This window comes from Hibiscus syriacus, unplaced genomic scaffold (genome assembly GCF_006381635.1).
Source record: "Hibiscus syriacus cultivar Baekdansim isolate YM2019G1 unplaced genomic scaffold, ASM638163v2 tig00000329_pilon, whole genome shotgun sequence".
NCBI classification, from domain to species: Eukaryota; Viridiplantae; Streptophyta; class Magnoliopsida; order Malvales; family Malvaceae; genus Hibiscus; species Hibiscus syriacus.
In genome coordinates this window covers 2,095,424-2,228,098 of record NW_024061782.1, presented here as the reverse complement: position 1 = coordinate 2,228,098, position 132,675 = coordinate 2,095,424, and the positions used below count along the sequence as shown (strand labels likewise).

Genomic DNA, 132,675 nt, shown 5'->3' with positions numbered 1-132,675 from the left:
AGATGGCCAAATATATACTTTTGTATATATATATCTTACACATCGAGGACTCAGGTGGATGAAGGGGTTAGTTATGTGTTATGAGTTTACCCCCATTTTAGAAAGTTCCAGACTAGTTTCACTTATCTAAGATAAGAATTGCTCATCATCACTATGTACTAGTTCCAGATACGTTCACTAGTGCTTAAGCAACTAATCTCACTATTGCTCTTCTGGAAAAGTTGTTTTCGAGTTTCAGAAGAATTCTTTCGCATTAGTGGGGGAATGTTGGTAATGCTCAATCCCACATAGTATTGGAAACACTATTGGGAATGGGTATTTATAGTATGAAATTCTCACTTCCTTGTTGAGTGAAAGAGAACAAGGGGGACTCTCGCGCACCGCCGCCGCCGCCGTCCGTCTCGGCTCAGCACGACACGGCTCGGCTCGTGGTCGTGGTCGTGGTAATACGTGTCTTCGACACGTCCGCACGGATACTATATTTTTAGAGAAAATTCTTGAGGAATTTCTCTTTGAAAGAAACAAATGGAAAAATGTGAAAGATTTCAACTGATATTTATAGGTTGCTGAGGACTGTTTAATTTCAAATGATAACAGCTGGTTTATGAGAGTTATCAGAAATTAAACAGCTTTTCCTAAATTAAATCAAAAACGTTAAGATATATCTGGATTGATTTCAAGCTTTGTACAGAGGAGACAAGCTGTTAATATCAGGAGTTATTTGATTTAATTCCATGGGTTACATGATATAATTTCGGGAGTTATAACAGCTGAACAATGATGCAATGAACATGGACTATTTTTGAGTCAGGTTCATCTAGACGTTTCAGTTGTTACAAAAGAAGAGATTTAATCCTGAAATTTTATGGACGATTTTAACCCTATTTCTAGCCTATAAATAGAGGGCTATATTCAGCTTATCAACACACTCTCAACATTCACAATTCACTCTCAAAGTGTTTTCTGCAATTATTCTTTCTGTGCTTTCCGATAAGAAGAGCATTACCACCGGTAGTCCACTCCAATTTCGGGTGTACAGAATTCGGAGCGACTGTGTTAACCTCGGGGGACGGTCCACCTACTGCAGTGATTACACACATCGGGGCGAATTCGTTTCTAAGGCAGTGGTTATACCACGACACGGTTTATGAATATGTTCCTTTTAATTACTGTTTATATTTCCAGTCAGTGCTAACGGTGTAGTTTTGCAGTTCATATATCCAACAATGTACATGCACTTGTTAAGTAGTTATAGTTTCTATTATTTATACCCATACATAATTGAACTTATATTATGTACATATATTTTAACCTAAGCATAATTAACATATATATCTATAATGATTAACTTGCCCAAACGTACGTCTAATATAAAACAAAATGTATATTATTAATACTTAATACTAGTCATTATCTATATATACAACTATTTAATTACTATATACATAATGAACTAAGAATATGAAATTTAAAATGAAAACACTAATTAATATAAATAACTAGAACAAATTGATAATTGAGACTCAGGCAAAATATAGTGTCTGCGCCATGTTTTTTTTTATTTCCATTCTAGTCCATTACAATTTATATATGCATATATTTGTATAATACGAATATTACGTACTTTGTATATTATTTATGTATTAAATTCTTATTGGTATTATGAAATATAAATATAGGTTAATATTATATTAGCCCGTAGATTTATATGTTATAATTTCAAAAAGACCACTAAAGTTTGTGAATTATGGGTTCGTCATCATCAAATAAGTAAATGTCTGTTGGTATACATACATACATACATACATACAAACACACACACACACACACACACACACACACACACAATGTAAAATATTTTTAGTTTTCAAAGATTAGAACCGTTTGATGAGTGAAAATATATGACTGAGATTATAAATAGGAAATGTGAAGATTATCACTTGGGAAAAAAAGGAAGAAGTTAATCTCAACCTTTGATTTCTCACGTAGGATTTGAGAAGTTCCGAAGATGAGATAGCGTAACTTCTGCAAAGATCAGATCAGAAGAATTAACAATAGGTTTCTTTGTTGTATTATAGTGTTGGCATGTATTTCAAGAATTAAATAGTAAAAACTCTGAACTGTTTTGTAAACTTTTTGAATAATATATGTAAATTATTTTGTATGTTTAAATTATATATGAATTTTCCTCTATTTTTTATATATGAAATGGTTTGAAAGGTTGATGTGACATCTCAGACTCGTATTCGGGTCGGATACGGGTTAGGGGTGTTACAGACACTCAAGAAGTGGGCTAGTCGAGAGTGTTGTGTCCGATGCAGAGATTCCGGGGGCCACATTCTCAGTAGGGTGTGTGAGCTTTGAGATGTACAACCCTCAATCACACCATGATGTCTACCATAGATTAGAGAGTGAGTATATGAGTATCCTCACTAAAGCAAAACAGAACAGACCAGTAGACCAAATAACAGTAGACTTGATAGCTTGAGCATTTCAATGATAAACTTTTAGTATGTTTTAGCTGTTAGTGTGGCGCTGAGCTAGTTAGGTTAGTCTTCAGATATTTCCGTGGGCAGGTTAGTAGATCCAGTAGTTGAGAAGCTTTAGAGAGACCGAGGTCCAGATACAATGCAGAGCAGAGTATGTCACAAATTTCTTAAATGGCATGTATATTCATGAATTCAGTTGTAAAGTCAATTAAGAGTCAATATGTAGTTATCTATATATTTCAAGGGCTCTCAGATGTAAAGAGTCATTTTAAAGTACAAGAAAGTAAGAATAAGTTGTTTAGCCACTTTGGTTGTTTCGTGTAACACCTTAAATCGGTCAACTGTGTGTCGTAATGGTCTAGGGTGTTACATTATAATTCACTGCTATCATACTCCTCACTGGCTAACTATACTCAATCGAGTTAACAAACTGCACCATCTTATAAATCTATTGACCTACTAACTTGAGTAACTCGATAACTACTCATTGAGATTTTACGAACACTTTTCAAACATGGTCTTGATGTCAACTACTAAATATATAACAATAATTCTCGACTTCTTAATATGGATCACTACACTTCTGTTGCATAACTCTAATTCAATACTCATCCGTGCTACCTGACTGTGTTCTTATTCACCTTGAGGTTAATATATGCTTTACTCATCGGATCGTGCATCTAAGGTAATCACAACTAGAAATCAGATACTTGTCAAGTGAAAATAACAACATTTGGCTTTCCTAGAGAGCACACCTCACAAAGAAGAGATCTCACACAACCTTATTCCTACTTAAATATTTTTGAAACTCTTCATCTTGTACTCATTATCCCTTATCATCATTGAGCTATTTGATGACAACTAACGCTAGTCAAACGGTATTTAGTATACTTGATCTCCTTTAGCCTAAGGTACTAAAATTCATAGTACTATGCGATGCTATATACTACTATGTATTTTTTTATAACTTGTGCTAAAATACCAACATGAAGACATGACTGATAAGGCTTGAATCACTTAGCTGATTCACTTACTGTTCAAGCAAGAAGGCATCATGGTGACGTCGGAGGGTTCATTGCACCTTGAGACTCACAACTCACTATCATACTTATAGTACCTTTAGTACCTAAGGTGAAATTTCAGAACTACTACATCGGAATATACACCTGGCTAAAATACTCCTGTGAGTACTTTGGGCATCTACGCCTAGTTAGCAATTGAATTGCCTTGGCACTAGCTGAGATATATCCTGAATAGTTTGACAACTAAGGTGATTGACACACTAGCTATGAAGACTTGGGTATTCTTAACACTCTCATGGATATGTTATCTCTAAGGCTGAACTTGGGATTACTAAAACTCTATGGAATTGGCCACATTGACCTTAAACAGACGATGCATAAATGTCCTTATCGTATCGCATCTAACTTGACAACCCATCAAGATGCTCCCCTAGGGAACACACAAGAGTGGAAGATTTTGTGGCTCAACATTTTCTTACAGTTCACCTTCGACTCAACAAAGAAAAACCACCTATTCTTCTATCTCTAAACATAAAATCTTCAGGTCAAAGCAATATTTGTGCTAACAACTTCCTTTATGTCGGCTACTGAGTCTGATCTAAGCCCTCAACGAATATCTAAGGTAACTTTGTCTATTCCATTAAGATCCACCTTCTAGCCACCTGTATTCCTTACCATCGAGTTCTCTACACGAATACACTTCCTCCATAGTTCATTTGACATCATAAAAGAATACACACACTTACACCTACTGAAGCAACATGAAAAAATAAGGTAGCTGAAAACATATATGACATTTCATATGCGACATCGACGTCATGTCATGGCCTCTCTAGGTTTTGAAAAACTGGATCGCACCTAGTCAAATATGAAATAGGCCTATCCACTCATTTACTTTCATACCCTTGCATAAAACTAACACTTCTCTATGTAGACTCTCTACCATGATGAACCACTGGGATTGCTACCCTAGGTCGAGCTAAGGCATCACTATTTGAACTTGGGCAATCTCTCACCACATGCTTTAAAGATATGCATCTATAGAAACTCCTAGGGAGTCTAAAAAACCTTCCTCGATGCTACTTGCCATAATGCTCACACTATAAATAATCCAAAACTCTATTGGAGCTTATGACACTCGACATGAACTACGAAGTTGATGGTATCCTATGAGACCCTGTGTCTGAGCCCTGACTCAACAGAAGTGACAAAACTGACGTCACTCTCATCTTTTCACCTGAATCTCTGGCCCTCTTGGCTACTAATTAATGCAGATCTACTGATACACAAGTTCTCATACTTGGGATGCCTAACTCACCCAAAAAACTCTTCTTTATACTCTGTACCTTTTCCACAACCTTAGCCTACCGTGTCAACTCTGAAAATACCCTAGGTAGGTTTGCCACCAACTATTTATAAATATCAATATGTAGCCCATCGAGGAACCTATTGCACCTTAAGGACTTGGTTGTAACCAACTTTGAAGTATAACAATGCAACAGACTGAGGTAGATCTATTTATGAACATCATACTTGGGATGCCTAACTTACCCAACAAACTCTTCATCATACTCGACTCCCTTTCCAAAATCTTAGTCTACTGTGTCAACTCTAAAAATACCTTAGGTAGGTTTACCACCAAATACGTATGGATATCAATATGTAGCTCATCGAGGAACCTCTTACACCTCAAGGACTTAGTCGCAACTAACTCTGGAGCACAACGACTCAATCGAAGAAAATCTCTCTCGTACTTGTAGATCGAGCGATCTCCCTAAACTAACTGAGAGAATTGCATCCTCAACCCATTTATATGTACTTCACCGATATAATTGACTATAAACTCTCTTAGAAACTGATCCTACGTAGGTACCTCTGGTTGTAGAGGCATCTCTACAATCTTCCACAAATCGATAACATCACCCTTGAACAAAGAGATGATGTATTCTAACTTACCGTCTAGGGTAAGGTAAAGCTGTCTTAAAGTCCTCATGGTCTTCCTCAACCATTGATCGGCCAAAATCGAATCATCATTTCTTGAACCAAAGAAATCAACTATCTTGTACCTCCTCAATATCTCTATTATAGACTCTAACAGTACTAGTGCGCTCTTGGCGGCTCGTTGAATAGTCTGTACCCTAAAAATGACATCCACATTCTCTTTGAGAGTGAAGGTCAAACCTTTAAAGAAGATCACATCTATAAATCTTGCACCTAATAGGATCCCATGATCCTCTGCCCTAGACAGAAACTCCTCATTAACGCTGTCAAGATGAGAGGCTCGACTTTCCATCATATCCTCGAGACCATAATCGAAACTATCGACCATTGTAAAACTCTACAACACATATTGAGAAATGTACATTTTCATGATTCCAGACTTTTACAAGTATTCTAACTAACTAGGGTATGTATTCGCTGACACCTTACTAAAACTAACAACTAGGTCCTAGGAACAACTCAACCTGATGCTCTAATACCATTAAATATAACACCCTAAACCCATTTAGGACTAAAGTGCCAAATTGCGCTGTCGTGACAACTCCTGATTTTCAAAACCTATTTATTTTCTTTCCGAAACATAAAATATGGTATCAAATTATAAATAATTAATAGTTATAAAAACATTTTACAAATTGGAGCTTCGTAACACATAATTTAAAACCAAAATAATAAAAGTTTGAGTTATAAATCTGAATACAATAATAAGGGTCTTATGACTACATATTCTCCCTAAAGCTACAATACAATACTCTGAAGGAGATGTTAGAAGTCTTGATTCAACAGTGCTCAACGATTAGCTCTGGCTATTGACATGCAAACGAAAAACATCCAAGTGCGGAGCTTACAAAGCTCATTAGTATAATCTCTAATCTTGAAAAACATTATGAGTTCCATAAACAAGACATGCTAAAGATATGGTTCTAAACAATAGGTACATATATGATCTTAATCAAATATTACATACTTAAGGTTTAACTGTTCTATCACTGAAAAGGGAGTCTCATACTTCCCTTAATCCTTTACTAAGGGCCTCTCCATGATAACGTCTTTAAAGGGTCTCTAACCCTAATCAATATAACTGCTACGTTTTATCTAAATGCAATCTTGACACTGTTGTGCTAGTATATAGTCTCACATAGCATCAAATACTAGCCTACTAAGAGAGGGGAAGTCTGGTATCATATAGCATCAGAAATTCCCGCTCAATTAAAATGTGTGCTTTGTATCACATAGCATTAAACCAAACTTTACTGATAAATGTTGTACTGGACTGATGCAACAATTCATACATATCTAAGGCCCCAAAGGCCACACAACATTGACATCACTAACACATTCCTCATAAGTGTTCCTGTTTCGCGCCTTAGCTAGCTTCTGAAGGGTCATACGCATTGAAAATACCCCACTAAGGCAACTAAGGTAACCTAACTATACACTAGTGTAGCTCGACACACTAAAGTGAGGTCAACCCCTCACCAGTTGTGTTGAAAACATTTTGATATTTCGATATAACAAATTAAGTTAAATGAATTTTAAGATTTTACAAATGATTTTCTAAGGTATATTCGAAATAATTAATCGGATATCAAATTATTACTCTAAGTCTTTCAAGATCAATTTTAATCCTTACTAAATGTGTAAAATTGTGATTTGTACTTCAACTATTTTTGAAACAATTTTCACAAAGTATTTTGAACCAAAATCAAGCCTTAAATCAATTTTTTAAAGGCATGCACCGATGCATCAATCCATGTATCGATGCACCATTGAATAAATTGAACATCAAATGCATTTCATGCATTGATGCACTTGGGCTTTATTAAAACATCGAATGTATTTCATGCATCGATGCACAAGCAATGCATCGATGCAATCAGGCTATTTTCAAACATCGAATGCATTTATGCATCGATGCACACTTGGTGCACCGATGAACTAAGTGTTCCAACGGTCAAAATATTTGAATTTTACACTAATGCACCGATGCACTATGGTTATGCATCGATGCACCGACGCTCCCAACCAGTTTTATTAATTATTTTCACACAATAACGGCTCTATTGACTCCACTAATCATCCCCAACATTCAGAAGTGATTCAAGGTGTATTTAAACAAGCTTAGAAGCCATTGATCAAAACAAGAAACATAAAGCAACTAGAATCAAGAGAGAATCAAAGAGAAAGCATCAAACCTCAAGTTTGAGCATTTCAAGCCTATTTTTCATTCAATATTCATTTTTATTCAAGAACACTTATTGTGCTCAATTGTATTTATTCTTGAGTGTTCTTTCTTTGTTTTAGAATTGTGCAAACATATTTGCTTTGTGAGGTTTTTCTTGTAAGTTTGCAAATTTGTAATATTCTCTTTGAGAAAAGACTGTTCTCAAGAATTGGAGTATATTCTTGAGGGAGTTGTAAGGTTATATCTCTTTGGCCTCAAAAGAAAGAACAAATTAGTGAATTTGTTGGAAAATCCTTAGTGTGGATAGCTAAGGTAGTGGACGTAGACTTTGGTTGATAAAGTCGAACCACTGTAAATCGCTGTGCAATTACTTTCAATTTTCTGTAAAAGTTTCCACCAAAATTTTTATTGCCAATTCACCCCCTCTTGGCTGATTCCATCGATTGATTAACTCAACAATTAATATCAGAGCCTCACTCATTTGAAGGTTTAATCACCTCTTGAGTTGATTGAGGAAGAGTTACATCGATTATCAAGTCATCAATGGCCTCCGCTTCAAATTACGACTCCGATCTCGATTAGATGCCCGTCAACAAGACTTCTTTCTTCAATGGAGCTAACTATGCCTATTGGAAAAATAGGATGATATACTTCATTCAAGAAACTGACATGGGAGCATGGAATGCCGTAGAAGAATGATACATCAAGCCTCTCACTCATCCAAGGTTGTGGAGTGAATGAGAGACAAGAATATTCCAGCTCAACTCCAAAGTCATCCATATCATATTTTATGCTCTTGGACCAGATGAATACGAAAGAGTTTCATCTTGTACAACCGCCAAAGAAATATGGGACAAGCTTCAAGTCACTCATGAAGGTACCGATGAGGTAAAGAAATCTAAAATTAGCATTATAACGCATAGCTATGAAAATTTCAGGATGAAATCAAATGAAGATATCAAAGCTATGACGGATAGATTTTCAACGATTGTCAATGGTCTCAAATCATATAGAGAGATCATTTCAAATGAAAAGCTTGTGAGGAAGTTAGTCTACTCTCTTTAAAATCGTGGCAATCAAAGAAGACGACAATCATCGAGTCTAAGGACCTAACGTCCTTAACTCTTGAAGAGCTAATCAGTTCCCTTCTCACTCATGAAATGATGCTTGAAGATGAAGTGGACCTCGATAAGATTGATGAGATACCAAAGGAGAAGGAGAAGAAGAAAAACATTGGAGTTGCTCTCAAATCCACAAAAGATGAGAATGATTCGAATGATGATGATAATGACGAGGAAATGGCATTATTTGCCAAACGATTCAGAAAATTGATGATGCCCAATCGAGGAAGAAAATTCAAACGCAATGAAGGCTTCAAAACTGAATCGAAAGAGAAAGACCCGATCATTTGCTATGAATGCAAAAAGCTAGGGCATGTCAAATATGATTGCCCACAATTGAAGAAAAAGGGCCAATCCAAAAAAAAGCACAAGGCTTATGTAGCTACATGGAGCGATGAAGAAGGTTCCGATGAAGAGGAAAAAGAAGTTGCAAACTTGTGCTTGATGGTTATCGGGGAAGATTCTAAGGTAACCTCTAACTCATTCGATTCAGATTAATTATCTTATGATGAGTTATTAGAGGATTATAATGATTTGGCTTTGGATTATAAGACTCTATTTTCAAAATACAAAAATGATATTTCAAAATTGAAAAACGAAAATAGTCTTTTATCCAAGACCAACAATGAGCTTGAAAGTAAGATCAAAGAATTGCAAATCAAAATTAATAATTTTAAAAAGAAAAATACTGATTTGCATAACTTACTTACAAAAGTTCATGATGATCATCAAAAGAAGATTGATGATCTTAAAACTTCTTTTAATAAGGTTGGTACAATTTTTTTTGAAAAAGGTGAGAATTCAAAATCCAACTTTGTTAAGAAAAGTTTTAGAAACTACAATCATAGAAGTCCTCAAAGAACTTCAAATGGTAAAATCATTAGAAGTATATGGGTTCCTAAAGAACTCATTACTACTAAAGATAAAAATGTCCTTAATAAATGGATACTTAAGGGGACAAGGATTTTAGAAACTAATGAATATGGACTGAAAATAATTTGGGTACCAAAAATTAGAAATTAATCTATGTTTGTAGGAAAATGAGCATTGCTACAAGGCACGGGAAACAAATCCAAATTCATGGTACCTTGATAGTGGATGCTCGAGACATATGACCAGAGACAAAAGCCGGTTCATAGAGCTTAACGTCAAAAATGGAGGAGAAGTGACTTTTGGTGATAATTCAAAAGGTCACATTGAAGGTATTGGTACTATAGGTAATATCTCTTCCATACAAATTAAAAATGTGTTATATGTGAATGGATTAAAGCATAATTTATTGAGTATTAGTCAATTATGCGATAAGGGATTCAATGTCATGTTTGAAATTAATGGTTGTAAAGTCATTGACATTGCATCTAATCAGATTATACTTGTTGGTCATAGAATAGGAAACATATACATGGTGCATTTAGACTCTATTGATATGACTAATTTGTGCCTAGTTGCTAAGGATGAACACGATAGTTGGTTATGGCATAGGAGACTAGGACATGGGAGTATGAGTGTTTTGCAACGACTAATTCAAGAAGACTTAGTGAGAGGGTTGCCTAAGCTTAAATTTGATAATGATAAAATCTGTGATGCTTGTGCTAAAGGAAAACAAAAGCGAATTTCTTTTAAATCCATTAATGATGTATCAACTAGTAGAGTATTACAATTGATCCATATAGATCTTTTTGGGCCAACTAGGACTATTAGCTTGGGTGGAAAACAATATGCATTTGTCTTGGTAGATAACTATTCTAGATATACTTGGGTTTTATTCTTAAGTACTAAAGATGAAGTATTAGAAAATTTCATCACATTTTCAAAAGTAATCCAAAACAAAAAAGGTTATTCTATCACTAGTGTTAGAAGTGATCATGGCATTGAATTTGAAAATCTTGGATTTAATGAGTTTTGTAATTCTAATGGTATTAGCCATAATTTTTCAGCACCTAGAACCCCTCAACAAAATGGAGTTGTTGAGAGGAAAAATTGAACTTTAGAAGAAATGGTTAGAACCATGCTTTGTGAAAATAATTTGCCAAAATATTTTTGGGCGAAAGCCACAAATACCACTTGTTATATTATTAATCGAGTAATGATTAGGTCATTTTTAAAGAAAACTCCATATGAAATTTTCAAAAATAAAAGCCTAACATTAGTTATTTTTCATCCTTTTGGATGTAAATGTTTTGTTTTAAACAACGGTAAAGAAAATCTTGGCAAATTTGATGCTAAACGTGATGAAGGAATTTTTCTGGGTTATTCCTTAAATTCTAAAGTGTATTTAATAAAAGAACTTTAGTTGTATAAGAGTCTATACATGTTGTTTTCGATGATAATCCCCTTCTGAGGAAGGATTATTGTGTTAATGATGATGTAGGTATTGTACAAGCAAATGACGTTAGACATGACGTTGGAGAATCATCATCATCAAAGGAGGAAACGAAAGATAAGGAAACTCATGATCCTTTAGAGAATCCAACCATGGAAGAAAGGGAAGTTTCTTATCCAAGAGAGTACAACTATGTCAAGGATGGTGAAATTATAGGTGATCCATCCAAAGGGGTAACTACTCGATCTTCTCTTAGAAATATTTGTAATTATGTTTCATTTATTTCATTCATAGAGCCTAAGAACATCAAAGAAGCATTAAAATATGAACATTGGATTATGGCTATGCAAGAAGAGTTAAATCAATTTGAGAGAAGTAAAGTATGGACATTAGTTGAAAGGCCTAGTAATAAATCTATTGTAGGTACTAGATGGGTATTTAAGAATAAGCTTGATGAGAGTGGTAATATAGTGAGAAACAAGGCTAGACTTGTTACTCAAGGGTATACTCAAGAAGAGGGCATAGACTATGATGAAACATACGCTCCCGTAGCTAGGATGGAAGCAATTAGAATGTTATTAGCATTTGCATATTTTCATGAATTTAAATTATATCAAATGGATGTTAAAAGTGCATTTTTAAATGGTTTTATAAAAGAAGAAGTGTATGTGGAACAACCTCCAGGTTTTGAAGATTCAAAATTTTCGGATCATGTTCTTAAATTGACAAAAGAACTTTATGGTTTAAAACAAGCTCCTAGAGCTTGGTATGAAAGATTGTCAAACTTTTTAATTTAAAAAGGTTTTTCAAAAGGGAAGGTTGACACTACATTGTTTTTAAAGCATAAAGGTAAAGATTTATTAGTAGTTCAAATTTATGTTGATTATATAATATTTGGTTCTACTAATGATGTTCTTTGCCAAGAATTTTCTAAGCTAATGCAAATCAAATTCGAAATGAGCATGATGGGGGAGCTCTCATTTTTCTTGGGACTCCAAATCAAGCAAAGAAAAGATGGCATCTTCATCATTCAAGCAAATTACGTCAAAGATATGCTTAAGAAATTTGGACTGGAAAATGGCAAGCCTCATGACACTCCAATGAGCTCTTCAACAAATCTTGACTTAGATGAAGGAGGTAAATGTGTAGATGTTAAATTATATAGGTCAATGATTGGATCTTTACTGTATCTAACTGCAAATAGACCGGACATTATGTTTAGTATTTGTTTATGTGCTAGATTTCAATCATGCCCTAAGGAATCACATTTACTAGCTGTTAAGAGAATCTTTAGATACCTTAAGGACACTCATAGTTTAGGACTTTGGTATCCTAGAGACTCTAACTTTAGCTTGCATGCCTTTTCTGATGCGGATTATGGAGGATGCAAATTAGATAGGAAAATGACCTCCAGTACTTTCCAATTCCTTGGAAATATGTTGATTTCTTGGTTTACAAAGAAACAAAATTATGTTACATTATCTACCACTGAAGCGGAATACATTTTAGCCGGTAGTTGTTGTGCACAAGTTTTATAGATGAAACAACAACTTTTTGAATCAAGTGTGACAATACTAGTGCTATTTGTCTCACTAAAAATCCCATCCAACACTCTAGAACTAAGCACATTGAAATAAGACATCACTTCATTAGAGACCATGTCACTAAGGAAGATGTAGTTCTAGAATTTGTTGATACTTTGCATCAATTAGCGGATACCTTTACAAAGCCTTTAGACAATGAAAGATTTTGGACACTTAGGAGAGAATTAGGTTTGACCAACCTATCTTCACTTAGTGTTTAAAATAATTTTAGCACTTTTAAGAATAAATGAAAAATGCTTATAATAATAATTTTTGATTGCATTCTTTGCTATTAGTTAGGGGGAGTTTATATTGCTTGATGAAAATTAATTTTATGCTCAAATGAAATTTAAAGGATTAATTTGATTGATTGAACATGATTAATCTTCAATATATGAATTGCCAATACCACTAAATCTAATTAATTTAGCATTTTAAGTGTTTAAAACAGATTTTTGACATTTTTGTGCTTCATGCATCGATACACTTAACAGTGCATTAATGCATCCCTTTGAATGTGCATCGATTCATCATGTTGATGCACCAATGCACGCCTTGAATGTGCATCGATGCACAGGGTCATGCATCCGTCGGGTTTTGGGTTAAAATGCCTCATTTTCTTTATTTTCTCAAACCCTAAAACTAAAAACTCTCCCGCCGTTCGTCCCTCTCTCACTCTAAATCCTCCTCTTGCTCAAAATCATCGGAAAATCATCGGTTTCTTCGTGCTTTTCATCTTCAAAACCTGCTTATATCATTAAATCGTGCAAAACAACTCCGCATCTCTCTCAATCCAAATTTTCAAGGTAATATTTCAAAAACCTCTATTTTATTGATTTTTGATTTTAGAACTAGTTTTGATTAGTTCTAGGATGAACATTATATCGGGCATTGATTGTTTGTTGGTTTTAAACTAAATTTTACTACCAATTTAGTCAAAAACAAACAATTTTTCAAGATTTTTTCTTTGAATTTCAAATTTTTTTAAAAAAAATAATGATTTCGAAAATTAGTAATATTGTTGATTTAATTGTTTTGTTTTCATGAAAACTATATTATGATTATCAAATATTATTTTTAAATAGTTTTCAAAACATGCCCATTAGGATATGGTTTAGAGAACCTTGAATTATTGAGGACTTATTTGAGTTTTGGGATTGATTGTGCATACATGTGTTTCAAATTGTAGGTGATATTCCTTGTTCTGATTTCTTTTAATCATGTCAAACCCTAAATACCCTAGAACTTCATCAAGTCATTCTCGTTCAAACCAACCTTCTAATCCCGTTCCTCAATCTCCTAATAGCCTATTAGGATCTTGCTTTAATATGCCTGAACGTTGGAGAGAAGAATTGTACCATAGGTACATGGATTCTTTCCAATCTTATAGAATTAGGGAAGAACGTATTCCATCTCTACAAGCCATGATAGACTTTAAATTTGAATACCTCCCAATTCTTAGAACATGGAAGTTTGATAAACTATTCTCTCTTAGACCTGTTGTCTTTCATCAATTAGTCTGCATTTTCTATTCTAATGCGGTCTATATTCAAAAAGAAACTCAATGTGAAACTATAGGAATTAGATCCTACCTTTTAGGACAATATATTCTTATTGATTCCGCAACTATAGCTTCAAAATTTGGGTTAGATGACGATGGTGTCTATGACGAAAAAGAAACTGTGGATTATCCATATCTCCCAAACGCTAGTGTTAGTACCTTTGATCTCATCACGATCGTTTTCTTCATTTAATGATCTCATAGTGGTTTCGACCATCAGCGGGTAGGTACTCCACTCTTCGTGCTAGGGATTTATGGTGGATGTATTGTATTAAGAATAAGATCAAAATAAATCTTCCATAGATTATCTTTAGTGTTCTAGTCGATACCGTAAACATTATCCCATCCAAACATGTTGAAACATTAGTTTATGGTTGTCTTCTTAGCAATCTCTTTATCAAACTCGATTTGGATGTCTCTCTTGACAATCCTATTCCTCTCCAAAACCCAATCAATCTCACATCCTTGAAGAAAGCGAATTGGAAACAAGACGAGGTAACCGATCAATGGGTTTTTAGACCCGGAAAGCAAACTCCGGGAGCTAGTTCCTTACGAGCTGCTCCTAGCTCCTCTCGTGCTCCTCCTCCTCCTCCTCCAGCTCCGGCTTCTGACGATGATCCTGAATTTCAACAGCTTATGCAAGACATCGATGATCACGTACCCAATGACGAGCCTGTATCGGAACCAGCTCCACAAGAAGATCAAATGCCTCTATATTTTCGTTCGTTTTTGGAGACATTTGATTTACGGTATGCTTCCATCGAATCCCACTTGACTGCTACTCACGAAGCAATAAATCAACACTTAGACACTTTGGAAGCTCGTCAGATGGAGTTTCAAATGGAGATGCTTGCACGTATGAATACTCTCTCTTTTGAGATGCAAGTCCGATTTCCTCCTCCGCCTCCTGATCATTCTATGGATGATTAGACTTATTTTAGTTTGATTGTATTTGGGATTAAACTTAAAACTTTGATTGATTAAACATTTTGCTATTTTTGGAGTTGAATGATTGGTTGTTTGAACTTATTATAAATATTTGGTTTGGTTTAATTCTTGCATCATTTATATATTAGTTGCATTATGACCAATTATGCCATTTCACATTTTATTATGAATATTGATTATGTAACTAATGGCTAATATCTCTTTTGATCTTTGATCTTAGCAGCTTAATCTTTAAGTTTCTAAATATAAATTGGCTAAGTTTTTCAAAACCTTGTGTAAAGTTATTTTAGAGTCTTTTTGATTTAACAAAAAAGGGGGGAGAAGTGTAAAATGTTTTAAAGGGGGAGAAATGTTATAGTAAGGGGGAGTAATTTCAAACTTGATTTTCAAAATAGTTTTTCAAAGAAAATCTTAAAATTACTCAAGTGTTTTGTTATACCAAAAAGGGGAGATTGTTGAAAACATTTTGATATTTTGATATAACAAATTAAGTTAAATGAATTTTAAGATTTTACAAATGATTTTCTAAGGTATATTCGAATTAATTAATCGGATATCAAATTATTACTCCAAGTCTTTCAAGATCAATTTTAATCCTTACTAAATGTGTAAAATTGTGATTTGTACTTAAACTCTTTTTGAAACAATTTTCACAAAGTATTTTGAACCAAAATCAAGCCTTAAATCAATTTTTCAAAGGCATGCACCGATGCATCGATGCACCATTGAATAAATTGAACATCGAATGCATTTCATGCATCGATGCACTTGGGTTTTATTAAAACATCGAATGCATTTCATGCATCGATGCACAAGCAATGCACCGATGCACTCAGGCTATTTTCAAACATCGAATGCATTTTATGCATCGATGCACACTTGGTGCACCGATGCACTAAGTGTTCCAATGGTCAAAATATTTGAATTTTACACTAATGCACCGATGCACTATGGTCATGCATCGATGCCCCGACACTCCCAACCAGTTTTATTAATTGTTTTTACACAATAACGGCTCTATTGACTCCACTAATCATCCCCAACGTTCAAAAGTGATTCAAGGTGTATTTAAACAAGCTTAGAAGCCATTGATCAAAACAAGAAACATCAAGCAACTAGAATCAAGAGAGAATCAAAGAGAAAACATCAAACCTCAAGTTTGAGCATTTCAAGCCTATTTTTCATTCAATATTTATTTTGCTTTCAAGAACACTTATTGTGCTTAATTGTATTTATTCTTGAGTGTTCTTTCTTTGTTCTAGAATTGTGCAAACATATTTGCCTTGTGAGGTTTTTCTTATAAGTTTACAAATTTGTAATAATCTCTTTGAGAAAAGAGTGCTCTCAAGAATTGGAGTATATTCTTGAGGGAGTTGTAAGGTTATCTCTTTGGCCTAAAAAAGAACAAATTAGTGAATTTGTTGGAAAATCCTTAGTGTGGATAACTAAGGTAGTGGACGTAGACTTTGGTTGATAAAGTCGAACCACTGTAAATCGTTGTACAATTACTTTCAATTTTCTGCAAAAGTTTCCACCAATTTTTTTTTTGCTAATTCACCCCCCTCTTGGACGATTCCATCGATCGATTAACTCAACAAGTTGCTATCTTGCTCGTTCTCTCGTCTAGAATATTATGCGAATGTTTATTAGTTTGTTACTTCTGTTATTTTATTAAGCATCTCTACTCTAGTCGTTCATTACTTAAAGGCATTTTAGTTGTTCTCTGTTTCTAGAAAAGTCTCTATGCGTTTCTTGATTTTATGACGATTATTGTGTTTGTTGTTCGTTGTCTGTAACACTAGCTAGCCTGATATCTGACTCAGGTTCATTACTAAATAGTGATCTTTAATCATTCTATCTACACTTTCTTTCAATTCAACCTCAAATTGGAGGGAAAACTGTATGTTCACCATTCATTGACATTCTTGTAGTACGCAACTCCGCTATTTTGTAATATGATTATTATGCCATACTGCTTGCTGGTACATCGTTTATAACTGTCTTTCATTCTTAGGCATTCACTATATGATCAACTAATGATTCTTAGATGCATTACGCCTACTATGGATGCTCTGGTTGTAACCCACTCCTACGAGTGTCTTAGGGCTCATTTGGTCATTTATGTCCCCTACGTGCTAAGTTCTACTATATGGACCATCCTTAGCTCTTATAGGCCTTCAATAGGTCAAATCTAACCATCCAATGTGAGTAGTATCAATACTCTACTTGCGTTATCGATACACTAGGGTTAAGTATTGATAACCTGTTAGTATTAGTACCGAAAATGGCTTTTGTTGTAGAAAATAGGGTTTAGTATCGATATTGTATATCATGAGTATTAATACTATAGGGATAGTATCGATACTCTCCCAGCAGTATCGATACCCCCTGCCTGAAATCCCTAGATTTTGCCTCAAATCATCTAATATCGATACTCGAACCTATAAATGTCTTATTTAAGCTTTCCAACACCCAAAAATCATTTGAAATGTCTTAGTTGGTTCTTAATCAGTTGCTAAAGTTTTAAGAAGTTACTTAGGGTATTAAAGTGTCATAAAAACACATTGTTTACTTCTAAAATGTTATTTGGTCATAAAATCAATTATAAACACTAAAATGTTCAAATACACAAATCTTAGTAATTTCTTTATATTTATAAAAGCCTTAAATGTAACATCCTCAATACCGGGTTAATGACCAAATTGTAAAATTTCAGAATTTGATGATAAAAGTATAATAGTTGAATTGTTCAATGATTTAAGTGAAAACATTTCCTGAAAGTTATTAGTAATTATCAAAGGAATTAAAGGGAAAAATGATCATCTGACTTGGAAATGATATGATAATGATGTATATATGGGGATAAGGTTAAGAGATTTCTCCAAAGATCTCTTCATTCTTCTTCTTCATACGTGAGAGAGAGCCAAACAAAGGTAAGTTTTCTAATTTGTTGATTAATTGTTGATTTAAAGTTTGGGTTTTGATCATTAGATGATAATTAAGCTTAAGAAAAGCTTAAGTTATCTTAAAATCAAAAGATAAAGGAGTTATGAAAGATTAAAGAGAATGGGTTTTTAAGTGAATTTCTGGAAAAGAGTTGATAAGTTGGTTTTGAAACTAAATTTGACTTGTCATAGGTGTGAATAAGAAGTTATAAGTGTTAAATCAAAGTTTGGATTACATGGAAAATTTAGTAAGATTCTTGGTTTTAAGAATCATGATGGGATATGTAAGATAAAGATGGTTTATATGGATATAAGTTGGTTTATGTAATGGTAATTTGTTTAATGACAAGATAGGGGCTTAAAATAGAAGAATTGAGTGAAGAGTTGATGATTTTCAGGATTAAAAATGTGATTTCTGGGCAAAGAGTTTTGGTACTCATTCAATAGGTACCGATACACTCTTAAACGAAAAATTACATAATGTAATAAGGGTATCGATACCTTAGGGAGGGTATCGATACCCCCTAAAGGAAAAATGGAATTTTGGTTCATTAAACTAGCTTAAGTTATTAACATCAAGTTATAAGGTTTAGGCTTCTGATAATCATCTCGGAAATTATGTTTATGTAGATATTGAGCCTAAACAAGTTCTGGAACAATCAAAGAATTAGGATCGAATCAAAGCAAGGCTAAGTTGAGTGCAATTTAATTTGTGCTTATGTTATAGAACTAACATTGGCTTGCGATGAGCCAGTGACGGAGTTACTATGGTAAGAAGTAACTCTTAAAAATGTTATGGTATGTGACATGATTTACATGATTACATGTATATGTGATATGTTTGACATGTTGTTCTATGTGTGTGATATATATATATATATATATATGAATATAAGTAAACAAGACATGACATATGTGCTTACATAAGAACATGAGAAATAAAATAAGCTATGTGATAAGGATATAGAGAATGAAATGAATGACATGAAATGTATGTATGTTTGATTATATGAGTGGGTATGTTCTTGTAAATGCTATGTGGTGTATGTAAATAAATGGAAAGGTGAGATAAAATAAGTAGTATTTACTGATAAGGAAAAATGAGATTATATGAACAGATGCTATTGATAGGGCACATAAGACTATATGTCTATCTTTTAATGTAATAAAGTGAAATAAGTCAAATGATATTGATATATGTGAAGCATATGAGAACAAGATATGACAATGATTTACATGTCATATGAACACAAGAGAAGTGTTATAAGCTAAGTGACATATGATTATGAAATCATATGAAAAGTGAAATGTGCATGTGAATATGTGAAATGATATAAATGATCATGCCCATGTTATGTGATATGAGAGCTAGTGATATAGTTGGCATGCCAAGAGTCGAGGGTTTACCTATGTTCTATGGAACATATGGACAGAATTACCTATGTCTTTCGGGACATATGGACAGTATACCTATGTTCTAAGGAACATATGGACAATTTACCTAGGTTCTTTATGACCTATGGATAGGTCCTTCGGGACAATTATACGAGCTGTGATGACAACATAATAGTGCACAACCTCAATGTACTCACATACCTTAAGTTCTCAAAAGTATACATGGGATTTTAAGAGAGTAAATAAATCAATTGATGTGATTCTATGTGTGCTCTGTTGTGAAATGATGTATGTGCTTCATGGTATGTATAGAAATGTTCAGTATATGCTTATATGATAAAAAGAAATTAGTGATAGTAATATAAGTACCGATAAGCATGTTATTGATATATGTATATGTGTGAATTGATTATATGAAAGGATACATGATATACAGAAATGATAAGTACAAGATCATATGATAAATGGGTTAATGATTATGATAGAGATTAAGAGAATGATGGTATATGTGCATGTATACATTTTGTTACATTAAATGCTTTATGATTTCCATTATATGTTTATATGCCTCACTAAGTCGTAGACTTAGCGTGTGATTGTTTCACACGTAGGTTTCGAGAAGAATAAAGAGCAATATGGAGCAAGACAGGTCGGTTTCTTCTTACCGAAGATCATATCAGAAAATAATTTTGTATCATATGTATTTTGGATAGTGAAAGTAGTTGGCATGTAATTAATATTTTAAATGGTATATGCTCTGACAAGTTTTGTAATGTTTTAAATGTATATATGTAAACGGTAACTTATAGTATTGAAAGTTTAAGTATTTTAAATTTTATATGTTTTGTTGAAAGTTACTGTAGCAAGGGTATCGGTACATTGTAGCAGGATATCGGTACCATTGTTCAATTCTAGAAAATTTTAACATTCGGTACTGTTCATAGTACTGTTCATGGTATTGTTTATTATTGTTTACGATATTGTTCATACAGTATAATACTATTCATACAGTATAGTACTATTCATACCGTATAGTATTATTCATCGAAAACATATTTTTTCAATTTGTTATAACGAACATAATTCAACAATATATTATCGTATTTTCTTAATATAAGTCCAAATGTTCGGTTATTTTGTAAGGAAATTGTTTTGAAGAGTCAATGTGACATCTCGGACTCGTTTTCGGGTCGGGTACGGGTTGGGTGTTACATTAACACTCCAAAGGATTAGAAATACACTAACTTGATGTTTGAATCTCGAAATGAAACTCCTTTAGCTAGCAATCACTCTCCACCAAGACTCGGATGATAAAACCCCCACTTTTCTTGTAAACAAAGAACCCAAAGCTTTGAATCATAAAAATGATGTTGTTGGAGAAATTTAAGATGAAAATGAAACTTGAAAGTAGTAGGAAATGGCTCAAAGTACTTCCTTTTATTTATGGAGCTTGGAGAGAAATGAGAGGGAAAAAAGAAAATGATGAGAATGAGGAGATGAAGAATATGAAAATACTTCATATTTTTTAAAAAAAAATGGGTACTTTGTATTGATAAGGATACAAGGTACACCACCCCATGGACCTCATTAAAAAACCTCCCTAAACCTATTTGGAGGAAAAAGAGCAAACCATGAGGTGGAAAGAGCATACAGGAGACTACAAAGACACAACTAGCCTGCTGATGTTATTACAACACATAACCTCCTACAAAGAGGCACCAAAGCACAATTCAACAATAACAACTAAATAATAGAATGACATCTAAAACTCACCCAAAAATGTGGAAATCAAGGGAGCTACACAGGCCACGAGAAGATCGATCAAAACTCCAATATGCAAATCCAATAGCTCCAAAATGAACAACAATCGATCCAGACCCCCTTATCCAATTGAACAAAAAATAAGTTGTTCTCAAAAACCGAAAGCATTCACCTAAAAACCCCAACAATACTCTAAAAAACGTCTACGCATTACTAACAACAATAACTTCTAAAGAGCCACCATTTCGGAACTAACAACCATAAGTCCAAGTTTTCTGTCTACAAATACTTCATCTTTTTAAAATGGGGTAATCATACTCTAGGTTCTTCCTCATCTTTTTGCAATTCAAAAATCTGCTTTTGATGGCTAATTGGGCTCAATTCCAACCCAATTAAGCCCAATGACTTAAATTATGAAATTCAAGGGGTTCAAATGCCTCTCAGTTTACCGAACTTCTAGCCTAAAATTTAGGGTGTTATAAATTCTATTTTTGTGATTATTGATAAATTCATCAAATATGGACACTTTATTCGGCTATATCATCCCTATACAACAGTTGAGGTGGTAAGGTTTTATCTTAATCAGATCTACAAGTTACATGGGCAGTCACATATAATAATTTCGGACAGAGATAAGATGTTTACTAGTGTGTTTTGGAGGGGGTTACTGAAGCAATTGTGTACCACTACCTTATTTAGTACCTCCTATCATCAAGAAATAGATTATCAGACGGAGCGTTTGAACTAATGCCTGGAACAATACCCATGAAGTTTCTATTTTCAAAAACCTACAAGTTGGGCTCAATAATTGTCCAGGAAGAATGGTGGTATAACACCAATTACTATACTGCCTTGGGCACTACACCTTTTGAATCCCTCAATGGGTATAAGCCCCCTATGATGGAGCGGACGTGAAATTCATAAGTCTATATTTTTTAAGACTTGTTACAAACAAGAGAATAGATTAATTAGGCATTAACACAGGATGAAACAATATGCTAATAAAAAATACACAGAGCGAATTTCAAATTAGAGATGAAGTATACATTAAATTGCAACCTTACAAGTAGTGAACTGTGGCTCTGAGAAAACAATTTGAAGGTTCGATATGTTTTTATGGACCTTACAAGGTAATGGAGAAGTGGGTTTAATAGCCTATAAATTGGATCTTCCCCAAAATTCTAGGGTTTATCCCGTGTTTCATGTCAATCTTCTAAAGAAACGAGTGGGTTTTGAAGTCCCAATTCCTCGATTTTGAGCCTTGCCCTTGGGGACAAAGCTCGAGTGCAGCCGGGGTATTGTCATGACCATGAAGGGAGAGGAAGATGAGCTAGGGTTTACTTCAAAAAGAATTGGGGATTTGGAATTCAGTAGGTAAGTCCAATAGTATGTAAACGGTTGACTTGTTTTTAGTTGTAGTTGACCCTACAAAGTCATATAAGGGATTTAGTTGTATATAAGAAATCAGAATGTACAAAAATCATTATCTGAAGAATTTTAATTGCAATAAACATCTGAAATCTTACCTTTCTTTCTCTTTTGTAATCCCTTCTTCCTCGAACCACAACACGAGTGTTGTAAAAAATGGTTCCATCAATCTTCTTAAATACTTAAATCCTAAATATTCAAAACTCTCTCTACACTGATTTTTCTTGAAAATTAAAGAAAAAAGAGTTTTGTAAAGAATCACCTAGGAAAAATAAATTCATTATTAAAGCGAGGAATACGAGAAAATAAATAAATCCCTTCTCAAGCAGCCATTAAAACGATTAGAGAAAGAAATGAAAAAGGTCAAAAAAAAAATTCTTCTATTCTTGTATTTTGACATCAAATTTAAGCCCGATTCTCTTACACAATCATTTTTGGACAAATTATGTTACAAGGACTCTAACTTCTGTACAATTACACTTTCACCCATAATTTTTTCATACTTACACCCCAAATGATTTTACAAACTTTATGAATTAAATCATTGTTGGAAAGTTTAGGGAGTTAGAACCGCATCTTTCAGTGATTGGTGTTCGTTTGGTAGTGTGATTGATTTCATTGTGACCACTACGACAAAGATCTGGTGATACTACGATGCATATGGCACTAAGAGTCCAACCATAGTCTGTGATGGTAAATTATTATTTAACATGTGTCCATCTTTAGTGTTTCAATAAGAAATTACACAAATGTGATCTTTGAAGCAGTATGAATTACATAGTGAAGTGAACTCCGACATGATATGTTCAATTATGAGAAAGTGTATGTGTGTTCTTTTTAATACAAATCTTTAAATAATTCAAAAATAATTTTATGTTTTTTAATATCATTGTCTTAAAAAATCTAGTATTTGTTAAAAAAAATTAAGTGTAGCTTTAGATATTATGGTGTACGATCAATGAGTGATCAACCTCGAACAACGATCAATCAATCATCATTAATAAATGATCGGTCAATATTTTTAATTACTACCAAATCAACTATTAATATCACAATATTTTACTTTTACTAGAATATTTTATCAATTAAAGTTTTTAATAATATATCAATAATCCGAAAATCATATTCTTAAAAGTAATAATCTTTCCTCCAAACAAACGACACCAAAGAAAAAAAAAACACTTAACGTTACTTTACACACACAGTGGGACTCGAACCCACAATTAGGCCATAGGTTAAAAATACACAAACAATCATTGAACTATATCAAAATTATCTTTTTGGTTATTAAAGTTTTAAAACTTATTACATGGTCATTAACTTATCAAAACTATTACAAAATTTTCATTACACATTATAAAAATAGTGATAAATTTTTATAAGTTTAAGGATAATTATTTAATCGACTAATAAGTTTAATGACTATTTTTCATAGTTCAATAAAGTTTAGTGATCATTTTGTAAATGTTTTGTGAAATTTAATACTTGATTAGAACTCTGACAAAGTGCACTGTAAGAACGTATTGGTAAAATTGACAGTTGCAAATCGAAATGTTAGTATTGACTGGAAACTGTTAAATAAAATAACCAAACAGAACGATAATCGTGTCGTGGTAATTCACTGCTTTAGAAGTGAATTTATCCCGATGTGGGTAAACGTCACAATGGAAGAATAGCCCCCTAAGGATATAACGATCTCTCTAAATTTTGTACAGCTAAAAAATAGAATGATCTCTCTAAATTAATTTTTTTTAGAAAGTTTAAGGACTTAATTATTTTTTAAAAAAGAAATTATTTAAATTTAAAATATAAAATGTAAACAATAGTAATATATTTATTGCATTAGATATAAAAATACTAAAAATTAAATTATTAAAAAAGTTTAGTTCAAAGATTACATTGAGTGTAAAAAAAATCATTAACACAATGATTTTCTTTTTTGAAAAAGTTTGAGGGTTTCAAACACCATTAAATAAAAAATTGTTGTTAAAAGATTTAAACACGGGTAAGTTAAATTAAAAAAAAAATTATTTGTTTTCTTATTTTTTTAAATTTTCAAAATAATTTCAATGAAAATACTTAAAATATTTTTTTAATTTTCATATTTTCGCTTATTTTTATTTTTCAGAAATTATTTTATGATTTTACAACCGAACATGTTTTCTTAATAATTTTCTATATTTTTAAGAAAATAAAATGAAAAAATATACATTTTCTTAAACCAAACAAACTCTTAGTTTTCTTGTTCTATTTTCTTAAATTAAAACACGAGTAAAATACTTATTCTCATTAATTGTCACCACCATTGTGTAGCTTTACCCAACACTCCTATTTGGGTGGGGTAAAATAATATTTTTTTTGAATAGTTTAAGATGATTACAATTAATATTTTTCTTAACCATTTGACAATACACACCATGCGTACACAATTACTCAAATTTATGACCTTTAGGGAGAATTATACTCCCTCTAACTATTAAGATCACTTGATAGATTCTAGAAAAAAAATGTTTAGAATGCATAGTAAAATAATTTTATGGTAAATAATGGTACTAGTGATTTAAGAGCTATTAATAAAATGAATTATATATAATATGTATTGAGTTCATTGAGTGATTTCAATGATAAAAAATATTATTTTTAAAACATTTAAATTTAAATAATTGAGTATGGAGAGTGTATATGTAATATACATAGTTAATTTTTTTAAAGCATATATTATCTTATAATTATATCAAATAAATTGTTATTATTATTTGTACTTTTACTGGGGTTGATTCAGTGGTTTTGGGTTTGGTTAAGGGGATAGCTCGGTCAAATGGAGCACAAATATGGATTTGGTTACAGCCTTATAGCTGTCCTTCTCCGATGCTTAAGATTGAATTTAGCCGTTGGGTTTTTTATGAGAAAGGAAAAAAGTTAAAATATACACACCCAGTGGGATTCGAACCCACAATCGCTTGATTAGAAGTCAAGCGCCTTATCCATTAGGCCATAGGTGCTACTGTATTCTATTTTAAGGTAAAATTATATCATAATTTTATTCTTTGTTAAAATACACAAATAATCTCTAAAATATGTTGAAATGATTTTTCAGTTATTAAAGTTTTTAAAATTATAAAATAATCATTAAATTTATTAAATTATTATAAAATTCTCATTATATGTTATAAAATAGTGATAACTTTTGATAAGTTTAAACGTTATTTTTAGTGATCATTTTGTAATGTTTGAGAAGTTAATGATATTTTGTTACTTTTGAAATTTTATGAAAAATTATTCTAACACAATTTAATGATCTATTTATGTACTTTAACCTTAATTTATTAATTAGGTAACTTTAATTCATTTATGATATTTAAAAATTATTTCAAAATTTTATTATAAATCTGACTAATGCTACTATTTTTTTCTTTTTATGTATCATTTTATTTATACATAATAATATTGCTATTTTTTTATTATTAGATTAAAGGAAAAAAACTATCATTTTAATCCAACTTTTCATTGTAAAATAATTATGTGTAAATTTGCGACTATACTTTTACGTGACTAAAGTTTATAATTAAAATTTTATTTTAATTAAACTTTTATCTTTATATTTTTATTTTGGAAGATTTCAAGATTAAACTTAATAAAAAAACTTTCTAATTTTTATTTAAAAATTAATGATAAACGATCTATAAAAATATTAAAACTTAAAACTAATAAATATTTTTCGCTAAAAATAATTCATTTTGGCATTTACAAGAGACAAAATAATCTTTCAAGATTATACTTTTATTTACAAGCCAAAGAAAATAGCAAAATTACACCACAAATCCTTAATTTCCTTAAGCTTCATAGATTGAACTCCAAAGTTCACCTAATATACAGTTTAGTCCCTACCTTCATAATATTTAAATGTAAAAAAAAGGAAAAAAAAAACAAGTAAACAAACTCATAACCAAGTCAATAGAAAAATTTATAAACAAACTTAGAAATGAATCGATAAACTAACTTGTTCACAAACATAAACGAATCTAACATACCTCTATTCGTGTTCATTTACTAAATAAACACACAATTTATTTATACTCATTTATTTACTTTGATAAACAAACATAAATTAATGCTACACAAACAGTTCACAAACTAGTCACGCTATAAGAAGCTCTATTATAAACTGGACTTACCTTTTAATATATATATATATATATATTGTTATTCAATGCAATGAAAAGTACCAATAAAATTATAGCTTTTACATTCAATATAATACAATTTTAATCATTTAATTTTAATCCAACCATACATGTACAAAATGAGAAAAATATACATTTTATTTTAGTTTTTATAATTTAACCGAACAGTTTAATCACCGTCTGTTGTGTGAGCTTTTTATTAGTATTTTTATGTAATTTTAGACAACATTCCAAGTAAAGAGTTCTAAGTAGCGAGAAAAGTTATCGTAAAAACGTTGTTAGCAATTTGAATGAACTATAGTAATAAATTTGAAGTGTAAAAGTAGTTTTAATAAGTGGAGCCAAAACCAAAACTGATCCTGTAATACTTTGATACCATAAATAACAAGTTTTTAGGATATGAAGGGCTGGCTTGCCAGGAAGTTCTTCCATTGTCACTGCTGCAAACCCGACTCTGCTCGATGCTGTTTACCTTCGTTTCCTTCGCATTCCCATCCTCGATTTTGCATATCTGGATTGCTCATTAAGCTAAACCTAAAAACTCAGAAGGAATGAAATGCAATGCAATGAAAAGTACACATAGCTTATAGTCGAAGGATACTCCAAACGCATGCCGTCCCCAGCTGGCGATGAGTATAGAATCATCCCTTGCAAAGAGTTGATTGCCCCAGTTGAACAAGCAGTATCCTGTATACAGCATTTCATATTATGACTGTAAGCTCGTTTGTTTATATTTGAAAAGAATAAAGGACAAAAAGAAAAGGTTGTAAAGTTCATGGCTTCTACTTGCAATGCTAAGAGAAGTGGAGATCATTTGTACATGCAAATTACAGAAATCCACAAATTATTAAAGAAACAAAGATATAGTAGAATATATAACAAAGTATGTCAAAAACTGGGACCAGGAGGAAACAAAATGGAAAACAGCGTAGAACAAGAGAGAAATCACGTACCTGGAAATCAACAAATGCAACTGGAGCTCCATATGTACCCTGCATTTTCAGCTTCAGAAACCCAGGGCATCTGACAGAAGCAATAAAGAGTGACGCATAATGAACACATTATGCATGGCAAAACAATCTCCTTTTACCTTGAAAATACTTGAATTAGTTCTTCCTCTGTACAACTTGCCCCAAGATTAGCCACAAAAAGTGTTGGACATGGGTCTGCAGTCTGCATTTACGAGAGGAGAGAATTATACTAATGTAGATGAAAAAGTCATTTTAATAAGGCTATCAAGTCATTATTTCAAATTAAATAAAGTTTATCACTAAAACAATAATACTTTGCTGAACAAGTTATGTTCCATTGATGAGATTCACTACATGGTTGAAAAATGTTATCTTTTACTCCACAGTTTCTTTTCTTTGTTCCTAGGTTTATTACAAATAGACTCAATTATTATTTCAATTGCAAGCATGATATGCTAGTCTGGGTTTATCCTTTTTCAATAGGAATTCTTTCATGAGCCATATGGGCTGGCAAGATGAAGAGAATGGGGGTGATAATAAATTATTCAAGAGGTTCTATGAATGTGTCGGCTAAATTTGCGTCTAGATAAAAGATCTTATATTATTTCCTCGGTACAATGAATTAGTGATAAAAGACACATGACAATATTGTAAGCAGGAATGATGTAGACGAGTTTCCTATAACCTCCAAAACAAAAGGGAAAAGAGAAACTATGTGATGTATCTTCATACACATATTTAAGCAAAAAGCTGGATCATTTGTACCATTTTCATAGCTGCTGACTCAGCATTAGCATCAACATTTCCAGAACTGAACAATTGTGAAACGAAGTATTAGAGAAGCAGAAATCTCAAAAGAAAATCATTTACTTCAACATTGGGTAACAAGGCGTGAGCCCTAGACGACCTTTCATTTAAAGTAAACATGCTAATTCATTTAGAAGCAATCACTTCCATGTAATAAAAATGTGCTCAAGTAGTGCAGATGACCTTTGTGCAGTTGGATAACCAATCATGCTGTAAGCAGAATTACCCACTCCAGACACGTGAATGCTTCGACAACCTGCTAGTGTCCAAACGTGTAAAACATGTGCAATGTGAGCATTAGGCGAATGTGTCCTCCATGTGAGTAACTAATTTGTACTCCAAGTGCAACATTATGTGAGCAGTAGACAACAAAGATCGAGTAATTTAACCATACAAAAAGGCAATGAACATGAAGCTTAAAAGAACATGGGCACACAAAAAAGTCCAATTAGAATTCTAGGTTATTATCTTACTCGGATCAATGGTAGGCCTCGGAAATGATCCCCTCGATTTCTTATTGGAGCTGGTCCATTCCTCGTCTATTTGTCATAACCAAACCAAGTATATACTATTCAGGTTCAGATAATTTCAAACATGCAAATGACCATATTGCTGACTAAATTAAAAATAAGAAATAGAGCACTCGTCTACCTGTTCTTGGGTGCTTTGATCGAGAATTAGATTTTGCGAAATCAATGAACAAAGTTGATCCTTTCTCCAGATCAAACACCATTCCCTGTAAAACAATTTCCAATGCCAATTTCGTACTCATTCACAAGTTCAATTGCTCTAATTAAAAAGTTACAAGTTGGAATACAATTCCAAATACGATAATAGCATGAAAATCTTACATTAAGCGCCTGCATCGCGGCAAGTGCAGACTGTTGGTCCAAGAAAACAGCGAAAGCGAACGGCTGAAACAACCCGAACCAGAGGATGTCAAATATTAAGAAAAAGAAAGAACAATATTATAGAATTTACGCAACAAGAGAGGACCTGAGAATTTTGGCAGGTGTTAGGGCTCCGAAGATGAGAAGATTCATAACCAGGAAATTCGCGGAAAAGATTGTAAATCTCGCGGGGCTTGATGTCTTCGGGAAGGCCGGCGATGAAGAGAGTCCGAACGGAGTCATGGGAAGAATATGCAGCGACGTGAGGAAGGGAATAAGAGGGGAAAGGGGGAGGTGGGGGTAACGGCGGTTGCTGTTGAGGGTGAAGGAGGTAGGAGTGGAAATGGAGCGATGGCGCCGCGGCACCAGGTGGAGGTGGAAGGGGCGGCGTAACTGCAGGAGGAGGGGTTTGGTAATAAGGGTAGTTCGGAGGGAGATGACCTGAGGGTGGAGGGTAGTAGGCAGCCATGTCGTCCATAGCCTGATTTTTTTTTTTTTTTTCCTTTTTAGAGGGTCAAATGGCAGATAGAAAGATGGAGCCTGCGAAAAAAAAAGAAAATCTACCTAATTTAGTTCTCAAATTTTAAAATTATATCTATTTAAATAGAAGAGTTTATTTAACCTTTTAATAAAAACATGAAAATATTGAAAATTACTTATAACAATTTAAAATTTAAAAAAATTAGAAATCTACTATTAAAATTTATTAAAAATGAAAATAAGTTTGTAAGAAAAAAATTAAAATATACTAAAAATTATAAAAACTATAATAATCACAAATATTTAAAAAAATTATAAAAACATATTCAATGCGATTATCATAAAAGTTTTTAATTGTCTCTCATCAGTTCAAGTATCTTATCGTTCTTTGAATATATTTCCAATAGAATCAACCTTACATTTGATGTAACAATAATTTTTGAAATTCACTCCAACAATTTAGAAATTATGTAACTTATAAAATTATTTTAATGGCAAAAGAAATATTATTCTTTCTAAAGATTTTGGATTCAAACGATGATATTTACACGGCGTATATTATCGATAGATTAAAAAGTTATGAATAGATATTATATTATAATCATCGATATTATTAAAAGATAACAATAATATGACAAAATTACTCTTAATAATACTTCACAATTTAACTTTTTAGACACAATTTCTTCATAATTTAAATTAGAAAGGAAAATATAGAATAGACTAATTAACCGGGAAATATCGTATTGTTATCTCTTCTGTAATTACAAAATTTAAGGTGTAAATTAAGATTCATAAATACCAATCTCATGTAGACTACATCACATGATTTTTAAATCGTAACAAAGTGAAAAACACTAGATTATAATATATGGTTGTTAAACTTCGAATCCTCCTAATAACTCTCATGCCTAACAAATTAATAAGACGATACTTATGAAACTTGGGATTTCTCTGTCAAAATTCCAAAGCTTCGTCAACTTCATTATGTTACCCTAATAATGATCCTTAATGATCGATTTATTATAAATTGATAATTAATGTTAATAATTAAATTGTTAATTTTTTAATACGAGTAAAGAAAGTGGACACTTACTCAAACTTCATGAACATTTGTATAATTTATCCAATTTTTATCTTGGTTCCAACTTTAAACATGCTCGATTAGATACAATATAAAATTAATAGGCTAAATTAGACTTAAAAATATATTGGTTAAACTTTAAACATGCTCGATTCGATACAATATAAAATTAATAGGCTAAATTAGACTTAAAAATATATAAAATCCATATTATTAATGTTAAAAGTGCAATACAACACGATAAATTATAATAATTTGTATGAAATTATTAATACAAAATACAGTACAACACCATCACAATAAATACAAACACTAGCTACGGCTAATTTGTAAATATCACACACCAAAGGCTTTGCTAAGGTCTTCACCCTTTTTTATCTCGACTTTCTTTCCTTGCTACTCATTCATTAATAAAACTAAAGCCAACACAAAACATATATATAAGCATAATAAACCGCCTAATGAAAAATTCTAGATCTATCATTCTACCGCCTTAAATTCCTTGATCATTAAGCATTAATTAAACTGCTTCCATGTTGCTGCCAAGTATTGCTGCCACCTTTGACTTTGTTGTAACTTGATTATTTTGCTTGTTTCCATGTTTAATTTCCATGTGTGTTTTGCTGCCATGTTTTTAATCCTTGCTGCGACTTATTGTTTAGTGTGCTGCCACCTAATTTGTCACATGTTGGATAACTCTCTTAATCCTTAGCTGCTGCCTTGAATATCTTTACCATACCATGTAATTTCCACATGCTATCAACCCATCATTTGTAAGTTAAGCTGCTGCCACTTGTTGCTACAAGCTGTTTATAAGCTTGCTGCCGACTTGTTGTCAACCTAAAAGAATCAAGTTTGATTCCAACAATTAAAGGATGATGAAGAAGAAGATATTGTTCTCTAAATTTAGCGTTACCATGATTAATGTTGGAATGATCATTGGTGTAGCTTGTTTCATACAATTGTTTTGTTGTATTTAATTTTTTTTGGTCGAAATAAAAAAATCAATTGCAATGACAAATAAGGTAATGCTTTTTTTTTTTTAATCTCAAAGAGTAAAGATCCCAAGTATAAGGATTAGGCTCACAAGGAAATGGACTAATGCAGTCTATATCAAGCAGCCGCTGAATCGCTTTGGGAGGTACGTGGAAGATCGTCATATAGTGTGATGGCGAGATTGAAAGCTTTGCAATGGCATCGACAATATGATTCTCAACACGTGATATCTAATATCTATCATCCATCCTTTTGATCGAATTCTGATAATTGCACGAATTAGAGATGAGGAAGAGGAAGCGGCATTTCTGTCATTGATCATACAAACGGATTGCTTCGAATCTGATTGGACCTTGATTATCTCGAACCCTATTACCTAGCAAACTGTAATCCAAAAAAAATAATCCATAATTCAGCATGTATGGCGTCAAGAATTCTAACGGTTTTATGAAAACCAACTATCCAACAACAAGGTTCAAATGCGGTAATGGTCTTTGATATTTGGTCTAGCTTGTTTGGTATGAAGGTGAGAATTGTTCTAGATTTCAAGGGATCACATATGCTTTACAGTATAACAATCCGAGATAAAAATAAAAAAAAGAATTTTATTAATAAAAGAGAAGATACAATTCAGAGTAAAGAATTCGAATAACAAATTGGAAACTAGTTATGTAATTGTACAATTTCCTTAAGATAGATTTTTGGTCATTCTTTGAATACAATAACGACATGATCAGAGATCATGAATTATTTGATCTTGACAATCTCTTTTATATATATATACACCAAAATGGGTTTTTAACGGTATTTTTAGCAGCGTTTTCTGAATAATCGCCAGTAAAAACTCGTACTTAGTGGCGTTTTTATATAAACGCCGCTAAATACTATACTTTAGTGGCATTTTTGTACAAACGCCCTAAATACTCGTACTTTAGTGGCATTTTAAGCATAAGCGCCACTAAATACTATACTTTAGTGGCGTTTGTACAAAAACATCGCCAATAACTCATATTTTAGTGGCGCTTTTATATAAATGCCTCTAAATACTAGTACTTTAGTGGCATTTTATACAAACACCGCTAAAGACTCGTACTTCAGTGGCGTTTTAAGCATAAATGTTGCTAAATACTCGTACTTTAGTGGCATTTTAAGCACAAACGTCGCTAAATACTCGTACTTTAGTGGCGTTTTAAGCACACAACTAAATACTCGTACTTTAGAAGCGTTTTAAGAACAAACGCCGCTAATTACTCGTATTTTAGTGTCGTTTTTATATAAACGCCGCTAAATACTATACTTTAGTGGTGTTTTTATACAAACACCGTGAAATACTCGTACTGGCCTTTATATATATATACACCACATTTAACCAAATTTAGCAAACCCTAGCCCTAAACTCCACTCTCAGCGGCCTCATGCTTTTGAGAAATTTCTCAAATCTCACCTCCCTTCTCTCTCGGCCGACTCTACAATGGTCCAAGGATTTCACTCTAACGTCACTGGCCACTCATCGACCACCACTTATCGGTGGCCATGCTCCGATCTCGATTGCTAAACAAACCAACACTGACCCCAAATCGTGCTTATAACATTTTGGTTCCAATGGTGCTTATACTCCGATCTCAAATTTGGATCTTGTTCCAATTGGTTCTGATTTAGTGCTTTTTGAGCAGGTAATTTCTTTTTCCCTACCTAGTAAATTTTGTACACGCAACTACTCCGTCCTATAATTTTTTTAAGAAGAATAATATTATTTTTTTATCAATAAAATTACTTAATGGTCCCATGCATACACCTTATTTAAGGAGAAGTATAAATATAGATATATCAGCAGAGACGTTGATCCACTTGAACTTGCCTGAGAGTCCCTCGAAAAAAATTCATTATCGAAACGCACAGTTTTTTTCTCGATTATAACAAAAATAGGAAAATAGTGTATTAGAAAACTAGGGTTTTTTTGGAGCAAAACATAGCAAAAGAAGAACCCTTTACTGTTCTTCACTCTGTTTTCACCAATGAAGTTCCTCTTTCGATCCAGTTCCGGTAAAAGTTTCAAAACTTTACAGATACCCAATACTCCCATTTGGGAGGTTGATCGAACCGATTGCTTATCTCGTTTCGTTTCATGTATTTGTTGTTGTTGTTGAAAACAGGACACTGCTTCGAGCACTGGGTCGACGCCAGTTTTCAGATTTAACTGTAGAAAAAGCCAAACGGAACTACGCTGACAATGTCTCCGAGTACAACACTGTCCTCACTTCTCTAAATACTGGACGAAGGTCCCGTCTTTTAACTTATTGCTTCGTCTTGATCTTATTTGATGTCTTTGTTCATAAATGGCGTAGTTTATGCTTTATACTTTTTGTTTTTAATTGCAGAAGCATAATATTTTAGGAGAAAATAGAATTTGAAGAGTTTTACTTAGCATTTAGATAACACAAGTCAATCATTTTACTTTTATAGTACACGTTGTTTAGTTATTTATTCATAATCGATCAATTAGTTGGTTGTAGACATCAAATTTTGTCCGGGTTAAGTTATTTGATTGCTATTCGTTGATTAAGCTTTGTTCAAAATCAGGCCCTGATTAAGCTTTCTTTTAGATGAATTTTCACGGAAGCAAATGATTGGAAAAACATACCATACCCTTATTTGTTATGATAAATTGTTATGATAAGGGTTCAAATGGTATATGCCATCTCTAAGAATGCCGCTTCAAGGTCTCCAAGTTTACCAGCTGGCCAGGACAGTTATGTAAATGAAATGTATCTGAAGGGATCAAAGTAGCACCTTTATGTTCACAGGTGCCCTTATTTTGACAAATTAGGATTCTATTATTTAGTGGTCAATTTTATTATTCGTGTCTCCATTCAGTCATATAATTATGTAGTCTCATGAGCCATGAGAACATATTTATATTGAGATTTCTAATTATATGTTTTACTTGTATACTTCTGGCTTTTTCGTGAGCAACTATTTGCACTATGGCTTATTGGCAGCTCGAGCAGAAATTTTGAAGGTATCTGAAGAGTCTGGGAACCCTTGTATGTTGGAGGGTTTTGATGGTATATTTGAATTTGTTTGGTCACAACTATAACTCTACAAAGAGCATTTTTTTAATTATTTGGGCTACATATGGCGAACCTGATATACGGATTCAATGAACTCTACAAAGTTTAGTGCTTTGATCAGTGAAAATGTAATCTTTGGCAATTAACCAGACAATGAACTCTACTCAAAATTGTAGTCCATCTCTCTATTCCAAAACACTTTGAATGCTCTGAATAATGGAATAGTTCAAGGATATTTGCCATTTCAGTACTTAACATATTGGGCATTTCATCTTTCTAAGGTACTTATCAATATGGAAGAGAAGAATATAAAACATCCGCACTGTCATCTGGTTCAAGTATGGAAGAATGCAGGAGGGTGACTCTCAAGGCCCTTAAAGTAAATGATCCGTGCGCGCATATTAAGTGCACATTTGGTGGCATATGGAATGGCGGAGGTGGAGATGGACAGAAGAATCTGCTTATTGCTTCATTTTTCTTCGATAGAGCTGTTGAGGTATTTGCATGGATCTGGTGTACAAGTACATATAAAGATTTGGGCGAGAATAACCTGCCATATATATGCATGGATCTGGTGTACGAGTACACCCTACTTGTTTATGGATTTGGTAAGCCTATAATCTTGGAATCGAATTCATGTATGAACTTTGTACTTCATAAGTATCTTAGGATTCTCATTAACCCATCCTATCATTTTTTCTTGGAAAGGACTTGATCCCTACCAATGTATTACATTGGTGAAGAAAGTGAAATACCGGAATTCCTTCGTTGAATCTGCTTGGCCCCTAGGTAGTGCCATTGAAGATGTATCATCATGAAGTAAAAATTCCTAGTCAGCATCATAAGCTTTTAAATTACTCGCTAGAAATTTCCTTGACTTTGGCTTCTTAAGCATCGGCATTTCCTAATTGAATACACTGTCGATAGATATGTAGAACGAAGAACCATTTCACGTTCATATTGTAGATCAAATTTTTTAGGTGGAGAATAATCGGAAGAGAAAAATTTCATTTAATCTTTTTCATTGGTAATATACAGTATTATTAATTTTCCAAATTTTTATAATTTTTGTGAGATTTAATTGAATTAGTTCATTTAGCTTGTAACATATACCAACTGTTTCTAATATTGTTGTTAGTTAAAAAGTTGTTAAAACACACATTTTCCTCATGTATTACATAAACTTTTCCTTTTAAGTTATTTTTTAGAAAGTAAACAATTTTTTTGAAAGGTTGTAAATAATTTAATTAGATATTTAAATTTGTATTTTGTAAATTAAATTATTTAGAAGCTAATTTCTTACAACGTGACGTATCGTGAGTATTTAACCTACAACTATATCTACAATTAAGCGTTCAATAAGCAAATAAGAGGTTAATAAGGATTTTTACGATATTATCATTTAAATAAATTATACTAATAAAAAATATTTAGCAGCGTTTATACAGAAAGCACCACTATATACGTAATCAATAGCGGCGTTTTACATTCACAAACGCCACTATATGACATAACATTTAGCGGCATTTTTAGGAACAAACGCCACTATATGTCAGAACATTTAGCGGCACTTTTAGGAACAAACGCCACTAAATATCATAATCTTTAATGGCATTTGTAAAAAGAACTCCGCTACCTTTTGTGGCGTTTGTTTCAGAGTTGCTTTTAGCGGCGTTTGTTTTTGTGCCACAAAGGTTTTTAGCGGCGTTACGCCACTAAAAACCTGTTTTGATGTAGTTTTATATATATATATGATAAAGTGACTTATGAATGGTTGATTGGTGCAAGCAATCAATTTATAATTGGAGGAGGCGTCATTTAAAGACAAAACAACTCATATGTTTTATAAATAATAAAATAATTATATTTGTATGCTTTGTTGTTTCAATATAATCCTGTCTTCATTAAAAACCATCTTGGTTGCTATCAAACCTTAATTGACGAAAAAAGAATACAAAATAAAGAAAAAAGGAAAATATTTTTTCCCGAAATGCCATATCCAAACTCTTGATATATAAAAAAAGACAAAACCTACATGGACCGACAAATTAGCGTACATGCGACACATTTCAATTGGTATTGTTTTTATAGGTATAGTTACGTCGGCACACACGTAAGACAATCTTTAATCATGTAAAAGATGACATTATTGATTAATTATCATTGCTATTAGAATTGAGAACTTTTTTAAATTAATTTAATAAAAGGAGGTATGACAATTTTTTCCAATCTAGAACTTGCTCTTTCTTCACTTGCTTTTTATTTGAAAGATTTAAATTCAATTTTTTTACTGATAAATCAAACACTTGTTGACATGTTTATAATTCTGGCTTCGACCAATGTTAAGAAGATATATTAAAATTTCTGAATTAATGCATACTTGCTAGCTGCTGCTAGTACTTTTTTTTTAAGAGAAATTGATCATCATTCATGTAATGAAACTGTCAACACCAATCACGATAGCGTGCCTATAACGAATACATGCATGTTTTACTTGCAGAGTTGTAAGAACCCATCCCATGAAACTATCCCACTTCACTACAACGGCATCTTCATAAATATTTTTTTGAGGGTCAACACATTATAATAATAATATAAAATTTTCATATATGATAAGCGCAAATAAAATTTTAGAGTGAACACAATTAAAAAAATAAAGAATTATCTAAAGAAAATTCAAATTTTAGAATAAATAAGTGTCATCCTTAAATATATATATATAAATCTATCATTGCGTCACCACTTTTACATGATTAGATTATGAATTTATTTCATTGTGCATTCAATTTTCTTAAGAAGATTAATCTCGATTTTTTATTATTTTATATTTTAAATTATAATTTTCATAGAAAATATGGAAAATATTATTAATAGCGGAATATCTAGCTTTTTATATGAGATTTTGGACTTTAAATCGAAAAGAAAAATTATTTTTAAAATAAAAATAATAATTGTTGAAATTTATAATCTTTAAAAAGATAATATTATGTTATTATCGATAATGAGTTTTCAAGAAGGGAATTTGAAAATTTAAAAGTAGGGGAACTTTAGGGAGGAGAGGCTGACCTAATAGAATTATAGGAGGGGAGACCTCCATTGAAAATTCTTTCATTCTTCAAAAAACTGAGCCATTGGGACATCACGTGGGATATGACCTACCAGTCCCTTGAAGAAATGGCATCTCACGAGCACATCCAATTTGTTCTTCTTCTTTTCCCCCTTTGTGGATTTTCAAGTGAATCATCCACTCCTCTTTGTCAACACGACTCTTACCACTCATTTCTCCCTTTAACTCCTTCTCACTTTTATCTTATAAATATAAATAAAAACTAATCAGAAAATTTTATTTTTCCAATAAAAATACAATGTCAATTTAAAAAAAAAAAAAGATCAAAACTTTTATTCATTTCAAATGATCAAATCAAATGATGGAAACAAGAAATGTGCCATAGAGATGGAACTAAGGAACAAGTAATAAAGAGTTAAAGACAGATACTAGTATATATATCTTAATTTTTAATGATTATTATTTACAAACATGTGTTTAAAAGAAGATAGTTGTAGAGATTGATTAGCATCTCAGTGGAAAAGAAATTGTTGTTTTTCTCCAGTTGAAATCCACTCATTTACGAGAGTCTATTGTTTTCCTCTCTTTGTCCACTAATTTAAATTAACATGCTGCAGAAGGATTGGTGAAGGGAGCACAGAAATGAGGGTTTGAGGCCAATACTGAAAATGGGTTATTGGAACTTCCATCGCCAATTCTTTCACAAGATGGACACAGGGTGAGAGTAGCCGCCGGCATGTGCATGTAAAAGGGCTGAGCCAGTTTCAGTTCTTGTAGCTCTTTTTGCAGTCTCTTGTTTTCATCTGTCAGTGTCTCATAACACTTCTTCAACAACTCACAATCCACCTCAGTTTGCTTGAGCTTTGTCCTGGCCATGGCAGAAACCAGAATTCTTCACCATTTCTTACATAATTGAACCAAAAAGAATGATGGAATCTACCTGGCTCTTCTGTTCTGGAACCATACTTCAACTTGCCTAGGCCTCAGGTTTAATTGCTTTGCCAAAGCTAGCTTTTGCTTCTGTTGGCATAAATATTTGAAAAATAATATGACTAATACATATAATCAAGCTGATATTGATGATTAATATCGGAGCTTACAGGATTGAGGGTGCTGTGCTGTTTGAAGCTTTCTTCCAGCAGAGCTGATTGTTGTTTGGTGAGCCTGAGTTTCTTTCTTGCATTAACACCATCTTCATCTTCTTCGCTGACTCTAGAGGAATTCTTCTCTACATCCACTTCTTCACTGCCAACGTCTCTTTCCCTCTTCACCCTACCACTACTACTAGAAAATGAAGAAACAGCACTGTGAGGAGAAGCCTGTCGATACAAACCGCCACCGACGGCGGCGACGGCAGAAACCTCCTGCTGATGAAGATAACCATAAGCACCACCTCTGTTCACATCATCAATCTCTTTGCTATTGTTATTAACATGGTATCTCTCACCAGAAAGCCCCAACGTTAACGATGGTAATTCAAAACATGATGATTTCTTGGGAGTTTGATCGTTGGCCTTGGATGGAGTTCCAAGGGACGATAAAAGGCCTAACCGAAGAACAAGGCCTGTATTACACACATCATCAATACCCATCAAACTGGAAATTTGTAGGGTTCTTATTTCCTTTTAGAAGGAGACGAAGGAAAAGAAAGAGAGAGTGGGGGTAGTTGAAGGGAAGGGGAGTAGTTTGAAAGATATAAAAGGGTGCAAAAGGGTCTTAAGAAGGAAAGAGTAAAGACTTTTTGAGAGAGAAGGTTTGGACTGTGGGTGGCTACTATGATTATTAATTTAAAAGGATTGAATTGACTATTTTTTTGGGGGTAAAATTATAAAATATTGTGGGCAAAAAATAAAGAATGTGAAAATTATTTAAAAATTTATAAAATTTAATATAAAATATATTTTTATTAAATTTATTATGTGAATATGATAAATTTTGTTAGTTTTTTTTATAAATATATTTTTATTATAACTCGTCATGTGAACATTACAAATTTTAACAAAAAAAACTATATTTTATAAAAAATTCGTCATGAAAACTCCCTAATTTATTTTAGCAAATGTCATATATTTTTAAATAATTTATCACCAACTCTATATCCCAAATATTTTTAGCACAAGGATATTATTCTACCAATTTCTCTTTAAGATATGAAATGAAATCTCCATAATTGCAAAATAAATTTATTTTGAATTCAAGGATAAGTTATTTATTTAGTCACTCAATTATTGTTGTTGTTTTTGTTTTAGTCATTTAACTTTTTTTTTTCCAAAAGTATCATTAAATTTATATTTTTGTTCTATTTTGATCTCTATCATTATAAAAATAAAAATAATTATTAACATGGCATTTTTTTAAAATAATGACATGATATTACCTTATGATGACATGTCAGCATCACCATTAATTTTTTAACAATGAGTGACTAAAATAGAATAAAAATATAAGTTAGTGATGCTTTTGAAAAAAATAGTTTGGTGGCTAAAATAAAACTGTAAGAATAGTTGAATGACTAAATAAGTAGTTTATCATAATCATAGAGGACATTTTTACAATTTTCCCTTTGCAAGTTGAGAAGAAATTGTGTAAATGACGTTATAGGTCCTTGAACCCTTCTCTATTTTTGAAATGGCTATAAAATTCTCCAACGGTTTCAATTAGGTCCTAAAATTCACTGAAAATTTCAATTTAGCCTCTAAATTTAATTTTTCTTTTGATCCAGTCCCCAAATTAAAAGGCAAAAACTATTAATCCTAATTTTAGGTTGTGACATGCCAACTAGTCTTCCTCCTCGTGACTGACTTCATTATAAGAAATGTGTGTGTCTTTCGACGAGACACCATTTTTCATGTCAATATGCATTGTTCTACTTACAAACAGTTCCTTCCCCCTTGCATTAGTGCTCTGAGGCAATTAGCTTTGACCATCATAATTGGGGTGACGATAAATATGATGATCACGGATTCGATAAGTGTGGTAGTGGAAGCAATGATAGTTAGGTGGTGTTTGTTTTTGCAGAGGTAAAAGGTCTGCAGTCTGCGGATCACATCTGCAGACATCTGCAGCAGAAGAGGTGGACCAAAAGTCTACAGTCTGCAAGAAGAAGACTGTTTGTTTTTTAACGTCTGCAGACTGCTAAAATGAACTGAAATATAAATAAACTGATTTTTTAAACTTAAAAGAGTTTTGCAATACTGAGATTTAAATAATTTTAGTTTTACAATACTGAAATTTAAATAATCCATACAACTACAATAATAAATTATTTAAAATAAATCAATCCATATTTTAAAATAAATCAATCCATACTAATAAATTATTTAAAATAAATCAATCCATATTTTAAAATAAATCAATCCATACTAATAAATTATTTAAAATAAATCAATCCGTATTTTAAAATAAATCAATCCATACTAATAAATTATTTAAAATAAATCAATCTATACAACTACAATAATAAATCAATCCATATTTTAAAATAAATCAATCCATACTAATAAATTATTTAAAATAAATCAATCTATATTTTAAAATAAATCAATCCATACTAATAAATTATTTAAAATAAATCAATCCATATTTTAATCAATCCATACTAATAAATTATTTAAAATAAATCAATCCATACAACTACAATATTAAATCAATCCATATTTTAAAATATATCAATCCATACTAATAAATTATTTAAAATAAATCAATCCATATTTTAAAATAAATCAATTCATACTAATAAATTATTTAAAATAAATCAATCCATATTTTAAAATAAATCAATCCATACTAATAAATTATTTAAAATAAATTATTTTAAAATAAATCAATCCATATTTTATAATAAATTATTTTAAAATAAATTATTTTATAATAAATTATTTTAAAATAAATAACCTTATTAAATTATTTTAATAAATAACCATATTTTATAATTGTTCTTGAAGATGTTTGAAGACCTTTGAAGACATAAAACAATGGCTGTACCAAGAAGAGCTCACACAGACGTTAGAAGAACTTCTGTCTTCTAAAAAACAAACGGTCTGCGAAGCCTAATGTATGCGCGGTGCAGACATAAGAAGTTTGAAGATGTTGTACAGTGAAAACAAACTAAGCCTTACTCAATAATAAGCTTTGATAGTGGAGGAGTTTCGCGTGATCATGCGAGTAATTTCGTTATCGGATCAGCGGCTTTACTAAAGCAATTGGTCGATGTTCGGTTCTCGACGCAGAACTTTGGAAAAAAATTTAGGGCTTTTTTTGACATGGAGTTTGGGTTTGAGTCAAGTTGTTGTGAAAACAAATAGTAAAGACGCATTGGCTGCTATTGGTTATGGCAATGAATCGATTGGTGGATGGTGCCACACATTTTGCATCTATTTGCCCAGAACTCACAAACACCTTATAGTGGCAGTAGGCAACTGCTCGTATCTGAACCCTCTAAAAGAACAATACGCTTTTTTTTTTCACTTTATCCACTCAATACCAAGGGAACAGAATTATGGTTTTAATGAACTCCCACAATTTACATGGTAATTGGAATCACATCAGGAGAATGATTCGTCAGCACTTCGACACCCTTTGTTAGATGAAACAAATAGCTATTAGATTGTTAAGAATTTGTTAGCTGGGTAGTTAGAGGCTATACAAGCCTTACACTTGTAAAGGGCCAAGATACCTTTGATTCATTTTTTATTAGTAAAAATCAGTTTATATCCTCTTCATCTTCTAGCAATTCTAATCCAAAATTTATTAATTCTAGTTGCTTCTCGTCATCTTCATCACACGTCGGCCACTAGACGTTCATCTTTCGGCACCATGCCACCCTTTTCACACCCTTTTAACGTACACATTTTAACTATTCCTACTAACTACACTATCACTTGTTCTCCCCCCCAATGGCTACTTTCATGAAGAGTAGAAGTTTTGCACATATATCATGACCTATACTGTAGCAGCCATTCAAAGCTTAATTACAATTCTTTTCACATAAAAAAAGTTAGATGCTCATGTATAATTCTAAATTAATCAATTTTGATTGCAGATACAACTGTTTGAATTCATGTCTACTAAGAATAATATTTTCTTATCATTGAGTTCATTCACCTGTCCCTCAATATCTGATTTTAATGGATAAAATCAGATGTGTATCACGTCACCTAGCTAACCTAATATTGCACTTGATCCTTTCTTTTTTCATAAATTCAAAGATGCTGGTGGACAGTTTTTCCCTTGCTTATTTATGAATATGGAGATTAGAAAAGGATGTTCACTATCTCCTATAGTTTCAACGATCATCATGGGTACTAGTTTCTTTGTTTTCATGTTTGTTTAACTGGAAAAGTAGAATAAGAAAAAAACTGGAGAAAAGAAGAGTAGGTACAAAAAACACTGGAGAAGAGTTTCAAAGAGTTATAATTGTGGCAGGATATGATTCATCAGTAAGAATCCAGATTACTGCATAACTATAAAGTTTATGTTGACAGCTCGGGGCCTATAATGATTTGTCGGTTACTTGCATTGATTAGAATTTAGTTAGGACATCCATACAACATGACATAATTGAATCACCTTCTAAAATGATATTTTTAAAAATCAATGCAGATAACATTAGGATCAAGGGGTAGAATTATTATTTATAAAAAAAAATGAGGATTTATTGAGTATTAAGTTTAAAATTTGATTGGGCCAAAGATTTTATATAATTAACATTTAAACTAAACAGGGCCTAAAATACCATTATACAAAAAAAAAATTAGGGGCAATAGCTTTTCTTAACTGTGTAGTAGCTTCATCCCCGGATAACATGAGAGAGATCGAGTTCTTTTGTTTATTGTTATTATTGGCTAAATCCCATATAATATATTCTTCTTGTTCCATTAAATTTGTCCTTTTTATATTTTAAAATTATCTCATTTAAAATATCCTATTAAAAAATAGGACAATCAATATCTTAAAGATTAAAAAAAAATAACGAGATGCTTGCAAGTTCATTGAGTCGAGTAAGACCTTGTTTGATTTGATTTGTTAAAATTTCAAGTCGAACTCCAATTCAAATGAACTCAACTTGAATTTAAGATTAATCGAGTCGAATTTGAACTACTCACGAGCTGCTCAACTCAACTGACATCCAAAAATTTAAATAGCACCCGTTATATAGCGTTAGCGGTGGCAATAGCGATATCTGCAATCACAGTAAATATAACACAATAAAAAACAGTAAATATAACACAATTTAAATCCTACTTATTGCCCCTAGTTCTGATAGTTGTACTTGGGACTATGTGACTTCATATCATGCTTGACAAGACAAGGTGAAATTTATAAAAGGAACAAACTCAATATTTTATGTTTGAGGCGAACTTATAAAATTTTAAGAATAAAAAATAATTTTTTTATCTAAAACATATTAAAATTTCAAATTTTTAGGGGTCCACCTGCCCACCTAGATCTATCTTCGCTTATAAAACACAAAAAGTGGTGCATAAGAATGGACCGATGGAGACGGGTGGAGCCAATCATCTCTTGAAAATTTAAAATTATAATATATTTTAAATTTTTTTATGCATTTTATAATTTCAAATTCGTCTTCCTAAAACTTCACAAATTCAAAATTTTCCTCTAACTATAAATTATGCGTACGTCCATGTATTGCATATACTACATATGTCCCGTATGTAAACAGCCTTGTATCATTGAGGCATCCCTTGATTAGGGAGAAACAAGGGCTTAATTGTCTAGACAGACTCTCTCAGGCTGCCTTATGGAACCGACCGTCATTCAGCTTTGTTGATGTCATAGGTTGTCACTTGACTCTTTAGACTCAAACCAGATGTTTGGTTTTAGGATAATTTTCGGAGGGCAAAACTTTCGAGATAATGTTCTGGAAGAAATTAATTCACGAGCTAATGCACTCCCAAGATTAATTGCTCAAATAGGGTGAAATCCACAGTGTTGGCCGTAGGTCGCCATGCACTCCGGGCGACCTACCATTGCTCAAACAGAGAGAATGAACGTGTTGCATGGCACATGCACATCCCAACACATAGGTCGCCATGCCCTCAGGGCAACCTTGTAGGTCGCCATGCACTCCGGGTGACCTTGTAGGTCGCCATGCACTCCGGGCGACCTTGTAGGTCGCCATGCACTCCGGGCGACCTACCCTTGCTCGGTTGCCCTCGGATTCCCTTGCATAGCTCGCTCGGTTACCCTCGGATGCCCTTGCATAGCTCGTTCGGATGGCCTCGAATGCTCTCGGATGGCCTCGGTCGGATGGCCTCGGATACCCAGCGTGTTGGGACGTGCATGGCACATGCAATCTCTTGTAGCTCGTCGGTAAGACATGGCGACCTAGTAGGTCGCCCGGAAGGCATGGCGACCTACGGCCAACACTGTGGATTTCACCTTATTTGAGCAATTAATCTTGTGAGTGCTTTATCTCGTGAATTGATTTTTTCCAGAACATTATCTCGAAAGTTTTGCCATTTTCGGAGTTTGGTCTTGAAACTGAAACTTGTTATGTTTTAGCTCTTATTACAGTAAAAACTTGACTTTCTGAATCTATACTGATATGGATTGAATATATGGCATATTTTTCCATGTAAAATTCCCCTTTTATGACGCAGAAATAGGCAATAAATTGTGGAAATGGTAGACAACAAGAGGTAGAGAGAGACAACGAAAAATATGTACAAACTAAAAAAGAAGTAACCAAAGAAAATGAATCAAGGGTATCAATTAGGCCTGTAAATGAACTGAACGTTCAACGAACCGTACGGCGGGAAGTTCGTTTATGTGCGTTTATTTATTAAATGAACGAACATGAACAAGATTTTGTGTTCGTTTAATTAAATGAACGAACATGAATATAGGCCTCGTTCGTTCATTTACGTTCGTGAACGTTCGGTTATGTTCGTTTATATGCGTTTAGTTATGTTCGTTTATGTGCGTTCATTTATGTTTAACCTAATATTCTTAAATCAATTTTGGTGACCAATTTGTATGTATCTTAAAAATATTAATTAATATGATATTTTGATGACCAACTTCATAATTAACCCAATTTTACAGCCTGATTAAGCGGTAATACAAAAAACCCTAAATCTAAAAACAATATTTTCTCAACTCTTCTCCAACCCGTCATTCAGCTGTTCTTGATTCTCAACTCTCCCCACCCTCCACAATTTTCATTTCTGCAACGATTCGACGGAGCTTCAAGTCTTCAACTGCAATGATTCGACAAAGCTTCATCTCTTTCCCTTCTTGAACGTGATTTCATAAGGTAAATAATTTGAATTTTTTTTGGTCTGTTAATTTTGGGGTGTGAATTTAGGGATTTTTTTGTGGCATCTTGAACGATGTGGAACCCCTTGTACGCCGCTATGAACGGTGCATTCGACCAGTCGGTCTTCTCCAGCCCACCCCTCGTTGCCCAATCATCCGCGTTAGAGTTGCCCTTAGGGAGTCCCAGTCAGATTTGCGCTTATATCCTCTAGTGGGGGAAGAAAGTGGCGTGGTCAGTGGAGCGCTGCTGGATATGGCTGCAATGTTGCGGAGGAATGGAAGGAGGTGAGTCGAGGTATTTGAATTGAAACGAGTCAGACTCGGGCATAAGGAAGATGAGGGACTCGCATGGTAGGAAGGTTCGGGGCTTGGGAAAGATGAAGACTGGGATGGTGGAAGGAGAACAATATTAAATTTAACATTTTGTCAAAAATGGCTGCTGACATATTGGCAATTCCGGTCACTACTGTTGCTTCTGAATCTGCTTTCAGTGCTGGTGGGAGGGTTATTGATCCGCATCGATCCTCTTTAGGAACTAAGATGGTAGATATGCTTGTTTGTGGAGCTGATTGGTATCGTCAATACTATGGGTTGGAGAAAAATAAAAACAAGGTATTTTTTATGTTTTAAGTTTTATTGAATTTGGTTTACAATGATTAATATATTTTTGGTTTTTTGATTTGTTGTAGCAAAACGAAGATATCATACATGTTGAGATTCCTTGAAAATGAGGATGAATGAATTGGTATAACCTCGCTAATTTAGTATATTTTTCATCTTTTGTTATAACTCCTTTAATTTAATATAATTTTATTTGTTTGATTTTGATCAGGATGGATGATGAATTAACGACTGATTATGAATGCAAGTTGAATATGTTACAAATATTATTGAAGTTGTTTGGATTTCAAGAAGATTATTTTGTTGAACAAATTAACTTTAAGACTTTATTATATTCATATAGCTTACTTATGATTTATGTATGTTTTTGTCGTGTTCGAACAAATTAACTCTAAAGTTGTGTGAATCATTTAATATCTTTAAAAGATTGATCGAAATATCTGATATCTTCAAACATTTCATCACTGCTAATCAGCTCTTACGCTATTATCACTGTAGATTTGGTTGATTTGCATTGTCGACTATTTTTCATGAAAGAACAATGGAAGGTAGGGTCTCCAACGTTTATGTTCGTGTTCATTTATGTTCGTGTTCGTTTATGTTTGTGTTCGTTTATTTATTAAATGAACGAACATGAACAAGCTATATTCCTTAATGAACGAACATGAACAAAAAAATTTTTGTTCGTTTATGTTCGTGTTCGTTTATGTTCGCTTATTTATTAAATGAACGAACATGAACATACATCCGTTCGTGTGCGTTCGGTTCGTTTACAGGCCTAGTATCAATGAGACAACAAAAGGAAAAGATAGAATAAATAAATAAGAAGGAAAAAACAAAAAACAAAGGGCCAAAATTCCTGCTTTGTAGGAAGGCACTGAGGGGAGGCAACGACAGGGTCCCCTTTGTAGAGTTATGGCAAATTTACCCAAATATTCTCGCTCCGTCCTTTGAACCCTAGTTTCTTCTTCATTCAGGTACCTCTTTTCTCTTCTCTCTTTCATATTTTTTCAATTTTTGTTCTATTTCTGCAGAGACATTCATAAAGTAACGTTAAGATCAAATTATTGAGTTTCATCATAAAATATCAGTACTTTAACATGTACATTGTGTATGCGATCAAGTTTGTGTTACAAATTGGATAAAGCTTTAACATGTAGTTTGTGTTGATCAACATTTTCCTGGAATTTTTTGTCAGGGTTCTTCAGTTGTTGGAGGCAGGGAAATAAGGGAGTGGGTGGAGTTTCTTGGCTGGTAAGCTAACGCAAAAATGGCACCATCACCTGAGAAATCTCCTTCTGAAGAATCCCCACCTGCTCCATCAGGATCAAATTCGTCACAAGATACCTCTTATTCTCCATCAAAAAACTCACCACCGCCTTCACAATCATCGCCACCTCCTCCCAAAAAGTCATCTCAAAACAAAAAAGATAATAATCATTCCTCTCCTCCTCCTCCAAAGCATAAAAGTAGCAACAAACATTCCCCTCCCCGATCTTCTAATTCCCACAAAACTAATGGTAACAATCAAATTGGTTCTTCCGGAAAAACACCATATTCTGACTCATCTGGCAACGACATAGATACAATAATTTTTATAGGAGCAGGTTTGGCAGTAGGATTGGTGCTCCTTTTTATCATCTGTTGTATAGTATGTTGCTGTCGGAAGAGAAAGAGGAAATCCCCTCAAGTGATGAACTATGATGAGCATAAAGGTACTTCCTGACATTCATGAAGCTATGGAAATGAAAGCTACTTCCCATGAAGTAGAAACTCAACAAATATATATTAGTTTATTTATTTTCTGTTCAATTTTGTATGAATCTAGTTTTGATATAAAATTTATGATTTGAGAACTGATAATAAGTCTTTTGTATTCAATGTTCAACGCATAGCTGGTGGTAAAGAGTATTATAACAGCTATCAGACTTCGCCTTGGGTTACTAATGGGAAAGTACCGGGTCATGGTGTGCCTGTACCACCACCATCAGGAGGTGGTAGCGGCGGTGTCATCAGCGGCTCGGGTTCACAAGTACCGCTGCGAACACCGATTTATAGCGGTGAAGCGAGCTCGCAGTTCTCAGGCCCACACCATCCTCCTCCTTTTCCACCCCCATCACCAAATATCACACTTGGACTCAATAAGAGCACTTTCACTTATGAGGAGCTGATTGCTGCTACAAATGGGTTTTCTCAGGCCAATCTGATTGGTCAGGGTGGGTTCGGATATGTGTACAAGGGCGTCTTACCTAATGGAAAGGAGGTTGCAATTAAGAGTTTAAAAACAGGTAGTGGACAAGGAGAGAGAGAATTCCAAGCTGAAGTTGAAATAATTAGCCGTGTTCACCATCGCCATCTTGTGTCATTAGTTGGATATTGCATTGCCGGCGGGCAGCGGATGTTGGTGTATGAATTTGTTCCCAATAAAACCTTGGAATATCATCTCCATGGTAAACTATTCTTCATCCTTTTGTTGGTATTTGCATATGGAAGCATTATCAAATTTCTCAATGCAGGAAAGGATCGTCTTGTCTTGGATTTTCCCACTAGACTTCGGATTGCGTTAGGCTCAGCTATAGGGCTTGCTTATCTGCATGAAGATTGTAAGTAGTTCCTTGTCTCCTTTTCTTATCTCTCTGGCATGCACTCCATTATCCCACAAGCTTTTCATTTCTTTATTGGATTATAAATGCAGGCAATCCACGCATTATTCATCGTGATATCAAAGCGGCTAATATTCTGCTTGATAACAACTTTGAGGCCATGGTATCTTCTCTTACAGTTAAATCAGTGTTGCTTTAGGCCATTGAACTCCTTTTTATCTAAGCTTGTGCCTGTTTTATAGGTTGCTGATTTTGGATTGGCTAAGTTGTCATCTGATAACTACACTCATGTCTCGACACGGGTTATGGGAACATTTGGGTAAGGACTGAATCCATAAGCAGAAATTAATAGCTAGTGTGTTTGAGGAGGAGAAAGATTGATTCATGCATCGTGTCATAACTGGAAATTGGAATCCTCCAATGGGTTAGATTTCTTTTGATTGAATGTAGGTACATGGCTCCGGAGTATGCCTCAAGCGGCAAGTTAACAGATAGATCCGATGTTTTCTCATTTGGCGTCATGCTTTTAGAACTCATAACTGGAAAGCAACCAATTGACGTTACAATGGACGACAGCTTAGTAGATTGGGTCCGTACCTGTTTCCACTCTATATCTATTATTGCATTTACATTTATTGTTATACCTCTATTATGCGTCCGGAGATATTTCTCCACCAGAAACCGCAAGTAACAATTCCTCGTCTTGTTGAAGTCTCTCGGGAAATTCTCAAGAAGGGTGAAGTCCCCATCCATCAATTAACCTTTAACAAAAGATGGTTGGCAAGCTTGAAAGATCTATCACTTCCGAACCACTGTCAGACGGTCGCATTCATGTATCTTGTCAACACGATAACCCTACGTCTAACACTCCATATTAATTGATTGATGTACTTTATGAACAGGCTCGACCACTTTTGTCTCGCGCACTGGAAGATGGCAACTTTAATGAGCTGGTTGATCCGCGCCTGGAGATGAAATACAGCCATAACGAAATGCAACGCATGATAGCCTGCGCTGCTGCAAGCATCCGACATTCCGCAAGAAAGCGCCCCAAAATGAGCCAGGTCTGCTATGATCTCCAAACTTTGATGACTTGCTTTGTTTTTATATTTAATACAAATTACTCAAATGATCACTTAACTATGAGATTGATGTCGATATAACTATCATATTTTTAATTTTGGCAACATAACCATATAAATATTTAAGTGATTTCAATATAGTTACTTGTTACAAAATAAACGGAATAATTGATGTGGACTTCTGGCTAGATATTAATCAATAATAACCACATCAGCTACACAATATGTTTTATAACAATATATAATTACATTGAAACCATTTAAATAATATGTTTATATTGTTAAAATTAAAAGTATGGTAGTCATATCGACATCAAAGTGGTCATTTGATTAATTATCCCTTATACATAGGGACGAAACTAGGATTTCAACTTGAGAGGAGTAAACTATAACTTTTCTAAAATTTTGGGGGTAATTTCATAATTATCCCATAAATATTTAAATTATATATATAAATTAAAGGTTAAAAAAACAAACTTTTGACTGGGTGGGGTCACAGCCCCTCCGTACCTGTACCTGCTTATATATATATATATATATATATATATATATATATATATATATATATATATATATATTATGCTAAAAAGATTATGAAAAGCAGATAGTGCGTATCCTGGAAGGAGATTCTTCCCTGGATGACCTGAACGATGGAACAAAGCCAGGCCAAAGCACAATTTTCGGAGCCAGTGGAGAGTACAGCAGCAGTGCATACAATGCTGACATGCAGAGGTTCAGACAATTGGCCCTTGGGAGCCAAGAATTCTCGAGCAGCGAATACGGAACTTCTAGTGGCGAGAACTCGAGAGAGGTGAGACCTGGAGACAAGCGAACGTGACCAGTCCGATCCAAACCAAAAGATTTAATTTTGAATACCAAAAAGAAAGCAAAACACTGATTTGTCTGCAGATTAATGTTGAACAGATCAAACACTATATCCATTCCAGGTCATTTTACACTGTGAAATCGGTTTCTTTTGTAATTCAAGTGTTTTGTCTACAATTCTCAGAATCTATATATCTTTTAAGTAGAAGATCTTTTGTTATTTGTGTGTTCATTGTATTCTACATGAGAAGAAGAATAAAAATGATAATATATATGCTCTATAATCAATATCAAGCTTTTTCAAAAATTAATTACAATAGCTCTCTCTCTTTGAAATGGGAGACTACAAAGTCAAAACCACGCCACCAGTCAGGCCTGCCTTAAACCCTTCAGAGTTCATAGCTGTGCCAACAGGACAGGGATGCAGCAAGTTGAACTAATCGTACCCTAAAAACTTAAAATCATATTTCTTATTAAAAAAACTATTTCTGTCTATTAAAATTTTATAAAATTTTTATTTCTTAAAATTTTAAAAATTCGTCCAAGAGTGACTTAATATAAAATCCTCAACATTCAACGGTTCAAAGCAGGTCTGTAATCTTATTGTTTTGGATATTTCTATGCAAACATCAATGGTTTTTCGCGGAATGAAAGCCTTCGTTAGAAGGGAAGTTTGAAATCTTTTTCTATTCAATGGCTTTCCACCTTTGGTAAATATTTGATTTATTGTCGAAATGATTTTAGTATCCAGTTGAGACGTTTCTTATTGTTTGTTTAGTTTACTCTTATTTTAAATATTTTAAATAAATTGATTTTATTAAATATATTTAAAATATACTTGATCAAAGGTTTTATATATTTTTTAAAATAATAACTTATTTTGAAAAATTTTAAAAATATTTACTATGTGATGCTTAATTGTACAAAAAAATTTGGATTTTTTTTAAATTAAAAGTTAAAATTTTAAATATATTATTGTCCAGTTAAATTATAGTTTTAAAAAAAGAAAAAACCCTAAGAAAATTCTCTTTAGTGCCGCTTGTATTGTTTATTTCTTTTATATTTTTTCCCACTGAAAAGAGAGAAATACAGCTGGGGACGCTAAAGGAACAGTCTCTTTGTATTCTTTGATTTGCAGACGATAGTACAAATTTTGCGCTCTAGCAGTGAGTCGCATGCATTTTTTTTCCCTTCTTATATCGTATGTCTATTTTTTTATTTTTTTTTACGACAGTTTTATATTTATGAAACGATTTTTTTTGTTTTTATAGCGAATTTTTCTTTATCTTTTAGCATGATTTTAATTTTTTTAACGGTCGTTTGGCCTCTTGTTGTTTAATTTCAAGATTGGATTTAGTAATATCTCGACTGATCAATATGACACTTATTTGTTATCATGTTGATCTTCTCTATTTTAGGCTCTCAGGTTGGATTTGAATACATAATTTACGTTCGGAGATAATTTTCTCACTATGTTGACTTTGATTTATAATTATCGGTTGTCATTCAATATATTTAATCCTATATTGTGGTATGTTTGATGATGCAATTAGATAAGTTTATATGTATCTTTTATTTGAATTTGTTGAATGAATTTTTTAACTTTTTTCATATATAATCTTTTGTTTGATCTTGAATAACTAATTTTTTATGCCCAGTTACAGTAAGAAAATGACTTAATTTTTATTATAATTTAAGATATTTCATATTTTCTAATAAACTAACCATTTCTATTTTCATAAAAAATTATAGTTTAAATTTCCAGACAAAAACTATTATACTTTTGATTGCTTATTATTGTTCAGTTAAGGCTGCAATTAAGCTTGAAAAAGTTTGAAGATCCTGCAATTGAGCCTGAACATTTGACCAAGCTTTTACGGTTATAATAAATTAATCAATTCGAATTGTTTTTTTTTTTTAAAATGTAAGTGAGCTAATCTAGCAAACTACCAAAGATAGAAGCAAAGGATCTAGTCATCCAATCATGCCAGTTTGGTCAGTATTCGTATATTATGAATTTGAATAAACAACCATATCTTAATTAATATTGCATATTTATGGGCAGGTGTGAATAAAATACGATCAGAAATATTTATGGTAAAGGGTTCGAATCCTAGTGTTTACGAATGGAATAAATTGGGTTGAGAGTCTCTGCAGTACCCGATCTGGATTAATCGGTCAATAGATCGGATACCAATGATTAATTTTAAAAAAGATAATTATTTTTTATTTCATTTTACTTTTTAAAAAAGATGGATTTGATTTAATTCGAGTAAAAAATTTCACATGAAATTTGAGTTATAAGATAAGACTCGGATGATTTAAATTTTTTAGTAATTAGTGGAATATTGGTTTTCAAATTCAAGTTGAAACTCTCAACTATGCATGATATATGTATATCACATATAAAAAATATGAAGAAATATATGAGTACGTATATCATATATGATTATAAAAAGTTGTTTGATTAGAATCATTAGTACATAATATTATAAATATTTACAATTAAATTTAAACAAAATTCGAATAACTCGACTCGAATTTTATAAAATCAACTCAAAAAAGTTTCAAATAAAATTTAAGTTATGAAATAAGACTCGTCAACTTGAATTTTTTACTCAACTCGATACGATTGAAAACTAACATCAATTTATGGGATTGGAAACATGCGCTATTATACGTCTTAGGATCAAGAATTTAAATAGCAGCCCACTATTAGAATAGTGGTCGTTATTAATATAAGATAATGTATCATCTGAAATTGTTATTGCATAACTGTGATATTTGAAATTACCGTAATAGCTTCCGTTATATTTGTAATCCCATTAAATATAACCGAGAGTGCAATTGCAATTGCAATTTAAATCCTTGTTTAGGAGTTCCCACGCTTAATAAAAATCAATGGATCAATCTTCAAACTTTTAACGATAAGGATTAGTGCTTTTGGCTGACATTGCAAAAATAATGCAGGCAATAATATTCCCAATGATATATTATAGAAAAATAATGCAGGCGTGCCATGGTTGAGATTCCTTCAAACTGGTATCATTGTATAAAGTTGAGGGAAATTAATTCTGTATGGATTCCGCAAAGAATATGCTTTTGTGCATGCCATATCTATTATTTCTCAATGATGTTAACCAAATATAAAATTTTAAATCCTTGACTGTTTTGTGAAACTTAAGAAATATTTAAATAAAGAGTAGGAATCATAACTTAATTTGTTTAATTTCAAAACTGATAGACCTAAATGTAGTTAAACCAGGAAGTTTGGGGACGCGAGGCTTAATTTCAAACCTGAAAAGTTGAGGATTAAGACTTAATTTCAAAAGTTTCAAAATTAATAGGGACTTATAAATAATTAAACTAAAAAAAGTTGGAGTCAGCTCTGCCAACGATAAGGTGGTTTCGTCGCTGCTTGGGTCCATTGTCGTGACCGTCCCTTTTATGGGGCCACAACCGGGTAGGTACGCCAAGGCCAACCATGTATAGGGCCTAGTGGCAGGGTAGAATAAGCTTGTCCTCTTTTCAAGCATTTTAATGTTTTAGGTAGGGAGTGGGGGTATGACTTACTGTCCCCTGTTCGAGCATTTCAACGTCTATAGGTAGCATTTCTGTTATTTTGTTTTTGCATATATGTAGGGGGTGGACAGCCGGCAGAGTTTGGGCTGATCCACAGGTAAAGGTACGTGTCTTGTGAACACCATCGAGGGCCGCCCCTACGGCCTAATCGGTGGTGTGGGTGAGTCTTCTGTAACCCGATGTTTCTTTTATTAATAAAACATTTTTCTCTCGGAGAAGTCCGGGGGTTGAAGTGTGCATCCGCTATGCCCCACGGGCTCGGATTATTGGTGGAAGGACCATGTGGCTATAAAGATCTAACGCGATGTTTGTTTATGCTTGACCAGATCTACGAGATTAAGGCTGACTTGGTTGGGAAGCGTCCTTTTCGAGTGCCACACGGATTAGCAACCGAACCAACTAGGCTAAGTCCGTGACACTTGGTATCAGAGCACAGAGGTGCGTGTTCATTTACTAAAAGCACGGAGGTGCTCATTTTGTTGAGTAAAGCATGATAGTGCTTGTTACCTGCTTGTGGCACAGCTGTGCACAAGTGCTAACCCTAGCACAGAGGTGCTTCGCCTCAGGCCGCAGCACGAAGGTGCTCGGTCATTTGTAAAAGCACTGAGGTGCTTGATTTTAGATTGTAGCACAGAGGTTCTCAATCATTCCAATGCACAGAGGTGCTAGAATTTAGATTGAAGCACAGAGGTGCTCAGTCATAGTTGGCTGCACAGAGGTGTAAGTCCTCGATTGAAGCACAGAGGTGCTCAATCATCTTAGCTACACAGAGGTGTCAGCTCCCGGCTGAAGCACAGAGGTGCTCAGTCACTTTTTTTTAACTGCACAGAGGTGTCAGTTCTCGATTGAAGCACAGAGGTGCTCAATCACTTTTGGCTACACAGAGGTGTCAGCTCTCGATTGAAGCACAGAGGTGCTCAATCGTTAATTCTAGCACAGAGGTGCTATGGATTCAGCACATCGGTGCTCTTTTCCTTTCTAATTTAGGCACGATTGTGCTTATTTGTGTTGCAGGCATAGAGGTGCCAGCGAGTTACAAAGAATGGTTCGTACACGAAATGGCGGAGCAACAAGCTCTCACAGAGGTGTAGAGCAGGAAGTTATTGAGCCGGTTGCACCGAGAATGGTTCGCACACGAAATGGCAGATCGACAAGCTCTCACAGAGGTGTATAGCATGAAGCTACCGAGCCAGTTGTGCAAGAGACTGGTTCGGTTGATCGACGGAAGCTAGAAGAGATCGAAGCCGCACTAGCTGCCCTTAGAGCTCATATGATATCTGGTGATCGTATGAGGAGAGTAGAGGAGACCCAAGAAGATTTGCTCGAGACAGTGACTGATTTGGGCAATGAGGCAAGAGATGCCATAGGCGTGATACAACTTGGGTATGATGAGCTGAAGGCTCAAGTCAGTGTGCTTCAGGCAGCGGTAGCTAGTTTGACCGCAAACCCTATTTAAAGAGTGGGCGTACGAGCCAAGATCCCTGATCCTCAACGCTTTGATGGAGCGAGGGATGCTAAAGAGCTTGAGAATTTCTTATTTGACATAGAGCAGTATTTTCGAGCTATGCGCACGGAGTCTGAGGAAGATAAGGTGGCAATGGCTTCGATGTATCTAGGTGGTGACGCCAAGTTATAGTGGCGGTCCAAGTTCAAAGATGGAGTGTGCTCCATTACGACTTGGGATGCGTTGAAGAAGGAGTTGAAGACCTCCTTCCTCCCCGAGAATGTTGATTACAACGCTCGTAAGAAGCTAAGGGAATTATCCCACACTGGGACTATACGGGAGTATGTGAGAGAGTTCTCAACCTTAATGTTGGATATAAAGGATATGTCAGAAAGAGATAAGTTGTTTCATTTTCTTGAAGGGCTCAAGCCATGGGCTAGACTCGAGTTGCAGAGACAGAAGGTTCAAGATTTGACAGTAGCGATAGCTGCTGCCGAGTGCCTTAATGATTATAACGATCATCCTGGAAAGCGCAAGACACCTTCTGTGAGTGGAGCTAACACCCAACAGGTTAGTGGGAACAAGTTGGCTCGAGAGGAGAAGACATCGAGTTGGGGAGCAAATAGAAGAGTCCCTGGAAGGGACCCAGCTCAAAATAAAGTCCCTACTGGTCCTGGATCGAGCAATGGAGGAAATAGACCCTCGTTAAGGTGTTTTCTTTGCAATGGACCTCATCGGGTTGCAGAGTGTCCACAACGAAGTGCTTTTAATGCCATGGTTGCAACAACAAAGGACAGAGAAAGAGTGAACGCTCCGATGGGAGATAATGAGCCTGAGCCGGCTAGAATAGGCTCCATCCGATTCATAACTGCATTACAGTCTCAGTTGAGTAACTTGAGGAAAGAACCAGATAGGGGATTGATGTATGTGGACATCTCAGTAAATGGGAAAACCTCTAAAGCTCTAGTCGACACAGGGGCCACAGATACGTTTATCTCTCCTAAGGAAGCGGAGAGATGTAAGTTGATTGTCACCAAGGAGGTGGGACAAATGAAAGCAGTTAACTCTACCGCTTTAATGATATGTGGAGGTGTGAAGAGGGTCAGTATCAAGCTTGGGTCTTGGGAAGGAAGTGTAGATTTCACTGTTTCCCATATGGATGATTTTGACTTGGTATTAGGGCTCGATTTTATGATGGCATCAAAGGTGATTCCTGTTCCGGCATCAAGTTGTTTAATGTTCATGGGGGAGCAGCCATGTGTGGTACCAGCTACGATTCTCCCTCGTCCTGGGAAGAAGATATTGTCCGCTATCCAATTTAAGAGAGGGGTGAAAAAGGGGGAGCCCTCATTCTTAGTCTTTCCAATTTCCAAAGAGGATGACAATCTTGGCATGGTGCCCAGGAATGTTCAAGAAGTGCTGAGAGACTTTGAGGATGTAATTCCGGGTGAATTGCCGAAAGAGTTACCCCCTAGACGGTTGGTGGACCATGAGATTGAATTAATTCCGGGAGTAAAACCTCTTGCGAAATGCTCATATCGGATGAGTCCTCCAGAGTTGGCAGAGTTGAGGAAACAATTGGATGAGTTGCTCCAAGCAGAATTTATTCGACCCTCGAAGTCACCTTTCGGGGCACCTACGTTATTCCAGAGAAAACATGATGGGAGTTTGAGATTATGTGTTGATTATAGAGCATTAAACAAAGTGACTGTCAGGAATAAATATCCCATTCCGTTGATTGCCGATTTGTTCGACCAGTTGAGTAATGCTAAGTATTTCACGAAGTTGGATCTCAGATCGGGATACCATCAAGGGAGAGTGGCCGAAGGGGATGAGCCAAAGACGACATGTGTAACTCGATATGGAGCATTTGAATTTCTTGTTATGCCTTTTGGACTAACCAATGCTCCCGCTACTTTCTGCACTTTGATGAACCAGGTGTTCCATGACTATCTTGATAAATTCGTAGTCATCTACTTGGACGATATAATGATTTTTAGCAATTCTATAGAAGAGCACTTGGAGCATCTTCGGTTGGTGCTGACGAGATTACGGGAAAATCGGTTGTTTGTGAAGAAGGAGAAATGTGCTTTCGTCCAAACGCAAGTCCAATTTTTGGGCCACATCATTGAACGAGGGCGCATTCGTATGGATAAAGAGAAAGTGAAGGCTATCCAGGAGTGGCCGACCCCACAAAATGTTAGTGAGCTTAGATATTTCCTTGGTTTGGCCAATTATTATAGACGATTCGTAGAAGGTTATTCTCGTAGAGTAAAGTTACTCACCGATTTGCTAAAGAAAGGCTGCGAGTGGGTTTGGTCCAAGGACTGTCAAGAGGCCTTTGACGATTTAAAGAAGGTTGTAATCAGTGAACCAGTGCTTACCTTTCCAGACCTGGAAAAACCTCTAGAAGTAGAGACAGACGCATCCGACTATGCAATTGGAGGCGTACTCTTACAGGACAAACATCCCGTGGCGTTTGAGAGTAGGAAGCTAAATGAAACTGAAGCGAGATATACGGCTCCAGAGAAAGAACTTCTCGCAGTAATTCATTGCTTGAGAATTTGGAGGCATTATTTGTTGGGTTCCAAATTTGTGGTAAAGACTGATAATACATCAGTTAGCCACTTCCTTACACAACCGAAACTAACAGCAAAGCAAGCTAGATGGCAAGAGTTTCTGGCCGAGTTTGACTTCAACTTTGAGCATAAGGCGGGGAAAAAGAATCAGGTTGCTGACGCTTTGAGTCGCACGGCAGATTTGGCAGCACTCCGATGTGTGGCCCCTATATCCGCTAGTAGAGTGTCCAATGAAATTCGTCAGCTCCTTGTGAACTTTTCCAAGCAAGATTCGCAAGTGGAGGCCCTTATGGAGATGGTTAAAAAGGGTGTTTCGAAATGTTTTTGGATAGAAAATGGCTTATTGATGACAAAGGGGCCACGAATGTTTGTTCCTCGAGCTGGAAATCTACGACAGAAGTTGTTGAAGGAATGTCATGATACCCCATGGGCCGGGCATCCTGGTTGGAGGCGTACTGTTGCTTTGTTGGGACAAGGGTATTATTGGCCTCAAATGCGCCAAGATGTGATGGATTACACCAAGACATGTCTTATTTGTCAACAAGATAAGGTAGATCGATAGAGGACTGCTGGGTTGCTCGAGCCACTACCCGTACCTGCCCGACCTTGGGAGAGTATCTCCTTGGATTTTATATCACGCTTGCCTCGAGTAGGAGATCTTGGATCAATTTTGGTGGTAGTGGACAGGTTCTCGAAGTACGCCACTTTTATACCAGCATCAAAGTATTGTTCGGCGGAAGAGACTGCTAAGTTGGTGTTCAAACATGTGGTGAAATATTGGGGCATTCCTCAGAGCATAGTCAGTGACCGAGATGGAAGATTTATTGGGAAATTTTGGAAAGGATTGTTCCAGTTATTGGGGACACAACTCAACTTTTCGTCGAGTTACCACCCCCAAACAGATGGTCAGACTGAGCGATTTAATGGACTCTTGGAGGAGTACCCGAGGCACTTTATTCAGGCCAATCAGAAGAACTGGCCTCCATTATTGGATGTGGCGCAATTATGTTTTAATTCACAAAAGAGTTCGTCTACTAATAAAAGCCCTTTTGAACTGGTGACAGGTCATCAGCCAAGACTTCCTCACACTGTGGATGAGACCTCTCAAGGTAGATGCCCTCGTGCCTCAAATTTTGTGGGGGAGTGGAAGCAGAATATGGAGATTGCCAAGGCTTACTTAGAGAAAGCAACGAAGCGTATGAAGAAATGCGCAGATCGTAACAGGCGAGACCTACACTTTCAGGTTGGAGATTTGGTGCTAGTCAAGTTGATGCCAGGACAACTTAGATTTTTGCGCCAGAGGGATCGTCGCTTGGTGCGTAAGTACGAGGGTCCAGTCTCAATAGTAGCAAAGGTGGGGAATGCTTCGTACAAAGTTGACCCTCCTACTTGGATGAGAGTTCACCCTGTCTTCCATGTGAGCAATTTGAAGCCGTTTCACACCGATCCCAATATCAATAATCAGAGTATGTCTGCCAGGGAGTCAATCGACACACAACCACCCTCACAGCGTCATGTTGACGAGATTCTAGCAGGGAGAATTGTTAAGGTGGGTGGAAAGCGAAGACGGGAGTATCTAGTCAAGTGGGGAGGCTTTGATCAGGAAGAGAACACTTGGGAAAGAGAGTATGATCTCAGGGCATTCAAGCAAAAGATTGAAGAGTTTCAGGCCAAGCAGTCGACGAGGACGTCGACAAATTAGGTGGGGGAGATTGTCGTGACCGTCCCTTTTATGGGGCCACAACCGGGTAGGTACGCCAAGGCCAACCATGTATAGGGCCTAGTGGCAGGGTAGAATAAGCTTGTCCTCTTTTCAAGCATTTTAATGTTTTAGGTAGGGAGTGGGGGTATGACTTACTGTCCCCTGTTCGAGCATTTCAACGTCTATAGGTAGCATTTCTGTTATTTTGTTTTTGCATATATGTAGGGGGTGGACAGCCGGCAGAGTTTGGGCTGATCCACAGGTAAAGGTACGTGTCTTGTGAACACCATCGAGGGCCGCCCCTACGGCCTAATCGGTGGTGTGGGTGAGTCTTCTGTAACCTGATGTTTCTTTTATTAATAAAAGATTTTTCTCTCGGAGAAGTCCGGGGGTTGAAGTGTGCATCCGCTATGCCCTACGGGCTCGGATTATTGGTCGAAGGACCATGTGACTATAAAGATCTAACGCGATGTTTGTTTATGCTTGACCAGATCTACGAGATTAAGGCTGACTTGGTTGGGAAGCGTCCCTTTCGAGTGCCACACGGATTAGCAACCGAACCAACTAGGCTAAGTCCGTGACACTTTGGTCACAAAACATACGAAAGCCATAAACCTCACATCTCCCCAGTATATATGTATATCCCCTAGGTTCTTGCCTAAAAATGACCCCAATTTTTAGAGATTTAAATTTACATTCAATATGAAATTAATTACTTAATTAAAAACATGTTAAAAATTAATTAAATTTCAACAATAGGTTAAGTTCAATTAAATTTGTTTTTCTTAACACGTTGATTAATTAATAGTTAAATAACTGATAAAAACACATGGTAACAAATTAAAACTTCATATATAAAAAAACACTATTATTAATAAGCATGTCGATGGTAATATTTGAGTTGAGGTATATTAAAACCTCACATCAAGGTAGTTTTATCTTTCTTTCTTTATTCACTCTCAAGGTTGGGTTCTATCTTCTAACGAATAACTCCATGGAATATGTGTCGAATAATTTTTTTATTAATCTGGATAAGGGTAATGTGATATCTATTTAAATAAAACTCTCAACCATTTAACATTGAACGCTCACAGTTCTGTCATTCATGATGCTCGAACCTGGGACCTTAAGGAATAACAATAATTCTTTTACCACCCAAGTCGTTTGGTTCATGCATGTATTGAATATCTACGGATGGATTCGGGGGTCAATTGATCAGAGTTTCTTGGTGGATTCTTATTAGGTATTTTATTTTCTACCAGCGGAGGAAATGAGTGCCTTCAATTGTCGCATTACATAAACTTTTTACTCTAAACGGTGTGGCTAAGAAGGCTTTTTCGAGCCGTATAAGTTTTATGCGAAGGCGTGTAAAGGAGCTTAAGATTGACAAACTTCTTCTAGGTTGGAGAAGTAAGCATAAATTGGGTTTGGATTTCTCCAAATCCATTAAGGTGACCTTGAAATTACTCAAAGGCTTTGATTTTCCTTTTTAATGGAGTAATCCTACGATTAGACGAGAAGGAGGAGCAATTTACCTTGTTCAAGAAGGGTGTCTGGATGGTCGAGAAAATTTTCATTTAAAATGACTTTACGTTTTTTCCTTGGGGAGAATATCCCGAAAACGAGTTCAAGATCGGAGATCTCGTGGTTGGGAACGAGTATCCTCCGAGTGTTAAAGATTGCATTAATATGTGGTTATATGAGACACAGATGATATGGTGAAGGTATCGCTAAAGAAAAATGGCGGTGAAGAAAGACACGTTGCTCACATTCTGCAACTACCCTAGGAGACAATGGTCAGATTGGCGATTGCTGAAGGGTTTTGGGCCTACAGACGATGACATTTCGAAGCCGTTGTTCATTTTAACATGGTTCTATAGGAAGAAGTAAACCAGGAGTCGAATGACTCACTCATTGGTGATCAAATTGAAGTTGCAAGTTGTGATGTGGATGTTATCGACGAAGGGGAAAATAATACAAAGGCTACTGTAGGTGACGACAGTGGAGTAGGTGATACATATTTGTATGATGTGTTGAGGTGTTCTTTCACTCCTCCAGTACATATGTATGATAAGACCATTGATAATTTTAATATTTATTCTTGTATCAATGTGTCAACATCCTCACCAGATTGATGTAATTCACAAAATAAACGTTACCCCCTAAAGTTAACACAGTCTTTTGAGCATCATACACTCGAAGTAAGGGAGTGAAATCCAATTGTTATCGTTCTTTTCAAAAATAAAATAGATGGGAGAAATTATAAACAAACAAATAACTTTGATGTGTAATGTAATGAGTTAAGAGTTTGAAATTTACACGGATAAAGTAGAGGCAGATAAATAAATAAAGAAATAGATGAATTACCTGTCTCTAATATTTTCTTCAAAATTATCGATTAGATTGATATATTGTTGTTGAAAATCTTTATACTATCACAAATAATAATAATATAATATTAGAAAAATGATAAAATTACAGTGTCATGGTAAAATTTGTTGTCTTAGAAGCAATGTATTCCAAATTGGAATAATTTTGAAAGTGAACACTACCTCATAAAAATAACACATTCTTCCATGAATTGTACACCCGAAATAAGGAAATAAAACTCGCTTTGTAACACCTCAAATCCCAATTTAGAATTTTGGGCTAACCCGAGAGGGCCTTGGGTAAACCCATTAGCTTATAGTAAGTCTTAGTCCAAGTTTGAGTGGAATTAGGCTTGGATTGAGTCCAATTAAAGTTAAAAAGAACATTTTTGATTTGTGACCAAAGCTTGAATGACCAAGGAAGCAATTATATTTTAGTTTACAATGATAAATTTCATTAAGGATGATATCACATCTGAACCCTCTTCTCTCATATCTCTTTTTCATCACCTTTGTCTTCTTCTCCCATTCAAACCCCTCATTGTATTCCATTGTATATTGAGAAAGATAGAAATTTTGTGATCTAACAAGCTTGGTTTGATATTCTAAAGGTAAGAATCATAACCTCTTCATTCCAAGCTTCTTTTCAAGCTCTCAACATTAAGTTTTGGCCATGGTGGCCATAGAAAGGGTTTAGTTAGGGTTTAGAAACCCAAGGTTTTTCAATTCAGTTTGGGAAGATTAAAGCTCTAGGATACTTTCTTAACATCCCCCTAAGCCTCCAAATCAGTTAGTAACTCATGTATATGATTTTGTCTAGTAAGAGAAGTTGGAGAGAGCTATAAAAGTAGAAACGGCCACAAATTCATTCCAACATATAAAAACAAGTTAACGACACTTGAAGAAGGTTATAACACCTATCCAAGCAATAGAGATCAAGAGAAAAACTTTTTCACTCTTTATTTTTCCTTTTCTGTTGTACATTTGTGTGTTTGAGCTTATTGTAAATCTTTTAATTGTTTTCTTGTGAACTTAATTCTTGTAAACACCTACCTTTGTGAGGTTTTGTTGTTTACATCGTTCAACCTTTGTAAAATGGAGTGATTTTAGTTTAGCCATTGAAAAACTAATGGTTTTGTAAAGGTTGTCTCTTTGTCATGGAAAAAGAAAGAACAAATTAGTGAATTTGGTAGAAAATCCTTAGTATGGTGCTAAGGTAGTGTATGTAGACTTGGTTTAGAAGTCGAACCACTATAAATCATTATGCAAATTTTCTTATCTCTTTTTACTCCATACCCAAATTTTTTAATTGTCCATTTCACCTCCTCTTAGCAATATTCAGTTGTTCAATTGAGCATTATCAGTCCTAACAATTGGTATCAGAGTGTGACTCATTAGAAGGTCTAACAACCTTGAGACGATCCTTGAATAAGCTCTATCCATTTTTGACACAACCGAGAAGATAACTTCCACCTCTGGCTCAGTCCACATGGAAGACTTTCAACCGATCGACGTCTCTATACTTCAATGAACCCAACTACTATCATTGGAAGAAATTAATGAAGATATTCATCCAATCCAATGTTATTGATGCACGGGAGATGATCGAGAATGGTTACTCTTCTCCAAAGAAGAAGACGAATGAGTGGAGTGCCCAATAATGGAAGAAAGCTCAACAAAATGATAAGGGCATTCACATGTTGTTTTATGCATTTGGTCCCGATGTTCATGAAGAAGTTTCTCCTTGTTCAAATGCCAAAGAACGTTGGAATAAGCTCAAAGAGAATCAGAAACAAGAAAGAAGAACCAACAAAGGCGGTGTGCTTAATGGCTATTGAAGAGCCCAAAGTATATTCTAACTCTAATGAATCCGATTCATATTCTTTTGATGAGTTACTAGATGCATATGATGAATTATTTTTTGAGTTTGAGACCATGAACTCCAAATACAAGAAAATGATTTCAAAACTTAAAGTTGAAAATGATTTTCTTTTGAAAGAAAAAGTTGATTTTGAAAAACAAAATGAAATTTTGAAAAAGGATTTAGAGCTTTCAAAAATGAAAATTAAAAATTTTGACAAAGAATTTTTTGATTTAAAGGTTAAGCTTGAATGCTTAACAAAAGAAAAGGAAATCATTTTAAATTCATCTAATTTCATAATGACAAAATGCTCACATGGTCATTATTATGGTCACAAGGAACATACTTGTCCTTTAAAGAAAGGAAAACATTTTAAAATTAAACAAATATGGATTCCTAAGGGAACAAGGGGCATTGAAACTAACGTTCAAGGATCCAAAGCAATTTGGATACCAAAATCTACATAAATGTCTCTTGTAGGCGTGTGGGAGCAATGGTGATGAAAGTGAAGATACTCAAATGCTCTAACCACACTTGATATACGTTTACGTTTTCTATCTCATGTATGTTAAAAAGAATTGTGATGAACATTTTCTAAAGTTTTAATGATTTTTCATGAATGTTTGTTCATCATAATGAATTTTGGTCAAAATTAGTTTTAATGCTTTGTTTTTACAAATTTTAATTTTTGACCTTAATTTAAATGTTTATCATGTGATTTGTTGCAAATGATATCTCTCTAACAATTGATATCAATTTTTCAAATGCATAACATTTTTGGATAACTTTATGCACATGCACTTAAATACAACAATTGGTATTGCATAAAGTATATTAGACTTGGATAGATTGAATTTAATGTGCTTCTAACATGTTTGTTAATCTTTGTTGAAATTCAATGTCTTTTAAGTGTAAAGCTTTTAAAGTCAAATTTTGTTTGGAATAGTTTTATTGAGGGGGATTTTTTGATTTTTCAAATGATTTTAATGTTAAAATTAGTATTTACTCTCCATTGTTGTTTTTTAGCTTAAAAGTTTGAATTTTTTTATAACAAAAAGGGGGAGAAATATAGATTTGAAAAATTCAATTTCTCAATGAAAAAGGGAGAACTTTAATATTTTCAAAATATTTATCCTTTTCATTAAATATTTTATTAAGGGGGAGTTTTGCTAAAACTATTTTTCAAATGTTTTGTTATATCAAAAAGGGGAGATTATTGAACCATGTTTTATAGTGTTTTGATATAACAAATTAAGGCAAAATGTTTTTGGACTTGATTTAATTTGTTCAAAGTTTTCAAAAAATAATTCAAAGTCCATTAAACTAGAATTTGAGCACAAAATAGTTTTTGGGTATGTAATACTGATATTGTTCTTACAGTATCGATACTACATGAACAATACTGATATTGTTCATGTGGTATCGATACCAAAGGTAAGAGAAGTATCGATACTCTCTAGGTAGTATCGATACTACCAGATGTTTTCTAAATTGCTCAAATTCCAGAATGCAAAATAGGTGCCCATACTTAAGGGGTAACAATACTACTTTACACAATGGTATCGATACCATGAAGCATAGTATCGATACTGGTCAAGCCCAACGGTCTTCAACGGCTAGTTTATTTAAATATTATAAAGGAGTAATAATACTCATGAAAGGAGTACCGATACTCCCTGATCTGGGCAGTTTTATTTTGCAGAAAATTAATCCCCAATGGCTCTAAAACATCTCCAACGGCTAGAAACAATCGCAAACTCATTTCAACATATAAAAATAAGTTGAGGACACTTGAAGATGGTTGGACAACACATATCCAAGCAATAGAGATCAAGGGAAAAGCTATTTCACTCTTTATCTTTCCTTTTCTCTTGTACATAAGTGTGTTTGATCTCATTGTAAATCTTTCGAGTGTTTTAGTGAGCTTAATTTTTGTAAACTCCTTCCTTTTGAGAGATTTTTCTTGTTTACATCTTTTATTCCTTTTGTAAAGGGGATTGGTTCTAGCTTAGCCATTGAAAAGCTAGGGAGTTGTAAATGTTATATCTTTGTCATGGAAAAAGAAAGAACAAATTAGTAGATTTGTTAGAAAATCCTAAGTGAGGAGCTTAGGTAGTGGATGTAGACTTGGTTGAGAAGTCGAACCACTATAAATTCATGTGAAAATTATTTCATCTTTATACTCCTTACTCCCTAAACTCAAAAAGTCAATTCACCCATTCTTGGCAAAATTTTCGGTTGATTAATTTGAGCTTCATCGAATCCTAACATATTGCTTTAACTTTTATTTAATATTAAAAATGTATAATATTATGTTAAAAATCTTAAAAAACATTTGAATAAAAAGGATACCTATTTGTAAGAACAATACTCAAAAGCGCGCTTCCCTTATAGTCGGGAGATTTTTTCATGGATTTATCACACAAAAGATATTGACTTAAGACATGTCAAGTATCATATATATATATATTCGAAGATTAGTATTAAAATGGAGAATGATGGGGATAAATTATATATAAAAGAAATTATAAGCGAAGTATACGTATATAACAATATATAAGACACAAATCGTTGTAAGTGTATATATATATATATATATATATATATATATATATTTAAGCATAGTGGAAAGCTAAGCATATGAGATAATATGATGACAAAAAAAAAAAAATAGCCTTAAGGTCACAACAACATACATAACAAAGTACTCAGACTTAGGGGTGTGCAAAAAAATCGGACCCGACAGATCCGATCCGTTGATCTGATCCAAAAATTCAGATATCTGATCCGTTTTTCAATTTTCGGATAGTTCAGATCGGGTATCCGAAAAATATTTCGAATTATCGGATCGGATACAGATCGATAAAAATTCATGTTTGGATTATCCGAAAATTCGATAAAAAATTGGGCTCCTAAATTAATAATTTCTAAAATTGGGCCCTTAAATAACCCAATAATTACAGTCAGCCACCCCAACACCCCTAATTTTTTTTCTAATTTTAAGTTAATAATTTCTAATATTTTCTTCTATCGTGTAGTGTTGTCGTTCTCACTCTCATCTCACAGTTCATAATTTCACACCCAAATAGCCAAAGTGTCAAACCCATCTCCCACAAAATTCACCATCACACTCAAATTTCTATTACTGGGTTTCAATTCACTGTTCAGAGTTTATATTCACGAATCATTCCTTTAGACTTCGGTAAACAGTGGTCGATTCTCCCTCCAACGTTTGAAGATGATGAGCCAAAACCCTAACCAATCTCCATTTCAATCTCATGTAAGGGCTATAATTTTTTTTGGGTAAATAACAAAACAAACTATTATAGTAAACTAAATTACTCTACCACATTGTAACACCCCAACTCGTACCCGACCCGGATACGAGTCTGAGGTGTCACATTGACTTTTCAAACTTTGACTCTTAACAAAAATTCAAAGAAAATTTAAAACTTTCATTAAAGTAAAAAGCGGTTTATTTACATAAATTGACCACCATAACCAAAATCGATCAGAGCATATTTAACTCAATCAATTAGTACATGCCAACCATATTCAAAATAACCAAACACATTTAAATCATCTATTTTCTGATCTGAAATTTTGTAAGGGAGATGCTGACCTGTCTTGCTCATCTTCGCTTCTCTTCTCGCTTCTGTAACCTACGTGTGAAACAATCACACGCTAAGTCTATGACTTAGTGAGACAAATAAACATATAATGTAAACTATAACTTGTAATCATGCATGAATAATTACTACTATTATATCATACCACTCATATCCTTATTCATATAACAAATACACTACATACATACATACATGTCATTATCATTCATATTTCTTATTCTCTTGTTTATATAATCTCTTATGTTCATATCATATATCTTAACATGTACTCACTTATATCATATAACATATACAATCAAGCAACTATATCATTATGTTCATTTTTATCACTATCATAGATTTCTTTATCATATGATCTTATAATTACCATTTGTACAATCATATATCACACATAACATTTCACAAGGAAACAAACATATCATCATATCAAGTTTATTTATATTATCTCTTATTAGCCCATGTACACATGTGAGAACTAAAGATATGCGAGTACATAGAGGTTGTGCACTATGCTATCACCACAGCTCGTATAATTCCCTCAAGGGGCACTGAATATTTGTCCCGAAGGACCACTATGTCCTGAAGGACCACTGGTTGTTCCGAAGAACCACTATGTCCCGAAGGACTACTGTTTGTCCCGAAGGACCACTGATAATCCCTCGACTCTTGGCATGCCAACTATACCCTAGCTCTTATATCACATAACATGGGCATTATCTTTTATACCATTACACATCTTCATATATCCACATAGCGTTTCATATAACATTTCCATTTGCACATGTAATTACTTAACTTATTTTCACATAGCTCATGTTCCATATTCATATCTCATAAGCACGTAGCTCATATTACTTATATTCACATATACATTCACATCACTAATTCATATAAGCTCATGTATTCACATGGGTCATTTCTCATAACATATCACATAGCTTCACAATTCATCTCATATAATTTTATTATCTAAACATATATTCACATATGATTTCCTATATAATTCTTATATAACTACTATTAAATATTAGTATAATAACTTATGCCAGTGTTTCTTAGTTACATCTGATTCTCATTTTCTATCATATTTATACATCAATGTTACTCAACTTATTTCAGTCTTCATTTAATCATATGAGTCCATCATATTAGTTACATAGAATCTAACTTACATAACTTATACTTGGTTATCATATTTCACATAAATCATTGCCCTACAATATACTATATGTCATATAGTTCCCTTCCACTTATAACATTCCCTAGAGTTTGTGTACACTTATTATATATTTTGCCCATGGTTCTTATATCTTCTCCTAGTCATATAGACCCATAATTCCCCATTACCTAACCTATATTACATGTCCATATAATTCTGAGTATTTATACCACCAAGTGTATACCACTTTCTCTTGTTATTACTTAAATCTTTATTATCTACATAGTTCATGTCTTATGCCTTGTTTTCTCATGTTCACATATATCATGTCATATGGTTCATATCTTTCTCATGCAATCACATAGCACATAATTCTCATATCATTATATTCAAAAGCATGTTAACACATATAATCATGCATACATACAATTCATGTCATTCATAAACATATAATCATATATTCATGCATTCTAATATAGGAAATAGACTTGTCGCAAGTCTTGTTTCCATTTAGCACCATATACTAACTAATATGCACTCACCTGGGCCTCACTAAGTTCCAATTCACTTTTATGATTTCCTTTCTTTTTTTTCTTTCGATCAAATCTTGACTTAATAATCGCTCCGGAACTTGTTCGTGCTCGATATATATATAATCATACATTGATACATATCAGTATCCAATTGATATATTCTAATATATCATTTCTTAGACCAAAAGAAATGTCTATTTTAATTTCCCCTTGAAGTGCATCGATGCATTCTACAGTGCATCGATGCATTCTTTAACATGTGCATCGATGGACTACCCATGCATCGATACACAAATTACCTTCGATGTTTTCATTTTAAGGGGATGCATCGATACACTTCTTATGCATCGATGCACCAATTGCATTCGATGTTTATTCTTTAAAGAGTGCATCGATGAACATTGAATGTACATCGATACACCTTGCCCAAAATTTGCATTTTAAGCCCGAAAACCATCAATTCTTCATTCAATTATTCTATTTTAAGCCCCTATTATGTCATTAAATTCAACTACCATTACTTAAACCAACTTATATCCATGTAAACCATCTTTATCTTCCATATCTCATCATGATTCTTAAGATTTAAGAATCTTACTAAACTTTCAACTTTGTTATTAATCATTTCTAACTTCAGATATCTCTTATTCTTAGTGATTACAAGTCAAATTCCTTCCTCAAATTTCACTTATTAACTCTTTTCCATAAATTCATCTAAAAACTCATTTTCTTTAATCTCTTCTAAATCTTTCATTTTGTTGTTTTAGAACAAATTAAGCTTTCCTTAAGCTTAATTATCATCTAATGATCATAACCTAACCTTAAAATCAATAATTAATCAACAAACAAAGAAACTCATATTTGAGTCAAGCCTTCACGAATTAAGAATGAAGAAGAGAAGATAAGATAAGAGAACTCTGGAACATTTTCTCTCTTCCCACGTGATTTCCTTATCTTACAAGGAAAATAAAAAAATCTTCCTTGTCAAATGACCCTTTTGCCCTTCAATTCATCTTATAATTACTAATAACTTTTATGATTTATTTCCAAATAAATCATTGAACTAATCCATGGTTCTACTCTAGTCACCAAATTCTAAAACTTTACAATTTGATCACTAACCCGGTATTGAGGATGTTACACACATTCTCCTCTATCCAGAGGTTATAAATTGTTCCTATTGGTGCATCCATTCTGTAGGTTCTTGAAAGTCATTCTCGTCCTAGTTTGGCCATATTAGTTTATGGGTTTTTGTTGCACATAAAATGTTTTGTTGACAACATTTTGATGTTTCGATATAACAAATTAAGTTAAAAGAATTTTAAGATTTTACAAATGATTTTCTAAGTATATTCGATTTAATTACTCGAATATCAAATTATTACTCCAAGTCTTTCAAGATCAATTTTGAACCTTACTAAATGTGTAAAATTGTGTGTTATACTTAATATATTTTTGAAACAATTTTTTACAAAGTATTTTGAACCAAAATCAATCCTAAAATCAATTTTTCAAAGGAATGCACCGATGCACCAATCCATGCATCGATGCACCAATGAATAAATTGAACATCGAATGCATTTTATGCATCGATGCACATACCATGCATCGATGCACTCAAAGTTTTATGAAAACATTGAATGCATTTAATGCACAAGACATGCATCGATGCACTCAGGCTATTTTGAAACATCGAATGCATTTTATGCATCGATGCACACTTAGTTCACCGATGCACTAAGTGTTCCAACGGTCAAAATATTTAAATTTTGCACTTGATGCACCGATGCACTGACGCTCCCAACTGATTTTATTAATTGTTTTCACACTTAAACGGCTCTATTGACTCCACTAATCATCCCCAATCAATTGAAAGAGTATTTAAATAAGCTTAGAAGTCGTTGATCAACAAAAAGAAACAAGAATCAAGAGAGAATCAAAGAGAAAACATCAAACTCATTGTTTGAGCATTTCAAGCCTATTTTTCATTCAATATTCATTTTGCTTTCAAGAACACTTCTTGTACTCAATTGTATTCATTATTGAGTGTTATTTTTTTGTTCTAGAATTGTGCAAACAATCTACCTTGTGAGGATTTCCTTGTAAGTTTACAAATTTGTAATCTTCTCTTTGAGAAAGAGTGTTCTCAAGAATTGGGGTATATTCTTGAGGGAGTTGTAAGGTTATCTCTTTGGCCTCAAAAGAAAGAAAAAATTAGTGAATTTTTTGGAAAATCCTAAGTGTGGATAGCTAAGGTTGTGGACGTAGACTTTGGTTGAGAAAGTCGAACCACTCTAAATCACTGTGCAATTACTTTCAATTTTCTGCAAAAGCTTCCACCAAAATTTTAATTACCAATTCACCCCCTCTTGGTCGATTCCATCGATCGATTAACTCAACAATTGGTATCAAAGCCTCACTCATTTGAAGGTTTAACCACCTCTTGAGTCGATTCGGGAAGAGTTAAATCGATAAAGATAGCATCCACTTCCGGTTCATTCTCCATGGAAGAATCCATACCAATTGACGTGCCTCCTTACTTTAATGGAACAAATTATTTTCGTTGAAAGAGGTTCATGATGATATTTATCCAAACACATGATATGGAAGCTTGGATGATAATCGAGAAAGGATATTCCTCTCCTACGAAGAAGGCAACGAAGTGGAGTGATCAAGAACGGAAGAAAGCTCAACAAAATACAAAGGCTATGCATATGTTGTGTTGTGCAATTGATCCTAATGTATATAAAGGAGTTTCTTCTTGGTTAAATGCCAAGGGGATGTGGGATAAGCTTTAGGAGATCTATAGAGACAAGGAATAAGAAGAACAAATAAAGGTCATGTCTCTATTAGCTCTCACAGAGCCAAAGGTATCTTCTAACTCAAATAGATTAAATTCAAAATCTTTTAATGAGTTACAAGATGCTTATGATGAATTATTTTCGGAGTTTGAGACCATGAACTCCAAATACAATAAATTGTTTTCTAAATTTATTGCTAAAATGATCTTCTTTTGAAAGCTAAAACAGACTTGGAAAATCAAAATGAAATGTTTAGAAAGGAGTTAGAGCTTTCAAAAATAAAATCTGAAAACTTTGAAAAAGAATTTTTCAAATTAAACAAACTTCTTCTAGAAACGAAAATGGATTTTGAAAACCAAAATGAAATCTTGAAGAAGGATTTAGAGCTTTCAAAAATGAAATTTGAAAGTATTGAAAAAGAAAATTTTGATTTGAAAGTTAAACTTGAATGTTTAACAAAAGAAAAAGAGATCATTTTAAATAATTCATCTAGTTCAATAATGACAATATGTTCACATTGTCATTATCATGGTCATAAGGAACATACTTGTCCTTTAAAGAAAGGAAAACGATTTAAAATTAGACAAGTATGGGTTCCAAAAAGAACAAGAGGCATCGAAACTAATATTCAAGGATCCAAAGCAATTTGGATACCAAATCTACTTAAATGTCTCTTGTAGGTGTGTGGGAGAAATGGTGATGAAGATGATGATATTCAAGATGCTCTAGCCACACATGAAAAAGGAATGGGTAACCTCTAAACTTAATGTTTTTATTTTATTTAGTTACTCGTTTAGTTTATGCATGCATGAGGTTTTAAATGTTGAATAATTCTAAATGATTATGTTTTATCTCATGTATGTTGAAAAACATTGTATGATGAACATAGTAATTTTTGGTAATGTTTTATAAACTCTAGTTCATCATATTAATTTTTGGTCAATTTTTTTTTAAATGTAATTGATATCTCTTTAACAATTGATATTAAATTTTCAAGAAATCTGGTTTTGCAAAATTTTGACCTTAAATTTTTCTTAATGTTTATGCATATATTTGTTTAAAAATTTTAAAGTTTTAATGCATAACATTTTCAAAAACTTTATGCATGTGCTCTTAATCTCGATAATCAACATTGCATAATGTCTTGTATGTGAATGGATTAAAGCATAATCCGATTAGATTACAAAAGATACAATGTCTTATTTTTAAATTAAGTGTTTGCAAAATTGATTGACATTGCATCTACTTTGATTATGCTTGTTGGTCATAGAATAGGAAACATTTACATGGTGCATTTAGACTCTATAGACATGACTAATTTATGCCTAGTTGCTAAGGATGAGCATGATAGTTGTTTATGGCATAGGAGACTAGGACATGCTAGTATGAGTGTTTTGCAACGGCTAATTCAAGGAGATTTAGTAAGAGGGTTGCCTAAACTAAAATTTGATAATGATAAAATCTGTGATGCTTGTGCTAAAGGAAAACAAAAGCGAGTTTCTTTTAAATCCATTAATGATTTATCAACTATTTGAGTATTACAATTGATCCATATATATCTTTTTGGGCCAACTAGAACTACTAGATTGGGTGGAAAACAATATGCATTTGTCTTGGTAGATGACTATTCTAGATATACTTGGGTTCTATTTTTAAGTACTAAAGATGAAGCATTAGAACATTTTATCACATTTTCAAAAATAATCCAAAACAAAAAAGGTTACTCTATCATTAGTGTTAGAAGTGGTCATGACACTGAATTTGAAAATCTTGGACTTACTGAGTTTTACAATTCTAATGGTATTAGCCATAATTTTTCAGCACCTAGAACCCCTCAACAAAATGGAGTTGTTGAGAGGAAAAATCGAACTTTAGAAGAAATGGCTAGAACCATGCTTTGTGAAAATAATTTGCCAAAAAATTTTTTGATCGAAAGCCACAAATACCGCTTGTTATGTTGTAAATCGAGTAATGATTAGGCCAATTTTAAAGAAAACTCCATATGAAATTTTCAAAAATAAAAAGCATAACATTAGCTATTTTCATCCTTTTGGATGTAAATGTTTTGTTTTAAACAACGGTAAGGACAATCTTGGCAAATTTGATGCTAAAAGTGATAAAGGAATTTTTATGGGTTATTCCTTAAATTCTAAAGCTGATCTAGTATTTAATAAAAGAACTTTAGTCGCAGAAGAGTCTATACATATTGTTTTCAATGATAATCCCCTTCCGAGGAAGGATTCTTGTGTGAATGATGATGTAGGCATTATAAATATAATGACGTTGAACATGACGTTGGAGAACCATCATGAAAGGAAGAAACGAAAGATGAGGAAACTCAAGATCCTCTCAAAAATCCAACCATTGAAGAAATGAAAGTCTCTTACCCAATGGAATACAACTATGTCAAGGATGGTGAAATAATAGGTGATCCATCCAAAGGGGTAACAACTCAATCTTCTCTTAGAAATATTTGTAATTATGTTGCATTTATCTCATGCATAGAGCCTAAAAATATTAAAGAAACATTAAATGATGAATATTGGATTATGGCTATGCAAGAAGAGTTAAATCAATTTGAGAGAAGTAAAGTATGGACATTAGTTGAAAGGCCTAGTAATAAATCTACTGTAGGTACTAGATGGGTATTTAGGGATAAGCTTGATGAAAGTGGTAATATAGTGAGAAACAAGGCAAAACTTGTTACTCAAGGGTATACTCAAGAAGAAGGCATAGACTATGATGAAACATACACTCCCGTAGCTAGGATGGAAGTAATTAGAATGTTATTAGCATTTGCATGTTTCAATGAATTCAAATTATATCAAATGGATGTTAAAAGTGCATTTTTAAATGGTTTTATAAAAAAAGAAGTGTATGTGGAACAACCTCCTGGTTTTGAAGATTCAAAATTTCCAGATCATGTTCTTAAATTGACAAAAGCACTTTATGGTTTAAAACTAGCTCCTAGAACTTGGTATGAAATATTGTCAAACTTTTTAATCGAAAAAGGTTTTTCAAAAGGGAAGGTTGACACTACATTGTTTTTAAAGCATAAAGGTAGAAATTTATTAGTAGTTCAAATTTATGTTGATGATATAATATTTGGTTCTACTAATAATGTTCTTTGCCAAGAATTTTCTAAGCTAATGCAAAGTGAATTCGAGATGAGCATGATGAGAGAGCTCTCATTTTTCTTGGGACTCCAAATCAAGCAAAGAAAAGATGGCATCTTCATTAATCAATCTAAGTACGTCAAAGATATGCTCAAGAAGTTTGGACTGGAAAATGGGAAACCTCATGACACTCTAATTAGCTCATAAACAAAGCTTGACATAGATGAAGGAGGTAAATGTGTGGATGTTAAATTATATAGGTCAATGATTGGCTCTTTACTTTATCTAACTGCAAGTAGACCAGACATTATGTTTAGTGTTTCCTTATGTGCTAGATTTCAATCATGCCCTAAGGAATCACATTTACTAGATGTTAAGAGAATCTTTAGATACCTTAAGGAAACTCCTAGTTTAGGACTTTGGTATCCTAGAGACTCTAGCTTTAGCTTGCATGCCTTCTCTGATGCGGATTATGGAGGATGCGAATTAGATAGGAAAAACACCTCCGGTACTTACCAATCCTTGGAAATATGTTGATTTCTTGGTTTTCAAAGAAACAAAATTGTGTGGCATTATCTACCACTGAAGCGGAATATATTTCAGCCGGTAGTTGTTGTGCATAAATTTTATGGATGAAACAACAACTTTTTGATTATGGAATTGAAGTAGGTACCATTCCTATCAAGTTTGACAATACTAGTGATATTTGTCTCACTAAAAATCCCATCCAACACTCTAGAACTAAGCATATTGAAATTAAACATTACTTCATTAGAGACCATGTCGCTAAGGAAGATGTAGTTCTAGAATTTGTTAATACTTTGCATCAATTAGCGGTCATTTTTACAAAACCTTTAGATAAAGAAAGATTTTGGATACTTAGGAGAGAATTAAGTTTAACTGACCTATCTTCACTTAGTGTTTAAATTAACTTTAGCACTTTTAAGAATAAATGAAAAATGCTTATAATAATAATAATTTTTTATTGCATTCTTTGCTATTAGTTAGGGGGAGTTTATGATTCTTAGTGAAAATTAATTTTATGTTCAAATGTAGTTTAAGGATTAAATTGATTGATTGAACATGATTAATTTTCAATATATGGGTTGCCAATACCACTAGAGCTAATTAATTTAGCATTTTGAGTGTTTAAAATGGATTTTTGACATTTTTGTACTTAATGCATCGATACACTGAATAGTGCATCGATGCATCCCTTTGAATGTGCATCGATACATCATGAAGATGCGCCGATGCACGCCTTGAATGTGCATCGATGCACAAGGCCATGCATCGATGCATCCGTCGGGTTTTGGTTAAAAACCCTGTTTCTCTTCTTTGTTTCAAAACCCTCAAAAACACTTCTTTGTCGCATCTCTCTCTCTCAATTCTCCATTTGCTCAAAATCAACGAAAAATAGTCGAAATCTTCAAGCTTTTCATCTCCATATCCTGCTAACATCATTAAATTATGCAAAACAACTTCTCATTCTCATCAATCCGAAATTTTCAAGGTATTTTTCTAAAAACCTCTATTTTATCATATTTTAATTTTAGAACTAGTTTAGATTAGTTCTAGGATGAACATTATATCAGGCAGTGATTTTTTGGTGATTAGAAACAAGATTTTACAACAGATTTCGTCAAAAACACACAATATTTCAAAATTTTCTTTGAAATTCGAAAATATTTTGATTTATTTAGATGTTTTTGACTCAATTATGTTGTTTTTCATGAAAACTATACATATTATGATTTTTCAAAAATTATTTTCAAATATTTTTCAAAACTTGCCCATTAGGATTTAGTTTAGAGAATCTTGAATTATTGCAGACTAAATTGAGTTTTGGGATTGATTATTTTACATACATGTGTTTCAAAATTGTAGGTTACATTTCTAATTTCGTTTCCTAAATCATATTAAACCCAAAACGCCCTAGGTCTTCATCGAGTCCTTCAAACTGACCTCCCATTCCTCCTCAACCTCAAAATCCAAACCCAAATGACCAAAACATTACAAGTTCCTATTTTAATATGCCTGAGCGTCGTAGGGATGAACTCTACCATAGGTATATGAACTCCTTCTAATCTTATAGAATCCGGGAAGAGCGTATTCCTTCTGTTCAAGCCATGATTGATATTGACTTCGAATACCTTACGATTCTCAAAACATGGAAATTTGATAACCTGTTTCACCTAAAACTTATCGTCTATCATCAGTTAGTCCGCATTTTCTACTTTAATACGATATGTATTCAAAACGAGACTCAATGTGGGACTATAGGAATCAGATCCTATCTTTTAGGACAATATATTCATATTGATTCCGAGTCTATTGCTAGGAAATTTGAGCTAGATGATAATGGGTTATATAATGAGAAAGAAACTGTGGAATATCCCTATGTTCCAAATGCTAGTGTTAGTACTCTACGATCTCATCACAACCGTTTTATTCATTTGATGATCTCTTGGTGGTTTAGACCATCCGGAGGTAGGTACTCCACTCTTCGTATTAGGGATTTATGGTGGAGAACTGTCTCAAGAATAAGAACAAAATAAATTTGCCAAACATTATATTTAGTGAGCTAGTGGATACCATAAACATTATTCCTTCAAAACATATCAAAACATTAGTTTATGGATGTCTACTTAGTAACCTTTTTATCAAACTCGGTCTTAACGTCTCTCTTGACAATCTCATTCCTCTCCAAACCCAAATCAATCTCACCTCGTTGAAGAAAGCTGATTCGAAATAGGACGAGGAAACTGGTCTATGGGTCCTTCGACCCAATAAACAAACTCTGGGAGCTAGTTCTTAACGAGATGCTCCTAGCTCTTCTCGTCCTCCTCCTCCTCCGGCACCGACTGCAGATGATGATCCCGAGCTTCAAGGATTATTTCAAGACATTGACGATCCCGACAATGTTCCAGCACCACAAGAGGATCAAGTGCCTCCATATTTTTGTTCGTTTTTGAGACATTTGATCTACGGTTTGCTTCCATAAAATCCCATTTGACTGCTAACAACGAAGCGGTGAATCATCGCTTAGCCACTTTGTAAGCTCAACAAATGGAGTTTCAATGGCAGATGCTTGCACGTATGGATGCTCTTTCTCTTGAGATGCAAGCACGATTTCCTCCTTCTTCTGATCCTTCTATGGACGAGTAGACCTTGATTTGTTTTTGCTTTGGATCAACTTAGAACTTTTCTTGTTAAAACATTTTGAATGCTTTGGGATTCTTTTACTTTGATTGTTGGATGTTTGAATTTATATTTTGGTTGTGTTGGATATTAAGTCTTAATATATATATATATATATGTTTGGTTTGAATTTTCTTTTTGCTATTAATACTTATTTTTGCATCATTAGACATATATGACCAATTATCCATTACATGCTTATGAATATTGTTTATGAAAACTAATGGCTAACCTTTATCTTGATCTTTGATCTTAGCAGCTGAAACTTTAAGTTTCTAAAAACATTTTGGCTAAGTTTTTCAAATCCTTGTTTAAAATCGTTTTAGAGTCTTTTTGATTTAACAAAAAAGGGGAAAAAGTGTTAAAGGGGAGTAATTTGCAAACTTGATTTCAAAATTTATTTTCAAAGAAAATCTTAAAATTACACAAATGTTTTGTTATATCAAAAAGGGGGAGATTGTTGAAAACATTTTGATGTTTCGATATAACAAATTAAGTTAAATGAATTTTAAGATTTTACAAATGATTTTCTAAGTATATTTGATTTAATTACTCGAATATCAAATTATTACTCCAAGTCTTTCAAGATCAATTTTGAATCTTACTAAATGTGTAAAATTGTGTGTTATACTTAATATATTTTTGAAACAATTTTTTACAAAGTATTTTGAACCAAAATCAAGCCTAAAATCAATTTTCAAAGGAATGCACCGATGCACCAATCCATGCATCGATGCACCAATGAATAAATTGAACATCGAATGCATTTTATGCTTCGATGCATATACCATGCATCGATGCACTCAGGGTTTTATGAAAACATCGAATGTATTTGATGCACAAGACATGCATCGATGCACTCAAGCTATTTTGAAACATCAAATGCATTTTATGAATCGATGCACACTTAGTGCACCGATGCACTAAGTGTTCCAACGGTCAAAATATTTGAATTTTGCACTTGATACACCGATGCACCTTATGTATGCATCGATGCACTGACACTCCCAACTGATTTTATTAATTGTTTTCACACTTAAACGGCTCTATTGACTCCACTATTATCCCCAACGTTCAGAATCAATTGAAGGAGTATTTAAACAAGATTAGAAGCCATTGATCAACAACAAGAAACAAGAATCAAGAGTGAATCAAAGAGAAAGCATCAAACTCATTGTTTGAGCATTTCAAGCCTATTTTTTCATTCAATATTCATTTTGCTTTCAAGAACACTTCTTGTACTCAATTGTATTCATTCGTGAGTGTTCTTTCTTTATTCTAGAATTGTGCAAACAATCTACATTGTGAGGATTTCCTTGTAAGTTTGCAAATTTGTAATCTTCTCTTTGAGAAAGAGTATTCTCAAGAATTGGGGTATATTCTTGAGGGAGTTGTAAGGTTATCTCTTTGGCCTCAAAAGAAAGAACAAATTAGTGAATTTGTTGGAAAATCCTTAGTGTGGATAGTTAAGGTAGTGGACGTAGACTTTGGTTGAGAAAGTCAACCACTCTAAATCACTGTGCAATTACTTTCAATTTTCTGCAAAAGATTCCACCAAAATTTTAATTACCAATTCACCCCCCTCTTGGTCGATTCCATCGATCGATTAACTCAACATGTTTGATAAAATAACTAACCGAATTAAAAGTTGGTAATGAAGCTATACATTTGGGTTGTTTTAATATATTATGTAATGCACTGTAACCATTGTTAAATATTTTGTAACATATAATTAAAGGTGAAATAACTAACCATTTTTTTGATTTAATATATAAAAATTGAAATGTAATGCATACATTTTGTAAAACAGAATTAGAGGTGAAAGAATTATATTAAAGTTGAATGCACCGTAACCATACTTTCTTTAACCTTTTAGAGGTGAAATAACTAACCAGATTTTTTGATTTAATATATAAAAATTGAAATGTAATGCATATATTATGTAATATAGAATTATATTTTGTAATGCATATGTTTTTTTATTTAGACATATTTTATTGCTTGTTTACAGAATATGTCATCTTTTGATGAGAATTGAGATGTTAATTCCTTATTTATTGACTCGATGATGGATTCTGATGAATAAGAAATACAAAATTCAGCAGCAAAAAAATCTCTTGTCGATAAAAATTACCGGAAATAGGAAGAGAAAGTCCAAGTGGTGGAGTCATTTTTCAGTTGAGGAGTAGGATCATACTTTTACTTCCTGTAAGTATTGTCAAAAACTTATTGGTTGTAAAACCAAAAATGGCACTACACCTTTTGCAAATCATATTAGTAGATGAAAAAATATCCTCCAAATTTAGATAAGAAACAAAAATGATTGATTTTGAAAGTGAAACGTTGGTAAATGAAGATGGAATTATTGAAATAGTTAGTGTTCCAAAATACTGTAAATTTGATCATTATTTGTTCAGAAGAAGCTTGCTAAAATGTTTATTGTGGATGAATTACCATTTTTTGTCGAACGTGAAGGTTTCATTGAATTCTGCAAGGCTTTAAATCCTCTCTTTAAGCTTCCTTCTCGTACAACTGCCACTAGAGATTGTTATGCTCTTTTTATTGAACAAAGAAATGAGTTGAAAAAGACTTTTAAGAACTTACATTCTAGATTTTGTCTAACCACATGCACTTGGACATCGGGTCAAAATTTAAGCTATATGTGTTTGATATCCCATTTTATTGATGATGAATGGAATTTGCATAAGAGAATAATTAATTTTTGTCTAATTGCTGGTCATTATGGACAACTTATTGACATAGTTGTTGAAAAATGTTATATTGAATGGGGTTTGAAAAACATTATGACTGGAACCATAGACAATGCTAGCTCAAATGATTTAGCAATTGAATACTTGAGAAGAAGACTTACCATTTGGGAGTCTAGTTTATTGGAGGGTCGATATTTACATATGAGATGTGCATCCCATATTTTGAATTTGATTATGAAAAAGGGTTTGAAAGAACTTGATTTATCCATTATGAAAGTTCGAACTCTTGTGAGACATGTTAGATATTCTCCCACTAGACTTCAAAAATTTAAAACTTGCATAGAATAGGAGAAAGAGGATAGCAAAAGTCTTGTTACTTTAGATGTTGAGACTAGATAGAATTCAACTTTCCTAATGCTCGAATATGCTATCAAGTTTAAAAAGGCATTTGCTAGTTTATACATGAAATATTCTTCTTGTTTCAAGGAACTTAGAAATGTTGGTAGTGATCCCATTGAAGATGATTGGAAGAGGGTGAGTAGTTTTTTACCTTTCTTGAGCATTTTTTATGATGCAACATTGAGGTTATCTGGTTCTCGTTATGTGACTTGTAATCATTATGCACATTTACGTGATTAGAATAATGATTTCCAACATAAGTGATGATGATTAGGGTATTAAGAAAATGACAGCCCAAATGATGTCTAATTATGAAAAGTATTATGGGAACATTGATAATATCAATATTATGATGTTTGTGGATGTGATCCTTGACTCTAGGCACATGTTGAATTATGTTAATTGGATTGTGCATGATTCTTATGATGAAACACAAGCCACTCTTTTATGCCTCAAAATTATGATGATTTTGCAATCTTTATTTGACTCATATGCTTCTTCAATGCCTCCTTCAAAGACAAGTGATATGTCTTCCTCCACTTCTACTTCTTTATCTAATTTCACTCAAGGTGGGACTCAAAGTGGAGTGTCCTTCAACAACTTATGGCTTCAAAATTTCAAAGGGATACGTGTTGTTTGTTAACTAGTGCCAAAAAAAATGAATTGGAGAAGTATTTAGAAGATGTTTGTGAGTCTCATGTTTCAAATTTTGATATCCTACAATGGTGGAAAGATCAACTAAAAAGATACATGATTCTTCATAGGATGGCTAAAGATGTGCTTGCCATACCTATCTCGAGTGTAGCTTCTGAGTCCGCTTTTAGTATAGGGGGTCGTGTCCTTGATTCTTTTCGCACTTCATTGACTCCAAAAATGATTGAAGCACTTGTTTGCACTCAAGATTGGTTATGCACCTCTTGGTCGCTTATTACAATAGAGAAAAGTTTCATTGCCTTGGTAGAGTTGGAGGAAGGTAAGTTTATTTTTACTTTTGATTGCTTCTTTTTTTGTTTATTCAATATTTAAAGTTTAAACATAAATGTATATTTTAATTTTTTTATTTTATTTGGTGTGATGTAGCCATGAAGGATCTAACTTTAGAGCAACCGGAGATCATAATTGACGAGACAATTAATACTTTGGATGATTTGTAAAATTTGTACTTTGAAATTTTGAATTACTTAGTGATCCTACTATCTTTTTTATTATGTCGTTAAGACTTGATACTCTTGTGTGGTATTTTATTTTGAACACTTTGTGTTGATTTTATTGTGTTGTTGAGATTTGATACTCTTGTGTGGTATTTTTAATTTGAAGATCTTGTTTTGATTTGAGACTGATACTCTTATGTAATATTTTTATTTTGAACATCTTGTGTTGGTTTATTGTGTTGTTAATGTACATTACTTTATGCTATTTAACATTTAGGGGATTATTTTATTGTACTATGTTATTTAAAATTTTAATTGTAGTGGGGCATGTAATTACATAAACAAAATGTTGGAAACAAGAAAATATGAATATTTTAATTTCTGTTAATTTTTTTTGTATTTTTTGCAAAAAAAAATCAGATTCAGATCCGATTATTTGGATATCATATCTAAAATTTCGGTTATTCGAATTTTTGGATATCCAATTTTTTTATATTGGATATGTATCATTATTTTAGGTATCCAAAATTTTTGGATACCAAAAATTCGGATCGGATAATATCCTATATCCAATAATGCACACCCCTACCCAGATCAACATGCAAATATCACGAAAAAGGCACTAGAATCATAATAAAACCTTAAACTATATATGGGACTAAAATGAATGAAGTTAAAATAGTATGTCGAATATAAACAGTGGCAAAGTATTAACAAACAAGCATAATGGACTGAAATGTAATAAACGTAAATTAAAGGAACTAGATTAGGAATTTTAAAACCTTGATTTGAGAACTGAAATGCATATCTTAAAATAGGCAGAGCCCTTACAACATTAGCCCCGAAAGGCGGGTCAGAATAATACCCTCAACGACGACGTTATAATAATGGCATATAACTCATTTTAGGATTCAAAACCTTAAAAATTCATTTCTTTCATCTCTCAATCTCTTCGCCTCTCTTACTCAAAGAAAGCTCTACTTTCTCCCCCCTCCTTTGAGAGAACACGAATAACACCCCAACCTCAGGGTCGTTTATCAACACTGATGACAAGGAACACAACTCCTTAAACACTCATTTTGAAACCTAAATCCTAAAATTAGGTTCTTCGAACCCTAAAAGCTTTTACACAAATTCCCTTTTGACCCCTAACCTCACAACGATAACCTTAAACTTAAGATGAGAATAGGAGTTACTCTCGACAGGCGCAGGATCGTGTAGCTCCGATGAAGAAAACGAAGAGAGTTTTTGTAAGAAGGTAAGAAATGTTTTAGGTTTCTTTTTTTTGGATATATTCTCTGATACTTTTCCTTTTCCAAAAGCACCTCTTCTTTCTTCTTGTTTGTGTGTGAAACCATTTTAGTTTTATACAAATTTAAGACTTGTATGAATAAAAATAAATAACTGAAAATAAAAAAAATATATATATATATATTTATTGAAAAAATAAGAAATTAATCTTAACTATTTATTTTCACATATCTAACGATTTTAAATTTATATAAAATTAAATAGTTATAAATTATGTAAGTGGATTATAATTTTATATATTTCGAAAGAAAATTTTAAAAAAAAGTTTCTCTTTGATTTTTTTTCTTTGATTTATTTTTGCATGTGAGACGAGTAAAAATGATCAACGTTTTCCATCGATATAAATTTAAGATAATTGAATAATTGTAACTAAATAACTGAGATTAAAAATAAGAAATGTAAAGATGAAGATCCTCTTTGATTTATTTTGCATTTGAGACGAGTGGAAATGAGCAATGTTTCCCCATCGATTTTGCTTGAGTTTAGAAACGTTCTCTTATCATGTTTAGAGTTTCATGTGAATAAAATCCATGTCATTTGTCTTTGACATGGCAGAGGAGGCTACAACAAAGGCTTGCACGAACGGAGGGGGAACCAATTTTGGGGCGCGTCACAGCTGAGGAATCATAAATGGCGTGTGAGCGAGTCGATGAGTCTAGCGGATGGTTGGATCATGACTAGATCCAACGAATGTGACACTAGCGGCACTATAACTGGTGACTAGGGTTTCACCTCAACCTTAGAAACAAATGTATAGGGAAATATGGATCGTCAGATCTTCTTCTGATCTGACGGTTGATATTTGGTGGCTGGTAACCCGCTTAGATCTAAGGTTTCTTTGTTTTGTTTAAATTTTGAGCCATTAGACCATTTTGTGTATTGGGTCAACAAGGTTATTTTAATATTGGACTTCTAATTTGGATAGTAAGCGGACATTGATATTTAATTATAATTTTGTTTGATTTTGGGCTCCATAGGTAACCCGAGTAAAAATGGGTATTATAGACATCAATCCCATAGTTTGGTGTTTACCCATTTTTAAATTCAATGAATCGAAATATGTGTAGCTTTTGGCAATAAATTTATAATCTTAATTAAAATTCGATTTCAATCCAATTCATAACTTAGTATTGTTGTTCCCTCTTCACACGGGAAGTTGACAAGTAGGTGTATGGCTTGAATTATTCAGAAAAATATGTACTAATTTTTTATAAAATAAAACATTTAACACGTGATGGATAAAGTTCTTATTTTATATTGTCTTATAAATTAGTGTTGAATTCAAAAAACTTATCTGAGCTATAATAAAATTTGGTTATGACCCAATTCAAACAACATTTGACCAAAATAGATAAATCTAAGCACAACACCTTTAGTTTCTGATTTTCCTCAAAATAGCCGCTATTTCTGAAGTTGTCTTAAACATTAAGATTTCTTTAGTTTTATTTGAATAGATAATGAAAATAATTTTAATTATTAAAAGTGGAGTATTAACATTGTAAATAAAGTAAACTAAATTAAAAAGATTAATGCATAATAAATTCTTACAATATTTTATTAAAATTAATTAATAAATTAAATATCAATAATTGAAAAATATTAAATATGAAACTTCATGTCCGATGGCCAGAATTCTAAACATAAAATGAGTATTAACCTAGTGACAAGATCAAATATGAATACCTTTAATCATTATATAATTGATATAGAAAATTAGAATATGAAAAAAATGTGATAATATAATTGTTAAATATATAAAATTATCGTAAATTACTATGGAAGACAGAACAAATATCCTAGTAACAAAAGGATATGGTTGGATTACAACGCTTGGGAGGGATTTATTTTAGAATCAGTCATAAGCTAGAAAATAGGATAATGATGTTTAAACGTGAAAAAAATGAGATTAAGAAAATGAAAATTTCAAAATAGTTTTAACCATGAAATATTAATAGCTATTTAACTAAGTAGTTTCAACCAAGCGGCAGTCGTATTAATCAACTCATTGACATATATTTTCTCGCCCCAAGAAAAAGAAAGAGAAACTTTTTCGAGAAATTGCGTGAAAGCAAAGGTTGGTTTTGTTGTAGGGTAGTCTGATTTAAGGTTGGAGAAAAATTGATATAACTAAAAATGTGATAAAAAATATAATACTTTTAATTGAATATAATTTAAAATGTTAATTCTTTCATGCTATTTTCGGTTTAATTAAAAATATTATAAAAAATAATATTTTCGTTTGTCAATATAAAAATATCATAAAAAATATAACATTTTTAATTGAAAAATATTAAAAAATTACAACAAACAAAAAATATTATAATTTTAAAAAATATTTTTAATTACGACCATTCATGGTTATTCCTTAACTTTAAATTAAGTTATTCCTTAAATTAAATTAGATTGTTCCTCCCTTTCTCAAATATAAACAAGTAAGGAGATTTATTACAAAATAACCAAACATATGTGGCGACACGTTTGTGTGGACGTAATCATCATCAGCTCAACACCCAAAAAGAAACTTGTTCCCGTTTTCTCTTGCTTGCCGTCAAAGACACAGAAAATTTCCCATGTAATCATATATGGAAATGATATCGTACGACAGTTTTAATATATAGTTAATAAAAATATTATAGGTTTTATTATTATTTAAATAATAAAATTAATAAAAAATTATTGGAAATATTATTAATTTTATCAATTTTTTTATTATTGGGTATTTTACCGAATTTAGTAAAGCGTTATCGATTTTTTTATTTTTTTTACTGATTTTATTATTATTGGAAGCTTTACCGGAAATATTAAAAAATATTGATGTTTTAGATAAAAATAATAATATTTTAATTAATTTTTTTTACCAATTTTATTATTTAAATAATAATAAAACCGATAGCACTTTATTTTAACCTTAATAAGAATGTTGCATTGTAGAATACCCCTATCCATTATATTTATTGAAACCTTCTAGATTTCTTCTGCTAACATCGTTACACGTGTTAAACAAATTGGTAAATAATAATTTTCTTTTTAATAAATTACATATTTAATCATTTAACTATCACTTTAATTTCGATTGACCATTCAACATTTTTTTTAATTCATCATTAATTATATATTTAAGTTTCATTTTGATCATTATTTGTTAAAAAAATTAATAATAATGTTAACATATCAAAAAAAAAATATCATCTTATTATTAAGAAAATAAAAAAAATATCACATCTATAATTTAATTAATTTTTTAACAACGAATAACTAAAAAAATCTAACATGATAATTGCACTACTAAATACGTACTATGCCCTTTCATTTATGCATAAAAGTGTGGTTACGTTGAAAGTCAACATAGGAAAGGTCATTTTTCATATATACGAATGTGACTAATACTCTCAAGCTTAACCAGCCACGTGTATATGTTTATCTTCCTCCAATGCTGAACCCTATAAAACAGGGCCAAAACCTCCATTGATTGTGCCAATACCAAACGAGCAAAAGCTTTTAAATCCTCAACACCTCATCTTTACAATAATAATACAATAAAGTTTCTTTAATTTCTAGCAATGGCGTTGAGGAAAACCTTGGCGGAGAAGCTTTGCACTATTTCGAAAATTTCTTCGCAAGTTCTTACTAACTGCCGGATTTCCTCACCGGCGGTTCAGAACCGGATGTCACAAAAACCGGGGAAAGAAACAAGCGTTATGACGGTGGATTCAGAAGATTGTAAGTGTAACAGCAATGGCATGTTCAGGCGGTTTCTTCATAAAGGAGCTATGGCCTTACCTGCGGTTAGGAAGTTACCGATTGGGGATAATTTAATGGGAATGGATATGTCTAGGGATCACATCCGGCTGGACTGGTTGGTCCCGGTCTTGGAAGCGACACCGGCTCAGGAAGCTAAAAAATTGTTAAGGGTGGCTCACTTGGAGGTGGTGAAATCGAAGTTGAGGGAGACCGGGGAAAACTGGATACCGTATTCGGACTTTATTCCGATTTGCGCAGAAAGTTGTTCGGATCAAGAACAAGGATTGCAGTACGCCAAGTTGCTAGATGAAACAGGAAACGTCATCGTCTTAGGAAACGTCGTCGTTTTACGATCCGAACAGGTAGCAAAAGCTCTGGGAGGTTTAATTCCATTACCCGGAACAATCCCGAATGATCCCAGAAGAAAAGAGCTGATGGAGTTTGAGAAGAAGAAAGCAGCCATCGATTCGAAAGCCGAATCGATGGTCCAACGAGAACTCCGGCTGGGACTGGCTTTCCTGGTGGTTCAAACAGCAGGGTTCATGAGGCTAACATTCTGGGAACTCACATGGGACGTGATGGAACCCCTTTGTTTCTACCTCACTTCCATGTATTTCATAGCTGCCTATGCATTTTTCCTCAGGACATCAACAGAACCTTCTTTCGAGGGGTTCTTTAAGAGCAGGTTCACCACAAAACAAAACCAGCTCATCCAGGCTTACAATTTCGATATCCGAAGGTATAATCAACTCAAGGCAATGTTTCCATCCAAGTCATAATCATGATGAACATAAATTTTATGTTACGGATAAATTTGTAATAGATTATGAGATTAAGTTATATAATTTTAAGCACGAAATTAGATTATCAATAAGAAAAATATTAAGAAAAACAGATTATTCCCACCCTTTGTTCATCACCAATCACAACTCTCATAGATGTCGTTCGATCATTCTGAAACATGCACATGGATCATTGATGACCGGAGAGTATATGTTGAAGAAAAAGATGATCAGCACAATTTTTTTTAGGATTAGGCCCGGCTTTCTGTAACATTTTGTTTGAAGAGTTATTCATTTGTTTATACATGAAATATTGGATCTAATAAACTGTATTTACCCTATTTTAATTTTATAATTTTTTTAGATTTTTCAATTACAATTTCTTTCTTTTATAAGAATTTTTAACATATATTTAATATTATATTTTATTAATTATTAAAATTATATAACTTATATTTATTTTAATTTTAAAATAAACTTAAAAAAAAAGACTACCTAAGTTGGTAGGTTACGTTTACGCACAAAAATCAAAGTTTTTATAAATTATTAAATAATATTTAAAATTATTATACAATAATTTTTTATAAGAAAAACTTTGTTATTTAAAAAATGATAAAATGGTTGGGTGAAGTGATAAGGTTGAATCGAAGCATTTGATTTAAATATCACAATATGTAAATTATACCATTATTTAATTATAATTGTTTTTAAAACATTTTTCTGTATAAATTCTTCCAGTATAATATAAAATTAAATAAAAATTAAAACCAAATAATATAAACAAAAAGCATGTAAAAACAGCACTACATCAATAAAAATATTAATCTTTTTAAGTCGTATTCCAACGATTTTAACTTGGTTTTAATTATCTCCTCAAATCTTTGTTGAATATTGGACAAAACCTTTATTTCATTCGAATAATTCCAAGAATCAAGAAAGCAAAAGAGATGGACGGTGGTTAGGGTTTAAGTTTCATTCCTGTAATCTTTTATTAATGGCAACCAAATAGGTGAACCCAATTCTTTGCTTCAAACCCTCTATTTCTCTACTAAACTTTTCTTCCTTTATCAATCTATTTTTACTTGAGATTCGATTTTAATTTTAGCACTATCTAAAGGTTACAGAAAATAAATTATGTTGACAAATTACTAAATATTGTGATATTTAAATTTGAGAAGTAGAACTATTCTTATCGTAATTAAACTAAAATTTTACAAATTTTAAAATTTAAAACTAAACATGAAAGTTTAATGGGTATAAATACTTTGTTTACATATAAAAGAATATAATAGCACTTATTTAATTTTTTTCATAATCAAATTGTTCCAAGCACAATAAATGAGTAGTATTTTGAAAAGGAAAACAAATATATGGTGTCGACCGCGCTTAATTAATTAGTAACTTTGGTTTTAATTTTTAATGAATAAATAAGTAAAACTAATTAATATTTATTCATGGCATCATGTATTGTTTCAATCTTTCTTGAGCGATGTTGTCTGATGGTTCTGTGAAAAATTGGCCGCTCACATCCTCTTTTCGTGCAGCTTTACCTTGGTACCTCTAGTTGCTGGGTTCTATTCCTCTAGAACCTACGCAAATGACAACTTCATTCAAGAATTTAAGTTACAGTTACGAGGATACTTTAAGTTTTTACGTTCATTATAATTCTAATAATAATGAATGCCATGAGGGATGAATTAGGATACTTTAAGCTGTTAAGTTCATTATGATTGTGATAATAATGAATGCTATGAGGGATGAATGTTGGAATTTATGAAAGGGGTACAAAGTTAAAAAATATATATTAAAAATTTCAGAAATTAAATAATCAACAGAAAATATAAAAAAATCTAAAATATAAGAGAATTTAAAATTTCTAGGGATGCGACCATACACTCTAAGTCCATCTCTGGATACTATTATGATAAATGTGGGTATCACGGTTCTACAATAACGATTTCAAATAACACTTTTACCTTGATATAATTGTTAGAACCATACCATAATAAATATGAAAAATAACTATAATCTAATCATGTCAAATCATCAAAAATAAAAAGAGTAGAAGTGGAAGCATACATGAATTAATTGATGGGTTGAAATCATTGAATCTTTCTTTGGTTGTGATCTTCCAAGAAGATAGAGTTCTCTTGAGTATAAACTCTTTTACGGGAATAAGAGTAAATACGAGATTAATCTATTTCTTGGGGGCCATAACCCCTTTATATAGTTGATTTAAATATTAGTTATTGTTTGTACTTATAACTTTGCCCATTATAGAATTATAAATACAACTTTAATAGTATCTACAATTTTATTTCTATGACACTTATAATACCTTGCTTTTATAACATAATTGGTCACTTAATTTATGTCATGTTTTATGATAACAATATACATAATATGTACCCATAATTATGGATATTAATCCAACAATCTCCCTCTTAGGCAACATATGTTTCCTGATAAATGTATAATCTTATGAGCTCAAGATTTGTTATTATGTAATAGATATTCTATAACAATCTCTTCATCATCTATATCCATATAGGATCAAAGCAACCTTAAATGATATTACACCCACATGAGTAGTGTACTCATGAAAGACTTTGGGTGACAGTTCCTTAGTAAGCGTGCAATCATGAGTTTGTACCAATATGGTCTATAAACATATAATTACTCTTAATTTTCTTTAACAACTAGAAACATAATGTTTATTTGCTTAGAATTAAGGTGTTTCTATTGTATATAGAATAAAGGACTACAACTTAGTTGTCACAAAATAACTCAAGTGATATTTCTTATCAATCCATAATTAGCAGTTCATGTGACAAAATTGTGCATCCATATTCCAATAAATCGGAGTTCATAAACTTGATGATCTCTTACTTATTAGACCTTCGATATGTGACCATGTAATATTTTTTGTTCTTAAATGTATCGTATGAATCAACTTCTCTGCTATCCAACGAGCCATACCTAAATTGCTTAAATAAATGTTTAACATCTTAAAATCATATGCTATGTTTGAATGCATATAAACCTGAGTATATTTATGAAATTCTTTATTTATTTTGAAGTACAAGGAACATTTATGAGTTTTCTTAGTTTCAAAATCATCCTTAGGACACTGATCAAAACTAAACTTGTTTCCTTTAGCAATAAGATGTATTATTTGGTTTACTCCCACTGAACTTATAGTATATACAATTATGAACCAAATTCATATCAAAACCAAATGAGATAATCACTTGGAGAAATTTATTATACAATTAACATGAGTCATACTTAAACTCATAAATAGATTTCCCTAATTTGCATATCATTAATTTTGTATCATCAGACATGATTTTCTAATTGCACCTTATAAAACTTCTCATCAATGTTACATTTTGAAATCCAACTTATGTAACTCAAGATTAAATATTAGAAACAAGTATCATAATTATCATGAAAGAGTCTTCCAATGAAATCAAAGAGAAAGTCTCTATAAAATTAATACATTCTTTATGAGTATATTCTTCAGATACAAGACATGCCTTATACCTATCAACATCACCTTTGCATCCATTTTGATTTTAAATATTCATTTGTAATCAATTAGTTTTGCATCTTCAGGTAATGAGACAAATTCTTAAACTTTATTATTTTGTATAGAATTTATACTCTTATTTCATGACATTAATCCACTTATGAGAGTCAAAACTTTTACAACATGACGAAAGTTGATTAAATCATCCTCCATAATTTCAATGACATCCTTAGTTCTTGATGAAATACAACATAATAATATAAATATTATTTCTCTCATCTTGTGGATCATTTTAATGACACTTGTTCTCAGAGGTTGTTGAGTTTGTTCTTCTAAAATAATTTCTCATCTTAAATGGAGAGCTATTCAAAATAACCTTATTGAGATCCTAGATTCACTTCTTGATTAATGACATGTATGAACACATAAATATCATCAAAAGTGATAATAGGAATTGAGTTATAATGTAATTCCTCCTCAGAATCAATTTCTCAGACCTTATTTCTCCCTCCAAAATCAACATACTAAAAAATAATGTTATAGATCTCATCTTAAAAATATTCATATTATGAGATCATAAAACTTGTAACCCCTAAATCATGCATAATAACCAATGTAGTTGCTTATAATTTTAGATTTTAATTTCTCCTCATATGTTTTAACTTATTACAAAAGAGAACATGCCTTTGTAATTTATTTTTCTCTTTTGAGTTGGACCCTTAACAACTACATTCTAGTTTTATTTTTGCATTTATCTTTATATAAACTTTTCAAGTGAGTACTTTCAAACTTATTATGTTTCAAAATTTTTTCCTCTTGCACAAAATGAAAAATGAGTTCATCTAAAGTTCATTTCTCCCTTTTAGTTTATTAAACTATAGGAAGCGATACTGAAATCACAAGAACAAGTAATTCTTCAGAAGAACTCAATCTTAATTGTCTTAAGTCTTGAAGCAATATGAACATTTCCATAACGCACTCTCTCATATTTCCTTAACTCTTATACTTTATAGACGTCAAATAAGTAAAAATGATGTCATTTAAACCTTAATATTTTTAGGAAAATATTTCTCAATTTCATCAAGGAAACCATTAGCCTTAGTAATCTTTTCATATTATGTGCCCCTAAAGACTTCTAAAATGTTGTGTTTAATGACCACTAGACTCATGCAATTTGAACAAATTTCACCTCTCAAAATCCTTTATACCAATGAAGGATGTGTCCCCTATGATAGGTGGAAATTGTTCTTTCATTAGTGCAATCTCTATGTTCATACAACTAAAGCCTAATGTAAGTGCATTTTCTCATTTTTTGAGATTTGTTTTCTTAAACATGAGTAGGCAATGCATAATAGCATATATTATGGTAGCAATAAATAAATAATTAGTTGAATACAGAGCAAAACATAAATAAAATTGAAGCTCACATGTTAATTAAACAAATAAATTAAAAAATAATGGCTAATTCTCATCAGAAAATACCAAATACTACATCAATATCAAGTAAATAGACAATAATATTAATAGTAAATAATACTCTTGTTGTAGTAATCAAACATTGACAATAGACTAATCTTCGGGCTAATGTAATGCTCACATATAATACCTTATAATTGTCACATATTATCACCACATGTGTCGCTTGAAATCCGACCAAATATTAACTTTCCTTTGAGCCCATTATAAACATATGAATCACAATAAACACATAATCATCTTGATATTCTAAATAAATTAGTCTACACAAAAGATGCCACTTTGACAACATTGTTTTTCAACAAATCTACTAAAATATCAAACTTAACAAAAATATGAATTAATTTGTTTCAAAATATACTAATAACCAACAATCAAAACTTGAAAAATTGAATATATACATATATTATATTAATAATATAAATAAAACCATATAAATATTGTCAACCAATCAATTTCTCTTAATTTTATTGAAAGATTAATTTTTTTATCTTTCAATAAAATTAAAAGATAATCAAAATAATAATAAATTTGAATACAATGAAACCTTATCTCAAGATATCAAATATTCCATTAATATTTTATCTTTAGACAAAATATTCATCTTAATTTATATATGATGTGGTAATCAAACACTGATAATAAGAACATGTCAAGCAAGATCTTCCTTTGGGTTGATTTGGTATTCACACCAAACCAAATGATTATCACATGCTTATTACTAATGTTGTACATGTTATTATGTCAAATATTAATTTTTCTTTATGCTGATCAATACTAACATATCCTAAGTTACATGTACATAACATGTATAAAATATTTTCCATAACTGAGGTCACTTTAACGACTTATTGATTGAATTAACTCGTCTCAAAATAAATATTAGTATTCAAATTTAATATTTTTGTATAACAATCAAAGGTCAAAACTAATTTTTATTGCACTATAATATTCAAAATAACCCAAAATAAGGTTACCTAAATAGTGCCACCAGGAAAAAAAAACTCAAGTCTTTGATTGTTTATGAAGAATTCCTTTAAAAAACAATCAATTCATAACTTCATAAATTATGAAAAACAAACCGAATTCAAAACAATCAACATTTAACCAAAAGTCAAGATCAAAGGTACTAATGAATTAAATCTTTAATCAAACTGTCTCAAATATATCAATACCAAATGTATATTCTATCTATAACAATCAAAAATCAAAACTGAATTTTCTAATCGCATCATGATTTCCGAAGTAACCCAAGGTTATCTAAACGATGTTATTAGAAACCGAAAACCTAAATATTTGATTATTCCCAAAAAAATTCTTAATCAGGGATTCACCAAATTAAACCAAAATGTATGATACAAGAAACCAAAATCAAATTGAATATATATCCTAATCCCATTAATAATATATATTTCCAAACTTATAAATAAAAACAATGTGACCACCTGAATTTTTTGTTTATGACGAGAATAGAGATTTAGAAGAACCAAAAGTTATTATTACCCCAAACACAAAACAACAATGATAATGACTAAATAAATAACAAAAAAACCTTTACAGGAAAGAATATTAAATATTTTCGGTTTAACGCACATCTAAAATTGAAGGATTGTCAATTCAAAAGAAAATGTGTTTTGTAGAATTATTCAACCATAAACTTTGTAATTCAAATATAGAATTCCTTTAGGCACAAATAGTAATGCATAAATCCTTAGCCGCACTTACATGAAAACTTAGTTCCAAAGTTATCAAACGAAAACTATAATATGCAATCCATAGAATTAAATATGAAAAAAACACTCTCATCTGCATCATTGAAAGAAATAAATTCTTCCATTGAATTTAACGAATTAATCAAAGAAATCATTGATAATATCATGGTGGATAAGACACCCAAATTTGGGCAAATTAGGCAGTTATATGATCAATCTCATAAATATTTTTCAGATTATTAATAAATTTTAATGATTCCACATGATCTGGCAATGATGTCACTGGTTTGAACCATAGCATAATAAATATGAAAAACTGTAATATCTCAAAATCAGGGTCAGTGACTAAATTACAAATTTTGAAAATTATGTGCTCGATTTCAAAACAAGTTAAAAGTTTAATGACTTAAATATGAATATTTTAGTATTAGATTAGATAGTAATTATGGAAAGTTTGAAGGGTATAATGGTAATTTGATAAGAAAGTTTTTATTTTCCCTTCATATAGGATGATAAACGTGGGAAATGAGGAAAAAAATGAAAGAATAGTCTGGAGAGTGGGTTCTCTTCTTCTCCATCGACATCGTGGCCATATGCTCCAAACAAAGGTGAGTTTTCCAGATAGTTAATTTCTTGCTGAATGTTTGAGTTGGTTATGATTATTAGAGTATACTTAAGCTTAAAGAAAGCTTAAGTCAAATTTAAATCAAAAGATGACAGAGTTAGGAGAGATTAAGTAAAAGGAGTTTTTAAGTGAATTATTGAGATAAAAGGAGTTAATAGATTTCGAGGTTGAATTTGACTTGTCAAGGGTTTAATTAAAATGTTAGAAGCAATAAAATTGAATTTGGAACATGTTATTCTTGAATTACATATGGGGGATAGTATTGTGAGGTTAAAGATGTGATAAAAGAGTATAAGTAAGTTTAAGCATGTGTATGTAAGTTAAGAATATAAAAGGGAATGATATATGAAGCGTTTGAGCTGAAATGAAGTAATTTTTGAGAAAAAAAAAATTTGATTTCTGGGTTACGGGTATCAGTACCCATTCAACAGGTATCTATACCCTCTCAAATGAAAAATTTCAAAATACAATGTGGGTACTGATACCCTAAGGAGGGTATCGATACCCCCTAAAAGAAAAAGTGAATATTGGTTTATTAAGTTTGTTTAAGTTGTTAGTATCGAATTACAAGGTGTAGGTATCTAATAATTGCCTTAAAATGTGTAATTATGTAGATACAGAGCTTAAACGAGTTCTGGAACCATTGACAAGTAAGATCGATCAGGGGAAAAGATAAGAGATCGATATTGACTAGTGAGGCCAGGTGAGTGCATATTAGTGATGTATGATGAATGGAAACAAGACTCGCGATGAGTCTATTTCCTATGGTAGTATGCATGAAATCATGAGCATGATCATGGGTGTAAGATGTGTAACACCCCAATTTAGGGGCTAAATTTTAGAAATTTTAAAGTGGTGAATTTAATTGGTATTTTGAAAGAAATTGTGGATTAAATTGTAAAATTTCAAAGTTGGCATACCATTTTAAGAAGTACAGGAAATTCAGTGGCTAAACTCATGATTTGACCAATTTTCTTTTGGGATGAATTATAACACCCATTCTCGTATGTTTTCCTGCAGAAAAACATCAGTTTCTCTCCTCCGGTCAACCCACTTTCAACTCCGATCTACTCGCCGTCCGACCTCCAATCGACGAACCAAAACCACCATCGTGTTCGTTGTCAATCGAAGAACAAAACCCTTTAAACTTTTCATCGTGAATTGTCGTCGTTTGTCGTTAATTTCAGTCGGAAGTACCGTCGGTAATAAATCGATTTCAATTGGTTTTTCATCAATTCACGACGATCCGATCATCCGTTTACGACACCTCCTGCACCATCATGTTCCTTGTGCCATTCCGAGTCTGCCGGTGTTCTCCTTGTCTCCGTCGGCGGCGGCGCGTGAGGAGGTGAAGCGGTCAAAGTTTTTGACGTTTCGGAATCGAGCTATCCGCCTTTCAAAATTGTGAACCGAGCTTGGTAAGTGTCTCAGAATGCCTTAAAATAATTTTTAGAAATTTTTCCTAGAATTTTCCGACACTGTATCATTGTTCACGCGCCACACACGCCACCCCCCGAGAGTGGACATCATCTGGGTGATAATTTAGTAATTAATTTTTGTTTGGGTGCTATTTGCGTAAAATTTGGGTGTTAGTTTGGTAAATATTTGCAGAATGTGGCTAATTTGGTAATTAATTTATGTTAGAATGATATTTGTGTAAACTGGTTGACTGTTGACCGTTGACAATAGTTGACCAAAACTTTGATCGGCTTTGACCGGGCACTAAACGACATTTGACTTTGACCGAGTATACCTCTCCTGATATTTTTCGACGTTCCAAATCCTATTCCACGGTCTGTTTTTCGAAATTCGGACCCAAAGGCCTCGAAATTTCCAGTCAAACCCGTTAACTTTGATTTTGACCGAAATTTCTAAATTTTTGAAAAGTCATATTTTATGCTTTCGATGTCCTGAATCCGAATCTAAAGTCCGTTTTGCCAAATTTTAACCCGGTAAGTTGCTTTTCACTGATTTATCATCGTATTCGATCCGTTTTTCATAATTAAGCTCTGTTTTTGATGTAATTTCTGTTGATATGGATCCGAGGAAATATTGAAAGATGATTTCAAGATCGAGGGCATTCGAATGGAATTTAATGGTCGATCACTATGGCACAAAAATCGAGGTAATACTTTACTACCTCTTTATGCTTTATGGAATTTGTTGATATTGGTAAATGCATGAATAAGATAATGTTGGTCACTTTTGTAGAGTTGATTAATTTCTAAACTCGATCTAGATGCGGTAAAAAGATTCAGTAATTGATTATGATTCAGATGAGTCTATTTCCTATGGTAGTATGCATGAAATCATGAGCATGATCATGGGTGTAAGATGAGTATATGTGATTTTTGTGATTATATGTATTACATGATTTGTATGTGTGCATGACTATATAATGGTGATACAAACCTATAGGATAAACACTATGGAAACTATGATATATGAGTTATAAAATGAAGAACTATAAAATCCCTATGAGAATGATTATAGGTGTTATATGAAACTGAATTAAATAAAAAGAGTAAACTAGTATTTAAATATGGTGAGATAAGTGATATAAGTCATACGTTATTGTAAAGGTTAGTGTAATAAATCATGTAAACTGGTAAAAGGGAAATGAGACAAGATAAGTAGCAATTACCTATAAGATTCAAATAAGATTATATGAATAAGTAGCGTAAACTATATAAGGGAGACTTAGATATTATACGATTTAAGCATGAAATGAACATAACATATAGTCAGGTGAAATTATTATTTGATATGAGTATATGAAAATGTTAGATAAGTAATATAGGAAGGTCGATATGTTAAATGAAACTATGATCTAAAACTGTTAGATGTTTAATATGATATGAATTATAGTACCAAAGTACTTGAAATCATATGAGGATGTTATAAGAATTAGAAATATAAAGTATATGGCATTAATGTATCAATTATAGGAAAAAGAGTACATGATGTTGTATAAATTATAGAAATTGGTGTAATGAAATTATATGAATAAGTGAAAGAGTAAAATAAGTTAAGTGACATTGACCTAAATTATATTATGAATTAGTGGTATAAGAATATGATATAAAATATGCAATAAGAATCTATGTGTTAAATGATAAATATGAACCTAGTAGAACAAGAGATAAGATATGTGACTATGAGTATTGAATACGTATCTATGTGATATGACCTATGAGATCATATGAAATATTATATGACTAAGTGATTATATGAAAAAGAATACAATTATATGTGATAAGTTCTGTGATATGTGAATCATATGAAAATGCTCTACGTGTAAGTGAACCATGTGTCTATGTGTATATGTGAATGTGTGATAACATAGATATTAATGCTCATGTTATGTGATATGAGAGCTAGAGGTATAGTTGGCATGCCAAGAGTCTAGGGTCTACGCGGTCCTTCGGGACATATATGTATCCTTTGGAACATCTATGAGGTCTTTTGAGACACATACTTGGTCCTTAGAATATGTATATTATTCTTAAGGAATTTTCATGTGGTCATTCGGGACATTTTATTTGGCACTTCGATGCAATTCTACGCGGCACTTTGGTGCAATTCTACGTGGCACTTCTGTGCATTTATACAAGTTGTGGTGACAACATTAGTGCACAACCTCTAGAGACTCACATATCTATAGTTCTCACATATGTACTTGGGCTAATCAAGAGACAATAACAAATATATGTTGTGATATGATAAATGTTATAGAAAGGACATGATGAGGTATGGGTATAGTATATGATTAAGAAGGTTAAGTATATGTGCTATGGGATTAAATGATAAGCGACTAATGATGATTTATATGTATGCATGCATTTCTTATTAAATAATCTGATATGATTTATATGATGATGTCTCTATTGCTTGGTTAATTGAATCATATGTTGATTAAAAGAATAGATATAAGAGGATATAATTATAAGATATAAATGATAAAAATATTGATAGTGGAATAAGGTTTGAGATGGAAATAATGTGTGATATGTATATGTGTATAGTACGTTATATATAATGTTATATTGTTTTGATGTGGAATCATAAGATGATATGTTCATGCATGTGTAAATAATTATAGTTCTTTTGTAATTTTAATGCCTCACTAAGTCATAGACTTAGCGTGTGATTGTTTCATACGTAGGTTACAGAACGAGAACAGAAGCTATGAGGAGCAGGACAGATCAGATTCTCCTTTCCAAAGATCAGATTAGAAATGTAGTTAAATAAATGTATTTTATTTTATGAAATGTAGTTGGCATGTAAGATAAAAGATTGGTGTCGGATACACTCTGATAAATTTTGTAAAACCATATGTTTGATACAATAGAAATTATTTGGTTTATTGAAAATGTCAAACTGAATTTTTATTATATTTTGTCAAAGTAAATGTTTTTAAAAGTCAATGTGACACCTCAGACTCGTATCCGGGTCAAGTACGGGTAGGGGGTGTTACATTTAATGGTATCAGAGCTAAGGTTTAGTCGATTCTAGGCTTAAACCGAAGTCAATTGAGGTTTAAAGATATGTATATGCCAACTCAAAGTTAAAATTTCTGATATGATAATGTAAGGAGTATGTTGTCTTGCTAATAGAATAAGATTTGTATAATATAGTATAAATTGATTATAGAAATTGTCGATGTGAATTGATATCAGACAAATCTGATGGTGATAGCAATTCACCTACCCTGGCCAGGCAGGATGAAGAGCAGAAACCACATAAAGTGTCTTATAAGATTAAAAGTTGATTTCAGAAGATTGAAATCATATTAGAATAGTAATAGAAGATCTTTATTGTTTTGAATCAGAAAAGCGATATGGATTAGTTTTGTTAGTACGTGGATAAGATAGAATATGGTGAACATGTGTCACCATAAGAACGTTAAAAAGATCAAATGGCGTGGTGAGTACTTATAGAAGAGCTCAAGAATAAGTGTATCAGTGACAAATGTATCATATATATGGAGATAGAGTTTATAAATTTGAAACAAAGGAATAGTATTATGTATAAGCAAGAGTGTGGATGTGATATTAGATATGATAAGGATTTGTATTCTAGATGGAAAAAGTTAGCGTTGGCTAACAAGAGTATGCGATGGAAATGTACAGGAAGTATAAGATTATAAGATATTGTCAGTTTAAGATAAACGAATATGAAGTGGATCTGGATACAAGCTAAGAATTGATAAAAAGAGTTTAAGAATGAGTATATCGATGATCCTTTTATAAGACAAAGGAAGTCAGAATGTTGAGTTTGAACAACAGAAATTACAGGATGTGTATGAGAATAAAGGTGAATTTGATAAGTTAAGTAAACTAATTTTGAGATAATTTCGCTTGGAAATGATGTATATGATTGGTTGATTAGGGCTTGTGCCCTAGATTGAACAGTTGTTATTGACTAGCTGTCAGAGTAAAGGTGATAGAGTTATAAGATTGGAAGAGAATATAAAGTTGAGTTAATCAATTATGATGTAGATCTGAATATAGTTGTGTATTCTGATCAGATAATTATAATGTAGATAAGGAGATAAGTATTTGTATGGAGCCTTAAGGACGGAAAATACAAGTATAAGAAATGGTAAAGAATAAAGTTCTGTATAAGTAAATTGGGTTATCAAAGTTGTGAGGATGCAATAAAGATTAGTATACAGAAATGAGTATAGGTGATAGGACAAGAGTATGTGAACATGAAAGGAAAGATATGATTTGTGTATAAGGAGATTTCGATTTTGAATAAGTAAAGGAATAACGGGATAAAGAAATGAAAGGGATTGAGTTAAAGGATCAGATACGATAAAGGTTATATGGAAGTGTAGATGATAATTTCGATATAGAAGTAAGAAAAATGTGCAAGGTGATATGGAAAAAAATTTCTTTAAAGTGTATGTTTAATCATATTTAAAGAAGATTTAAGGTTGTGTTCTTGGTCAAATGATGATGGAAAACGAGTTTGGTTATTGTTATAAGGTAATTAAAGATGGATTTATAAGGTTTAGTAATAAGAATGGATGTTACTGTCTACGTGATGAGTGACATTACATGAAATTTTAGAAATGGTCAAAGGAAAATGCAGAATGGATTTAGAGAAAAGACAGATATGGATTGAAGTTACTGGTTATTGTTTATATGATAAGTGGCCGTAGATGAATATATAAGGGAAAAAGGTAATTGAAGAACTAAAGGAATGGAAGATTAAGTAAAGGAGGCAACATGAGAACATTAGAAGGTATTTTTTTATTAATGCGTACAATGAAAATTCGAGGACGAATTTTCTTAAAATGAGAGGAGATTTGTAATATCCCAAAATCAGGGTCAGTGACTAAATTGCAAAATTTGAAAATTATGTGCTCGATTTCGAAACAAGTTAAAAGTTTAATGACTTAAATATGAATATTTCATTATTAGATTAGATGGTAATTATGGAAAGTTTGAAGGGTATAATGGTAATTTGATAAGAAAGATTTTTATTTTCCCTTTATATAGGATAATAAATGTGGGAAATGAGGAAAAATGAAATAAGAGTCTGGAGAGTGGGTTCTCTTCTTCTCCATCATGGTCATATGCTCCAAACAAAGGTGAGTTTTCCAAATAGTTAATTTCTTGTTAAATTTTTGAGTTGGTTATGATCATTAGAGTATACTTAAGCTTAAAGAAAGCTCAAGTCAAATTTAAATAAAAAGATGACAGAGTTAGGAGAGATTAAGTAAAAAGAGTTTTTAAGTGAATTATTGAGATAAAAGGAGTTAATAGATTTCGAGGTTGAATTTGACTTGTCAAAGGTTTAATTAAAAAGTTATAAGCAATAGAATTAAATTTGGAACATGTTGAAAATTGAGTGTAATTCTTGAATTACATATAGAGGATAGGATTTTAAGGTTAAAGATGTGATAAAGGAGTATAAGTAAGTTTAAGCATGTGTATGTAAGTTAAGAATATAAAAGGGAATGATATATGAAGCGTTTGAGCTGAAATAAAGTAATTTTCAAAATAAAAATGTGATTTCTGGGCTAGGGGTATCGGTACCCATTCAATAGGTACCAATACCCTCTCAAATGAAAAGTTTCATAATGCAATGAGGGTACCGATACCCTAAGGAGGGTATCGATACCCCCTAAAGGAAAAAGTGAATATTGGTTTATTAAGTTTGTTTAAGTTGTTAGTATCGAATTACAAGGTGTAGGCATCTAATAATTGCCTTATAATGTGTAATTATGTAGATACAGAGCTTAAATGAGTTCCGAAACCATTGACAAGTAAGATCGATCAGGGGGAAAAGATAAGAGATCGATATTGACTAGTGAGGCCAGGTGAGTGCATATTAGTGATGTATGATGAATGGAAACAAGACTCGCGATGAGTCTATTTTCTATGGTAGTATGCATGAAATCATGAGCATGATCATGGGTGTAAGATGAGTATATGTGATTTTTGTGATTATATGTATTACATGATTTGTATGTGTGCATGACTATATAATGGTGATACGAACCTATAGGATAAGCACTATAGAAACTATGATATATGAGTTATAAAATGAAGAACTATAAAATCCCTATGAGAAGGATTATATGTGTTATATGAAACTGAATTAAATAAATAGAGTAAACTAGTATTTAAATATGGTGAGATAAGTGATATAAGTCATACGTTATTGTAAAGGTTAGTGTAATAAAATAATGTAAACTGGTAAAAGGGAAATGAGACAAGATAAGTAGCAATTACGTATAAGATTCAAATAAAATTATATGAATAAATAGCGTAAACTATATAAGGGAGACTTAGATATTATACGATTTAAGCATAAAATGAACATAAGATATAGTCAGGTGAAATTATTATTTGATATGAGTATATGAATATGTTAGATAAGTAATATAAGAAGGTCGATATGTTAAATGAAACTATGATCTAAAACTGTTAGATGTTTTATATGATATGAATTATAGTACCAAAGTACTTGAAATCATATGAGGATGTTATAAGAATTAGAAATATAAAGTATATGGCATTAATGTATCAATAATAGGAAAATGAGTACATGATTTTGTATGAATTATAGAAATTGGTGTAATGAAATTATATGAATAAGTGAAAGAGTAATATAACTTAAGCGACATTAACCTAAATTATATTATGAATTAGTGGTATAAGAATATGATATAAAATATGCAATAAGAATCTATGTGTTAAATGATAAATATGAACCTATTAGAACAAGAGATAAGATATGTGACTATGAGTATTGAATACATATCTATGTGATATGACCTATGAGATCATATGAAATATTATATGACTATGTGATTATGTGAAAAAGAATACAATTATATGTGATAAGTTCTGTGATATGTGAATCATATGAAAATGCTCTACGTGTAAGTGAACCATGTGTCTATGTGTATATGTGAATGTGTGATAACATAGATATTAATGCCCATGTTATGTGACATGAGAGCTAGATGTATAGTTGGCATGCCAACAGTTGAGGATCTACGCGATCCTTCGGGACATATATGTATCCTTTGGAACATCTATGAGGTCCTTTGAGACACATACTTGGTCCTTAGTATATGTATATGATTCTTAAGGAATTTCTATGTGGTCATTCGGGACATTTTATATGGAACTTCGGTGCAATTCTACGCGGCACTTCGGTGCAATTCTACATGGCACTTCGGTGCATTTATACGAGTTTTGGTGACATCATTAGTGCACAACCTCTAGAGACTCACATATCTATAGTTCTCACATATGTACTTGGGCTAATCAAGAGACAATAACAAATATATGTTGTGATATGATAAATGTTATAGAAAGGACATGATGAGGTATGGGTATAGTATATGATTAAGAAGGTTAAGTATATGTGCTATGGGATTAAATGATAAGCGACTAATGATGATTTATATGTATGCGCGACAGTCCCTACCTACTTCTATCTCAACAGACAATTTTTTTTTCTGAATACATACAATGTTCAACTGTTTCAGCCGACTAGCTAGGGGACCACAAATTTGTTAAATTTTTTCACCAATAAACATTAAATTATTATTATTAACTGTTCATTTTGACTGTTTAATTTCTAACATTTTAACTGTTCAATTTCTTTAACGTTATTTTTAAATTTTACATTTTCAAATTTAAAAACAAAATCAAATTAAATATTTTCCACAATTAAACCTCTTCAACTCTTATCTTTTTAAAATTCCAACATTTTATTAGCGGTTATTTTTTTCTCTATAAAACTCGATGAGGAGAAATAAATTAAATATAATCCACCTGCAATTTTATCTTCTACATCTCAAAATTCATCTGAAAATTACTAGTTACTATAATTTTTCAATTCAATTCCAAGTTCAAATATAACTCTGTAGGTAAAATTCTGTTGGAATTTATCTCTTTTGGAGTTTTTGACAAGCGTCAAATTTGTGAAATAAAAATAATTCTTAATTCTCAAATAAATAAATAAAGTAATATAGAGAAGTAGGGTCGATCTACAGGGACTAAGGAAGTTTGATAATGGTGTTCCTCGGAATGAATCAACTGTAAGAAAATAAAAAGGAGATTTAAAATTAATGAAAATCAATGAATAAAATAAATAAATATTTAATAAAAAATAATAATGAGAAAATAAATAAAGTATAAGAATTCAATAAATATGATATAGCCTCAGGTTTTTCTTAGCCTCAATTTCTATTGATAATTGGAATAAAATTTTCCCTTCGTGATGTATGCTGGTTACAGTCAACAAGGCACAATCCATGCATCTAACTCTTCTCTCTGGTTAATAGAAATTTCCAAATCTATCTCTGAAATCTGATCTTTATTGGTCTAGCCACGTCTATCGTCGTTAGATCCAAAATAACTTTAAATTTTGGAAAAGTCCGACTCCAGTTATAGCGTCTCATCGATAATCGAACTCGATCTTTATTCCCCTTAACGGACCGCCACTAAGTTTGTTCAAAAAAAGCCAAATTACAACCAATTGATTCAACTTCCAAACTTCAAGCAAAACAATCTTCAAATCAACGTGCACCTTTTGAGTTGAAGATGTAATAACTTTTAAGAGAATGACCGGTTGTCACTCCCAGATTTTAGAGAATCAAGAATATGATATGAAGGTATGAAGATCAAGACTCAATTCTCACGAATGTAATTGAGTTTCGCAAAGCCCTTTAGCTAAGTAGAAGTTTAACCAAGCATGGATTGAATCATGCTTAGCATTGTGAAAAGAAAATAATGAAAGAAAATAAAGAAAGAAAGATGAAGATGAAACAAAAGTAGAACTTCAATAAATAACTAAGGAAAATAAATTCTAATTTGAGTTTCAACTGTTGAATATAAGGTGTATTTATAACCCGATAGTTCTGAGCAAATAAAATAACTAATTCCTAAAATAATCAAACTAAAAATCCTAATAAGAGTTCCAATAAAATAACTAATCCTTAAATAAAATAATAATACAATAATCAAACTAAAAATATTAAATTAAAAAGGTTTATCACAAAAGATAAATATTTAATTCTTCTGGTTGAATTCTTCTTCGTCTTATGGATAACCTTGTCCCAGGTAAATTCCAAATTAAATATTCAAGGAAGTTCTGCTTGCTTCTATAAGATGTTGAATGGACCTTCGAAATCTACTAGTTTTTAGGCTAATTAATCCAATGAAGTTCATGTCCGAAATTAACTCAAAATAAAGATAAATCAGTAATATCCAAGCGATAAATGAGAGGTAAATAATAATAAAAATATGTAATATTAAACTCTCATCAGTTTTTTATTAGTTTATATATATATATATATAATATATATATATATATATATATATATTTTATATTTATTATTATCAAGTTCTTGGATTTTTTTAAATATTTTATTATACTACGATCGATGATTTGATTTTCAAAATTCTGATGTAAATTATTTATTTAATTTCAGAGTTAATTCTTTATGGTGTTGCAGATTTGATATATAAATACTTCATTCGAGGATCTCTCCATTTTAAAGGTGCTATTGTTTGTTTTTTACATTAGTTGCATTGCATATAATGTCCCTAAAAAACATTTGTATGGTAGTAAAAAAAGGAGAGAGAAAAAAAGAAAACAAAGAGATGAATTAATAGAATCACAAAAGGGAGCTCTTAACAAATTCTTTAAAAACAAAGTAGGAGAGTCTTCTAATGAAAATTTAAATGATGTTACTGTGAATCTAAATAATATTGACAGTTCTCCAAATTATACCAATGTGGGTGCTACTGATGTAAATGACCATGATAATAACCTAAATCATATAGATGATAACATTTCTAATTTAAATAACCATAGGCATGCACAAAATGAGTCTAATGTTGAGGATGTTAGGATTGATCAACACTTAGTCCCTCCTTTAGACATTTATGATCCTAGAAATTAGGGTAATCTTGATAATAAATCTAGAGATATTTTAGTTGAAAAATGATATATAAGAGAATTGAATTTGAAATTTCCCTAAACCAATAATTTTAGGCATTTTTCACATCCTTATTTTTTTTTAGAAAATTGAGTAATGGAGAGACTAGTGATAGAAAATGGTTGGTTTATTCTAAACATGTAGACAAAATTTATTGTTTTTGTTGTAAATTGTTTACAAAGCAAAACAACAAGAGTTATTTAGCAAATGGTGGATTAAATGATTGGAACCATCTTAATGAGAGACTCGAACAATATAGTATCAAGCATATGACTAACATGAATGTTTGGAGTGAATTAAGAATGAGATTAGAAACTAATCAAACACTTGATAAAGATTTAAAACAAGTAATTTCGAAAGAGAAAGAACGTTGGAGGTAAATTTTAATAAGAATAATAAGTGTTATAAAATGTCTTGCTAAAAATAGTTTAGCTTTTCGAGGATCTAATGAGAAAATTTATGATAAGAGTAATGGAATTTTTTGGGGTTAATTGAAATGATTGCAGAATTTGATTTGCCTATGCAAGACCATATTAAACATATTCAAAATAAAAATATTCATTATCATTATCTTGGTCATTAAATTCAAAATGAACTAATCTCTCTCTTGGCTCATAGTATTAGAACTTCTATTTTAAAGATCATTCGAAAGGTAAAACATTTTTCTGTTATTCTTGATTATACCCCTAATGTAAGCCATCAAGAACAAATGACTCTAATAATGAGATGCGTAAACATGTCAAATAACAAAATAAAAATAAAAGTACTTTCTAGAGTTCTTGAAACTGAATGATACATTTGGATTTGGACTTTTTAATGAATTAGTAAATACATTGTAATATCTTGAGTTGAATGTTGGTGATGTGAGGGGCCAAGGATATGATAATGACTCTAATATGAAAGGAAAATACCAAAGAGTTCAAAAGAGATTGCTTGAAATAAATCCTAGAGCTTTATATATGTCATGTGGTTGTCATAATCTTAATCTTTCTCTTTTTGATATGACACATTCTTGTGTTAAAACTATTTCATTTTTTGGGATTGTGCGATGTATATATTTGTTGTTCGCAAGTTCTACCAAAATGTGGAAAATTTTATGTGATAATGTTCCAGAAACTGTGAAATCTTTATCTGATACTCTATGGATAAGTCGAATTAAAAGTGTCAAATCTATTAAATGTCATGCTCCTAAAATAAAATTAACTTTGTTACAATTATATGAATCTTGTGGTAATGATTCTAAAGCAAAAAGTGAAGCAGAAAGTTTAGTTAGTGCCCTTGAATGTTTTTAATTCTTACTTGGAATGGTTATCTGGTATGATATTTTATTTTCTATCAATATGGTGAGTAAGAAAATTATAATCTAAATCAATGTGCATTGATACTATCATAAAGGAGTTGGAAGGTGTAATGTCATATTTTGAAAACTATAGAAACAACGGGTTTGAAAAAGATTGCCAAAAGCCTTGCATTAGATATGAACATAGAGCCAATTTTTTCGACTAAGCATCGTATTTTTAGAAAAAGACAATTTGATGAGAATAATCATGATGAAGAAATGCAATCAGCAAAGGAGTCTTTTAGAGTTAATTATTTTTTGGTTGTTGTTGATATGATGATTGCTTCTCTAAAAGATATATCTAAGCAGTTAAAGATTTTGAAAATTATTTTGGATTTTTAATTGATTCTATAAGGTTTAAGTCATTGGATGATAACAAATTAAGAGATTATTGTAATAATTTTAAGATTATTTTTTCTCATAATAATTTTTCGGATGTTGATGAAGAAATTTTTTCCATGGTTATCAAAACAGGACCGGACCGGCCGGTTGAACCGTGAACCGATGGCATGTCCGGTCCGGTTACCTCACAAAACCGATCTGGCAATGAACCGGCTAAAAACCGATAGAACCGGCTGAAAACCGGTAAAACTGGGGTGAACCGGCTGAAAACCGGCAAAATCGGTTTGAACCGCCGGTTCACTTTTTTTCTATAAAAAAAATTAAACCAAACTACGTCGTTTGTTCAACGAGCCAAGTCAAATTCGAGTATTGCTGAGCTCGACTCAAACTCGAAAACTTTAAAAGTAAGCTCAACTCAACTAAAAAACTCACGAGCTAAAAATTATCATGTTTAACTTGAACTCGAAATATAATATTAAAACTTGAACTCGAAAAGGCTCGAACTCAAAAAAAAAATTAAAAGTTCGATTGAAGTCTAAAATTTGAGCTCAATTGAAGCGAAATAATAGTTCACTCTGTGCTCACCAAAAGGCTCCATGATTTTGAATGTCAAATTACCTCTATTATTTATAGAAGTAAGTTGGGATGCTCTTCTATGTTTCTTAGCCATGTGGGATTGTTTTGTTCTCATATTTTTACTCTTTAAACTTTTGGGATGCTCTTCTATGTTTCTTAGCCATGTGGGATTGTTTTTTTTTTTAAAAAAATAAACCAATTGACATCATTTGTTATGATTTTTTTTGAGCCCCAATTTTATTTTTTTGATTATAGTTATATAATTATATTTATTATTTAATATGTTTTACCTTAAATATTATGTTGTAGTTGATTTAAATCATTTTGTTTCACTTGATTTTATGGTTTTTAATTTATATATATTATGACTTGTGATATTTTTATACCTTTTAATATTGTAAACTTAAAAAAGTGTTACATATATATTAATATTACTTTGAATATTATGTAAAATTAAAAAAATATATTATTTTATATAAAATCCGGTTCAACCGCGGTTGAACCCGGTTGAACAAGTGAACCAATGAACCAGTACCTTCACCGGTTCAATGTCTGGTCCGGTTTTAAAAACATTGATTTTTTCTCATAATAATTTTTCGGATGTTGACAATATCATCAATGATTTTGTATAAGAAATGCTCGAAGACAATGTTTTCTATAAATTTTTATATGCTTAAATATGTTTTTGGCATTTTCGAAATCGTAATCAATTACTATTTTCTTACTTTAATAAAAAAATATAAATTTAATATTATATATCTTTTAAATTTATTTTAAATTAGGGGCTCATTTCTTTTATTTCGCCCCAGACTAAAATGTAGTCAGTACCGGCCCTGCAGACAATTAAAACTTTTAAAATTCGTCCAAAAATAAGTAGAAATTTTAAGAATTTAATGTGGTTTAAAGACTTCAATTCTTTTCACTGCCCAGCCAAATACCATTGAAGGGATGGAGCCTGGTCCACTGAGGAAAAAATGAAACATTCTTTAGTTCTTCCCACTCCTTGAAAGTTTGTGAACCCTTCTGCAACAATAAACAAAAAAGAGATGGTCTTTTGTTATTAGCTTTTTTCATTAATCAACCCAGTTATTCACGTTCCACAAATGCTTTCATCTCCATTTCTCCAGTACCTGAACGTACACGAAATTCAGCAATTACTTTATATTTTAGACTTTAGACCCCATTTTTGTTGAGATTAAACTTTCAATATTTCTGTCGTAACCGTCTTTCGATTGGGCATCGGAATTGGGCTTCGACTTGAAAAATGTGGATTGGAGTCGTCACCGACCATTTTAAAACGAATTTAGGTGGGTCAGACACCATCTTACTTGATCTGTGTTTTTACCAGAAATGTGTCGGGTTCGGGAGTCGATTACGGTCAAGAAATGATTAGCACCCTTGAACCGCCCTTTCGGTACCAATTAATTTGCCGGTTGTCTTAGTTGTGAAAATTCAAAATTAAAATTAAAATTTAACAGACCCGATTCAAATTACTTATAATTGATTGATTTGAATACCCTTAAAAGATAAAAACGTTTGACTCGTAGCGGAGTATAAAATTGAATTAGGATAACAACTGTGCAAACGTGAGAATAATAAATAAAACAAGAAAAATAGAAAATAACAAAACACGTAAAAAATAATAAAAAAATAAAAATAAACAAAATGAATAAAATGTTAAAAAACAAAGACACAGATAAAGGGAAAATATTAATGGAGTAAAAAAATAAAAAAGGTAAAAGAAATTAAAAATGAATAAAAATAATGTGTACATATAAAGTAGTATTTACTAAAACAAATAAAAATAATAAATATATAATACTAAGTAAAACAAATAAAAAATAAAGATATACATGATATTAAGAAAAAAAATAATAGAAAAAAATAAAATAAAGTAAAAATATAATATATTTAAATAAATAAAAACAAAAATAGAATATTAAGAAAATATATATATAAAAATGTATAAAATATAATATTAAGAAAAAAATATATACATAGTAAATGGAGAAAAATTAATACATCTATATATATATAATGATATAAGATATATATAATAAAATAATATAAATAATAAAAAAAGGAATATAGTAAATAAATAAAAAAATAATTAAAAATATATATAAGGGACAAAATTAATATAAAAGTAAAATTAAATGGTAAATTTCAAGGTAAATTAAAGATTAAGATTGACTTAGGGGGAATATTAAATACTTTAAAAAATGAACATGCCTCGGGAGTAGATCTAGGTTCGAAACTTCGAAACCCCACCCCTTTTTGGTCATCGACGCAACCCACTCTTTGGGTTATTCAAACCAAATCTCAAGAAAAATAACATGCACATGCGAGAAATGAACGAATCAATGTAAAAAAAGAGATGCTACCTTTTATTTCCTTTTCAAATCGTTTACAATAGCTTTGCCTTTGTATTTTTTTCGTGCTTTCCTTTGTATCTTGTATGTAAATCATGTCTTACAAATGGGGAGGATTACATGTATTTATAGTGAAAAAAACTAACTATTTTTAGAATCCTAATGCAACTAGACTCCTTGCTCGGTTGTTGCACGTTTGTTGGTGTGGTTGTTGCTTTAAAAGATATGGTGGTGAAAGAGTCCTCTTAGGAGATGAACTCTTGCTAGTTCTATCTTTTAAGAAAATAGGTGTCTACAGCTGCCCCTCTTTGTCCTTTTTCGTGGAACGAAAAATAGGACAGAGATAAAAAGACACAAATTTTTGTTCAGTGGAGTTGAAGAATAACTCCCTGTCGAATTGAGTTACGGATGGCTCCTCCGTCGCGAAGTCGAGTCCATCTTGAAATGATTTGAATTAGAATGTGGCTTCTCGTTAGAGTCCACTTTGGTATTCTTATCGGTTTAAAGACCTTGGCTAAAAATTCGACTGGAAAGTAATCCCTTGACTCCACAATGTGGTTGATATGCCCTCGAGCTGAATAAAACTGAACTCGAAAAGTCTTCGTTGACAGATAGCTTTTCTCGACTTAAGCTATGCTGACGAAAAAAAGGCTTCTTGCTACTAAGGCACGGCTAACCCATGTCTTCTTCTCGGCTTGAAAACCTCGATTGCAGCCGGACAATAGTGTGATTGAGGTGTCATCGAGCTGAATGGAATCGAACTCGAAAATTTTCGTTGACAGATATCCCTTCTTGCCTTGAGCTATGCTGTAAATTTGATTTACCTCTGAGTTGAATGTAATCGAACTCGAAGGTCTTTGATGATAGATAACCCTTCTTGCCTTGAGTTATGCTGCAAATTATGTGTCTTGGAGCTGAGCGTAGTAGAACTTGAAGGTCTTTGTTGACAGATAACCCTTCTTTGAGTTGGATATCCTTCATCGTGAAGTTGAAATCCAATATAGAGATGGATGTTGCTTGTGTACACGATTCCCCTTCGTCGTGAAGTTAAAACCGCGGGTAGCCCATTCGTCGTGAAGTTGAGCCTGGTAATTGGATATCCTTCATCGTGAAGTTGAAATCCAAGTGGGTAGTATTGTTCCGAGTCCAATATCCTTCTTCATGAAGTTGAAATTGGCTCTAGAACTGGGAAATTGTTTGTTGATAGCCAGCCGCCCTTTCACTGTGAATTTGAGCTTGTGTTGTCTCGAGTTCAATATCCTTCGCTGTGAAGTTGAAATTGACACTAAATGAAACTGAAAAGTTGTTTGTTGACAATCAGTCGCCTCTTCGTTGTGAAATTGAGCTTGTGTTGTCTTGAGTCCAATATCCCTCGTTGTGAAGTTAAAATTGGCTCTGAAACTAGAAAGCCCCTTCGTCGTGAAGTTGAGCCTTAAATGGCATGATATCCTCCGTCGTGGAGTTGAAATCGCGGATGTGCGGGTATGATATCCTCCGTCGTGGAGTTGAAATCGCGGATGGCTCCTTCGTCGTGAAGTTGAGCCTTGACTTGAATATCCTTCGTCGTGAAGTTGAAATCCAAGTATTTTATGTTGCGGGTGGACACGATTCCCTTCGCCGTGAAGTTGAAACCGTGGATGACCCCTTTATTGTGAAGTTTGGCCTCGAGTTAGATATTCTCTGTCGTGAAGTTGAAATCTACTCTCGAGCAAATTGTGTCGCTTTGAGTTCAATATCCTTCACCGCGAAGTTGAAATTGACTCTAGCTAAAACCTGAAAAAGTTATGCATATATATGATGCTATGAATGCAATGCTCTTAGGTGTGCCTAAAATGCATATGCAACATATGTTATCTTGGGGCTCTGGAGAGAAATCTCGATCTCCGATTGCCTATCTGAAATCTTAATTCTTAAATCTTCAAGTTCTGATCCCTGATCTTGAATTCTTCAAATGTTCAAATCTGATGTGCACATTCTATTTTTGATTTGAGAAATGCTTCTCGACCATCTCAAGTATGTGTCTGAGCTGAGTGTAACGGTTCAGATGATGCTTCAAGAGAAGTTGTCTCGAAAGAGATAGAATTCGTTTCAAGGGAAACGATCTCAAAGATATCTGTTGTTTCATGAAAACGGACTCAAGGGAAACAAAATTTTGTTTTAAGGGAAATAAATTTGAAGATTTTGTGTTTCAAGAGAAACTGTCTCAAGGGAGACAAAATTTGTTTTAGGAGAAATAAATTCAAATATTTTGTTTCAAGGGAAACTGTCTCAAGAGAGACGAAATTTGTTTCAAGAGAAACTGTCTCAAGAGAGACAAAACTTAGTTCCAAAAGAAACTGTCTCAAGGAAGACGAAATTTGTTTCAAATAAAACATATTCAAATATTTTGTTTCAAGGGAAACTGTCTCAAGAGAGACAAAATTTGTTTCAAGGGAAACTGTCTCAAGAGAGACGAAATTTATTTCAAGGGAAATGTTTTTAATGTTTATGTTTCAAGAGAAACTGTCTCAAGGGAGGCAAAATTTTATTTCAAGGGAAACTATCTCAAGAGAGACAAAATTCATTTCAAGAGAAATGTTTTCAATGTTTATGTTTCAAGAGAAACTATCTCAAGGGAGACAAAATTTTGTTTCAAGGGAAACTATCTCAAGCGAGATAAAATCTTCTTTTTAAAAATAGTCTTGAGTGAAACAGTCTTTAAGTAAGACAAAGTCTGTTTTAAGAAAAGAAATCTCAAGTGAGATAATCATCTACATTAAATGAGACTGTCTCAAGCGAGACAAAATTTATATTGGAAATGTTGAATCTGAAGATGAATGTCGATCTTTCAATCTGTAGATGAATGTCGATCTTTCAATCTGTAGAGTTGGTTGAAGTGTGATTTCTTACTGCTGAGTTAAGCAACCACCATCGATTTTTAAAAACTCTTTTGAATCAAGTATCTTTCACATTGAAGTTGAAACTTGACTCTAAAGTTGTGGAGGAAAAGCCTTTGGAAGATTTGATCGTTCGCATCAGGATTTTGAATCCCCGGAGATGCCCCAATATTCAATGTTGAATCTCCAAAAATGCCCCAACATTAAAAGTGCCCCTATTGTTCCTCATTTCTTGCTTCAACATTAATTCTAAGCATGAGATTATTGTCTGAGAGCCACATGTCATTTACCAAGATCCACTCTAGAGAGATTGTCTTGTTTGAAAAAATGTTTCTCTTTTATTTTCAAAGTTCTGAAAATATCAATTAAAAAAGTTTTGAAAATATTACCCCTTTCACGTTTTTACAATTGAAACGAATCATAAAACTAGAGTTTATTGGATATCAAAGAATTAATTAAATTGTTAATCCTTCAATAAATTCTAGCTATTCGACAAGTGTCAAGATCAAAGCTATCATTGGGAAATGGTTAAGTAAGGAAAGGATAAAAAAAAGTCTTAGTTTATTGTATTTGGTCAAAGGTTTGGCATTTTTGTTTATTTGATGCTCAAACGTTTGATGGGGGTAGCTTGTATGCTCGTTTACTGGAAGTGTTCTCCGACTCCCAGCTTTCATGGTCATGCTCGGATTGTGCGATGCCTTATCAAGGAATTTGTGTGATCGCCTCAACTGCCCAATTTTTGTATTTGAGTCGCCTTTTCAGGTTTTCAACTCGAATCCTCTTTTGGTTTCAAGACGTCATTCGGAATTTACGTATTGAACCCCCTTTGTTATTTTTCTCTATCATGCATTAATTACACTGTTTTTTGCAAATAAAGATTAATCCTGATGGGTGGGATGAAATCTGAAGATAGTCTCTTCTGTTCAGAACTTCATGTATGATTAGAAGGGACTTTTAAGGCACGTAACGTAGGTCATGGTTCATGGTTATGAAGGAAAGTGATAAAAGGCCCAAACAAGTGTTTAAGGGTGATTGAACCATTGATCAATTCATTCTGATATCTTTAATCATATCTTGCTCAATTTGAATCTGCTCGTATGTGTCTCTCTCTTGATGCTCTATGATCTTCGAGTAGAGTGATTCAGTGATTCAGAAATGATTGTGCTTGATCAATCTCATTTGATGCTCTATGATCTTCGAGTGAAGTGGTTCAGTGATTCGGAAATGGTTGTGCTTGATCAATCTCATAGTTTGAATCTCGATGCGTCGTTTGAATTGAGATACCTTTGCATATGCGTCTTGTTTTCTTTTTTCTTCAATTTTCCTTTGTTTTTTCTCTTTGTTTTTTTCTCTTTTTTTCTCTTTTTGTTCTGATTAAATCTTCGCACTTGGCATTTGGTTTACCTTTCGATATCTCATCTGAATCAATGTGTTCACTCATGCGAGCAGATTTTCTCCACCTTGTCCCCCAGTGTGGAGGGTGATCCTTGGTTAGGGTTGAATCAGAAGAAAAATACTATAGGCTCAAAAGGGGACACAAGGGATATATATTTTCTCCTGTTGTGAAGGGGTAAAGAAAGAAAGTCGTTCATCATTTCATACATAGAAGCTTTCACAGAAGAGGTATCCCCAGGGGGATAGATTTTCAGGATTAATTTTATTCACATGAAAACAGTGTAATTAATGCATGATAGAATTATTTCGAGTGAATTCTTCTTTCTGCTTCTTGCCCTCAATATGTCTTAATGTTCAGGCTCCCTGCAAGATGCCCCAAGTTGTGTCTTAGAAGAATGCTCATGTTCAAATGAACAACTCAATGCCTTGGGTTTTGATGGCATAAAAATGTCAATTTTGAGTCTAAAAAGACAATGGTGTGACTTTATCGACTCAAAGAAAGGTATGGTATGAAAAAGTTTCAAAGGGGTGGTAACGTCAAAACTTGGTCTTTTTGGTAATGACCATGAGTTATTTTGGGAAAGAATCAAGGTATTTTATTTCAGGGTTTGGGACAAGATAAGAAAGATCTAATCTTTACATATGTCAAAAATCTATAATTCTTGAAGAATTAAAAGAATCCTTAATTCATTTAATATTCGAAGAACTAAAGATTAAAATTTGTTTAATTGCTCCACCTTAGAAAGTAGCATAAATTCAATCGTTTAAAAGATTAAGCAAAAGATCAAAGACGTGTTCAAACAAAACAATCCTCTAGGTGTAAATGGTCTATGTAATTCCCCCTTCTTCGGCTGTCCATGCCCCTGAATCCATCAGGTTTTGGATCTTGTGCTTCAGCGCCTTATAGTTCTCAGAGGAATATTTGGAGCATCCTATGTGGTAACTGCAAACACCTTCAACATCATAGCCCTCAAGATATGTGGACTTTTTCTCAGATCATCCTGGCAAGCTTAGTCATATAACCAATTGATCGGGCTCCCACTGTATTGATTTCAATTTTTTTCTTTTGATGTTACAATCTTGCTTCCATGTGGTGTCATGTGGTTAAAACCACTTCATCGAATCATCCATGAAGAAATTTCATGTTTATGAAAATGCTTAAAAATGAAATGTAGATGCAAAATGCAAAATGAAAAAATGCATGAAATGTTCGAGGCATTGATCCAAAAACATGTCTGTTATTATAAATAATCTTTATTGGGACAAAAGTGTTTTATCTTTTAAGAGACAATAAACATATTTAAAGGTACATCCGGACTAAATCCTCTAGACCCCGAAACAAGTTGACTAGTATTCTACCTTCGTGTGTTACCGGTCGAATACCCTGTCGAACAACTCCGGCTTCTCTAGCTAAACTGTGCAAGTGACGAGCTGTTTTTTTGTAGTTGTTCCCAAAAGTATCGAATGACTGCATCTCTGGCTTTCATCCTTTGCTGAATCAGAAACTCCATTGAAATCCTCCATCAAAGGGATTATCCAAAGTTCATTTGCTTGTTTCTTGAATTTGTCGACAATGACTTCCAATTCAGTTATCGTTTTGCCATCTTGTTTTTGTCGTCTTTGAATGGACTCTCGAGGTTAGTAACATTTTTTCTCGTCTTTCCCCTGCCACCTTTGTCAATCCATTTTTGAAAAGTTAACTTTTGATGTATTTGATTGTGGGCGCCATGTCTTCTTGATCGAATGTGACACATAGTTGTCTTGCAGATTGTCCTCATTTTCTTTCTGAGTCTTTTCTGATCATAGCCGGGCCCCTACGTTTTTCACCTCTTGTATTACAACCCCTTTGTCCATTAATATGAATTATTTATGTTTTAACAAACATGTTTTTGGTGGATCAATACCTCTTTTAAATGACGCAAATGATGAAAACAAAATAAAAGAGAACAAAAATGAAAAAGGTTAGTGAGGTGAAAAAAACAATCATGAAAATAAAAGTCCTACCCCATATATTTATTATTCCTACCCGGACATGGTCTCTATCACACAAGTTGGTTTTGAATAAGTCCTAACCGCATAAATTTCTAGTTCATATGCTTTGAACAGAAAGTAAAGCAGGAAATAATTCTAGCATCCTAGGGTTTGAAATGAAGTTTTAAGGTGGGCTCTAACTCCTTCAAAGTCTCCCAGTTTAGGTTCTAAAAAATGGTACCCGAGTTCTCTTTACTGGTGCCCCCTTGGGCTTACTAGACCCTTAGTCTTAAACCCATCACAGGCTTGTGTGGACTAAGTTAAACTCGAGAGGAAACATTCCCTTATGCCCATACGGAGAATAAATTCACACGAAGACATAAGATATTTGAATCCCGAAGGCTACTTGATAGGCCCGCACGATGAATAAATTCACACGAAGGCGTCGCTTTTACCCCTACTTAAATAGGGTTTGGAGCTCGGGTATAGAGCCTTAGACGAAAAATCTTTAAGGGCTAAAATCATTAGAAAACAGTTAGTACAACTATTTACTTGAAAAAAAAATAATCAAAGATAAATAATTGGAATCGAATAAATAAATTAAAATTTAAACTTGTAATTTTCGCTAAAAAAATATAACCGAAAATTAATTTCGGCCTGACTCACTTACCTATCCCCAGTGGAGTCGCCAAGCTGTCGTAACTGTCTTTCGATTGGGCCCTAGAATTGGGTTTTGACTTGAAAAATGTGGATTGGAGTCGCCACCGACCATTTTAAAACGAATTTAGGTGGGTCGGACACCATCTTACCTGATTTGCGTTTTTACTAGAAATGTGTCGGGTTCGGGAGTCGGTTACGGTCAAGCAAGGATTAGCACCCTTAAACCGCCCTTTCGGTACCAATTAATTTGCCAGTTGTCTTAGTTGCGAAAATTCGAAATTAAAATTAAAATTTAACAGACTCGATTCAAATTACTTACAATTGATTGATTTGAATACCCTTAAAAGATAAACACGTTTGACTCGTAGCGGAGTATAAAATCGAATTAGGATAGCAAATGTGCAAACATGATAATAATAAATAAAACAAGAAAAAATGAAAAATAAAAAAACACGTAAAAAATAATAAATAAATAAATAAATAAAAATAAACAAAATGAATAAAATGTTAAAAAACAAAGACACTGATAAAGGGAAAATATTAATGGAGTAAAAAAATAAAAAAGGTAAAAGAAATTAAAAAGGAATAAAAATAATGTATACATATAAAGTAGTATTTACTAAAACAAATAAAAATAATAAATATATAATATTAAGTAAAACAAATAAAAAAATAAAGATATACATGATATTAAGAAAAAAATAATAGAAAAAAATAAAATAAAGTAAAAATATAATATATATATAAATAAATAAAACAAAAATAGAATATTAAGAAAATATATATATAAAAACGTATAAAATATAATATTAAGAAAAAATATATACATAGTAAATGGAGAAAAATTAATACATCTATACATATATATATATATATATAATGATATAAGATATATATAATAAAAATAATATAATATAAATAAAAAAAGGAATATAGTAAATAAATAAAAAAATATAATTAAAAATATATATATAGGGGACGAAATTAATATAAAAGTAAAATTAAATGGTAAATTTCAAGGTAAATTAAAGATTAAGATTGACTTAGGGGGAATATTAAATACTTTAAAAAATGAACATGCCTCGGGAGTAGATATAGGTTCGAAACTTCGAAACCTCACCCCTTTTTGGTCATCGGCGCAACCCACGCTTTGGGTTATTCAAACCAAATCTCAAGAAAAATAGCATGCACATGCGAGAAATGAACGAATCAATGTAAAAAAAGATGCTACCTTTTATTTCCTTTTCGAATCGTTTACAATAGCTTTGCCTTTGTATTTTTTCGTGCTTTCCTCTGTACCTTGTATGTAAATCGTTTCTTACAAATGGGGAGGATTACATGTATTTATAGTGAAAAAATTAACTATTTTAGAATCCTATTAACAATAGAATCCTAATGCAACTAGACTCCTTGCTCGATTGTTGCACGTTTGTTGGTGTGGTTGTTGCTTTAAAAGATATGGTGGTGGAAGAGTCCTCTTAGGAGATGAACTCTTATGAACTCTTGCTAGTTCTATCTTTTAAGAGAATGGGTGTCTACAATTTCCTTTTTGTCTGCAACAAAATAGTGTAAATTCCTATTTTGACCATGTTAAAGAGTTAAATTTTTTTGAATTGTATAGAGGATAAGGATTCAAAGAACAAGCAAGCTTACAGCAGGGAGTTCCAAGCAATGGTGGGTGGTTTAAAGGAGAAGAAGATGGTTAAGCTACTAAGAAGAAGAAACTATAAGATGGTTAAGCTACTAAGAAGAAGAAACTATCTCTTGTAATCATTTTAGATTAATAAAAAAAATACAACATAATATTTACAATGAACATTTTGTCATTCCAAAATCACTTTTAACATTAATCTCAAACAATTAAATTTTGAATAATATTTTACAAAAATATTTTAAAAACATCTTTTACAACATTTTTTTAAAAGTAAAATCGAACTAATTTTAAGCAACTGGAAAAAGATTATAGTGTCCTTAAAGCAAATTACAACCCTCATGGGTGGAACTAAGGGGAGGGTAAGGAGAACCTTAGTCCCAGCCAGTTATTTTTTTAATTATTAATTAATATAGAAAAAATATATTTTAAAAAATAAATAAAGAAAAATTTATCAGACTCCTTTAATTAAAAAATTATATTTATAAAAAATAAAAATTATTTTAGTTCCACTATAATAAATTTCTAGTCTTATCCCGACAACGCTCTTAAGCTTTTAGTTATAACATTCTTCAACTAGAGAATGATGCATTAACTACAAAGGTATACATATAGTTCATTAATGAAATCCCATTTGTTTTGAAGTAATAATGTGTTTTTGGATGCTCAAATTAAAACCAAATGCATGTGGGAAAAACTCCTATGATGGACCTAAGCGGGGTTGATAGGGTGGTGGTCCCTTAAAAAAATTAAATTTACGATATATTTTAAATTTTTTCTATATATTTTCTGTTAAAAATCTATTTTTGTCTCATTAAAATTTTATAATTTCAAATCCATCTTTCTAACATAAAATTTTACATCCGTCTATGCCATATGAACCACATCACGTTGCGATGAAGATCATGATTCAACTGAGATTGTTAAAGAAGAGAGCGACGTTAATTCTCAGATATTGATGTCAGCATCTTCTTATTTTCAAAGAAATGGATCTTCAGATTCATCAAATCATCATCAATGGTTTCAGTCATTCGAGTCGAGAATGATTGTGGGCCAAGATCCATCTCTTCTATGCCATTTCATTAGGCAGTGAAAAGAATTAAAGTCTTTGAAAACCATCCAATTCTTAAAAGTTTTACTTATTTTAGATTGATTTTAAAAGTTGTAACTGTTTGTGAGTTGAAATAGGGAGTTGCAGCCGGTGACTGAATAGGTGGAAGTTGTTTGCAGGCGACAGTGATGATGTGAAATGGGAACTTACACACGGTGATGGTTTAAAGTTACGAGAGAAATAGAATTGAATTATAAGAGAAATTAGTTTTATATAATAAAAAAATTTCAAGATTACCTTTTAAAAAGTTTAATCTAATAATAATTGGTTGAACTATACCTGTTATTAATTTTAGATGTTTAATTTTTTTAACATTTTAAAGTTAATGTTTAAGGTATTCAATCATTAATTATCATTTAGAAAATTAGTTATACAATCAAAAGTTATCATGTAATATGTTTTTTAAGAAAATTTAAATTTTATAAAAATTAAAATAATTAATTTTAAAAAACTTCTAACTACAGCAAAATTGTTCTGTAGCGGCGTTTGGAAAGTAAACGCCGCAAAATTTAAACATATAGCGTCGTTTACAATCAAAACACCACAAAATGATACTTTAGCAGCGTTTCTTAAACAAATGCCGCACTAGAGTAGTACTTTAGCGGCGTTTTTATATAAACGCCGCAATAGGTACATATGTAGTGGCGTTTTTTTCGAAAAATGCCACAAAAGAGTAGTACTTTAGCGGCGTTTTTATACAAACGCCGTAATAGGTCCATCTATAGTGGCGTTTTTTCGACAAACACCACAACAGATTAGTACTTTAGCGGCATTTTTATAAAAACACTACAATATGGTTCACCTATAGTGGCATTTTTTTTCCCAATAAACGTTGCAAAAGATAAGAACTGTAGCGGCATTTTTACACAAACGCTGCAAAAAACATGTACTTTAGCGGCGTTTTTGCCGCTATAAAATGATAAATTGTGGCATTTTTTTCAACAAACGCCGCAATATTTGATAATTTTAATTGTTCAAATCCCATTCCCCTTTTCCATATGTTCCCACGATCCCCTTTTTCCTCTTGCCCATCTCCGCCGAACATAGTTTCTTTTTCACTTATGAAAGCCTTTTTTTTCTTGCCATTACATCTATTTTTTCAAATCCCTTTCCCCCTTTTTCATCTTTTCCATCCACACAAAATTGGTGCTGCTTGTTGCAGCGGGAGTCATGGAGGTCTGAGAGACATGGGACGAGAGAGGGTAAATCCAAGAAGGGGAAAAATGGTGCTGTTGATTATTCGCGGTTGATCCAAGGTTACGATAATATGGTATGAAGTCTTTACAACATCTTTTCTGTTAATGTCTTAGCTACTTCTTGTGGTTCATTACATTTCCCATTGCCGATGCTTTTTTTCTAAAGAATCAATGCCCCAAACTGATTATTCTTTGCTTTATCAAGTAGTATTATCAGTTAAATTTAGCAAGATGTTTATAATTTAGTGTATGATAAGAAAGTATAACCAGAAAAGATTTGGAATTTTATTTTGGAAGTTATTAGCGTGTATGGGATTTTGGGATTCTACTGACTTCTAAGTATCCTTATCTTACCTTAGATTTTCCCTTCTTCATAGTCATTGCAACTTAGGGTCTGTTTGGAACGGGGAAAACATTTTACGGAAAATGTTTTCCCCATTTTCAGGTGTTTGGTTCGCGTAAAACTCCTAGTCAACGGAAAACATTTTACGGTCAATGGAAAACTGAGGCAAATCCAAGGTATTTTAACTTACCGTTTCTAAAAGGGTAAGTTGTTTTCCAAGCTTTCCTTGCTCCACACAGAGATTAAACCAAGATTAATTTCTCCCGTTGCTTGCTCAACACTGGCGACCGTTTGAAATCCTTCTCACCAGTGAGGCGGGCGGTACGATTTATCAAGTATGTCTCGTTTCTTTATCTCCCTTTTCTTTTTCCTTATTTCACTTCTTCGATTTCTGATTTTGTTTATAGTTTCTGTGAAATTTCAATATAGGTTTGTTTATAGTTTTTTCGATTTCTGATTTTGTTTATAATTTTTGTGAAATTTCAATTTGGGTTTGTTTAATCTCAACTGAGAAATCATCATTTTTACCTTGACTTTTTGGTACTCAATATGGTTTGGGTTCTTGATTTTATCGTTTCTGTTCACGATGTTCTTGAAAGCGTTTTCTTACTAAACGAAATCGTTTCTGTTTCAGTTCAAGATGGATTAGAGATTAGACCCATCTTGATTTCATACCAGAATAAATAGGAAGTAGTTTAGGGATACAAGTATTTGTATATCAGATGAATCTTGATGTTGGCTGGTCCAAAATATTTAGATTCCTGGACCATTGATCGGACAAACATGATGTCTGTCACTGTCAATATAACCTGGTTTGTAAAAATCTTAAACATCAAGTTTTGGGTTAGCCAGTCACCTTATGGCTTAACAACAACAACAACAACAACAAAACCCTATTCCCATATACAATAGGGTAAGGGGAGGTAGGGTAGTAGGTTGCCCCAATGCCAGGTTGAAAGCAGCTTCCGTGGAAGACCTCCGGCAGTCAGAAAATTAAAAGTAAAGATAGAATGCAATGCATGTATAGTTAAATAAATAAATACATAGTTGAACAGTGTTAATAATGTAGTCTTCAATATGCGCGTCTGTAAATGGGAAGTAATCCCTGCAAATAAATCCCTACATAAGAATCTCTGCAATAGACAGAAACGTAAGAACCAACAAAATTTAAAAAGAGGAAACATGAAGAGAATGATACACAGAAGTCAACGATAGCAAGCTACGAGAAGGAATAAATAAAATGGGTTTAAACCTAAACAAAGGCAACACTACTTCGCTACCCTAGTTCTAAGCCTCCATAATTTCCATTGACATAAACGTATAAAAAGTAGAAGTCACCTGGTCTTAAGTCTCCATACTTTCCTATTAGAGGTCATATCCTTGGTAAGGTCTAAATCCTTAAAATCAGATCTTAAGCAGTCTTCCCACTTCCGCCTTGGTCGTCCTCTCCTTCTGGCACCGTCGACTGTAATCGACTCTACCCTCCTGACCGCATCCGACGGCTGTCGCCTAAGGACATGTCCAAACCACCGTAGTCTTCCATCCCTCAATTTTTTGGATACAGGCACCACCCCCAAGGATATCCTAATAGCAGAGTTTGGTGTCATGTCCCACAGAGTCCTACCACATGCCCATCAAAGCATTCTCATTTCTGTGGACTCCATCCTCCTTACGTGATCCTTCTTGAATGCCCAACATTCTGATTCATACAGTAGCGCTGGTCTTATTGTCATTCTATAAAATTTTCCCTTAAGTTTTAGAGGCACCTTCTTGTCACACAAAACTCCAGTAGCAACCCTCCACTTTAGCCATCCCGCCTTAATACGGTGTGTAACGTCGTCATCCATACCCCTATCTTTATTTATCATAGACCCTAGGTACTTGAAACAATCATTTGATGGGAGAACGTGTCCTTCTATGCATACTTCTTCATCTTCATTGTTTTGGTTCCCACTGAAGTTTGAATATAAATAATCTGTCTTTTCAATATTGATCCTTAGACCTTTTTCTTCCAAAGTAGTCTTCCAGGCAGCCAATCTACTATTCAACTCAGTTTTTGTTTCAGAAACTAGGAAAATGTCGTCAGCGAAAAGCATACACCATGGAACCCCGTCTGGTGTCGTACAAAAGATGTCGTCCATAATCAAGGCGATGATGTAAGGGCTAAGAGCCGACCCTTGGTGGAGTCTGATTTCCACTGGGAAAGCCTCGGTGTCGCCAACTATAGTCCTGACGAATGTAGTAGATCTACAATACATATCACGAATCGCCCGGATATAAGCAGTTGAGATGTGTCTCGATTCCAAGGTCTTCCAGATCGTATCGCGGGGACCTCTATCATGCGTCTTCTCAAAGTCAATGAACGCCATGTGAAGATCTCTATTTTTTCCCCTATATTTCTCCATAAGTCGTCGGAGTAGATGAATTGTCTCTGTAGTAGACCTGCCTGGCATAAATCCAAATTGGTTTTCCGAAACCCTAGTAACATGTCTCAACCTAGCCTCTATCACCCTTTCCCATAGCTTCATGGTATGGCTGAGTAGTTTAATACCTCTATAGTTGTCACAACGTTGGGGATCTCCTTTATTCTTATAGATTGGTATCACCGTAGACTCTCTCCATTCCTCTGGCATCTTGGCAGTCTCTAATATAATATTAAAGATGTTGGTCAACCACTCAACACCCTCTTCTCCTAGGGCCAACCACACAGTGATAGGAATTTAATATGAATCGACAGATTTGTCCCTCCCCATCTTTCTAAGAGCCATTTTGACTTCCTCAAAACCAATCCTACTTGTAGGGCAGTCATTGGACGTAGTATGATGGTCGGCTGACCCATCAACGATATTATCTCTATTGAGAGAGGCACCGTCATTAAATAAGCCAAAGAAGTAACTACCCCAGACCCTCTTAATATCATGATCTTTCACTAGAATAACACCATTGTTGTCCTTAATAAACCTAATACTACCTAGATTCTTTTTCATATTTTCCCTAGATTTTGCTAGCTTGAAGATGTCGTTTTGTCCTTCCTTGGTGTATAATCTATTGTATATTTCCTCATATGCCTTATCCTTTGCTTTAGCCACCGTCTTCTTGGCTTCCCGCTTTGCCTCCTTGTATCTTTGTTTAGCTCTCGATCTTTCTTCGTTATCATTGCATTGTAGATACTCCTTGAAGCAAGTTTGCTTTGTCTTCACCTTAGTTTTGACTTCGTCATTCCACCACCACGATTTCTTATGCTCCTTGACCTTCCCTGTCGACAACCCAAGGGTATTTTTACCCACCTCTTTGATGAAATTTGCCATATTTTTCCATAACATATCTACATTATTTGAGTTCGTAGTTCCAAAACATGTATTCGACAAAACCTTACTCATAAAGTCATCAGTTGTCCCTCCATGTAAGTTCTTCCAAAAGATCCTAGGTTTACCAAGTGTAGCCCTCCTATAAGTGCTCCGGTCGTGGCGTACGCGGAACACAAAAACCAACAATCTGTGTTGTAATACACATGCCTCTTCAGGGAATACCTTACAGTCAATGCAAGCACATCGATCTCGATTTCGAACTAGGATGTAGTCTATTTGGGTACAATGTCCCCCACTATTGAACATAATCATGTTCACATCTCTCTTGTTAAAGAAAGAGTTAGTGACCACCATATCGTGTGCAGTAGCAAATTCAAGCAACGTACGCCCCTCCTCGTTCCTACTACCAAAACCGAAACCCCCATGAACAACGTCATACCCGTCGATTACGCTACGTATAAGGCCATTGAAGTCTCCCCCTATGAAAACTCTTTGGTCCTCCGGAATGCTCCTAAGTACATCATCTAATTGATCCCAGAAGCAACGTTTCTCTCCCTCCCCTAGGCCAACATGTGGGGCGTACACTGATAGGACATTCACCACTTCCGCTTCTATAATAACCTTAATCCTATCTCGGTATCTACAAACTTCTACTACATTCTCCTTGATCCTAGAGGATACCAAGATACCTACCCTATTTCTAGCGTTATCTACGCCTAAATACCACAACTTGTACCCATTACACTCTCTGGTGCGAGCACCTTTCCACCTAGTCTCCTGAATACATGCAAAATCTATTTTCCTATTACTAAGTACGTCGGTCAGCTCTAACAGCCTAGCATTTAATGTGCCTACATTCAACGAACAAACTCTAAGTTTAGTCTCCTTGACATCACTCTGTCGAGCCCTCCCCTATATGCCCTATGGGGTCTAAAAGAATTACATGACCTCAGGTAATCATCTATAGTCGAATCTATGAGGAACTATGAGAAAGAAATCCAAAGAAGACAAAAGATGCACCAATAAAATGCTAGAGAATTAAGGGGTACTAAAAAGCCTAGTTGGTTACTTAATAGGATTTTAAGACTAATTAACATTATCTTACTTACTTAAGGCCAATAGCTAGAAAATAATCGAAAACTAACAAAGGAAAAACACAAGAAAAATCCTTGATCTAAACCAGATCTACAGACAAAAGGAAAAAAATAACACAGTGAGCGAAGAGTAATAAACAAGAAGAAAGAAAACTAAAGAGAACAATTAAGAATACTTAGTTGGATTACAGTCAACTAAAATGGAAAGCAAATCTGCCCACGTATATCAAACTTCTTTTTAATGATTCAGCAGATCAGATTTTTAATTTGATATCAAGTAATATAATGAATCGTTTAAAAAAGACGCCAAAATAAGATCTAAAAGATTAATAAAAACAGTAGTATGTAGAAACTACACAACGAAGCATGTAACTAGATATTTCAAAAATACAGTCGAAAGTAGTCGGATCTAGTCAAAACAGTGCCTTGGAAGTAACGAACGAAAGAAAGGAGCGAAATCCAACCAGATCTATGACAAACAAAGAAAAATAAAGTTACCAAAAACATAACTGAAAGAGATCGGAGAAAAGCTTCAACAATTTGAATGGAATTTGATCTGAATCAGTGCGAGCATGTTTTCTCTTCTTCGTCTTTTTTCCACACAAGAATACACCTATGTAGTTGATAATGGCGTTTAAAATCTGGAAACTTAAGAAGAATATAAAAATAATGATTAATAAGACTGAACAGAAAGCAATTTAAAAGAAGATTCAGTTGAATTTTTAAAGTAAATAAAGCAATAAATCTTGAATTTTCAGATCTGGAAAATGGCGTGATGGAGATCTACCTTATGGCTTAAGATTTAATCATAAATTGGTCCCTAGTTTAGCTAGAATCATTATATGATCGAACGTGTTTGCTTTTTTCAGTAAAATCTACAACTTCAAGCCAGAAAGTCTTGTTACAATACAGGCCACCATGGATTATAATTATATTTCCGTTAGTATTTTAGTGTTATGATATAATAAAACCTGTTGGGTAAGTAAAACTCTTCATTCATAAAAAAATCATCTTTATTACAAAATTTCAACTATATATATATATATATAATTAAAACTGTAACACCCCCAACCTGTACCCGACCCGGATACGAGTCCGAGGTGTCACATTGACGACTTTTCAAACTTTGACTCATGATAAAAACCTGAGAAAATTTAAAACTTTCATTAAAGTCACAACGGTTTGTTTAACTCAATTAATTAGTACATGCCAACTATATTCAATATACAAAATACATCTAATTCAAGACATCTTTTCTGATCTGATCTTCGGTAAGAAGTAACTGACCGGTCTTGCTCCTCTTCACTTTTCTTCTAGCTTTCCGGAACCTACGTGTGAAACACTCACACACTAAGTCGATGACTTAGTGAGCCATAAAAACATATAACCACTACTAATGCATTCATAATCTATACTTATTATATCATACAAAATCATACATTCTGTCATGCAACAACTATCCACTTGTACACACACATCATTCACACCATAAAGATTACAAACCAATCACATACTATCATGCAAGGTTCTTTTATATTATTTCATTTATTAGCCCATGTACACATGTGAGAACCATAGATATGTGAGTCTATAGAGGTTGTGCACAAATGTTGTCACCACAGCTCGTATAATTGCACCGAAGTGCCACGTAGAATTGCACCGAAGTGCCATGTAGAATTGCGCCGTAGTGCCATATAATAATGTCCATAAGGACCACATATCATTCCTTAAGAATCATATACATATACTAGGGATCAAGTATGTGTCTCACAAGACTTCACACATGTTCCAAAGAATATATATATATATCCCGAAAGACCGCGTAGACCCTTGACTCTTGGCATGCCAACTATACCTCTAGCTCTCAAGACACATAACATGGGCATTTTCTTTTATACTTATCATTTCACATAACACATAGTTCACTTTCACATATCACGTAGATTATATAACTTTTCGTGCCATTTTACATTTCTTGACACCTTGCTTACATTCTATTATTATGACTTTTCATAATTACATATACACATAATCTTATAGTTCATTCACATGGCTCGTCATAAATTTTCATAAGATCACACCCATTCACGTTGTTCATTTACATATAATTCACTTGTACCTATTTGGTTTCTCATATAATCACAAAGTCTTATAATATTTCATACGACCTAATACATCACATCACCTAGATACATACTCAAATACTCATAGTTATATAGTACTTAAATTATTCCTATTCACATCATTCATGGTCATATTTATAAACATGCATTTTATATTCTATGTGCATATCATCACTTTATATCCAAATCTCCTACGTGATATATTATTCTCAGTTCCTTTTATAGTTCAGACTTATCTAGTTTTCCTCCATTCTCCATAAATCTTATAACTCTAATGCACAATTTCCCATAATTGATCATATCATTACTTACTTGTTTCATTATATTTCTATTATTTATATAACCTTTACACATGTTTACCTAATTCAGTTTCACATACTTATCGCATATGCAAGTCTTCTAATAAATTATCATCAAAAGCTCCTATAACATCTTCCTATAGCTTCATAGATCTTTATCATATAATTGGTCTTACATATCCCTATAACCAGTTCTATCAATATCTCCTAATATATATATATATATATATATATATATATATTAATCTCATATTGTTCTATAGGTCAATGTTATTTAACTTATCTCATATTTTATTTAATCCCTTAAGTTGATTCCACCAATTCCCTTATATCTAAATCGGGTAATTTATATCTTGTTCCATATTTTATGTCACTTTCTCTTGTTAACACATAAGTCATGGTTACCTTACATAATTTGTGATCTTATAACTTATATCACATGTTCATATAACAATTTTCCTATAATACATAAATCATTGTCATATAGCTCATATCATATAAATTCATACCACATAACATATAATACGAACAAAACATATTCACACAATATCAAACATAATCATACTTCTACTCCTACAATCATATTGGAAACAGACTTGTCGCAAGTCCAATTTCCATATTCAATATGTATATTATAATAATATGCACTCACCTGACCTCACTAGTCAATACCGATCTCTTATCTTTTCCTTGATCGATCTTACTTGCCAAATATTCCGGAATTGCTTTACGCTTAGAATCTACATAAATGTACATTTTAAGGCAATTATTAGATACCTACACCTTGTAATTGGATACTAGCAACTTACACGAACCTATTAAACCAATATTCATAACTTTCCTTTAGGGGGAATCGGTTCCCTCCTGTGGGGGTATCGGTTCCCCCATGACATTCTGTAAATTCTGGTTCGTTTGAGGGGGTATCGGTTCCTCTTGAATGGGTATCGATTCCCCTAGCCCAAGAATCACATTTTGAGCTCGAAAATCACTTCATTTTCAGTTCCACACTTCCTATTTCACTTCCTTTAATATTCTTAACTCAAATATACATACTTAAACTAATAAATTTTCATTCAATATCTCTTTAACTTAAAAATCCACTCCTCCACATAGCATTTAAGAATCATACCAATTTTTCATGTTACCCAAACTTAATTCTAACACTTCTAGCTTCTTATTCTCATAGATGACAAGTCAAATTCAACTTCCAATTTGAGTAATGAACTCTATTCCAAAATTTCATTCAAAAACTTTTAATCTTTAATCTCTCCTAATTCCACCATCCTTTGTTTTTTAAGATGATTTAAGCTTTCCTTAAGCTTAATTATCATCCAATAATCATAACTAAATCCTAAATTCAGCTAAATATTAACTAACAAGAGATCTTACCTTTGCTTATGGCTT

General features: G+C 32.7%; 4 protein-coding genes and 1 non-coding gene across 5 annotated transcripts; 2 read left to right on the top strand and 3 right to left on the bottom strand.

Annotated features, from left to right (window-relative positions):
* Positions 1–25,691: 25,691 nt before the first annotated feature.
* TRNAR-UCU lies at positions 25,692–25,764 on the bottom strand. The gene has a single exon. It is a non-coding gene; the product is annotated as a tRNA-Arg (tRNA).
* Positions 25,765–27,306: 1,542 nt separating this feature from the next.
* On the bottom strand, positions 27,307–30,163 carry LOC120173007 (protein enabled homolog). Its single transcript, XM_039180337.1, has 10 exons — positions 29,721–30,163; positions 29,576–29,638; positions 29,376–29,460; positions 29,198–29,263; positions 28,908–28,980; positions 28,683–28,728; positions 28,037–28,119; positions 27,900–27,969; positions 27,548–27,633; positions 27,307–27,457 (listed from the first exon to the last, which is right to left on the bottom strand). Exons 1-10 carry the CDS (start codon positions 30,090–30,092, stop codon positions 27,415–27,417), a joined length of 987 nt encoding a protein of 328 aa, XP_039036268.1. The 5' UTR covers positions 30,093–30,163; the 3' UTR covers positions 27,307–27,414.
* An 8,645-nt stretch (positions 30,164–38,808) lies between these two features.
* LOC120166405 (homeobox-leucine zipper protein HAT22-like) lies at positions 38,809–39,986 on the bottom strand. Its single transcript, XM_039175689.1, has 3 exons — positions 39,413–39,986; positions 39,253–39,332; positions 38,809–39,180 (listed from the first exon to the last, which is right to left on the bottom strand). The coding sequence occupies exons 1-3, from the start codon at positions 39,902–39,904 to the stop codon at positions 38,916–38,918; spliced, it is 837 nt and encodes a 278-aa protein (XP_039031620.1). The 5' UTR covers positions 39,905–39,986; the 3' UTR covers positions 38,809–38,915.
* An 8,483-nt stretch (positions 39,987–48,469) lies between these two features.
* LOC120177200 (proline-rich receptor-like protein kinase PERK4) lies at positions 48,470–51,738 on the top strand. Its single transcript, XM_039183453.1, has 8 exons — positions 48,470–48,928; positions 49,109–49,663; positions 49,730–49,816; positions 49,909–49,979; positions 50,059–50,135; positions 50,267–50,405; positions 50,719–50,880; positions 51,503–51,738. The coding sequence occupies exons 1-8, from the start codon at positions 48,484–48,486 to the stop codon at positions 51,734–51,736; spliced, it is 1,770 nt and encodes a 589-aa protein (XP_039039384.1). The 5' UTR covers positions 48,470–48,483; the 3' UTR covers positions 51,737–51,738.
* Positions 51,739–59,532: 7,794 nt separating this feature from the next.
* Positions 59,533–89,791, top strand: LOC120177006 (calcium uniporter protein 2, mitochondrial-like). Its single transcript, XM_039183301.1, has 5 exons — positions 59,533–59,546; positions 59,832–59,833; positions 66,963–66,974; positions 83,810–83,825; positions 88,812–89,791. Exon 5 carries the CDS (start codon positions 88,832–88,834, stop codon positions 89,789–89,791), a length of 960 nt encoding a protein of 319 aa, XP_039039232.1. The 5' UTR covers positions 59,533–59,546; positions 59,832–59,833; positions 66,963–66,974; positions 83,810–83,825; positions 88,812–88,831.
* The last annotated feature ends 42,884 nt before the right edge of the window (positions 89,792–132,675 follow it).

Bases quoted from the DNA above. Each gene is read 5' to 3' on its own strand.
- LOC120173007 (XM_039180337.1), bottom strand. From the start codon at position 30,092: ATGGACGACATGGCTGCCTACTACCCTCCACCCTCAGGTCATCTCCCT. The intron at 29,639-29,720 runs GTCCTCTCTTGT...GGGTTGTTTCAG, and splicing joins ACACCTGCCAAAATTCTCAG to CCGTTCGCTTTCGCTGTTTT. The intron at 27,458-27,547 runs GTATCCTTCGAC...TGAGCAATCCAG, and splicing joins GGGGACGGCATGCGTTTGGA to ATATGCAAAATCGAGGATGG.
- LOC120166405 (XM_039175689.1), bottom strand. From the start codon at position 39,904: ATGGGTATTGATGATGTGTGTAATACAGGCCTTGTTCTTCGGTTAGGC. The intron at 39,333-39,412 runs GTAAGCTCCGAT...TTATGCCAACAG, and splicing joins AGCACAGCACCCTCAATCCT to AAGCAAAAGCTAGCTTTGGC. The intron at 39,181-39,252 runs GTAGATTCCATC...TGCCATGGCCAG, and splicing joins TTCCAGAACAGAAGAGCCAG to GACAAAGCTCAAGCAAACTG.
- LOC120177200 (XM_039183453.1), top strand. From the start codon at position 48,484: ATGGCACCATCACCTGAGAAATCTCCTTCTGAAGAATCCCCACCTGCT. The intron at 49,817-49,908 runs GTAAGTAGTTCC...TTATAAATGCAG, and splicing joins TGCTTATCTGCATGAAGATT to GCAATCCACGCATTATTCAT. The intron at 49,980-50,058 runs GTATCTTCTCTT...CCTGTTTTATAG, and splicing joins ATAACAACTTTGAGGCCATG to GTTGCTGATTTTGGATTGGC.
- LOC120177006 (XM_039183301.1), top strand. From the start codon at position 88,832: ATGGCGTTGAGGAAAACCTTGGCGGAGAAGCTTTGCACTATTTCGAAA.